The 135,298-nt window shown below is 32.5% G+C and overlaps 3 protein-coding genes and 1 long non-coding RNA gene across 4 annotated transcripts in view; 2 read left to right on the top strand and 2 right to left on the bottom strand.

Annotated features, from left to right (window-relative positions):
- Positions 1-65,921: 65,921 nt before the first annotated feature.
- On the bottom strand, positions 65,922-71,926 carry LOC127708104 (uncharacterized). Its single transcript, XR_007985148.1, has 2 exons — positions 71,744-71,926; positions 65,922-66,259 (listed from the first exon to the last, which is right to left on the bottom strand). It is a non-coding gene; the product is annotated as an uncharacterized LOC127708104 (long non-coding RNA).
- Positions 71,927-84,295: 12,369 nt separating this feature from the next.
- Positions 84,296-106,972, bottom strand: LOC127708101 (Golgi to ER traffic protein 4 homolog). The gene is made up of 9 exons (XM_052212953.1): positions 106,836-106,972; positions 103,417-103,495; positions 102,412-102,493; positions 101,595-101,747; positions 99,605-99,743; positions 96,371-96,511; positions 95,698-95,773; positions 94,716-94,785; positions 84,296-86,185 (listed from the first exon to the last, which is right to left on the bottom strand). The coding sequence occupies exons 1-9, from the start codon at positions 106,946-106,948 to the stop codon at positions 86,079-86,081; spliced, it is 960 nt and encodes a 319-aa protein (XP_052068913.1). The 5' UTR covers positions 106,949-106,972; the 3' UTR covers positions 84,296-86,078.
- Positions 106,973-107,162: 190 nt separating this feature from the next.
- LOC127708100 (diphthine methyltransferase-like) lies at positions 107,163-121,683 on the top strand. The gene is made up of 8 exons (XM_052212952.1): positions 107,163-107,227; positions 114,446-114,583; positions 115,605-115,903; positions 117,452-117,609; positions 118,310-118,382; positions 119,032-119,097; positions 119,897-120,069; positions 121,443-121,683. Exons 2-8 carry the CDS (start codon positions 114,455-114,457, stop codon positions 121,673-121,675), a joined length of 1,131 nt encoding a protein of 376 aa, XP_052068912.1. The 5' UTR covers positions 107,163-107,227; positions 114,446-114,454; the 3' UTR covers positions 121,676-121,683.
- A 5,434-nt stretch (positions 121,684-127,117) lies between these two features.
- LOC127708102 (perlucin-like) overlaps positions 127,118-135,298 on the top strand; it is a 15,339-nt gene continuing 7,158 nt past the window's right edge. Inside the window, exons 1-2 of the mRNA XM_052212954.1 lie at positions 127,118-127,205; positions 127,661-127,754. Of these exons, the coding sequence (XP_052068914.1) occupies positions 127,167-127,205; positions 127,661-127,754 (133 nt within the window). The 5' untranslated portion in view covers positions 127,118-127,166. The remainder of the gene's footprint in view (positions 127,206-127,660; positions 127,755-135,298) is intronic.

Genomic DNA, 135,298 nt, shown 5'->3' with positions numbered 1-135,298 from the left:
TAATCCAGAAAAGTGTTTCGCACGCATAAAATTTATGAAGTGTTGTTTTATTTTTTTACGATTGCGCGCAAGTTATTATTACCTTTGCACGTAATCATTAACCAGGCAACACATGTAAAAAAATATATAGATATACTATGATAAATATGTAATTTTAAACAAAAAAATCTTTTAAAAAACAACATTGGAAATAATGTCCAATATTCTTCATACTTGAGGCCACAATTTCATTAAGTGCCAATCATTTGAACAATTACATACCCAATACACAATGGAAAATCCAAACTTGGAATACATCGGCAGTTATACGCAGTAGTGGGTAGGAGAAAATCAGGATGGAGAACTTCTTATAAAATAAAGAAAGGAAACGGGAAATGTGTCAAAGAGACAACAACCCGACCAAAGAGCAGAAAACAGCCCTATGCCACCTATGAGCCTTCAACGCAGTGAAAAAATCCCCGCCTTCAGCGGGCCCCTAGACAATAATGTATACTAGTTCAGATAAATGGACGCCACACATACAAATGAACCAAAATTTGAAAACAACCGCAAGATTAACAAAGGCTAGATGTTCCTGACTTGGAACAGGCGCAAAAATGCGGCGAGGTGAAACATGTTTTGTGAGATCTCAAACATCCCCTATACCTCTAGCCGACGTGGCATAAACAAACACACAGTTAAACGCACAGTAAAACTCAGATTTAAAGAAGTAGGAGTCTGATGTAAGAATAGTCAACAGAAGAAACTTTCAAAATGACAATGATAAACATAAATTAACAAAGGACTACAAGCAGTAACTGACATGCCAGCACCATACTTCAATTAAATTGGCTTGAAATAAACAAATATGTGATGATATATTTAAATCATATTTTCCGGAAATTTCCCTAATAAAACTATGTTTACCTGTGAAATAAATGCACTCATATGTAATAAAAAAATGTAATGCTTTTTACGGGTAAATGTAATTACAAACGCGTAGATTATATCGGGGTAAACAAAAATCTTTTTTTGCCAGTTTGACAGATTTAGACATCATGAATATTATCCTATTTATCGTAGATTTCAAATTAAAGTAATACAATACAGTACTAAAATTAATATTAGTTGTTAACGTACAGTGGAAAATATGTCATGCATATTCAGAACATAATGATAAAACGCTCTAGCTCTATTTTGACCAATCCCAAAAAGTCATTCAAATTATTACCTAACCCACCATCAATATATTTGTGTGACAAAATCGCTGAAAGGTATTTTTTAAGAAACCAATCGTACTCTCTAGGAGACAAATTCCTCTTAAGATGTGTAATTAGAAGATATACATATAACAGAAGCACGGCTTTTGAATAACATTTAATCTATCCTTTGGACAAAAAATGGTGTCGAAATCAAATACGTTGGTACGAGTGTGCAGATTTAACTAACTTACATACTCTCATGATATGCATGAAGCCTTGTGAAGATTTTTTTCAATTCTCAGTAGTTATTATAAATAGATACCAGGCTTATAATGTGGCACACCAGAAGCATTTCGTTTACGTTAGATTTATTAATGCTACTTTTAATTGATTCTAGTGTACATTTCTTGAGTTAATTAATTGTGCTAGCAACATGAAATATGAACATCATTTATAATACTTTTATAGACTCAACTTAAGCCGAAAAGTGCCAGAAATAAAGCATTTTCAGTCTTGGAGATTTTCACATGTTTTCGAACTACGAGGCTTAGAGGAAAAGGAATATATCAAAGCGCATCCTACTTGTGCTGAAAATATACAATAATGAAATCCAAGTAAGAATGTGAGACATGGAGTCTTGCAAAAAGCTTCCTACGTACATTGGAAACATTTTTCAATGTCATAAGAGCTTGGTAATCTAAATAAAAAAGCCACTTGGAAACGGAATTAACTTTCCCATCGGAACAATATACATGCACACCGATCTGTTCGTAACCAAGGGAACACCGACCAACCTTTGGCACCTTCTAAATTTAACTAAACTTCTATTCCTATTGCATCTTATCAAACTTTCCTCATATTTGTAATTTATGCATTTGCTTTTTTTTAATTAAACATAAATCTTTACTTGAATATGCATGTGGTGGGTATTTCGGCGGAAAAAGACAACATTGCATTATAAATCAAAACAATAAATAGGTGTCATTTGAACACCCACAAGTTGTGTTCACCGTAAAAATATTTATTTGATCATTTATGAAATATAATAAATAATTTTTGAGGTAAACAAAAAACAAGCAGCTGTAAATCGAACAAAAAAATTCTATGTTAAAAAAGATTAAAAAGACTACTTCCTGTCTGTATAACATTTATATTAATTAAATTTGAAAATTTCCCTAATTGATTTCTGACCTTGTCAAAAAGCTAATTTGAAATCATTAACGTGCAGCGTTTACCATATAAATGTATATAGTGACAGTGACATTAATACGATGGGCAACCATGGGGGCCAAAACACCATATACAATATGGCTATAAATACAAACGTTTGATGGCCAACTTAGTTTAGGTAAAAATTCAATTACAAATAAATCTTATATAATTGTATCTAATTGAGAAATGGATTATTTATTGTGACGATAGCCCTGAAAGTCAATTCATAAACTTTTATGAAATGTTAGTTTAAATGTCTTCATATTACAATTCAAGTGCAAATTTGACAGTTTTGTCACCTTCATGTCCTCTTACCTTATCTCAACGATCATATAAAATTCATCATACCGAAAAAATATTCTAGTAACAAATAATATATTGGTAGATACTCAGAGTAAACAAATACAAAACAAAATAACCTGAAAAATTTCTTTGAAGACTGTAAAAGGTATCTTAATAATTTCAAAATCGACTCATAAATTAGATGCAACAGTAGTTTACCGATGTTCAATTCTCATAAATCCATTAAGAAGATACAAATCAAAGAAAAAATTACAAAACTGAGGGAATCGCATGAACTCCAAGAGGAGCGAGACCGCGTGTGTCGACAGGATGAGCGTCTCCTGCTTTGCATACATCCCCAGCCAGTCGAATCTCTACTTAGTCAATATGTCACAATCGGGAATGGGACACAATCATAAAACGTAAAGTGTGCTGCAACACTTCCCTTTTTAAAACTGCAATTTCAATGGTACAGATTTTCTGGGACATTTATTAAATTTTTTTCTATTTAAATGTTATAAGAAAAGATTGATACATAATTTTTTCAGATCTTTTTGGTCTTTTCATGTAAACTATCATGTATGAGTTATTTGCCATTTAATCACAATACAGTCTTTTTTTCCACAATTAATAATTTCCTGTCATGAATAGCGCACGAATGGAGCAATAAATGCCCTTTTGTAGTGTTGTTACTGAGAATTGTGTGTGTTATTTAATCTTCTATTGTCTGTGTAATTCTTTGTCGTTTATTTTCTGTCTTCTTTTTCTGTAGGCCATTTATTTTGTCTATTTTGTTTCCGATGGTATTTTTTGTGCCTCTTGTACCGTTAAGTCTTGTGTAGCTATAAAAAGGACAGTTGTTTACTGATGTCCAAATCTCGCAAAACCAAATATTATCAGAAATAACTGTACGATATGAATGCATTTTACTTGTAAGTGTATGCGTATGCACAAAGCCATGGAAATGTACTAATTGTCTCCAAATTGCTAGACAAATATTAACTGTTTTCAAGAAAGACAACTCTTTTAAAATTACTCAAAGGGACGATATTTTTAAAAGAGTGAAAACAGGGATAAAATATTAAAAAAAAAAACAAACAAAGACGACACTTAGTGAACAATTAAAAAAAACCTAGCCAAAGAAAGATGGAAAACATCTTGGCCTAAAAAAGACAAACATAAAAACAACAGTATACAAAACACCATACAAAAAAAACCCTAAAGATTGAGTAACACGGACCTCCACCAAAAACTAGAGAGGAACTCACCTGAATGGCTTTAGAAGATTTATTCATTATGTTAATCGGTTACAGAAATACGTCATTTAAAGGAAGATGCAATATCTTCTCGTGCCAATATATTAAAGTTTACACATTTAAATTTTTTTTTATACGAAACAAATATTATTTATAATTATGAATGCAGCATGTTTACTTAACACGTGAAATTGCTGTATGAAGAAAAGCAACGAACAAATAACTTCACCACATGAAAACGGAAATAGCCCTTTATTTAAAGGAAAATATTGGTTTGAAGATACTCAACTTTGGTGTATCAAACCGAAATCTTGCAATACAACATGATTTAGACAATTGATTTATTGGTGCACATAATTAAATTTTGAATCAAGAATCAGGTATGTTCCGTGCTGATTTATTTGAATATTAGTATTGTCAAAAAATGAATATAAAATACTGATTACATCATAGAGAACTTCACATTAACATTTTCGTAAACCGTAGCACGTGTAAATTAGCACTGAAATTAATCTCCGTCAATGCAAATTTAAAAAAGAAAGGAAACGAACTTTTTGTAAAAGAGTTTTGTGGTCGAACAAATCTTAAGTTCATGCGTTTTCAAAAAATGTATTTGAATATATTTTGTTTCACGCGACGACAAAACGATTCGCGTTTTGGTGCTTGTTCGCAATATTACCTTGATTACAATGATAGTATAGAGGAATATAAGAGCTTTGATGTGTTTTATTCATACATTATGTGAGATTTAAAATCTAAGGAGAGAGTAAAATGATAAACAATCTCCATGCAACTTTAAAGGCCTGCATAATTAGTAAGAAAACAGGTTTCCATTTCAATCTATATAGTGATCCCTTTTCTAAAAACAAAAACCAAGATATTGCCAGCGTATGATGCTACTCGGACGCTTAATATCAATCACCTTAATTTGTAAATTGTGTTTATTCCCCCTACATATTCAATTTTAAAACCACTTCAGTGAATTTTTTCACAGGACATTCCATACTCATTTTTTTTATATTATCATAAAGCGGGAGGTTTGGTTAGCCATTAAACCAGGTTCAACCCACCATTTTTTCTAAAAATGTCCTGTACCAAGTCAGGAATATGGCAGTTGTTATCAAATAGCTCGTTTCTATGTATGTTGGCGTTTTGTTGCACTTCAGTGTTCCTGTTGTTCATTTGTTTTCATCTTATAGTTGATGTGTTTCCTTTGGTTTTAGTTTGTAACCCGGATTTGTTTTCTCTCAATCGATTTTTGACTTTTGAACACCGGTATACTACTGTTGCCTTTATTTAACCTTTTTTTAGGGTCACAGATTTTAGACTGCAAATAAAATTTCATCAAAGATACCAAGTTATTTATGTTTACGATCACCGTTAGAAATAGGTTAACCGATATGATGTATCTCATCTCAACTCGATAGTGACAATGTTTTCGCGTTCTTTGTTCTTTGTATACCAGTATAATCGTCTGATCTATAATTTTACCGAGTGTGTCCTCTTCACGATTGTGCCATTTGTCTGAGTGTGAATATGAATGGTGGGTGATGCATAAAAGGGGAAGCTTAACCTAGCGACGTAGCCAGTGGCAATCCTTTCGGAGTTCATGCAATTCCCTCGTGTTTTTTTGTTTATTAACTTGATTTGTCTCTTTTTAGTGGATTTACGATATTTGGAATCGGTTAACCACTGTCGCCTTAATTTAGCGCGTTTCGGTTACAAAAGACTCATCAGCGACGCTCAAATTAAGACGACCAAATAAAAAACTGTTCCCCTTGTTACTTATAATGAAATCAGGTAATATTTATAAAAAAGTAAAGAAATGGAAATTTTCTGACATAAGACTCTCAGACTTAGGCTTATAAATACAGACTGGGTTTTTGCGATTTGAATTAATTGTCCTTAAGAATCTATGAATAATTCATATTTGATGGATGAATTCGAAAGTACTAGTATATAAAAATTCTGAATATACTATAAAGGCAATAAGAACCCGTACGTCGAACTAAGGACAAAACCATTATCAGAGCTCCGGAAGGATTATCAATTTGTGTTCCATTTTGCAGATGCTGTATCATCCGTCGGTTTCTAGCATCAAATCGTATTCGCTGACATACTAATACGTACCAAATAATTGTTATCAGTAACACAAATCGTAATTTCAAAAATTTTTAAATGATAGGAGGAGATCAAATTCATAATCGGAGGAACACGATTGCAAAAAGGAGGTTTGGACAATATTTCTCCTCAAAACTTTACAAGATAAACTACAGATTGAACAACACAATCCCACTAAAATAACTCTGTTGCTGTAGAATGCAAAGCTCTATTAGAGACACCGCTGAGTAACTAACCCCTAAACGAATCCTTTTAAATAACGAGCTCCAGGATAAACTTGCTGTTTGAATGTTACTACATAGAAATGGAAAGTTTATAACGGGAACATTAAAATCAACTTTTGTCTTAAAGTTAAGTTCTCGACCGATCCTCCGTTTCTTTTTCTGGTTAATGATGATGATTATAACGATGAATATGTTTAACGCTCAGCTCGGAATAGAGATATTAAATCCAATGCATCTATTTATGAAAATACTACGTTTACTGTACGTTAAATAACCCATTCAACATATCTTTGAGAGTCGTCGTGGATGGTCAGGGACAAAGCAAAAAGTGTATCCCTCTCTAACGTTTGAATACCGTTTTGTCCAGTGGCAGTAGAAATTTCTCTATAAAATGAAAACAATACTTTATAAATGATATACGCGCTTTTTGATATACCTTCTTTAGGAACGCTCAAAGCAGAATTTTAGAAATATATATAAATCTAGATATGAATAAAATGTTTCCCATTCGAAGTTAAATATATAGCAGTTCAGTCTATATCGATTCATGTTTTTTTTACTGTCCCTTTGGCATCTTCTTTACACTTACTTTACGCTTTGTCCTGAAGTGTTCTTATCTCATTTATTGGTCTACTTATTAAATCAGTTTAGTTTACTTAAAGAATAGTTGCTAAAATTTCAGACATATTCACTGTAAAATCGGTGAAGTACGATCTTATGATAGTGCAGGACGAAGGGAAAATGAAAAGTGGACGAGAAACTGATTGCTCGCTCCGGAGAATCAGAATTCAATCTTAATGTTTGGTAAGGTGCACGTTGCTACATATGTTTAGTCGTCGTTGTACTGGTTTGTGGATTATTGTTTGGATCTTATTTTTTCATTTTTGGCCCTGGTGTTGTCGGTTCTTTTTAGGCCTGCAATGGTATTACCTCCTGGCATCTTCTTGTTCTTTTAAACTTGGTATGGTGACATATTTTTATAGGGCTAAAACTTTGCCTTGTATGTAACAAACCACTTGCGGATCAATCGAAGAGTTTCAATCTATTTTCGTCGTGCTGAGGGTAGAGGCATTATCCCAAAACGGGACATCTCATTCCGACAAGTCGTACCGAAATATATAAAAAATCCTAGAAATCTATGTAATTATTGGTTGTCTTTATTTCCTCCAATATATGAACATTGACATTTAGTTATAACATATTTATATTTATTAGAAATACGAAAAAAAAGAGATACAAATCTTGCCAATTTTACCAAATTAATATTATGGTTATTTAGAGACATTTTTGAAGTGATTGTAGTTTCAACATATGACCCGCTAAGCACACACAGCATTAATTGTTTCCACATTTCAGAGTTCAATTCGTTTACGTAAGCATTTCCCCCATGAAGTAATGTCACAAGCATTTCTTCATTGTTCTACTGAAATAGTTTTACCGAATCTTGCTCGTCCTCATGAAATAGTTTTACATAATCTTGCACCGCCAATAAATTGACTTTCACATAGAAAGTTGCATTTCAAATATTAATAATATTTTCAAAATTAAGAATCAAGTACAGTATCCTCAGTATAATGATTACACAGATTACATTGTCCACTCAAAATGACAACGTATCATAAACGAATTAGAAGACCTCTTGTGAAAAATGGTTCGTTGCTAAAAGTCTGACAACTTTATAATCTGTAGACGATATCATATTTTTAAATCACGGCGTAGTTCCGATCGACTTTGAACTGACAGTAACCATCTATTGTCTTGAAAAAATGTTATTGACTGACTAACTATATTTGACCAAAGTCTTTTATTTTGGAATATATGCCTCCTCAAAATAACTTTCCAGGAGTGATAACGAATCATATTTTGCTTACGTTTGTATAAGATTGTAAGTTATTGATGATTTTGCAAAGTCTGCAATGAATTTTTGACCAAGTTTTACATTAAACAGTTGCTTATGAGTCGTAGTTACAGTCGCTCTACATAATATTCCCAGAAATGAAATCTTTCATTTGTCAATGAGACCTTCTTAAGTCTTAAATTACTAATGCAAGAGTCATTTGGTAACCTTACATCAAAACAAAAGATAAATCGTATGAAATATATTTGTGGTGTTTTAACATTCTCCGTTAAGTTTAAATGACCCCCGAGTTCAAAAGTATGAAGTACACAAGGAAGGATGACTCTTTTCCATATACCGGTATTTGGGACCGGTTGTATGCCATTTGGATTCACAACAATATTGTACAAAAAATGCAAAATTTTCTTCAATTTCCTACAAGCAGTATCTGTCCTACCAAAAGTTTTTCCAGAACAGTCTATTAGAGTTTCAGCATAAGTAACGGTAGCATTCCTTAAATGCATAACATAATGACAAAACATAATCAGAATTTTGGATACTAGATACATATATATATATAGTATATAAAACGTTTCTTTTTAAACATTATATATTAGTCTCCACTTTTGTGCATGTTTATGAACAATATTTAAAAGAAATGTCATCTGCTAAAAGGATGTATGGAATATGTTAATGTTCAATAAGCATTCCAATGTTAAACACTATAAGCTGGTAAATCAAATCGTTCATAAAAAGCGACGAAAAATAGCAAGCAGACTTTACACAGACTTTTTTTACAGACTCCTTGTTCGATCTTAAACATCTTAATAGTAATGGTTTTTTACTGAACATGAGCCGTTGCAGTTTTGTTCCGGTCATATATAATTCTCCAATTTTTCCTGTGATGTTAATATTCAAGAGGTTTTTAAAGAACCCATCCTGTCATATACTATACAATTTTCTTATACTTTTTTACAAGAATTATAATTAAATGTGCTTTATTTCATCAATTATTCAGATATATGTAGTTTTTATGTGTAAAGTGGGAAGACGTAAATTGGTTCAGAACCTTATCGATATAAATCTATTATTGTATCGAACCTTGTCCAGTTGCATTGTAATAGACAATAATATTAAATAATACATATCTGACATTTCTGTTGTCGCTTTTGAACCTTTTCTGACATGGTTTGGTAATCTTCTGCGTCACGGAATTTCAATTTTTCAAATGTATGATTATTTGCATACGCGCCAACTCTGCTTCCTATTGTTTGTTGTGTTCTAAACCTAAACATGTTTAGCTTATAGTTATATCTACCTTCAAGTGTCTTGTGTTCTTATCCTAATGGAGAGGCGAAGGATACCAAAGGGACATGGCTAAAAAAGAAAAAGACAGACAAACAACAGTATACAAAACAAAACATAGAAAAACCAAAGACTTATAAACACGAACCCCACAAAAAACTAGGGGTGATCGCAGGTGCTCTGGAAGGGTAAGCAGATCCTGCTCCACATTTGGCACCCGTCGTGTGTCTCATGTTAGTACAAACCTGGTGATAAGTCTAATTCGGTAGGTCACATTCGGGGAAAATGGGACGGGATTGTAGTTACGACAATTGGAACATATCTGTTGTCATCTGTGAAACGGATATTCCATAACGGTCAACCAACTCGTGATGGCGTCCATAAAATTTACGAAGGAACGCTTTCAACTTCACCACTTGGAACTCTTGGTTGAATAGCTTCCTTGTGAGCAGCAACCCTCTATCAAGGAAATCATGATAGGAAATACAAGCCCTGGAATATCGTATTAACTGAGAGATATATACTCCGTATGCAGGCGCTGCTGGAATGTTGCTACATAGAAATGGAAAGTTCACAATTGGGAAGCTGAAATCATCTCTTTTGTCGTAAAGTTTTGTTTTCAACCGACCATCAACCGACCATCATTGTCAATTGTTAGTCAAGATATGAGGCAGACTTAACTGTGTCTGTTGTATCCCTTATCTCAAGTTCGATGGGATAGTTGCGTTCAACATAGTCACCAAATTTTGAACATCATCTATATAGCGGAAAGTGAAGTTATATGATACTGCTAACTTCTCTTCTTTCTTCCAAAGAAGTTCCTGTATAAAGTCAGCCTCATATGTTTAGAGGAATATCACGTTTAACATTGACGTGTTTCGGATTAGAACACAATCGTAAACATGTGCTCAAGGCGTCCTATTTCTAAACTCTTTTTTTACAGTGTATATTAATCTAAAGAAATAAAAAAATTCTATCGGATTTGTTCTGAAGATAAATGATTTGACGACGATTCTAAAAATGTTTTTCACCGAATATACGTGAATATTGTTAATAAACATCTTTGTATAAAGGATATTCATATTCCTTCAATAATATGTAAGAAAACAAGAGATAAATGCATCAAATTCTATTTTCTTTTAAACTTGACCTTAAGCTCTTCTAGAACCGGTGCGATTGAGAGATTGACTTACTGTATAGATATATTGATTTGTTGTTGAAGAATAAGTTGACATTTAGATTTGTTTTGGGGTTTTGTGTCTTTTGGTTGATGTCTTATTAATGCATGCCCTATATCTTTTGATCTATATTTATTTATTTGTTAAAATTGTCTGCCTCTGCTGTACCAATAATGCCACATGTATTGTAATCTAATGTAAAGAATTTTAAAGGTACCAATAAAATGTTTGATTAATATATGCTAGGGAATTCTTCATTTATTCTTACTATAATATTCTAAAATTTACATGGCACATTCTTGCCATAGGTCACGTTTTGGCACAAGTAAAAGTGTGAATATGGCATGTTTTTATCACCCGTGTCTGGAGATGCCCGAAGACAAAAATTTGTTATGTCTGAATGATTCGGTAATAATAATTTGTAAATAATTACTTGACAATTGTGGTATTAACGATTCATTAATGAACAATCAACACCATAACTTATTTTATGGAGATGTAATTTGTCTTGATCGACATACAGGGCACTGAAGGGGTCACCTGTAACTGTTTTAATACCATTGTAATGTTTGGCTCATTCGAAATTAAGTTCAGTGATTAGATATACAAAGTTATACATATACAACATAAGTCTAAACCTTCTTACATTAAAACAAAGTAGCACTGTGCCCACAAGATATCCTTTCGTCGGTGCTTGAATGAACGAAATACGTGATATTTTGTAAGCAGTAATTAACTTTTTATTTGCCGTTAACTTAACGTCTAGCGGAAAAAAAGCTACTCCATATTCAGGAAGACATTCTTGATTTGTAACCTTCTTAGTCAAAATTGATGTTTGCCCGACATTCTCGTATCCTAAAAGGTACTCTAAGCACAAACAAAAGAAAAAAACATTTCCTTTTTATCACGAAGTTGAATAGATTTGAGGCCCAAAACAATTGCCCGCAACCCGCAAAAAATGTTAACATTGACCCAAAATTAGTGAAATATGTCCAATGGGTTCAGCACAAGGTCCTCAAATTTGTGCATGTAGTCTCAGAATTCAAAGCTTTAGAAAATTTGAACTAAGAGGCAACTAAAGATATTTGCAGTATTGGTGTATCTATGTCCCCCTAGTTTTGAAGATCTTATTTAAAATTAAAAAAAATAATATGACGAAAACAAGGATGAAAGATTACCATCAACAGAAAATATCAAGGTGTTATAAATACAAGTTAACTAAAAGAGTGGTCATATTCATTGAAGGTTGTTCGCTTAACGTCCAGTGGCAAATATTTTGCGTATGTTAAGGAAGACATAATAGCATAACCCCATCTAATTTAAATTTATAGGAGTTAAATGATCCCACGGATAGAACATTGGATATGGTATTTTCCAACCACTTTAGTCTGTTTTTTTCCAAACGCTATCCAGAATATACAATAAGTATATACTAAGTACAATATAAAAATAAGATGTGGTATGATTGCCAATGAGACAACTCTCTACTAGAGTCCGAATAACGTAGAAGTTATCAACAATAGGTCCGTACGACTTTCAGCAAACGCCATAGCCAGCTATAAAAGGTACCAAAAATACCAAACGTAAAACAATTCAAACGTGAAAACTAACGACCTGATTTATGTACAAAACAATAAACAAAAACAAATATGACATACAGTAGTGTAACTTAAGAACAAACTAAAAATTAGTTTAAAAGGGCTTGACTCGTCAGATCGATATAAAGCACAAAAATAACTAACAAAAACACTAAAGACACAAAGTACAGATCTGAGAGTACTCGCATTTACTGAAAGCTAGTTCAAAGTTTATAACAACAAATATCAAAATCATGTATTTAAGACTAAAAGATCAATCAATACACATCCACCATCCAATGTATTCAGTGTAAAGACTCATAAACATTCAGAGAATCAGAGAAAAAACATAATCCTGTGCAATGTCAAAATATAGGCATCGACAGAATGTACATGTAGGACCGTGAATGTTTATAGATAGATGTTTGTCAAAAAAAATTACTAGTATATGCGAAAGAGTCAACGGCCCCTAAAGAAGTATCAGCCTAATTACAGAAAACATTGCGAAGTTTAAATCTTTTAAAAAAAATTGTTAGTGAATGCGGCCCTGAAAGAAGACACTCATAGATATTAAAAAGAAAATAACAAAACTTTAAACTATGTTGAGAATTTCTTTAAAAAAATTTGATGCATTATGAATTGTGGATTCAAGTATGGTTTTCCAAAAAAATAAATGGTGTGTTTTTTCTAATAAGAAAACATCATTTTGCGGAAAGAAAATAAAGTCGTCCGACTAATTAGTAGGTTGGGATGGGGCATTTGGCAGACTCTTTTTCGTCCGGTACAAACGGAGACACAATATGGTGTGGGGTCGATTTAGAGCTTGTCTTTTATGGTTGAAGGTTGTAACTATGCTGCTATCTATTTTATTTGAAAACATTTTTGAGTGTACAGGGTCGTTATCTTATGGACATCATAAATACCACAATTTCTATAAATACACAATTGCTGTACTATCTATGCGCGTTTGCAACTTTTGTCAATGATATATTTGAAATTTGAATATTGTTTAATTATTATTTTACAGGAATTATATAATGACAAGGAAAATGAAAGACTGAGATGGGATATATTAACGCCATGGGGGAGGTAGTGATGACTGTAAGAGGAGGTATGGCAAACAAAAGAGCGTCTGTTATAACCAATGTACAGATTAAGACTGGGCATGAACGACATCAATGTACATCCAGGAGACGAACGGTTCCAATCAATAGTGAAGAGTACAAAGAAAAAGTGGCGACTTACCCCGAGGTTATAGGGGTCGCAAAACTTGAAGTGAACTTCCGGCGGCACTAGAGACATTATTTGTCAATACACGTTTTAAATTCGTTGGTGAGTTGCCCGATGTAGGCCAGTTTTCCCAAGACCTTTTTATAATACAAAGTAAAGTTCAAATTCAAAGTACCGGAATTATCACAAAAGGATGCATTATCACTTTTTCTAGTCAAGTGTGTATAAATATACAACTATAACTGGTATCTAATTAGTTCAACACTCGTCTTTTGTTCAGTTTTGATAAGCCACGAGATAAAAACAACCCAAGACTTTTCTCGTACTAATTTTCATTAAGTTTAATTGGCAAATTAGAATTTAATTATTATGTAATTACAATCAAACAAGTACATGACATGGTTTACATCTATATTCGACAGACTTATGTCAGCAGAAATAAATCAGGTTTATTTCCCCGGTTCAAGGTAAAAACAATTCCTTTTCACAGTAACAAGAAATAACCTGAATTACCTAATTTCTTCTAAAATATAGATACTTTGAAACATTGTGAACATGCCAAAAATGGACACACTTCCGAACTCGTTTCATTTTAAGTCTAACAATTCTTTGGGTTAACCCCCAATGGTCCCCGAAGGACAATAACTGACATTTACATTACCACCTAAATGAAAAAGACAAACCGTATAATTACTTTTATCATAACTGTGTCAATACATTTGTTTCGTATGTCATATTTGATGTAAAATATTTTTATGACAAGTACTTAATAAATGAAATTATTTTACAATTATACAGATAAGGAATATATGATAGCTTTAATATAATATAGTCAGCTTAATAACTTGTAAGGTCTAAGTACGTTTATTTGCAATCTGATCACACATTAGATTTATATAAAATCAAAATACTATATATTTGATAATATTGTATGGTAACTGCAGTTTTTAATTTCCTTGATTAGAGATTTAATGCAGACACTATTTTCAAAACTATAAAAGTGTATATATCTAGTCCATGTTATGAAGTTTCCCTATAAGTTTCGTGAAATAATTTTTAAGAGTAATATTAAATAGTAATTTTATAAAACATCAAAATAGTGCAAAATAGTCATAGAATTGACCATAACTTGAATTATCTCCTTTAATCTACGCGTTTCCAAAAGTTTCTCTTTGGCAATATTTCTTTTTTTTTTACATGTATTAAACCTTTCGTTTAGACGGGTATAATTTATTGACAATTTTGCAGAAGTAGGCAAAATACCTCGGAAGTTGTTTGTGAACCATGTTACAATGGAATTCCTTATACCTTTTGCGTAACTTTTATCATTTGTGTCCGTCATAATAATAAAATTATGAAAGCTTAATACCATTACCATGACGTTGAGTGATAATAGATTATCATAAAATAGGTATTACACTTTTTGTGATCACGCGACAGGTATTGGGTCATAATTATGATTATTATATAGTCTTTTGTAGTCTAGTAATTTGGTAATTATAATGTCATGTAACTGACAATAGGTTAAATGTTTTTCCAAGGACAGATAATCGTTCCATTCATACAGATATCATTATCAATCATTGAGATGATGTGAAAGAGAAAAAACAAGATTCCGAGGGAGATAACCCGCCTATATACAACTTATGCACCAGCCAGACAAGTGACTTTCGGAATATTAAACAGCATCTTTGCTATGCTGATTGACTCATGAGGTTTCATGTAATTTTTATTGAGCATTTACTCAATATCATAAACCCTTTCCAAGTAGCAAAATACGCATTTATTTAACCATCTCAAATTGAATAGGATGAAAAAATATAAAACAAAATATAAACATAACAATCAATATATCAGTTTCACAACTAGACGGGAATTTCACATTGCACTCTTAAAAGTGTAAAGTCTAGCAATTTTAATCTGTATATTTTATCTTTATTTTTTTCATTTCATTTAAGCAGTAAAAAATATTAAGATTCGGAAAACCGCAAGTGTTACTAAAATGAACGTGCTTAAGTTCAAAATAAGGATATATAGTCCGGTATAGTAATGTAGTCTTTTTTTTTTACTTAGTTGAACTTTCTACTATATATCCGTATCATCACTAAACAAGAATACTACAGATTACAACAGTCATAGTACGAGACATATTTGAGTCTTATTGTTCACTTGACCCCAATGAACGTAATATAGACTCACTTTAATTATATCAATGCATAAATCATCCTCCAAAAATGTGATTTTCTTATTTTTTGCTTTACTGTTAACGCAGAAAAAACTCTTCTTACATTTCGTAATTATTTTTGCTTTGCTATCGTTTTTTTTCTCTCTTTTTTCAGTTCAGTTGAATGTAAGAACAAGGACAGAATATACATTATGAACATTCCTAACATTTATACAGATACATGTCATACATGTAATACAGTGCCAACATTATTGTATTATTCCGCGATATGTAAATATTTTTTTTGATGTATGATATTTAGAAACGTGACGATACCGTGAATAACCAAACTCCTTTCACACGGTAAGATACACTATGCAGTAATATATTTTATTGAAAAACGACAGTCTGAGTTTATGGAATGAACCAACAATTTTCATCACAATTTTTGAAGATCTGATTTCATTCTTTTCGTGACATTGGAAAGAAAATACAGATATTATATTATTTTAATTTCCAATTATAAAGTTTATAAAATCATTTTAAATTGCGATCTCCTTAATGCTCAACCCCGATTCCTTGGTTGGGTTAGGCTATACTTTTGGTCTTTTTTGGAAATGTCAGTATTAGGGATTTTGAAATATGTTGGCCCCTAAATACGCACTTGGTGTGGTAAATTTTGCACCGTTAGTGTTATCAAAAACACAATCAGTATTACAGGTGTCAATACACGGTATCTTTTTCGATTTAGCAGTATAAATATAAGGCACTGTACGGCCTTCATTAATGAGAAAACCCCATACCGTATAGTAAGCTATAAAACGCCCCAGCATGACAAAATGTCAAACAATGCTAGAGAGAAAACCAACGACCTGATTATTGCTAGAAACAAATAGGACAGAAGCAATCAACGAGCATCCACTGAATTACAGTCTCCCGACTTGGGACTGGCACATAACAATGTAGCGGGTTTTAACGTATACGTGAGTGCTAATATATTTTACAAAGGTGTAACAGCACAACCTCAGAAAAAAAACTAAAAAAATTAGTCGGAAAAGGCTTGACTCATCAAATCGGCATTAAGCAAATAAAAAACCCATGAGGAAAAGACAAAACAATATGTTCGATACATTTTTATACAAATATCCAAGATTGATAGCAAAAGGAAAAAAGTAGTTAAATCAAGATATGAAAAATAAAAACTGCACGGATTTTAGTATGCGAGTGATGATTCGATTCGTATTTTTATTATCCGTATTATTCTGTTAGAGCTATGAATAACAGGAATTGCGGAATAAAAATGACGCCGCAGTATATTTACATACAGAAAAGTGTACTGCGCGCATATATGAATTATACAAATTAGATGAACTTATGATCTCGAATATGTATTCTCACATAGGTAAGTCGGAATTTATTTGATAGATTCATGGTTTAGGGGCAAGCTGAAGCCCGCCTCAGGATGGGGGATTTTCTCGTTGTATTGAAAACCTATTGCTGGCCTTGGGCTGTTTCCTGCTCTTTGGTCGGGTTGGTGTCTCTTTGACGCATTCCCCGTTTCCATTCTCAATTTTATCGCCTACAACCCAGTAGCAAATATTTTTTTCATTAAAGCTGGTTTATAAAAAAAATACTAAATGATCACATGAAAATAATATTCGTACGAGCATGTAATTAATCAAAAGAACATAAGAACAACTTTTAGCATCCGAGTTTGCTACATATATAGTAATTTAGTCCACTCTTTTAAAGTGTTTTTAATCATCAGACTCCTGACGTCTGAGCAAGATTTTCAAATATTCAAAAATGAAAAAAATATGCTAGGTTGCTATCGATTCTGTATACAACAGAAAACTGGTTAATGCCAAAAACTGCATACTATTCCTCATACACAGAAAGGTAATGCGTAAATTTCCAAAATCGAATAAAATCATTAGAGTAAATTGGTGTCTTTTGTCAAAAGTTGTCTGTGTTTTAGGGTGTTTTCTGTAAAATTATGAATGATTGCGGTCGTGAAGAAAAGTTTAAAACCATGATCCATTATAAGAAAAACAATTTGAAATTTAACAGATTTAACAGATTTGCAAAAACTGTAAGTAATAAAATTAGCCGTTTGATGTATTGTTCAGTAGCTGATATTATAAATAATAACATCAATTAAACAGAATGATGCATTGTTATAATTGAAGATTTTTTTATGAATATGAAAAAAGACTGTGTTTAAACCGATCTGTAACAATTATACTTGTTATTAAAACATTAATACCAAGGCTACAAAATTAGCTTCAAAACAAATAAAATATACATCCATTCCGTTATTGTACTAACATGTTTGATAGAACTACTGTGAAGACAACTATGACTCATTGCTATCTGATATTCCTTTTTTTCTAATGACACCAATGCAGAAGAAAAAAATAAAGTACATGTAAACCTTTTTAATTAATGTCATATGATACTTCAAATATAACCAAAAAAAGCTAAATATGTTTTTATATAGTATTACTTGAATAGCTAGCTAAGTTTTACATTAGAAATCTGTATCAAATCCAAATCTTCAAAAATGTGCTGCTATTGAATTATTTCTTCTCGTACTCTTATACCTGACAGCTTTTCCGTATTGGCACCACACAGCGCAAGTGCAAAGGGGAAAACCGTAATGAAAGATAAAAACAAACAAGTCGGAAAGAAGATCTGAAAGGAATATTTTAATACTCAAAATCATCTAATAACTGAAATGACAAAGTTTAATTAACTAATTAGAACGCATGGACTATTTAAAAATTCACAAATAAACATTGCTGTATCATCTCACTTATTTTTTCACGTGCTCCATGATTCTGTGCTGATTGTTTTTATTAAGATCATAATCGGTAACTTCGGTACAAAATCCAAATTTAATAGGCAACCAAAGTTTTCGATTAGCAATCAATATATAAAATATGTTAGCCGATTATAAGTTACAGTTTCGTAATAAACATAAAAAAACGGTTATAGAATTTATCATATAAACATGCATTGGATCAATAATTTCATTAACATTATAATAACCAGAAACTCGTTTCTTATGAATTTAAAGTGCACCTGTCTTGGGGATTAATTATTCCTTTCATAGTTTTCTATGTTGTGATTCGTGGGCTGTTATTTTGTTGTTTTTCGTCATGATGTTGTCGATTTGGCTTCAACTTATCCATTTTGAGTGTCCCTTTGGTATCTTTTGCTTTTTCTGAAAAACATTTAAGACATTCCATTTCCATCCTTGTAGTTAGTATATGTACGTAGTCTCAACATCCTCAGACATGAGGTCTTCTCCAATTAGCTATATCTACAATAATGGTTTCTCTTTCTGAATTATTCCGTTCAAAGGTTATGAGAAAAACACATATAGCTATGTGTGACCATGACTGAAAGAAATTGGCCAAGATGAGAAAAATATATATATTGTGTTTTTTTTTTTTTTTGAATGTTTTGAAACCCTTTATCGTGAAAAAACATACAGTGAAAATTTAATGGAGTTTGCTAGAGTAGTTTCTGAGAAATGACTCATTTCGTGAATTGTATATTTCATGTTTCTTGGTAATAAAAAGACAAAGGTGAAGGGGCATTAAGCCCCGGTGTTGGCCCAAGAAAATAAAGATTTTGAGATCTATTTCAAATTTGCACTTCATATTTGGAAATACATAAATTCAAGAAATATAAATGAATTACATAAGATTTTTGATGTTATGACGTCACAATTACGTCATAAAATGCACAAATTTCGTGAAAACAAAGAAAACTGTTAAGTTTAAGCAGTTTTCCTTCATAATTTTCTTTGTGGAAACATCGTGCGCAGTCGCGAAACAACAAAATAATTTAAGAGAAGCTATTATAATTTTAACTACTGACATATTTTAACCAAATATAAAGTTGTTTATCGGGTGCGCTGTATTCTGTATTCTGTAGGTGTCGCTGTTGACACTGGATTGTCTCTCTTGTAAATATTAAAGTCTCGCGTGTACAGTTTTCACTCTTGTAAACAACTCACTTGTACTTTAAATATAATTATAGGTGGCAACTGTATTAAAATATTTAGAAACAAAAAAGTAAAAAATATAATTTAACATTTATAGTAAAAAAAACCAATTTCTTAATCAAATCGGTACGACTCGCGGATAAAATCACACAACAATCGCATTAGTGTTTCTCTAGAGACGGAAGAGTTGTCGTTTTTTTCTGTTGACAATAAAAGTTCTAAATCAATATGTACCGATCCCGTGTTAAAAAAAATCTCGCGTATAAGTTTTTGTCTAGCCTCTTCATAATTTTCACAAAATAGTAAGTAATGTTCCACGGTTTCTACTTGACCACATTCACACTTTGGATCTACATTGGAGTTGATTTTGTTTTGGTAACTTTTTAGCTAGATAATACAATTAATTATCTAATTACTAACACAATTATATATTAATATTCTTGTAATTGTTATAAAATACATTAAATGACATAGTTACAAACCTGATCTTGAACTGTATCAAATTTTTAGAAATTTACCTGTGACGTCACTTTTGTGGCGTTGATCCAGTCGTGTGAAAGACAGTTCGTGGTTCTGTTGTGCTGTTTTTGTGTGCTGTCCTATGTTGTTTTACGTGTTCGTTTTTATTCTGTGGTTAGCATGTCGAAATGTACTATTGTATTGTTTATTTGTGTATTTCTCTGTCCTGAATGTTCTTGCATTTATTTGTACTGTATTCCTGTCATGTAATTTTGTCATTTTAGTGTTATATTTAACATTGCCATAAAAGCGCGAGGTTTGGCTAGCCACAAAACCAGGTTCAACCCACCATTTTTTCTTAAAATGTCCTGTACCAAGTCAGGAAAATGGCAGTTGTTATCTTATAGTTCGTTTCTGTGTGTGTTGCATTGTCGTTTGTTACTGTTCACTTCTGTGTTTCTGTTGTTTCGTTATTTTCCTCTTATAGTTGATGTGTTTCCCTCGGTTTTAGTTTGTAACCCGGATTTTTTTTCTCTCAATCGATTTATGACTTTCGAACAGCGGTATACTACTGCTTTATTTAGGTAGTATCCTGATCTTAAATTTCTATCAATTTTTGATGTTTTAACATCTGGAAAATCAAATGTTAATTTTTCATTGACATTATGGTGGAAATTATAATAGAATCTTCCTGTATCAGACGTGTCCCAACGATGTTGCCATTTTTTTTCACTAAAATCCTTGCTGCTGTTTTTATATCTTGTTTTGTTACTGTAATATTGTCTTCTTTTTCGATTTCATTCGCCTCTTTAGCTAGCTTATCAGCTATTTCATTTCCTCTGACATCTGCATGTCCTGTTGTCCATTCAAAACTAATTTTTATTCCATGGTGTTTTTGGATAGATTTAATAAGAGAGATTATTTCATGAGAAGTGGATCTGTGATTTTTAATTTTCCAGTTTAATGACAAAATTCCAATAGCTGATTGACTGTCTGAAAATATTTTTACTTCTTCTATTATGGTTTTATTTTCAATTATGCTAATATAATCTTAAACTAATTTTATTGCTACAAGCTCTGCTAAAAGATTAGAACCTCTTTTTGATACTGGTTGTTTTAATTCTGTTTCTGTATTGTTGAATATTACAATTGCACCTGCTCCAAAAGGTCTAGGGTTAGACTGGCAAGAACCGTCTGTAAATGCAACAACTGTTGAAGGAGATACTGTGTTAAGTTTGTTTAATATTAAATTTTTTCCTGTAATTTCTTGTCCTTCTGTTCTGTTTTTTGAGGAACCCAAGGTGCGCCAATATTCTGGTGGAGATTTTGATGCTTGTAGACCATTAAATTGATATTCTGGCTCTATGTCATTAATACTAATATCAGTTTCTACTTTCATGTCTTTTGCTTGGTGTATTATTAAGCCTAAAGGTGATGTGAATTTGTCAACTGTTGGTTTGTTTCTCCCTTCATCTATTTTGTTTCTGATAGGGATTTTTGTTGAATATGAGTTTAATTTAGCAATTTCTCTAATTGCCATTTCTTCTCTTCTAAGATTTAATGGAAGTACTCCTGCCATAACTTGAAGTACCTCCAAACTGGCTGTTGAAGATACTCCAAGACGTATTGACAAACCCTTTCTTTGGATGGTATTCAATATTTTAACGTGTTCTTCCTTTCCTGTTTGCCAAATGCAGCTTGCGTAGAGAATAATGGAACCTATAATACTATTATAGACTTGAATTAGAAATTTTGACTTTATATTACCAATTCCTTTTATTTCTCTTAAAATACCGAGAGATTTTCCAGCTTTCTTTTCTATGTTGTTGATATGTTCGCTGAAGGTAAGGTGCGCACGTACTTTTACAATCTATATATACAAAAACAAGAAAAATCATGAAATTTAAAAAAAAATATTCACATTTTGTCATAGTTTGTTGCCATGCTAACTCTTTGAATGTGAACTTTGTTATTATTTTCTGAACACCTTGAACCTTAGTGTAGGTTGGACAAAGTTTAGGATATGTATGGTAACTTTTCAATTTGCACTAATATTGAAAACTCATGCCTTATTTTCCAAAGCAGTTTTCCTTAAATGTTTATGAAATATTCTAACACCTGAAGTTTATCTTTGAAAGTCGTATAATAGTTGGAAATAGTATGGGGTAATATGATAATATCAAATATTTTACAAAAGCAACCAATTTTTTAAAACAAAAATATTCAAATTTCAGTGTTAAATTGCAACTTGGGCAAACTTTAAATTTTATTTTATATATTAAAAGAAAAAAAAGTTTCTTACTACAATTGAAAAATTGATAGGATATTAGATATATGCCACTACATTAGACATTTACAAATTGTTGTCCTGATAGCGAACAAAACTTTTCAAAATAAAGTTGCTATTGCTCTTGTTTTTCTGGTGCTTGTCTCTGAAAGCTTACACTATATCCACTTTCACTTTGTTTCATTGTTAATAAATGTAGAATTGCTTTATTTATTTACACCGTTAGTTGAATATAGATGTATTTAAGTCTTAGATACATTATTTTTTTATTAGTTGTTATTGGCTTTGAACTAGCTGTCAGTAACTGAGAGTACTCTCAGATCTGTAATTTGTGGCTTTTTTGTTTTTAGGGTGCCACGTCCGTTCTGTGTTTTTGTAAGATTTTCTGCTTTTCATCAGTCTGATGAGTTAAGCCCTTTTCAAGTGATTTTTATAGTTTGTTCTTATGTTGTACTGATACACAACTGTCCTAGGTTAGGGGAAGGTTGGCTCCTTCAAATACGTTTAACCCCGCCACATTCTAATGTTCCTGTCCCAACGTGCCTGTCCCAAGTCAGGAACCTGTAGGGCAGTGGTTATCGCTGGTTCATGTCTGTCATATTTGTTTTTCGTAAATTGTTTTGTTATAAATTAGGACGTTAGTTTTCTCAATTGTTTCATATTTTTCAAGTCGGGGCCTTTTACGGTATGAGATTTTCTCATTGTTGAAGGCAGTACAGTTGCCTATAATTACTTACATCCACTTCATTTGAACTTTGGTAGATAGTAAATCTCATTGGCAATCATATCACATCTCCTTTATTTTTTTATAAAGTATCAGCAAAAAGGAAAAGGTATCTGGCATAATTTACATATCCAAAATGTGCTCACAAGTTACATATCATCAATGTCAATAGTACCATAAATAGTGAGGAAATATTAAAGAATCTTCGAATTCTATAACATAGATATAAGAAGATGTGGTATGAGTGCCAATGAGACAACTCTCCATCCAAGTCACAATTTGTAAAAGTAAACCATTATAGGTCAAAGTACGGCCTTCAACATGGAGCCTTGGCTCACACCGAACAGCAAGCTATAAAGGGCTCCAAAAATGACTAGTGTAAAACCATTCAAACAGGAAAACCAACGGTCTAATCTATATAAAAAACGAGAAACGAGAAACACTTATGAACCACATCAACGAACGACAACCACTGAACATCAGGTTCCTGACTTAGGACAGGTGCAAACAAATGCAGCATGCAACTTGAGCCGCTTATCAATTCGATATGGAAGAAAAACATCAGGTTAACAATGAATTTCTGTATTTGTTTTTTAAACCTGCTTACCTCACAGTTGATTTAACATTTCTACCACCAAAAACATCATTCGAACCAAGGTGTAGAACAATCTGGTCCGGGTTTTCTGTCTGCATGGCACTCATCAGTTTGGAATAGAATTCTTTCCGGTCATTCTGTACTTTGGCACCAGGTATGCACAGTATTCTAACTGGGTATTCAAACAAGGATACAAGCTGCTTCAGGTTAGAATCCCTGCAATTTAAATGCTTCTCAACCCTTTCTTAACTGTAGTGTGAAACATATCTAAGTAGGAAACAATATTGATCAAATATGTTGAAAAATTGAAAACTAAATACTAAAAAAAATTCTTAAATTGCAGGCAGATACAAAATACTAAAACGCAACAATCAAAATGACTATATTCTACATATTAATATAAAACTTAAGCTTACTACTTTATATACAACCATTATTTACAAATATACAATTCTACTAGCATTTTCAGAAATAATTTTGGTTTTTGTACCAAAAATTTTAGCCCGAAAAATACGCTGTCGTCGTAATTTTCCTGCTAAGTCTCTCCTCATAAATACAATACCGTATCAAAGAGGAAGTATATATGTACACAGACTCTCAATATCTATTCAGATATTATCAAAATGTGGACAAAATATAGCTTGTTTAAACGCAGTGGTAAGACAATGTGGCAGATGGACGCTGTAGGATGCAGCATTGGATGGTGGGAGTTTGTAAGCACCATACATCATTTAGCAGCCAATGAAATCGCCATCGCAACTCATCCTAATTCAGATATTAATTTGGGCATATGCAGAATATTTCCCATTCGACCTCTGTTACTTTACTTTAATTGACGGCCGAGCAAATGACGAATTTTGCAAAATAAATTATAAATTTACTCAACCGTCGACAACATGGATTTTATCAATGTCTATGGTTTATTTACTCTCCAAAATCAAGAAATTTTAATTATGCGCAATAATAGTTTTTTGTTTGTTTGCTCGAAGCAGTTAGAGCTTGAAGTATTGTATAACTAACTGGCTATTGATGAAAACTGTTTGCTGTTCTCTAGATGTCGTTTGTTTTTATTTCTGTTACAAAACAGTATAGATTTCTTATACACCGCACATGAACTTTCAAGAATTCTCTCCGAAACTAGAAGAGGGACTACACATATCTGAATTGGTATTGAAATATGGCGGTCAAATTTAGAAAATCGAAGTTCTGCACTTTATTTTAACAAATTTGCTAGAGAAGCCAATATCTTACCGCCAGTATACCAGCATTTTCCATTATCAAAAATATTTCTGAGGTCAAAAACTCATTGTAATAATTATCGACCCACATTTTTTGAATATTGCTGATTTGATTTTGAACTTGCGACACAAATTTACCGAAATCCAATTAGAAATGTAGGTGCGAGAGAGTTTATTGTGTTTATATTTACATTTCGATGAGTCGTAACTCTCCAAAATAGTCACACTTCGCCGAATTTTGTACTGGTATGATATATTGCTGATGTAAACCTTTGACATAAATTTCATTAATTTCCGACATAAATGTACCTCTGAGAGCACTAACAGTGGTCTACTTCACATTATTTACAGATCAAAAGAGCATTACTTAAAAAACGCACAGTCGATAACTTTTTATTTTCGATGGAAACCTTTAACATAGATTTTATTTAACTCTTGAGAAATAAAGGCATGACAGCGCATACAATGTTGATTTTCTATATATTATTTACATATCTAAGGGGCATAAATCCCTCCAAAAATACTCGACCAGCCATGAGCTTTCTAACTCATCCAAGATATTACTGATGTAAAATTTCACCTATATTTAATTAAACTTCAATCGGAAATAAGGGCACGAGGGCGATTATAATGTTTATTTCGATATTATACATTTCAAAGGGACAGAACACCAAACAATTGTATTTGATCGGTCTTGATTTTGGAACTCTCCCAAAATGTCAATTTTATTAAAATCTGATGAGAACCGTAGATGTGTGAGCTTTGATAATGTCGATCGAACATCATCATTACCATATCCCCTACTCCGCATCGCAGTGTCAGTAAAACAATAAATCCGGATAGAACAAAAGGAGAAGACTGTGTCCTACGGAAAGCTTTTTTATTCTAACTATTTATTTACTATTTATTCTAACTTCAAGATATCTAATAAACTATATAAGATATCTCGTATAGTTTATAAGATATCTTACATAGTTTATAAGATATCTTATATAGTTTATAAGATATCTTATAAAGTTTATAAGATATCTCATATAATTTATAAGATATATCATAAAATTTTCTTTATACGATATCTTATAAATTATATGAGATATCTTATAAACTGTATAAGATATCTTATAAACTATATGAGATAGCTTATAAAGTGTATAAGATATCCTATATACAAAATATTAATAAGATATCTTATAAACTTTATACGATATCTTATATACTTTATAAGATGTCTTATAAACTTTAGAAGATATCTTAAAAAGTATATACAAGATATCTGATAAAGTTTATGATATATCTTATAAAGTATATATAAGATATCTTAGAAAGTTTATAAGATATCTTATAAAATCTAGAATATATAAGATATTTGATATATTATATGATATATCTTATCTATTATATGAGATATCTTGAAGTTAGAATAAATTGTAAAACGGCTTGCCATAGTGTCCCTATTACAGATATCGACTTAAGAGTGATAAATTCATGCGTAGCTAGTGTTTGTTTTTTTTTTATTAGTCTTCAATAACTTCGCTTATACAAGTAATGTGTCTCTTTCAATAACCAGGTTTTTTTTCAAAGGTTACTATCAATCAAATGCAAATGAATCATCAATATATCACTGCAGTTCCAATAATCTTGTCATACAGCGTACCTGTTTGAAGCTAAACACGTGAAATTTCACTAATTTCATTATTGTATTTAGTATTTTGAGAAAGATGAAATATAATAGTATAACAAATGGAATTTGTAGAAATCTGAAATAAAAGCCGGGGATATAAGCCCATATACCATGTGAACAAAACAAGACAAAAACCAGCATGGTAATTAATGTTGAAACCAGGACACTCCGGGCTTCACATTAGAGATGGGCTCGTGTTCCCTGTCAATGCGCTATATCCCTTTCGCATGACGACTCTGGGGATATAAAAGTTTAACATTGACAGGGAATCTGAGCCATATCCCTATGAAGATCTCGAATAACTTATAATATTTATGTGACATCATCAACGATAAAGACAACGTACAACATGTATGTTCACAATCAGTTGGCCTTTTCTAAAGATACTAAAGGAAATAAAATGATGCATGCACCTTATTCAGATTATTTGATTGATTATAAAAAAGAAGATGTGGTATGATTGCCAATGAGACAACTCTCCACAAGAGACCAAATGACACAGAAATTAACAACTATAGGTCACCGTACGGCCTTCAACAATGAGCAAAGCCCATACCGCACAGTCAGCTATAAAAGGCCCCGAAATGACAATGTAAAACAATTCAAACGAGAAAACTAACGCCTAATTTATGTACAAAAAATGAACGAAAAACAAATATGTAACACATAATCAAACGACAACCACTGAATTACAGGCTCCTGACTTGGGACAGGCACATAAAAACAGAATGTGGCGGGGTTAAACATGTTAGCGGGATCCCAACCCTCCCCTAACCTGGGACAGTGGTGTAACAGTACAACATAAGAACGAACTATAGAAATCAGTTGAAAGAGGCTTAACTCATCAGATGGATAAAATACAAATACTACAAATACAAGTGGACGTGGCCGGGTACTTGTACATCCAAACAACAAAAAGACACTAAGTACAGATCTGAGAGTACTCGCAGTTACTGACAGCTAGTTCAAAGCCACTAACAACTAATAAAAAAAATCATACATCTAAGACTAAATTATTAATCCGTGCACATCCAACATCCAATGGATTTAGTGTAAAGACGTCATAAACAGTCAGAGAAAAACATGACCTTGTGCAATGCCAAGATACAGGTATCGACAGATTGAAGATCCATGAATGTTTATATGTATATAACAATATTATTTAGTTTGCTTTTAATTTACTAATAACAAAATCAATATTAGTACCAATAAAAACAATATTTAATGATCTAATTACAGTGTTGCATTGGTAATCTTTTAGAATAAGTTTATTTAAAGGATCGATAAGTTTACCAGGATCGTTTCTAAATTTCCGGGCACGGTAAACAATATTGTCGTAAAAATGAGGATGTGCAATCCCGTTTGAAATAAGTTTTCTACAGGTACAACCAAACTTCCAAACCAAATCTTTATATCTGTGGAAGAATTTAGTAAAGGTTTTAAGTAATGTGTGGTAACAAAATCCCTGGCTTAATAATTTACCAGTAATACATAGATTACGTTCGTTAAAATCAAAAACGTCACAACAGACATGGGCATAGCGAACGAGATGTGAAATATAAACACCGTAAGATGGTGCCAAAGGAACATCACCATCCAAAAAGGGAAAATTAACAATAGGGAACGAAAAATCGTCCCTTTTGTCGTAAATTTTAGTGTGGAGTTTCCCGTGTAAAACCGAAATATCTAAATCTAGGAAAGGACAGTTGTTACCGTTTAAATTTGATTTAAGTTCCTTTGGGTAAATTTCGGCAGTATATTGAGAAAATTCTTGATTATTTAACGAAATAATATCATCAAGATAACGGTAAGTGTTGTTGAATTTATCAATTAAATGCAATTTGGACCGGTCTTTACTGAGTTTAGTCATAAACTGTGATTCATAACAGTACAAAAACATGTCTGCTATTAAAGTGATGTTTGCTTTACGCCTTTTCCGCATAAAAAGGCTATATCGCGGCAGATTATTCAGAATTGTTTCTACTTAATTCTAAATTTGTACACTTACAACACAAAATATTAATAAAATAATATCTCGCACGTACACCTTGTTTGATGTTCCACGTTGTGTTTAGTTTACCGTACTGGCACCAAAATTAGATGACTATCCACTGCGTCATCATAATGAATTTATTTACCGACTTCCTTCGTTGTGTCTACCAAGTTTCTATGTTTTGTTCCTCTAAAGCTGCATCAATTCATTCCAAACAAAATTCCCTTCATTTTATTCCCGCACTTTCAGTCTTTATATTTTTACTATATATATTTCAATAATACATTTTAAAAAATATGCAACCTTGATTTGACGCCCTAAATATTGAATTATTTTTAAATTAAATTTTCCTAATTATTTTCGTCTACAATAATGCACTTTTGTTATTGTATATTTATATTCCCGGAACTATTTCATTTAACATAAATTTATTAATTTTAAATCGATCAATCCGTCAATTAATTATACATGTTTGGATTACTAAATGTCATATTTCCATAATTTATATTAATTAACTTCACTTGATCAAAAAGAACAACGGTTAAAAATCAATATATCCAGATGCAATGTTATTCGTTTACTTTAAATTCATACTCTCGAATGGCTGCCCTGGCGAACAAGTACCCTTATTTTCCGCTTAGCATCCAATGCCAATATTCCATACATATTCAGGACCAAAACACATAAAAAAATTGAGTCGACCTGGATTGTACCAGGTCATCTTCGGACCCTCCGTGTTGTTACAAAGGTTATTTAATTTACGGAGAGTTCGGCGCTCACTCGACACGGGACATCGGATTAGACGTCCATATTCATACTAGAATTGCAATTTTATAACGTATGATTCGTGGCTATAATTTTGGACACTGCTAAACATCGAATATTCAAACTGTGTCTACTTCTTCCGAGAGAGATAGCAATTTTGTTTCCAAAGTCAACTTGGCAAATAAGACTTTGGACGAAATCAGTATCAGTAATCGTTCTCATCTAAAGTCTTTACAGGATTAAAACCGAATGATTTTTGTAAAGAAAAACAACAATCAATCAATCAATCAATCAATCAATTTTACTTGAAGGCAAATCCTTCTCTTAGCCCTTTTTTCGCAGTATAAATGTATTTTTGAAAAAAGGAGGATTTGATTGATTGATTGATTATTTCTTGCTAATGTCAAGTGACAATCATTTCATGAATGTTGAGAACGAGAAAAAATAGTAATAAATACATCAGGTATGTTTAACAAGTTAGATAGAATTTTACGGAAATGTATACTGCCATCGGAGAAGAGGGTATGCTGGATATAGGGAAATAACCTTTTAATGGTTTTTAACGTGCAGAGAGCGAGGCACTCTCTCTTACAAGAGACATCGAATTAAACGTCCCATTCCCACTGAACATGACTTTGTATTTATCCATCCACAAAGCAAAACGGGCGCCACTTTTCAGTAGTGGTGTTTATTGCTGACAAGAACATCTTGTGACCAAATTTCTATATCTAAGTCAACTCTCTGGGTCTTGAGGAACAGAAATTGTTACCACGGTAGTTATTTATCATGCTATAATAAATGCATTGGAAGGTGAAGGTCGTATTACGTTACGACTGTAAATAAAGCAGACTACCAAGTTTTCGTTGTTTGGGTTGTTTTACAATTTACTTGTTGAAATGGATGATATGTAAATAAACATGATCATGATAACTTTCGATAGATGTAGTGTCCGGTTGGGATTGTGTTTTTCGAGTGTAGATCGGTTATTTTTCCAATAAAATTACACTAAGATCAAATCGATTTACTCTTATTTCGCAAGTATACAAGTTTTTTTTCATTACTGTAACTTAGTTTTAATGATATTTAAGTACTGAACACACACATCTGAGAGTACTCGCAGTTACTGACGGCTATTTCAAAGCCTATAACAACTATTAAAAAAATCATGCATCTGAGACTAAAATATCAATCAGTACACATCCAACATCCAATGGATTTAGTATAAAGACATCATTTATGTTTATCAATTTTAACCCTTTTCAATGAACCACAAACTATCATTACCATGGAATCATAACGGTCAATAGATTGACCGAGAGGAGACGTGCTTTGTTTTAGCTTGTAATTATTTATGTTGCTTATAAATTTTTTGTCGCACAAAACAAAAAATAGAATAATTTAATGAAATACGTTAAAATAACGAAAATAGCACCAATATGGGAAGAAAATTAAAATCCTTGCCAATTGTAAAAGGAAAGGAAGACAGCAGGGGGGGGGGGGGGGGGGGGGGGAGAGAGAATAAAAAGCAATATAAAGCATACGTCCCTATTCCGAACGGACGTGGTTACAGCATTCCAAGTAAAGCTTATTTACCTTACAGACTTCGATTAAATGCCACTATTCCGACCGGACGTGGCTGTGTATTTACACATCCAGGTCTTTCTTTAACATGGATGCAACTGTCTGATGAGAAAACTACCGGTGAGCATAGTTCTCGGTTAACCATTTAGGACCTTTCCTTTTCAACGCACTTTTACTAATAACGTTAAAATCAGAAACTAAAGGGATATATAGGTTTCTCTAATTCTTCGTCAATTTATCCCTTTCTGCACCCATTGTATAAAAAAATTAAATCAACGTGTGGTTCGTTTGATCTCAGTTCTTCATTGGTTAAAATCTCCGATTATGACGTCGAATTTTCTTGCTTTCCTCTGAATTTTCTATTGTGACGGATGAAAAAAGGCGACCATGCCTGATGACGTCACATAGAAAGAACACATCTTTTTGCAGATCATTCGAAAAGAAGGAATACATTTGCCTGCGTATTGTTTGAAAATCATTAGAGAAACAGATTCCACCACCAAATCTCGTGTAATACGATATTTATCCACTCTCGACAGTTAAATTTTAAATATTTAAAACGCTCGGCGAGCCTCGCGTTTTAAATTTGAAAATTTACCTGTCTCGAGTGGATAAATATCGTATCACACTCGATGCAGTGGTAGAATCTATATTTACCTTCGGAAGAATTCATACAAACTTTTTACAGTCAAATGAATTGTTTGAAGCAACTTATTAAAAGAGATGGATATGAATCACATTACGAAATGGGTGTACACGCGACAACAATATCTTGAAATAAAAATAGTCCATTTGATAACTTGGGCTTGTGGGGTAAAAGTTTTTGAAAATAAATATCCTGGCCTGGTAAGAACTGAAAATATATAACATTACCCAAGACAAAATGAAAATGAATAAATTACCAAACAACATGCAGGATATATATATAAAAAAAACTCATCAAAACGCTTAAAAAGTAAGCGCGACTCGCTATATGTGATAATGAATATTCCGCCAAAGAAAAAAAAATCCTCCTGTCTACACTCAAACACAACATTCAACAAAAATGCAGTGACATATTTTGAGAATAGTTTAGGTTACCCTCTTTAAGCAGACACCAAGCCGGGACGGTGCTCAAGAACTATGTGATTTAAAATATTAAATATACTAGTAGTATCTCACACATTTCTCGTGTTTGAAGCAGACAGGAAATCCACACACTCAGCTAAATCTGGGAGACTTGATGGCTCGTTTTCAATGTGCTTTGCGTTTTTATGGGTTCATAAATAATCTGTTGTAAGCAAAACAAAACTGTCTTTATTTAACATATAAAAAATAGAAGATGTGGTACGATTGCCAATTAGACAACTCTCCACCAGAGACCAAAACCCATACCGCATATTCAGCCATAAAAGACCCCGAAATAACTATTGTAAATCAATTTAAACGAAAAAAACTAACGGCCTGAGTTATGTACAAAACAATGAACGAAAAACAAATATGATATACAGACAACCACTGAATTACAGGCTCCGGACTTGGACAGACACATACACAATATGGCGGGGTTAAACATGTTTGCGGAACACAACCTGGGACAGAGATGTGACAGCACAACATATGAACATGCTATAAAAATCAGTCGAAAAGGGCTTAACTCATCAGATCGATACAAAGCAGAAAAACATTTAACAAAAACACAGACCGGACGTGGCAGGGTATTTATACATCCCCATAACAAAAGAGACGCTAGGTACAGATCTGAGATTACTCGCAGTTACTGACAGCTAGTTCAAAGCCAATAACAACTAAAAAAAACATGCATATAAGACTAAAGTATCAATCGGTAGACATCCAACATCCAATGGATTTAGTGTAAAGACGTCATTAACAGTCAGAAAAAACATAACCGTGTGCATACTCTATTTTTTCAATGGAAGTCCAAATTTACCTCCTGTCAAACCCATTTTGCTAAATTACTGACTTATTATTTCTCCATATATTAATGAAAACATCCAAATGTATGTTAATAATTAAGTATACACCATTCTTTCTTTTTTTTAATTCGGTTTAGTTACAATATAGAGCCTACAAAGCTGGTAAACAATTTTACAAAAAAAACAAGAATGTGTCCATAATTAACGGATGCCCCACTCGCACTATCATTTTCTATGTTCAGTGGACCGATAAATTGGGGTCAAAACTCTAATTTGGCATTAAAATTAGAAAGATCATATGATAGGAAACATGTGTACTAAGTTTCAAGTTGATTGGACTTCAACTTCATCAAAAACTACCTTGACCAAAAACTTTAACCTGAAGCGGGACAGACGGACGAACAAGCGCAGAGACCGAAAAACATAATGCCCCGCTACTATCGTAGGTGTGGCATAAAAATATATTTCCCGCTATCAAGTAATGAGGATTATTTTTTTGACCTGTAAGCAGGGGCGTTTCTAGGATATTTGAAAAAGGGGCGTAGAATCAAATTTTTTGGACCTTTTTTTTGCTAAAAAAACATAAAATAATTGTGAAATGCACTAATGTAACGGTTCCTGACTTGGAGCACGTATATTTTATAGTTAAAGTGACAGGGTTTGACATTTTTATGCCGAATTCTCTCCATTAATTGTCTACGGTATATTAAAATGATTGGATGGATCTTAACAGCAGTAGACCAATAACGAGAAATTCCAAATTCTAGGGTATAAGGCGTTACTTAACATTTCAATAGTCCTAGGCCAGGATTTTATGAACGGGAGGCGTAATTACGGTTGCCCTGGTAGAGGGTCCATGGGTAAGCTCAGAAGCTCCTGGATTTCAACAATTTAGCATCAAATTATGAAGTAGCCAGACTGATAAATATCTCTCTATTTTAGATTAAGTTTTGGTTTCGTTGAACGACACATATGATACAAGACAAACAAACACTGAAGTATAAAGTTCTTTCGTTCTAAATATTGTAGGCTTTAATGTGGAATACATGATTGAATATGAAAAATTAACGTCAACTACAGTACTAAATTAAAGCAATAATGTCACTGTCTAGTTCCGATAGGTGGTATATGGTACATAAATAAATATGGTGCTTGAACTTCATGGCAAAATGTAGGTCAATGTCACTTAGTTACTCACTAATGGATATTGAAACAATATGATACTACCAAAGGCTATCCAGATGGGAAGTAAAAATACTATACCAAATAAACATGTTACTAGTATAAATGTACCTTAACGCAAAACCTAAAATGAACACAGAAATACTGACGGACTCTCCATATTCAATACAATATTAGCAGATTACGATAGTTTTTTTTTGTTTTTTTTTTTAAAAGATGCATATGTTTTATCACAATGATAAAATTGAGAATGAGTTCACCCAAAGTTTTTTGTGGGAAATGTTAACATTTTTTAGTTTTTACGGTGTAGTATTTTTATACTGCTGTTTGTATTCTTGGAATCTCCTCTCTTTTTTTATTTTATATCGTTATATCATTATCATATAACATTATAACTTGATTTATATTTAACATCAATCACAAATCAAAGAATAAACAGTAATTACTGTAATCAGCAAATATTACATCAAAAGTCATATCTTCATTTTTTCTTATAAAGTTGTATCTCATTAAACGTAAATGGCAATTTTTATATTTAACATCAATCAACAATAAAGGAATATATAAAAAAAAAATATTTGAATTATCCACGAAGATCACTTAAGTCGTAATTTTACCTCATCTGACCAAACCCCATGAGAGTATCTTCTGTCCCATTTATACTAGGCGTTCTTTTTTAACAAAGGATGTAAAGACCGCACATTTAATAATATATAGAAGCTAGAATCTAATTACTGTGAGTTCCTTTTTAACACTTGACGCGCATACTTTAGGAAGATTCCGGAAATATACTTATTTAATACATTTACTTACTCGTGCATAACACTGGTTCCGTGTCCTGATTTGGTCATTTTTTGTTTTATCCGCTCTAAACATTTGTAATAGGTTTCCGAATTTCAATATTTTGGAAGAGACATTAGTTGTCGAAATGCGCATTTGGTGCAGTTAAATTGGTAACGTTAATGTTATTAGTTAGATACCTATTTTTGGATGCAGCTATTAAATAACAGATATGAAATTAGCAAAAGCTTTTTCATATTTACTTCATTTCTTTCTCATCTGATATTAGTTTGAGGTTGTATATACCTATACCTCATTAAATGATAGAAGTCACACTTTTTAGGAGCTCGAATTTATTAAGCTAAAGATTTTTTGTTTAATTTGAGACACGTCTTAGGCTGTTTTCAGTACTCTATATTTCGTCCTCTTCATACTTAGATTTTCTATGTTACCAGTTCATAGTCCAAAAATCCTGTCCTCTTTTCATCGATTATAACATCACCGAATGCGACTTATCATCAAATTTTACTCGCCATAAGGAACACGACAGTTTCCACTCCTGACCTATTGCAGAAGGATTTGCTTACCCGTCTGGCGCACTTCAGATCATCTCAAGTTTCTGGTGGGGTTCGTTGAACTCAGTCTTAGGTTTCTGTGAAAAGTTTGGTAGATTTTGTTGTGTCATTCCGTCGTCTTTAATTTTTGCCAATGAGTTGTTTGTTTTTTCTTCTTGTTATAATTTTCAATGTCCCCCCTTGGTATTCTCTGCCAAGTGTTTTACATTGATTTTAATTCTGAATGCCCCTAAAACCGTCCTGGTCTATGGTTATCTTGAATTTGAAATGAGAGGCGAGCAAAAAAAAAACTGTTTATTTGCCTAGATTTTTTTTTCAATGAGTGTAGTAATGCTGTCACACTGCTAAATCGATACACCATATTCTTTTCTTTTAAATTTTCATCTAAAAAATAAAACAAATATACTGACAGTATATCAGTTTAAACTTCGTAAGGGGTCTACGGAACTATATGTCTCGCCAAAATTGCTGCTGTCAGTGTAAAAGTGTAATGTTGACTTAAAAATTGAGTCCATTTATCAGTAAAATACAGAATTTAAAAAAAAATCAAACTTTTTCTTAAGATGTTTTTTCTTGGTCTTGAAGATTATTGTCTGTTCAAGTTTCATAACAATCCATGAAGCTTTACAAATGTATCATCTCAAAAAAATGTAATCCCAGACTGTCTGTAAATGTTAACAGCAAAAAACTAAATCCATCTATCAGAAATACAGAAAATAAAAATATGTTTTCAAAAGTTTGCATCAGACATTATCTCTTAATCATAAAAAAGCTTCTGCCAAAGTTACATAAAATTCTATGAAGGTTTGACAACGGAATTGATGTTTTACAAACTTTAACCCCAGATTGTATTTACTTGTTAACTGTAAAAAAAAACTAAGTCCATTAATCAGTAAAATACGGAAAAATGAAAAAAATATTTTCAAAATTTTGCTCTAAATACTGTATTTTGGTCATTAACAAGCTTCTGTCCAAATTTCCTAAAATTCCATGAAGGTTTGGCAAAGTTATTGATGACAGAAAAACTTTAACCTCAGACTGAATCTGAATGTTAACTGTAAAAATAACTAAGTCCATTTATCAGTAAAATACGGAAAAATGAAAAAAATATTTTCAAAATTTTGCTCTGGATACTGTTTTTTTGGTCATAAACAAGCTTCTGTCCAAATTTCACAAGATTCCATGAAGGTTTGACAAAGTTATTGGTGACTGAAAAAACTTTAACCAAAGACTGAACTTAAATGTTGACGCTGCCGACGCCGATGACGGAATCTAGGATCGCTATTGTCGCTTTGGCGACATAAATGTCACAGGCTAGACAAAAACTCTCGAAGGTACCAGGATGATAATTCTATATACCAGACGCGCGTTTCGTCCACGTAAGACTCATAAATGGCGCTTCAATCAAAACAGCTGGAATTGCTGAAGCTTCAATTAACAAGCACACAGCTACTTTAGCACAAACAATCTTGATGTATATTTAGTAAGATGCATATGAACTCATTACTGTATACATGTAAAGCTGTACATAAAATGTACATCCGTTGAGATGCATATAAACTGTATATCTGTTAAGATGTATATGTTAGCGGCAATAAGTGAAATTAGGCATTAAGCTTAAACCCTAGGCAATAAGCTAACGCCTATGCATTAAGTTATTGCCTGAAATTTCCAGGAATTAAGTTTATTTCCTGAAATCTGATGATGATTATTCAACCTATTGCCAAACATCATTTCAGGCAATAAATTAATTTTGAGTTTTTTGTTTATCATCCAAATACATGTTAATTCGGTGAAATATTCTTGAATAATATTTCAAAAATTTTATTCCAAAAATTAATATAAATTGATTTAAAAGATCTTCATCTTTAAGATTTTTTTCGTATTCAAAACAGGATTTGCTCGTTTTTCTTTGTGATATTGCTCTTCAGTTGTCTAGCCGGTTTGAGCTGGTCAAAAATAGACAAATGAAGATATGAAATTTTGCCAGTCACATCGTTTTTCGATCTGTTTTATTGGATATGTAAATTTTCTTCAATACCCACCTTGTCTTTTTCATTTCTTAATCTAGATTATTAGCATTTAAGAAACAAAAAAATCTGAATCTATGCGAAATATAAATTTGAATCAGGAAAAACAAAGATTATATACCCAAGGCAAAAGTACAATGATATTTTTGGCAACGATTAAACTTTCGAAATCAGAAAAAAAGGCAACTATAGACTATCACAATTTAAAATGGTATGACAATTTTTTACCATTGAAGATTTGAAAGACTGGTATCTAAAGTAAAATAGAATGATGAGGGAAATTTCAAAGTTGATGTTTTTCTAGAGGAACTGTATGGTATTTAGGGAAAAACACATAACAAATATGTCAAAGCGGCCTATTATTATTATAGACCGTAGAATTAAACAACCTAATAATGGCTTTGCAAACATTTTCCATGATTCCATTATACTATGACTTCCATTTAGTGAAAATTGTTACATGATAAAATGTGCATAGGGAAGGGAGTAGTAGTTAAACCTGTTTTATCCATAGAGTTTTGCAAAAGAGGACAGATTGAATTAATCAATTTCCAATCAAAGTGCGATGGTATATTTTCTCATGGTGTACCAAGATCATCTAAAAAATATATCTCTAGAACTCTTACGTCAAAAAGTGCTTCAAAGTTGGCTTCTTATTTAGTTTATGTTTTCACAATACTTGGTTTGCCACATAAACACCAAAGTGACAAAGGTCGTGAATTTTCAGCTAAGGGGTAATTTATATCTGAATTAATGCTAATGTGGCCAGAACTAGTTATTGTTCACGGGAATCCAATACATCTCCAATCACAGCGTAGTATTGAGTGGTCAAACTGAAATATTCATGACATTCTAACTGCAAGGATGAGGAACAACGAATTAACAGTGGTCAATTGGAATCAAATTCGTCCATATACAAAAGAATTCTGCTTTACATAAAGGTATTGGACGATCACCAGGTACAAATGATAAAAAAAATAAAACTGTGAAATAGTCGTTAACATAACTCTGAACTAATTGGTAACAAATAAATTTCAATACAATTTTCCATCAATTTAAAAACAAGGAGATGTAGTACGATTGCCAATGAGACAACTATCCAACAAGTTTACATATATTTTAAGAGGTTTATTCAATGAGTTTTACTTATGATTTTATATCATGACTTGTACATTTGTAATTGACATTCAAACTTCAGTTCTTATTATTTTATTATGTACAAAATGTATTTTAACTTTGAATAAATTTCTTTTTATTTACTCTTATTTTCATTTTAGGCATTAAGATTAATGCCTGGACATAATTTTCAGGATTTAAGTTTGAATTCTAGGATTTAAGAGTAATGGCTAACACTATTTAGGCAATAGACTAACTGCCTAGGCGTTAGCTTATTGCCTAGGATTTAAGCTTAATGCCTAATTTCACTTATTGCCGCTAACATATATACGCAGTGAATACAAATTTTTACAAATGTACAGTTAATGATCTACATATTATATACATCTTAACATATCTAGTCAGTTTATATGCATCTCAATAGGTGAACAGTTCATATGCATCTCAATAAATGTATAGTTTGTACAAGCTATATACATTTTTATAAATGAACAGTTTATATGAATCCCAACAAATGTATAGTTTGTACAAGTTATATACATCTTCACAAATGAACAGTTTATATGCATCTCAACAGATGAACATCAAGATTGCTAGTACTAAAGTAGCTGTGACTTGTTTATGAGATGATGATGGGCGTCTGAGACGGTGTTCTGATATGTTGAAATATCAGTATTATCCCGCATTAGTGACTGAAACGAGAATGGCTTTAAATAATCTTGGTTTATGTCTTCTTTTATTGTTTTGTTTGTTGTATTTGTTGTTGCTTTCTTTTGAGCGACTTATTGGTACTTTGTGCAGATTGCTGTGTTGTTCAAAACTTGCAGTGATTTTTGAAAATATATATCCGTATGAAAAAAATGAACTTACCCCTTTTTGCGGGAGGCTCAAACAGAAGTCTTATCCGTTTTATATTGCGTTCGAAGGTTATGTTTATATTCTAACGCTTCAGTGATTACACGTGAAATGGATTAATCTATCTTAACCATATATTGTTTTGTTGTTGATAAAAGAATCACAGTTAGCACCCTTTATTTCATCGCGATAAACATTTTTTAAGGAGACAAAATAAGAAAAAAACATCAAGCTAACTGAGAACAGAGAAGTGATAGGATATCAAACAAATAAAGTGCAAATGGAAACACAATAAAATTGGTTCTTTGTTTCAAATAGAATTGCCAAATATAAAATGTTAAAATACCACAAAGTATCTTCTTTACATTGTAATAAAAGGTCTACTTAAAATCGTTTACAAAATTAACGTTGTACACATACCTAATGAAGGTAACTGAAGGTATGTGTACCTATTATTTTCTCGGACAATGGTAGACTTTGGTGTTCTCCCCGATGGACTGTGGCATTCACAGCCCTAAAGGAGTAGAATTCCTGTAATGTTGTAGCCATTAGAATTTTTTTAATTACTTTGTGATTATAGGAAATTCCCTGGGAGGTGTGAGTGAGTGAACGAGAGATCATTTATGTGAGCGACTGACTGACTGATTGAGTGAGTGAACTGGATATCATCTGTGTGGGTGACTGAATTAATGGATGAATGTGATACTGGTGTGAGAGAAACAGTTGGTGAATGCGAGATAGAGTAAGTGCACGAGCAACTGTTAGAGAACGAAAGAGGCAGATAGAGTAAGATAAGGAGAGAGAGACAGTGTGAGGGAATGAGAAAGAGTAAAGTACGAGTGAGTGAACGAAAGAGAGAGAAAAAGGAGCGTATGAATGAAAGAGAAAAAGAGATAGGGTGAGTGAACGAGAGAGAGAAACAGTGGGAGAATGAGAGACATTGAGAGAGAAAAAGAGTGGTAGAACAAGACCCAGTGTGAGTGAACAAGAGAGAGAGAGAGAGAGAGAGAGAAACAGTGGGAGAATGATAGACAGTGGAAACAGTGGGTGAACGAGAGACCGAGCGAGTGAATGAGAGAAGGTGAGTGAACGAAACACAGATTGAGTGAACGATAGGGTTGAAACAAAGGGTGAATGAGAGAAAGTGTGAGTGAACGAGAAAGAGTGGGAGAACGAGAGACAGTGTGAGTGAACGAGAGAGAAACAATGGGAGAACGAGAGACAGAGTGAGTGAACGATAGGGTTGAAACAAAGGGTGAATGAGAGAAAGTGTGAGTGAACGATAGAGAGTGAAACAATAGGTGAGAGAAAGTGTGAGTGAACGAGAGAGAAAAAAGTGGGAGTGAGAGAGAGAAAGAGTGAGTGAACGATAGAGTGGAAACAAAGGATGAATGAGAGAAAGTGTGAGTGAACGAGACAGAGAGAAAGTGTGAGTGAACGAGACAGAGAGAGAGAAACAGTGGGAGAATGAGAGAAATTGTGAGTGAACGGGAGACAGTGGGAGAACGAGAGGAATATTCTAAGAAATAAAACATTTCATAAACCATTTTACCCACATAAAATAAAATTTAAAATTACTGTTTTACAAAACCATTCATCACGAGATCCAGCGATCGTCTCATGTTGACGGTAAATAAATACATTATTTTATCCATGCCCACACAACACATATCATAGGCATATTAAAGAGTTGCTAATGTCGTATATATCTCTATCCAAATCTTCAGAGCACATACTGTATACTTCTCGGTAACGAACTGTTGTTTTGTAATTTACTGACCCTGTGTACTAGCACACTGTAATGAATTCGTCTTACCGACTATCTTGAAATGGTAATTTTAGACATAGTGATAAAAGAGAATATTTTTAGTTGTTGTTACAGTGATCAGTACGAGTAATTAAAGCAATATCTTAATAATTTGATACTACTATTATAATAATCAAGTCTCCAATAGCAATAACCTACTTGCACTGGTGTATACACAAACACATGTCAACAATAACAGTTTGATATCAAAGAACCTTGATATCACAACTTTAAAACTATTTTAAACAGAACTTCAAATTATTAACAAAGAGAAATTTAGCGTTTCTAACACGCGTTTTTTTTTCTTAAAGCTTAAAAAACTATAATTATGTAATATGTTTACGATATATGTTACTTTGAGTAATTGAACGTAACTCTACTATTACTAGCCGTGTATTTAAAATAAAACATGTCCGCTGACCTAATATTAAATATACACGGTTCCCACGTGTTCGCTTTTAACCAATGATATACTAAGTACCTAGCGCTCCAGTCATGATTCAGTGATTCCCTATATAATCAACCAAATTTTTCCCACGAAAGGGGGGGCCCGGGCCCCCCAGGGCCCCCCCCCCCCCCCCCCTGGATCCGCCTATGAAGAGCTGCTAATGTCGTATACATTTCTATCCATGCCTGCACAACACATATTGTAGGCTTCACTTTAGGGAACTGCTTATGTTGTATATATTTTTATCCATATCTACACAATGCATATTGTAGGCCTCATGTTAATGTTAACAAACTGCTAATGTCTTATACATTTCTATCCATGCCTACATAATATATATTTAAGGCTTCACGTTAGGAAACTGCTTCTGTTGTATATATTTCAATCCATATCTACACAATACATGTTGTAGTTTTCAAGTTAAAGAGCTGCTAATGTCGTATATATATATTTCTATCCATGCTTACACCAGACATAATGAAGGTATAACATTTAAATTTAACTTAAAAGAAAACAAAATCGTCGTAGGTTAACATTAAAGTTATAAGCATGACAAATACGACTAATGCTTCGATAAAAATGTGAAAAAACATAATAATAAGAAATCCACAATAACAAGGTTGAATTAAAAATGAGAATGGTATGAACTATTGGAGATGTTATACAATACAATGTTTAAAAATGTTTGGTTACTTACTTTTTACCAAAATTTTAGAAAATTCGCTAAATCTGTACAATAAAAATGGATGCTCACATACAATACATTTCGCGGGGTTTAAGTCTCCTTATGGAAAAGGAAAATATTGAATGTTTTAACTATAAAACCAAGTGCAATGTTGGTACAAACTGTAAAACAAATACATATAAACTGTATACCGGTTTAAGATGCATATAAACTGTATATTGTAAATCTGTATATAAAATGTACATCGGTTGAGATGCATATAAACTGTACATCTGTGAAAATTTATATACACTGTATATCTGTGAAAATGTATACACACTGTATATATGAAAAAATGTGTATACACAATTAATATATATCTTTACAAATGTACAGTTTATGTGCATCTTTAAAGATGTACATTTTATATACAACTCAACAGATGAACAGTCAGTTTATATACTGCTGAACAGATTTACAATTTATATGCATCTCAACAATGTATAAGTTACAAATGTACAATTCATATGCATCTTAACAGATGTACATCAAGATGGCTTGTACTAAAGAGCATCGAAACCCACAAATTATGCCAAATCTGAATGAGGCAATCTACACCTGGGGGGTAGAAAAAAACATTTTTGTTATGAACTATGTTAACGTTGTATTAACCGTAAATTTACAGAAAATGTTACATTAATATTTACGTCAGCACACGAGCACTGGCCACTGGGCTGGTGATACCCTCAGGGACAAAACGTCCACCAACAGTAGTACCGCTCAGTGGTTTTAAAAACTCATTAAAATACCGCATTATAATTTAATGTGCTAGACGCGCTTTTCGTCTCAATAAAACATTAGCGGCGCTCGAATCGAAACAGTTGGAAAGCTCAATCAATTACGCAGTTGAAGGGCATTGCAAAAAAAAGTATGACTTCATAATGACGTATATTAATGTCATTTGCTTTGAAATATTTCTTACATCGAAACAGCATTGGATAGCCAAAAGAGAGTCGAAAGATACCAAAAGGACATTCAAACTGAGATCATCACTAGTTGGTTCGTGTTGCTCTGGTTTTAGTTTTATATGTTGTGTTTTGCGTACTGATGTTTTGTTTGTCTTTTTCTTTTTTAGCCGTGGCGTTGTCAGTTCATTTTCGACTTATGAGTTTGAATGTACATTTGGTATATTTCGCCTCTCTTTTAAACCGAGATAAATCGAATATAAACTGACAACGCCATTGCAAAAAACGAAACACGACCAAAAGACAAAAATATATAAAAACACAACTCAGAAAACTAAAGACTGAGCAACACAAACCCCACCAAAAATTGGGGGTGATATCATGTCCTCCGGAAGGATTAGCAGATCCTACTCCACAAATTTCCCAAAATTAAGATTTGATATAAGAATGTTAGAAATAAAAAAAATATGTGTCGTATGACCTATCATACTAAATTAAATAAAATGCACTGTAAGCACAGGTGTATTAGAGTTTCAAATAGTTTTTTCACCTCGAGCATCAATGAATATACATTCATTTCTCAATGCGTATCTGGTGCAGAATAACTAGTTTCGTAATGTTATTACATTTTTACCGACGGTATGCGTAGAAGATATTGACATGGAAGTAAATTCTGAGGATTTTGTTGTCGTATTTTATTTTCTTTTAGGAAATTCCAAATAATTTAGGAAGGGATAATTTGTCATAGAATAGGAAACCACTTAAGGGGCTATAATATGTTGATGAAATCCGAGCAAATAAGGTAAATTTCGGCTTTAAATACAAAAACCCCAAAAAGGTCAGCAATTCCGTACAAGTTGCTCATTGCCACGCAGTACCCAAAGGTTCAATTAAGTGTAACTGATTTCCAAACATGAATCAATTTACGACAAGAAATATGACGAGAAGACTTGACATTTTTTATAACAGCTAATATCAAACATAAGTGCAAATTGCGAATAAATTAATGAACTTTCGTGGAATTTCATTAAGTGGTTGCACAGCCCTTAAATAGTGTTAACTTTCCAATTAATCTTGTAATGGTGAATGTTGCATGAGGAACCGTGTATGGTTTTTAGATAAAAGATGTCTTGTAATTTGGAACTCATTCAAACATCTGAGATTTTGGATAATTTTGAATGGTGCAAATCTTAGTCGTAACTATTCGTCATTTTGCAAAGAATTAAGTTTTCGTTTGTTTTAATGACACGGAGTTAATTTCTTTTGGGCATTGTAAATAAATAAGTTTTATTATTCACCGTGTAACGTTTATTTACGAGAAAACACCTCAGATATATTGCATAATATTTGATTTTTTGTTTTGATATCAGATTTTTTGCTGCTTCTATTGTTATGCAATAAAATTAAATTTAACTGTTTTAAATTTTAAGTGTCTCGTACTGTTTACTCAAACAGGTTCTCCATCATAAAAATAAAGATTAATAATTTGTCATAATCTATTAAAATGTTTATTATTTTCTACTTGTTGTTATCTTCAGTTTTAATCACACATGTTGGTATTGGTAATGGGGTTCATACGGTAATCAGGGGTTTGAAGGATACACAAATAAACTGAATCAAGAAGGATATTTATAATTTTAAAATATTTTTATGTTTCCATTACAAATTTCAACTTTGATTTGAAAAGATTGTAAAAACTGCTATTAACTACTATGAGACTTACGACTCGAGTATTAAACATCCAATGCCGAAATTGAATTATCTTTTCATTAACAAAGATGGAACATGTAACACTGGTTTAATCCCATCACATTTAGTGTCTGTATCGTGTGAGGCTATCTGGGCCATATGTTGCCTTTTATTGGCAATGTCACGTCATTTGCTAGTAAAGCCAAGTAGGGTTACTTTTGCATATATTCTAAATTGGAGTGGGTGAATTGGTGGTCTGACACCCGAAGTGTTACACTTTCACAACGTCACAAAAAAAGTCACTTTTTGTGACGTTGATCCATTCGTGTAACGTACAGTTTATATTTCGTTTGTGGTGTCCTGGTGTGCTGTCGTAAATTCATGGGAAGTGTCCGTTGTTATTCTGCGGTTTACATGTTGTAATGTACTATTATATTATTTATTTATGTATTTCTCTGTGCTGAGTGTTTTTTTGTTTTTTTGTACTGTATTCCTATCACGTAGTATTGTCTTTTTATCGGTATTTTTAACATTGTCATATAAGCGGGAGGTTTGGCTAGCCATAAAACCAGGGTCAATCCACCATTTTTTCTTAAAATGTCCTGTACCAAGTCATGATCAGTTGTTATCAGACAGTCCGTTTCTATGTATGTTGGCGTTTGTTCTTGTTGAAGTTCAGTGTTTCTGTTGTTCCGTTGTTTTTCTCTTATAGTTGATGTGTTTCTCTCGGTTTTAGTTTGTTACCCGGATTTGTTTTTGCTTAATCAAATTATGACTATTGAACAGCGGTATACTACTGTTGCCTTTATTCATGAATTTTGGTTGAAACGAATTTGAGTTAAGAATGTCAGACGTATCCAAACAATAGACAAAGAGAAAAATATATGCTATATATAGCCGACCATATGGGTTTTTCTCATTGTTGAAGACTGTATGGTTGCCTATATTTGCTTACATCCACTTCATTTGAACTTTGGTGGATAGTTGTCTCATTTGCAATCATACCACATCTCAATATTTTTATATAACTACATTTTTTTATCTTTCAGTGTAGTCCAAATATTTCTACATTTTTCAATATAATATTTAAGGCTGATAGTTTATGCTTGTTTTTTACATTGTCAGATCAGACGGTTCCTAATTATTACATAATTATTACTCAAAACAATGATAGTTTTGAGTACTTCGCATTGTGCTTTATTATAAGGGTAAAATTGCAAACAGATGTAAAAAAAAAAATACTTTTCTTCGTAAAGAATTGAATCATTCTAAAAGGTGATTCATTTCCATTAACTCTGAGATGAAATACCTTTTTTATTTTTATTTTTTCCATTCATCAAGTTCTGAAAAAAGCTTAATTATGATTAATATATAATACAATGGTGTTGAGTAAGATGATACATTGAAAAGTCTGCATACATAGCGTATCCACGTGAATAAACCTAAAATAGGTCATTCCATCAAAATGAACTGAATTCTGGACTTATCTGAAATGTGTCTACGGATACATTACGCTCATGTACATGTGTCACATATGATTTAATACCCTACGTAGGGACTGGTGTTGCTCTTTTTTTTTTTCATTCATCTTCGTGTTACTTTTTCAAGATACATCTGCACATTTCCTTTTGTGCATCACTTACAAATATTATGGATCAGGTTTTTCGCACAAGCCAACACGCATTTTTTCTATTGACATTCAGAATCATAAACATTATTATGTTGCTGTCATATAGTTTGATACCTCAGCTTTTGAAAATAATGGATGCATTATTTCAGTCTCAATTTCAGACGTTTTTGGGACACAATAAAAGGCTGATGAATTGAGAAGATATCGTATACGTAGTACAAAAGAAAGAAAATCTTCTCATCTTTTGAGTTCGTTTTACTCTGTACAATTTCTCCAAAAATTCATTCCTAAACCGTTTGATAATTTGAAACTAAAGATAGCCAAAATTTTTCCAATTACTGAAAATACTGCATTAAGTCTTAAGGTTTTTTATTTACAAAATTCAATTAAAATCATAAGTTTAAAAATAAGGCGATGAGGAAAGATTGCAATAGGACAACTATTCACCAAACCAACGGAAAAGGAAAGTTTTTTTTATAAATGTTATAATGAACACACGATTTGTTTTGACAGAAATCATCTAAGTAATTCAGTATTTCACGAGCTAAAATAAGCTGAAAGAATTGTAACAGTAAATCTATGTTAAATTATATGTTATTCGACCATGCTTTCGGACAGTTCAGTGTGGTCAATTCTGCTTCAATATGGCCGAACATACAGAAGAAAGTCTACTTCTGCAGGACGACTCAATGCCTGATAAAACTAGAGATGGTGCAACCAGATCATCTTTTGATAGAGATTTCCACGACACTTTTTCACTATTTAAGCTTTACATGGATGGAAAAATGGATAATCTTGAATCCAAGTTGGCACGTGAACAAGGATCGATGTCAAAGAAGATCAAGTTCAAACATGAAGGAAATAAAATCCAGTTCAGGTTTAATGAAGAAACTGTGAACGAACTCATTAAACTTTATAAAATGATTCCTTCATTAGAAGCACAGAGTATTAGTGTTGTCTTGATTTTGATAAGGTTGGATCTTGGACAAGGTTAAAGGTCGTAACAAACTGATAAGGATTGCAGATTCTTCACCGTCTCGATGGTTAACAGTCCCGGAGTATGAATCTAACGACATTGCTTCTGACAGCAAGGACGAGAAGAAAATACGTCAGGCGGAGAGCCGAGCTATACACACGACGAAAGACGACTAAAAGGCGTCCCGCTCCGTATTTCAATAAACCGAGATTGCCACCCGCCGAAACCTATGCTGCCAACTTACAATGAACAGATTCAGAGGCAGCCCTTTCGTAACAGCGTCGAACAGCGTGAGCCGTTCCAATGGGACATGTGTTTCTTCTGTAAGCAGTTTGGGCATTGGAGAAAAATTACAACCTCAAACCTGGATCCGTTGGTTTCGGATCGTCAGGAGTTGCCAATTAGAAATATATCTCCAGATACATCCAGAAATGTAAATGATAAGTATAATTTCATTGATTTTGATTGTTATGAATGGGAAGATGGGTAACAGTATGAATTAGATAACATTCATTATTTTGAAGAGATCAGTCATAATTTCATGTCATTTACGGTTGCAAAAGTACGGTTAGCCTGAATATCGTGAGCCTAAATCCATCAATTGAAAACACAACTTCAAAATACTGATAGACTCAGTCGAGCATTATGCCAGGCAACAGATTAAACGCGAGAAAGAAGACGAAGATACTCTTTCCTAATGAATTAAGGCCGTGAAGTCGTTGATACAAATCAGAATTACAAAAACTGAATGGGTCTATGAATACACATGCTACATCAATCTTTAAAGACCAAATGTTGCAAAGCATCTGCCATACTTCCTTGGCAAATATGTTGTTGTTCCAGCAGATAAAGCCCCAAACATGGCCTTGTCATTTTATTTTCGACTTATGAGTTTGAATGTCCCTATTATTAGTTTGAATGTCCCATTTATTAGTTTGAATATCCCTTTGGTATCTTTCGCCTCTCTCTTAACGAAGCTTGTAAAATTTTGGGAATATATTGGTGCAAATTTCTTTGGTATTGACACTATTAGAAACTGTTATTACATTCCAATTATTAACACACTGGTCAAAATATTCTTTAAGAATAACAAATCACCATTACTGGATGAATAATTTGTCAATCAGACTGTTTCAGAGTTGTATAGTCGAAGTACCACATCCTCATGTTGTAAATCCTCTAAGGGTAGGAATATAAAAATCTGGCAAAACACTGCTTATTCCTGATTTATCAGTTCTAAATAAATCAATCAAAAAAGAAAATTGGCAGATTGGAAGATAACAGTTTAGTATTTTCAGAAGGATTCATACATGTATAATTTTGATATAAGTTCTGGATATTTTCATTTGGACTCTTGTCCACAACAACAAACTTTTCTATGATTCAGCTGGAACAATAGATTTTATTGTTTTACAGTTTTAGTATTTGGTATATGTACGTGCCAATACATATTTACAAATGTTTGAGAGCAATAGTAAAATATTGGCATGGAGTGTTTCTCGTTTCTCGTTTTTTATATAGATTAGACCGTTGGTTTTCCTGTTTGAATTGTTTTACACTAGTCATTTTGGGGCCCTTTATAGCTTGCTGTTCGGTGTGAGCCAAGGCTCCGTGTTGACCTATAATTGTTTACTTTTTACACATTGTGACTTGGATGGAGAGTTGTCTCATTGGCTCTCATACCACATCTTCTTATTTATATGGAAACGGATAGATGTGGTATTGTGCCTTGATAATGGTTTTGGTATGTGTACAGATAAATATAAATGTATTGAAGATTCAAATTTTATTAAGAAATCTTTTGAAGTTGCTGGTTTTCTTATAATTGAAAGACAGTCAATTTTGTTTACTGTTACAGTCAATTGAATCGCTTGGTGTTGTTTGGAATGCTAGTGAATTAAGTCTTGTTATACCGGCCAGATGTGTAGTTGGTTTGCGTGTATCTCTTGTAACAGTTATTGAAAAATTTTGCAAGGATCTTAGCTCAGGTTGTAGGAATAATTATTTCCATGGCTCTAGTAATTGGCAGTGTAGCTACAATTTTGACTAAATTTTGTTTTATGGAAATAGAGTGTAGAATGGGACAAATGGCTGGGTTTTGTTCATGTCATAACCAAGTGTTATCAGAACTGCATTTCTGGTTAGATAACATTACTAGTTTAAACTTCAAATTATTTTGTCATTACTCAAAATCACATGTTGTAATTTACTCTGGTGCCAGTGGCATAAGGACTGGTGCATATTCAGTAGAACTTGACAAGAAAAATTTTCATGAAACATGAGATTTTTCTCAGGCACAAGAAAGTTCAACATGGATGGTTTTGAAAGCAATAGAGCTAGCCTTGCTATCTTTCAAAAATATTTTTGAAGGCAAAACGCTTCAATAGTACACAGACCATCAGAAATGTGTAAAAATTGTAAAAACTGGTAGTATGAATGAAAAATTACAAATGATAGCTTTGTCTAAATTTTCAGTCTGTATTCAGAGGTGTGTTTCCTAGGTCAGAAAACTCTCAAACTGATTAATTAGTAGAATGGTTAATTACGAGGACTGGGGAGTTTTTTTCCAATTTATGAATGGTTTATGGGTTCCTTACACAATAAACCTGTTTGCAAATTCTCAAAATGCTCAAGTGTGTAGACATAATTCTCTATTTTGGAACCGTTGCACAATAGCTGTAGATACTTTCGAAGAAAATTGGTCAAATAAGAATAACTGGTTACTACCATCTGTTTATTCTGTTATTCGATGTATTAAACACTTGATTTACTGTAAGGCTAGACGTAACGTGATTGTTCCTAAATGGAAATCAGCAGCCTATTGGATTAAGAGAGTACCAGGTGCATGCTACGAATGTTATTGAATTAATAGATACAGAAGGTATCTTTGTAAGAGGCTCTAACAGCAATTATATATTTGCCCAAGAACAATTCATTGCTCCAGTCTTGGCTGTTTTTCTTAGCTGCTACTAGGTAGCTGTAACAATGTTATAAGGAATTATTGGACATGGTCACGTGTATTGATGGTTTTTACTGATAATAATATTTGGTTGTGACATGGTCAATTATACAGTCTAATTGTAGTTGACAAGATCACAGTCATATATGACGAGACTTCTGGATTGTAATGATTTTTAAATATATATGATTATATCTGAGCATAATTTTAACACACTTTACAGACCTTTCCAACGTCGGAATATAGCGACATTCATCCTAGTATGCCTAATCATACGGTACAAAAACTTCCAGATTATGTTCTATCGTCGGAGGCGGACAGCACTTAGACAGAGGTACGAATACGGATTCAACTCTTGGTGTAAGTGGTCAAAATTATATTGCATCTCTTCATTACGATCTCCAAATGTACATATTGTATTATATTTGATTCATATCTCAGAAACATTTCTTGGCCTCACAACCTAGCCGGTTTTCTGAACCCTTGCTAGTCCGACTTGCTCACTTCTATTCGTGAAGGGTAATGCAGAAAAATTGGACACAGAGTTATCAAAAAAGAACCTATTACAGCTGACATTTCATTGAAAATTGTAATACATAGGGTCAAACTGTACCATCTTATAGATGTACACATAGCATGCATGTGCTAATTGAGTTATACAGGATTTTTACGTCTTTTGAATTAGCGAATATGAATAGATCAAATAACCTTTTTTTCCACTCATGTTAAACTATATTTAGAACAGAGCAAAACTGATGTTCACAGGGAAGGCTGTGATGTAGTTATTTCAAAAACCTGAAATAATACTTGTCCAGCAGCTATGTTAGAACGTCGTTTAAAGTTATACTAGCTGAAATATAAGAAAATTCTGACGAATTTGTATTCAGGTCTTTAAAGGTGCTTTCACACGGCACGATTTTATACTCTCGCCCAGATAAATTTCACGTGATACTATTTCCCGTTCGATTAACCAAACTAATTCTTATTTTAGTGTTCACATTGTGCGATTTTTGTTGAAACGACATTATATGTAAAGAATCGGATGGAAAATCGTACCGTGAAATCGCACCTTAAGTTATTGTAGTAAAAGTGATACTTATAAATTAAAAAAAACAACTGCACCACTTTCTTACACTAGAGCTAGAGAAGTATTGTCAGAGGCGGGTCCAGGTGAGGGCGGTATCTGCTAATATTATCATATTCATTAATTAAACACATACTCTGATTTCTTTTTATACTGATTCCCCCTTCCGATGGGTGATCCGTAAAATTTCGTTTCTCCGCCGTATTCGACTCTGCGATTAGTATCCATTGTTGTTGACGTGATATAGTGAAATCGTGAAAGATGTCGACGTCAAAACAAAAGCGTCAAAAGACCTTAAAATCATCTGAAGGGGGGGGGGGGGGGGGGGGGCACTCACTATATATATGATACCGGGAATGTTCCGACAAACGGGGTTGCATTTTCAGCTAAATTGTCTGAAATGGGGTTTTGGTTTTTTTCGCCTTGCCTTGGAAGGGGTCAGATTTGACTATCTAGAACGGGGTATTATAAATACAAGTCTAACTTGAAAACAACGTTCAAACCTATGATTGCGTTGGATAAAAACCGCAATTTTTATACGTGTGCATGCAAAACAAATTTCTTAGTAGAGGGGTCTAAATACAGCACTAACAACATTTTCCAAAAGACCAAAACAGTGAAAAGGTATATTTTAACAAAACGCATTTGACTAGCAGGTCGAACAACGGATGTTCTTAAAACACTGCTGACTGCCATTGCGATTGCCAAATAAACAGATCACCAGATGTAGCAAAATAGATCTTAATTATTATATTATATATATCAAAAGTTCAGAAAAAGCTATCGTTAAAGATTTATTTTTCATTTTTTATGCCCATTTCATATTATTTTTTTTAACTGAATTTATTGCTTCTTCCAAAGATTTGATATCCACATGTTAATCATTACATAATTTGAATGATCCGGAGACAGACTATTTTTACCAATTTGTCTATCATGGGGTCTGTTATCATTATCCATCAAAACTTGTCTGGAACGAGTTCAAGGTTTTGAACTACCAGAAGAACACCCCCGTCAATGTTTAGACCTGGTGCAACCTTCCCCACCCCGAATATCTACCTTTGCATGTAAACTTGTAGGTTCCATATTCATTGTTGAAAAACAGAAAGGAAGACAATTTCCGTCTCCGTCCATCAGTAAACGGTAAATTCGAACAGGTGTTTCTTTCTTTTTGTGTCGCCTGCATACATAGTGTGAAGCGACATATAGGGATCACTTTAGTTGTCTTGCGTAGTCGTCTTCGTCGTCCGCGTCACTATTCCGTTTCAAATTTCTCAGCTTTTGTTTGATGGAATGATTAGATATTTGGTACATTGCTTTCTCATGATGACTTGTACCTTGTCTCCCCTTTTCAGGTTTGTCGCTCATCTACTTTCTGTTAACCGATCGACTTTGTAGTTTTTTGGCGACACACGTCTTCCGAAGAGGACTCACAATTTATTTTATCCTATACATGACTCAATCCTTACTAGGAAAACGAAAAATTACTGACGAAATTGTGATCCCTAAGCTTTTAATAAAACTGATACCATATTTATTGTATATGAAAATGGGGTTGCATTGTTTAATACCCCACCACACGTAATGGGGTGGCCTCCGAAAAAAGTAAGGGTTCGTCCGTCCGTCCACCCGGTGGTTTTGATACAATAACTCGAGAACGGATACATGTTTTTAACATTTGCACAGTTCAATGCAGTTGTTTAGTGTTATAAAATTAAATCCATGTTTAGCAAAAACCACGGAATATTTTTGTGAGAAATTGCAGTTTTATACACTTTTTGCCATCCCCTTATGCGTGGCGAGGTATCACTTGTATATGTTTGTCAGTATATACGATTACCCTTGAACCCTTCTAAGTCTTTATGTCCGCAACCCCTGCTACACTAGAGACATTCAAGTATGTCTCTGTCCGTCCGTCACACAGTGATTATTTTGTGAACACAGCTCCTCTGATACCGCTGGACGGATTTCGTTCATTTTTTGCAGGATTGTTAAACATGACATGTAGTTGATATCATTTTGCGCCGGCATTATTTATGTTTCGTCAAATTGTGTGGGAGTTATGGAACTTTGATTTTTTTACGTCGGAGAGGCGACATTTGGCTACGTGTATAGCAATGACATGAACTTTAACAAGAATGCAAAAATGTCGAAATTCCGTTAAAAATGTGCCAAGTATATCATCCGTGTCCGTGTTATTCATATTGTTAGCCGATTTTGTTCTTGCATTCTAGGCTGGTTTGCAATGGATCCATGCATCAAGGTGATATAGAGGCGGTGTACGTGCATTTCATTGGCTTTCATGTTGAATAATACTATTCCAAAGACTAGAGATGAAGTAGATAATATTCTTCTAAGAGGTACTGACTTGTACCATAAAGTTTGTACTACCGATGGCTACATGCTAATAACAGAGTTTCCGGAGAATATTTGTATTGAAAACGAAAGTTACACTATTACATTGAAAGATCCAATGAGTGGACTTGTGGAACAGGAAAAGGACAATTCTGACGCTTTAACATTTTCTTTAGAGTCTGCAATACACCAATCATTAGCACAGAGTGAAACCTCTTTCATTACACTTGGAAGTAACCCTGGTTCAACTATCGGTTTAAAAAAGCTTCAAGGGATACTTTATTGTATTGATTCACACAGTCGCAATGACATGGGACTATGTGTTCCAACCGGTAAAGCTGTTGTACTGTCATATGCCTCGTGGTCGAGCTTGATATCATATATCAAAGATTTAAACAAATCGATCACAGACTGAGTCGCTGAATCACAGTTTGAGATAACACCCCATATTAATTCTAAACTAAGAGTGGTCGACTCTGGCGTAGTTGGAGACGTCCAGGCGTCAAATACACCAGTATTCACTGACTATGAAACTAAAATACCAAATATAGAACATACTAGCCATGAAATGCCAGTTGACGAAGAGTCTTCGTTCCACTGTGATAACGGAAGCAATAATGAAACTTCGGGTAATAAAGTGGATGAGTCTTTTGTGTCCATCAATGAAAAAACGTTGAAACTGCAGATACTCGAAAGATGAGTCATTTATGTCCTATAATGACAATAACGATGAAACATCCGGTACTGGAGATGATGAGTCATATATCTTCAACAATGAACGCAACAAAGAAACTGCGGGAATTCCAGTTGACGTTACCTCGGGATCGCGATTATCAGATGATATTGGAGTCATCGATGAACATACCCTTAGGATGATGTAAAATTCAGGAGTTTGCGGTACTTTTTAAAGATCTTGTTGTCGCGATTGGTTTGAGCATTTCCCATTCATAGCATATTCAAAGTCGAAAGATGGGTTATATTGCCTTGCTTGTAAGTTTTTTCCGGACACATCGGGTCGCCGACCAAGAATGTTGGTTACAGAACCATTCAATAAATGGAAAGACGCCACTATCGATTTGAAAAAGCATCCGCAGCTGGTTATCACGCTGATTCGATGGTTAGATTGAACGGGTTCAAGAAATCGTGTGTCAATCAGTCGCTCAGAATCGTCGTCAATCTGCAATCGATTAATGCAGCAATCATCGCTAAGAACGGCAATATAATCAGATCTATGCTTAAGTGTTTATAGTTCTGTGTTAGGCGTGAAATGGCGCTTAGGGGACATCCGGATGATGATGCAGGCCATAGTAAGAACAAGGGTAATTTCAAAGAACTTATTCAATTTAGAATAGAAGCGGGCGATACAACCCTAGAACAACATTTTGAAACGTGTTCAAAAGTAGCAACCTACACATCAAACACTTCTCAGAACGAGTTGTTAACTTGCATTAAGACATACATTTAGAAATCTATTGTGGAAGAAGTGAAGTCCCAGCCTTTTGGGGGATACTATGGAATCCAATGCGACGAGGTATCAGACACTAGCAATTCGGAACAATTAGGACTTCTTTTACGTTATGTCGTCGATGGAGTTCCAGTAGAACGCCTCCTAGAATTTATTTTGGCTGAGGAAACCACTGGCGAATCACTTTGTAATCTTGTCGTTCAGTCCCTCGCTAGTAATGGTTTGGACATCCAGTTATGTAGATCGCAGACTATGGATGGGGCAGGAAATATGTCCGGGAAAAACGTCGGATGTGCCGCACGGTTAACACGGATCTCTCCACGCGCAACGTATCATTATTGTGCTAGTCACAATCTAAGTTTAGTGCTGTGTAAAAGCTGTAAGGTTACAGAAATCCATCTCATCCTAGATTCCCCCAAACAACTCGGGATATTTTTTAAATATTTCCTAAAACAAGCCGACGACTAGAAGGGCAGTAGAAGATGTTAACAACAATCGACAAGAAAATAACAAATTTCTTAATCAAAATTCAAAATCTTCTGCGAAACTAGGTGGACAGAGAAACACGCCACACTCGACACATTCGCGACAATGTATGAGGCATTGGTAGCGTGTTTGGAAGCCATAAGCTCCAATGAGTGACGGTCGTGGGACCGAAAGGCTATTACGGACGCTCATGGCCTTCTGTCCAGGATAACAGATAGTACATTTATTATTATGTGCTTCCATACAGTACACAACTTCTTTGGTTATGTACTGGAGTAAGTTCTAAGCTTCAAGGCTCATCTTTGGACATTATTGAAGGTTATAAAATGATCGGAGCTGTGAAACAGATCATCGAAGAAACCCGTAAAAATGAACACGAGTTTGACTTAGTTTACAGGAAAGCGTCTGGCATGGCAGTAAAGGCCGGACTTGATGAGCTAAAAATGCCCCGTCGTTGTGCTAGACAGACACATCGTAACAATGTTCCCTCTACATCAGATAAAGAATACTTTAAACGGGTAATCTACTTACCTTATCTTGATGACCTCATTCAGCAACTTGATATGCGTTTTGGTCAAGAGGCTGTCTTTGTTGTTCATGCCCTGCAATTTTGCCTTCCCGAGTTCACCTTATCTCCAAAGAGATGGAGAATAATATTTATGATTATTACAATGCTGATATGCCTTTGCCCGAAACATTCAAGCAAGAGATGAGAATCTGGATGTCGTTTTGGGAAAACCAACCGGACAAACCAGAGTCAATTACATCATCCTTAACTGATGTAGGGGCATGCTCGACTTTATTTCCAAACATCATGAAAGTTCTCTTCTTACTTGCTTTGACGAACGTCACGTCAAGCTCCACCAAAAGAGCTAACTCATCACTTAAGTTGATCAAGAATGATTTGAGAAGCACCATGAAGGAGGATCATCTAAATGCTCTGCTTCTTCTTTATGTTCACAGAGACATTAAACTCGATTATGATAAAATAATTGACGATTACGCCATGAGAAATCCGCGTAAAATGGTTCTAAGGAATCCACTTTAGTCTAACCATTCATTGAAAATGAGAGTCCGTCAGTATTTTTGTGTTCATTTTAGGTTTTGCGTTAAGGTACATTTATACTAGTAACATGTTTATTTGGTATAGCATTTTTACTTCCCATCTGGATAGCCTTTGGTAGTATCATATTGTTTCAATATCCATTAGTGAGTAACTAAGTGACATTGACCTACATCATGCCATGAAGTTCAAGCACCATATTTATTTATGTACCATATACCACCTATCGGAACTAGACAGTGACATGATTGCTTTAATTTAGTACTGTAGTACAATGACGTCCATTTTTCATATTCAATCATGTATTCAACATTAAAGCCTACAATATTTAGAACGAAAATACTTTATACTTCAGTGTTTGTTTGTCTTGTATCATGTGTGTCGTTCAACGAAACCAGAACTTAATCAAAAATAGAAAGATATATCAGTCTGGCTACTTCATAATTTGATGCTAAATTGTTGAAATCTAGGAGCTTCTGAGCTTCCCCATGGACCCTCTACCAGCACAACCGTAATTACGCCTCCCGTTCATAAAATCCTGGCCTAGGACTATTGAAATGTTAAGTAACGCCTTATACCCCAAAATTTGGAATTTCTCGATATTGGTCTACTGCTGTTAAGATCCATCCAATCATTTTAATATACCATAGACAATTAATGGAGAGAATTCGGCATAAAAAATGTCAGACCCTGACACTTTAACTATAAAATATACATGCTCCAAGTCAGGAACCGTTACATAATGCATTTCAAGGCTACAGTCGACTTAATTCGCAGGCTTTTTGAATAAAAATGCAGCAGTATGCACAAAACACTATTTATTTTATCCTATGTGTAAATTTGGAATGAGGACAAACCAAAATCCGCATTCGACACTCACAAGACCTCATGTACTAAATTATAAATCTGGTGTATCCTTGTTGAGTTTTGTTCTATCCATTCAAGGTCGTAACATTTGGATTGACTTATAATATTAACGACCCTATCATTTAACTGAAATTTGGCTATTGCCAAAATTAAAACATAGACATAGAGAATTCTGTCAATTTCCATGAAACTGTAATAAAGTAAAATAACAAAAATACCGAACGCCAAGGAAAATTCAAAACGGAAAGCCCTTTATCAAATGGCAAAATCAAAAGCTCAAACAATTCAAACGAATGAAAAAGAACTGTGATATTCCTGATTTGGTTAAGGTATTTCCTGATGTAAAAAATGGTAGATAAAACCTGGTTTTATAGCTAGCTAAACCTCTCACGTGTATGAAAGTCGCATAGAATTCCATTATATTGACAACAATGTGTAAGCAAAACAAACAGACATAATAGGTAAAAATGTCAAAAATTGGGGTACAGCAGTCAACATTGTGTTATAATCTTAACCACTGTAAAAAAAAAATAACTATTTCAACAAAGAAAAACAAAATGGCATATAGAGACTCTATAGGCATAGTAGCACAATGGCGGGATGTACAAATACCGAGCCACGTTAAAAGTGTATTACCAAAAATGGACTAAACAGTAATTCAAAGGTTAAAAATATACAAAGACAAATAAAAAGAACAATATAACATGCAATTAAGATGATAAACAACGTCATTACTTAGAATATTAAAACCATCATGCATCATTTGTGTAATAATACATTTGTGATCCCCTTTAAAAAGATTCGTGCATGCCCTTAACAGCCTTCAAACATAACACACAATGTTACTAAAACTTCAAAGACAAATTCATTAAAAGTTATGTAAAAGAAACATTGCTACCATTTATCATATTAAAAGTTATGATCTACTTTATGATTACCTATCCGCCTTCAAATATGGCTGCAACGGCTACAAAAATAGAAAGTTCATCAGCTATTCATTATTTTTAAATTTCTGAAATATCAGGGTTAATTGGAACCAAGCATCGACAATACTATCCTTCATCGGTCTACTCTTGAACTGATGTCCGATGAACTTGTCATCTAACCAGCATCACAGCCAATGAAGTATGGTGTATGTCCTTAAAAGTCTTAAACACACACGGCATCCGCATGACTAAAAAAGAAAGATAGACTTAAAAAATTAAATCGAGAACAAATACATTTGGGTTAGATGATACATTTATTTTCATCTTCGAGCGTTATGGTTGATGCCGAAATCCACCTGCAAGCATGCCAGCCATCATTGTACAAAATTTGTCGAATAATGAAAAATATACATAATTATATTGATTCTACAATATCATAATTGGCATATATCTTTGTCCCATAAAATATTTAAAAGCCATCATTCTGCAGGCTGCCAAATTTCAATTCCATTGTTATTTTAAGCTTTTGATCTTTGAACAGAACTGTTGTACTTTTGATATATTATGAGATATTATGTTGAATTTGCATTTATCATTCTGATTGATTATGAAATTGTAATTGATGATTATAAATTTAATGACATTTTGAATCAATTAGTAATCTCTTATTGTCTCCATAATAAAATTTAAAAAGGCCTGTTATATAGTTTAGAACTATACGCCCCATTAACATTTACTGTCTACAAATTGATTACCTTTGATCGATTGCAGATTATTGTTTTAATTTCCTGGGTTTATGAAAGACATATTGGCACACAGTTTTTGTTTTTGATTATTTTATTTGTTTTAAAAATACAGGCTGTCGCCTAACTTTGTTAATTATTTTCAATCACATCCAGACAATCCTACAGTTAGTTCAAACATTTATTAAATGATCATGGTTACCCTCCGGTGTGCAAAAATGCTGTCTAGTACATTTCCAATCTAGTCTAGTATGGTATGAGTCAAAATATCAAAATATAAAAAATTCTAAAAAAAAAATAACACGCTTAATGAATTAAAATTTTGACAGAAACTAATCATATACATGTATAGGGCATTTTGATTTATTTGAGAATGGTTCATTAGTTCATTACATTAAAAGCTTGAAGGAAAAAGTTATCTTTATGGTTTTGTTGTAACATACCAAATTTATGTGGAAGCCTATTCCAAGAGCAGATGGATTACTTCCGTCAAGCAGTGGTACTCGTATTGAGGAAGTGTTTGGGTTATTTTCGATATGTATATTAAGTATACAGTAATGTCTAGTAACGTTCGGTCGAATTAGAAAAGTAAAGTCAAAGTATATGCTGGAATGTCATGCTTTTGTGGTTATTAAAGAACACAAACAATAACATGAACTTTTTAGGAATGTTTTTACTCTACCCAGTACCCCATTATTTACCAGTAGCAGTAAAACTTTACATTAAATGTATATCAACTCACCGTTTGTACACAACTTGATCAATATGATGCTTTATCTCAAACAAATTATTGATAAACCATGCTATCAACGTGACCAATGAAGGTTTATCCTACAAATTGCAGTTACAGTCAATCGTTTACTCTTCTCGTTGCGTTAGCATTTTACTGCAGTGTCAAGAAACAGGAAGATGAAAATAAATACAGGCAACAGTAGTATACCGCTGTTCAATAGTCATAAATCGATTTAACTGAAAAAAATCCGGGTCACAAGCCAAAACCGAGGGAAAAACATCAACTATAAGAGGAAAACAACGGAACAACATAAACACTGAACTGCTACGAAAACAAAAGCCAACATACATAGAAACGGACTATGTGATAACAACTGCCATACACTGCACTACATGTATAAATAACACTTTAAACATGTAGTGCATCCGAAGCGCTTTTGTAGATTTTGTAGATTTATTTTCAACAGGAACGATTAAAAAAGCCAATAATGCATAAACGCTTCAATGAAGATAACACTTCGTAATTCATTATTGTCTTATGTTAATTTTGTTTAGTTGTTTTACATTGACTATTTGTGGTTCACTCGGTTTATTTTAAAGATATTATCTATGGGATACCTAAGACTAATTAAGATATAGAATTTTAATTTTCGAAAACTGTTTCGTTTTAGTTTTCATTTCAAGTTGCTGAAAGATATTTATGTTAAACAAAATTATCTTTCTATGAAGCTCGGCGAGACTGAGAACGTTTAATGGTCGATATAATTTGGTATAAATTGTCATTGTTACAGCTATGCTCAGATAAGCATAGGACAAGAAAGTGAACTTTAAAGTCGCTATTAAAAGGTAGCCATATAACCTTTAGCAAGTAGACGCTCGTATGCTAAGCTGTATAATCGGGCCAAATACATAAAATGTTTAAAAAAAAAACAATGAGATATCAATAAAGGAATAATTCATACATTGATGAAAATTCTAACTTTAGTGGATAATAAAGGTGTCATCTTCTAAAGGTTCACAGCTTTATGTCTTATGGTATGCATCTCGTCATATTTTAACAATTTTATAAAATGACAAATTAATTTTGAAAGGCATATTTGTTTATTCATTGCATTAAGTTCATTTAATGTAACATTCTGGCATACATCATTTAGAAATGTCCAATTAGTATTCTGAACGATGGACCTAACTAATATAAATTAATTTCATAACTTGATTTTAAATCCATTTTCAACTACAAATATATATTCAACTGTCACCAGCGATGTCTGTATCAGTTTAAAAGCTTATGTGTCATAATTGATATTCTAATCGAATCCCTTAAGGAATTCTTATGGGACGTTTTCTTATTTTATACCATTTAATTCGATCGACAGTTAGTCTCTAATTAACGTCCAGCCACATATGTTATAAGCCTTTATATTTAATCAGAAGAAATTGACAAATATGACCGTTTTATCGTCACCAAATTACTTGATTACAGACAAACCTGTTTAACTAGAAAAGTTTTAAGGGATGAGAGGTACTTGAAAAATAATTTTGTAATGTGTTTTACCTTTCAGATTAGTAAAATATTTCTTTGATTTTGAGATTGGTTTTGTTTACGTTTCCACAAAAGGTGCCAAAATAAACTAAATTTCGAAAATATTTGAGATATTCTCTCAATTTTAGTTGTATTGAATGACATGGACAATAGACGAACAATAAACATCAGCACAATAATAGGTGATTGAAATTAGGTAAATGAGTAGGCCATATCAAATGAAATTCAGGTGTTTGTTTATTTTACCATCTTCTGCAAGTTTGAAAAAAAAAATTCCAAAATCAAGGAAACTTTTTTATTTTTCTGAAATATATGTTTCTAGTTCCTGCCATGCCTTAAAATGTTTTTAGGTGAACAGGTTTGCCCATACTCAGTGTAAATTTTGTGGTGTAAACACGGCCATATTTGTTAATTCCTTCTGACGACCCTTAAAAACTATTTTTTTTGTTTTAATTTAAACTGAATCATAGGTTTTTAGCGTCTGGTGTATAAAATTATAATCCTAGTATCTATGTTGAGTTTATTTAATTAAATAGTTTGACTGCATATGCCAATGAGAGGATCCAGTATATTATGTTGGTGACACACTCCGACATGATTTGCTTATGTATTTATACATCCCAAGCACGGTTCTTCTTTTAAACCCGTTTATTTACCAAGACGGAAAAGGTGATAACCCGTCTACTTCAAACACAAATTATATGACACACTTTAAATAAAGAAAAGCTCTATAAAGCCCCATACAAAATCAGAAGGTTGATGCCAATTTTAATCAAGGAAAGCTAAATAAGAATTTTACTTCTCTTGCAAACGCAAATTCTTCCATGTGACGACTATCCAATTAAGTCCCGTTAATGTTAATATTGGTCTTTGATATAAGGTCTTTTTTTTATTAATGAGCTAGTGTAATGGAAGTTATAAGCAATCGGTGTATGCAGTTTCCTTCCTACAACGAACCTTACTTACCATCAAATATCCTCTACACTAAAACGTAGAGTTATACAGTGTACGTAAACATGAAAAAATTCATACATCTTGGTTTTTAATTCCTATAAAAATGATAGATTATTGAAGAGAAAAAATCTATTGGTAAGTTACAAAACCTCTTTGAAGTTCACTTATAAATCACTTAACATTTCATCATTGTGTCTATAACTAAAAAGCAATCGAATAAACCCATAACCACTAATTTGTAATAAAAACTTCGATGATGGATGACTGAACGGTTTTTGATTTTTTGGTTCAAAAAATTACTTACAAAACTTTATTTTTGGTGTAATGTAATTTATCAAATGTAACTTTAACAACTTTTCCAGTGTTATTTAAATCTACGTAGTCCTTTGACTAGTTTGGATAAACATTTAGAAAGTCAGTTTTATTAAAAGCTTGATTAAAAAGTCAACATTACAACAAGAAAAGAGAAAGAAATGAAAACAAGTTAGCAATAGAAAAACCACAAGTCCAATGCAACAGACAATACGTTTACTGTAAAGACAAACAATAATAACAAAACATTACACAGACAACGTTTTAGAAAAAAGATTTATCTACACGAACCTCACTTAAAACGGAGATTTCTCCGGAAATACAAAAAACGGTAAGATAACATTGAGAATGGAAACGGGGAATGCGTCAAAGAGACAACAATCCGACCAAAGAGCAAAAATCAGCCCAAGGCCACCAATGGATCTTCAACACAGAAAAATCCCGCACCCGGAGGCGGGCTTCAGCTGGCCCCTAAATAATAATGTATACTAGTCCAGCGAGACTTTTTAATTTCTTTATTAATTGTTTTTAATTTTTGGAAAGTTGGATTATCATGAATACCAAAAGAATAGTTTGCTTATATTGTGACAGATATGTATATACGAAGCATGCTTCTTGATAACTCAAAATTTGCTCTCACCAATACTGCAACTTCTTTGTTGGCATAGTATTGTTTGTTTTTATAGTGATTACGATTATAACACAATGTTGACTGTTGTACCCCTAATTTTGACATTTTTACCCATTATATAGATATGAGAAGATGTGGTATGAGTGCCAATGAGACAACTCTCCATCCAATTCAAAATTTATAAAAGTAAACCATTATAGGTCACAGTACGGTCTTCAACACGGAGCCTTGGCTCACACCGAACAGTAAGATATAAAGGGTCCCAAAAATTACTAGTGTAAAACCATTCAAACGGAAAAACCAATGGTCTAATCTATATAAAAAACGAAAAACGAGAAACACTTATGAACCACATCAACAAACGACAACTACTGAACATCAGATTCCTGACTAAGGACAGGTGCAAACAAATGCAGCGGGTTTAAACGTTTTAATGGTACCAAACCTTCACCCCTTTTCTGAAACAATAGTGTAATATCACAACATAGAAAGACACACTATAAAATATCAACTGAAATAGCTTAACTCAATCAAAGGACATATTAACACTAGTGAACATACACTGAACAAATAAATTTGACCTATGATACAATGTAAATACAAAATAAATAAACTAAGGAAAGAATAATAAAAGTAACATGCTATTATGTCTGTTTGTTTTGTTCACACATTGTTGTCAATGTAATGGAATTGTATGCGACTGTCATACAAGTGAGAGGTTAAGCTAGCTATAAAACCAGGTTTACTCCACCATTTTCTACATAAGGAAATGCCTGTACCAAGTCAGGAATATGACAGTTGTTTTCCATTCGTTTGATGGTTTGGGCTTTTGATTTTGCCATTTGATAAGAGACTTTCCGATTTGAATTTTCTTTGGAGTTCGGTATTTTTGTTATTACTTTTTTCTTAAGGATCTTGAATTTGAAAATATTAAATAATATCCGTCGCATAATCTCCGTAAATTAATATGTCAAATAGCAATAATAATCAGGCTTCCAAATCCGGTTGAAGAAGCAGAAGGAAAATTTGGATCCGCATCAATATGAACGTAATAGAATCAGAATCATAGGTAAAACTGGATCTTCCATGTCAATTGCATGCACCACCCCAATTCCACTAAATAGCGAATCATGTGCACAATATGATGAGACTTTTAAAAAAACACTAAAAATCTATGAACTGCAATGTTTGAAAATTCTTGTTTTGTATTGAATATATCCACCAAGTTGAGTCGATATGAAATGTAACGTTATTGTTCAAGATGTCCTAGAACCTGAAAGTGCTAATAACAACAAGAAAAGAGAGTATGAATTTGCCTAACACGACATATTTCGTACTATAAAATGTGAGGATTTAGAACTCTGGTCAGTCCTTAGGTTATTCATTAGGTTGGAAAGCCTACTGAAGGTAAACAAATTCTTATCAAAGTAGCAGTAGACTCAGGCATGAGTAATCACAAAGTATTGGGTAGGTTTAATCTTTTATGAAGAAAGAATATTGATGGGCACAGCATTCACAAATCGAATAATATTTATATTACTCAGGATTTAAAACTAAAAAAGAAAGGAAAATATTACCGAGTAAGAAATTAGCATGAGAGAAAGAAGAAATTGACAAATAATTCTATCCTCTTAATATTTAGAGGGAAAACAGTTGATAGAAAAGAAATCTCTAGTCATGCTAGTGTAACACCTGGAACGGGTGTTAGTGAAAGTGGCAGTTCTGAAAGCACTGTCATTTTTGGAAGATATACATCCTATTGAAAAGGTTAAACATTTTTACGAATTTTCATGTTGACTCTTGTTCCAGTTCATATGTTTCTTATAATTTTTCAGAATTCTTATTTTAATAACATCGATTGTAAGGTAATAGATGAATCATACGTCTTAAGTGATGAGCTCAACATTGTTACTGATAGTACTACCAAAAGTATAGTCGAAACAAGCATTATCTTTTCCAAAAAACTATCAGTCTCTTTGCAGTATTAATTGATAAGTGTTTATCAACAATGTATTATACAGCACAGTCATTATTTTTGAACATTTGCACACACATCGATGATTTTTTCAAGCAGTGAAAGGCTTTTAGTTACTATATTTAAATTGATAAAAAGATGATATAGAGATTGGAGGTAATGTATATTAAGTGAATGTTTATATTTTCCAACAATTATTTTCCTATTGAACGTGTTACAAAACAATTTTTCAATTAATACATAATGTTCACATATTTGACACTTAAACAATATAATAAAACACACATCTTGTAATGCAAGACTTTATTAAACCAATAATTTAACAATTAATTTGAGTTCTATTTTGAAAAATGTGGAGCTCTTGAAGTTATATTTGAAGAATCAATATATTGGACAACATTATCATAAATAAGAAGGTTTCTTAGTGTAGATTCCGAATTACAAACTGATTTTTCTATTTTGAAGAAATATTTTATTAATCTACGAATAAAGACATCAAATTGTCTCAACCAATCAACGTACTAGAGTCCAATCAGGTAGCAGACGGCAACTCCGATAACTGTGCATCGCTCAACTCATAATACCGTCTCCAGGACACGGTAAATAGTCCATAGAACATCGATAAACTAGAAAGAAATGTAAATATATTATCGATTAACCAAGTTAAGTGCATGTATGCAATGCTGATCAGTTACGAAACAAAATTGACGACCCTCAAGCACAACTGCAATTTGTAATACCAGATTTTGTTTAGGTTCATCACAGAAGTGTTGCCCAAAATAAACAGTGATATTAATTGTATTTTCGCACTGTTTGATATTGAAGGTTTATTATTTACTATTTTGCGAGTAAAGATACTGGAAGGGGGGTAATTATTTATCAAAAATAGCTATATGATTCATCCAATGAAAATATGAAGTTTCAACGTACTTTACGGTGATGCTTCTCGGCGTAACTTAGTAATAAACAATAAGACGGTGTTATTAGGCACAATATACAGACGCCCAGAACTCGTATACAAATATAAATAGACTTTTAAATGTAGAGTGGCATGTGCATAATTAAGGCGACAGTAGTTTACTAATGTTCAAATCTCATAAGAAGTGACAAATCAAGGTAACAAAAACTGAGGGAATCTCAAAAGGAGCGAAACCGGTTGCATCGATAGAGTTAGTGCCCCCTGCTATACATGCATCGCCCGCCATGCGAATCAATACACAGTCAAAATGTCACAATCGGGAAAAGGAGGCAATCGGTTAAACTACAGACTAGACGACTATACTGGTATATAAAGATCTAAGACTGTGAAAACATGTCGCGATTGAGTTGCAACTCCGACACATCGTATCGGTCAACTAATTCGTGATGATGACCGTCGATTTCAGTCTTTCTTCTTCATAACTTAGTTTTTGTGGAAGGAGTCTATTCCTGTTAACGAAGTTTGTATAATGTAACAATGATTTAATCCAAAGAGACGAATATACGTGATATTGATTGGAATATGCGATTTACATCCCATTCTTAAGAACATTATGAACATATATGTAAACTAGGTTTACGTGGTAAGAACTCTTGATTTAGTTATTACAAAAGATGAAAACAATATCAACAATATTAATATAAATGCTCCACCAGGTCTTAGTGAACATGCTACTATTACGTTCGACTTGTATCATTGAACATGAAACTGGCAAATTGAAAAATAAATATTCTAAATATGACTTTTATAAATTTTATGAAGATATCAGTCACATTGCTGGAAATAATGTTTTTAAAGGAAAAGATATAGATTAGATGTGGAAGTTTTTTTAGGTGAATCTAAACATAAACAATGTGTTGAAAAATTTAAAAGTTAAAGCTAAACCTGGATACTATCCTTAATCGTTGTGGCTTACATTTTACTGTCCTAGTAAAATACATGGTCAATAAACGTATCTATTTAACGGGCAGTAGATTGCGTTTTATAGAATTCTTAGAAATCAGGCAAGTGAAAATGTTCTTAAAGCAAAAAAGGAATGTGAGAAGTTGGGCGGTGAAAAGTAAACTGCTGAAAACCAAAACAATGTACATGGCATTGGCGGCAGAAATTTTGAATCACCACTAGAACATTTTGTTATAAAACAAGACACACAGTTGAAAAGTATTTGTTTTAACTGAAAGTATGTAAGTCTATGGGGTCAGATAATATTCATCCTTTGATTGTGAAATGATTGGCAAATACGTTTTCAAAAGCTTTGATTTTGATTTTTTTAAATTCCAGTCCACCAGCAGTGGTATCGACCCAGTGCTTGAAAAATAAAAATAACATTTTGTAATTTCGTTACGTCCGAAGCTCTCTTCTGTGTTTCCTTTCAGGAACGCTCATGCCCTAAAAATTGAAAGCCACGTATATATAGTTACCTAATCACATGAAGTGCTATATGATCACAAGGGGCCTAAGAAAATAACCAAGTCCATCTTAGGTCAAATTTTCCCGAGGAAACCTTTGTTGTTTTTTGAAATTTCTCAATTCATCAGCGGAAAATTTAATTGCAAAAGTGTTTTATAAATCATGTCAGTACTAAGCTGATGATACCGTAAAAAAAGGCGGAAGATAAAAATTAATTCTAAATAGATATGCAAAATCTGACTCAATCCTTCTATGCCTAGGACAGAAAAAAAAGTGTTTCTTTTGATATTAACATTTTAATAACAATATTATGAATAACTATATTTTGTTAAAAAGAAAGATTAGATGGACTATGTGTTAGTGTGTTTCCTCGGCATATTTAGCAGCTATATAATTTGGCTTTTAATATAATAGTGATAAAAATCACCAAAATTACATTAACATTTCTTGAACAACTGTATTGACCTTCAATGCTTCTAACCATAAAATCATTACTCATTGACATTTACATTACAAATAGAAAAACCATGACATTAGAAAAACTATGACAATTGATTACATTTTTGTGAAATTGATTGTAAAACACGAACAATCAATTAATTTTAAATGAATGGCTTATATCATCGAAAAATCGGTGACTTCAACACCAGCGCCCGTACTGTTCATTAAAGTCATATGATACTTCAAATTTTTTTAAAAAATGGATGAATATGTTATATGTACTTAAATGGCTAAGTTTTACTATAAAACACTTGTTTATAGAATGTCTATTTAAAGAAATACTCGATTTTATGCAAATCTTCAGAAATCTACCGTTATTGAAATATTGTCTCCTCGTGTTCTTATTTACCGACAGCTTTTCCGTATGTAGTGACCCCTGACGTTAGAACTTCAGCAATCGCACAGTGCAAGTGTGAAGGAAATAACGTTAACGGAAGGAAATAACCTTGACGGAAGAAACCAACGTGGAAAGAAGATAGTATTAACGGATTGAGAAAGAAAAAAACATTATTAAACCAAATCTTTTAAAAACAGTCACGACTAAGTTTGAAAAACAAGAACGCATAGAAATATTAAAAAAAAAACAAATAAACATCACTCTATAAGCTCAATTATTATACACGTGATCTGTGTTGATTGTTTATCAATGTCAAGGTTGGTAAACTTCGGTATCAAAATCCGAAATTTAATTACCAACCAAAGTTTTAGATAAACAATCACCGAAAGAAATATAATAAGTGTAAAAAATAAACATACACAGAGAAATTGTTTAAGTATATATGCATCCTTTGGTTCAATAATTGCATAAACATTATTATCAACATTTTAAATCGTTTCATATTACTTAAACCAACGTCTCCTTCATTCTGTTCTGGGAATGAGAAAATCATTAACAATGATTTATAATAATTTGGAACAAAAAACATTTATTTTTTTCTTTTATTATTATAATTTCTTCAATATTATAATTTTATTTTGCTGAAATGATGGTTGTCGGAACATTTTTGTGGACGTTATGGGACATACGCCATATAAAGACGCATTGTGAAAGCTAACCCTAAACCGTTTACCCGAAAGCTTTCATAATCAGTAGGATTGCTTGTCATAATGTGACCATACTACGCCGCCAATTTTATTTAACAATTATTGTGAGAGTTAATGGACTTTTAACATTGTTTGTCTTGCTTTTGAATGCACATAGTGAGATGTTTGTAGTTTTGAAAGTGGTCCCGGGGAGGAGAGCATTTCGCTACGGTGTAGCAGTCTTTTCTTTATAAGCGTTGCTAAATTTTATTCTATATTAATGAATTTTAAAACATTATCCCCAGAAAACAGACTTTATCGAATATTGGCACTATTTGTTATTGATTGATTGATTGATTGATTGCTGTCGTTTACATATTTTACCATATTTTTATACCTCAGTCAATCCTTGGGGTTTTTCTAAATGTATTTCATGTGGAATTTAATAGTTGAAAGAAATATCAAGACATGAAAACATTCAAATTAAGAGACTATTTTTCATGTTTCCAGAACATCTCCAGTGTGCGAAATTGTGGATTATACATCATAATACACATCAAAATTATATAAAAAGATGAACAAAACCTAATGTAGCTTTCCTCTGGAGAGTCTGAGCAATCATTCAGTAAATATTTCTAAACTTTTTTAATTTATTAACTTTTGAAACAGGCGTACTAATTCATGCTTGTGCAGCACAAACTATATGGCACTTGTAATAATATGCCACACATTGTTAAAATAACTGTTTACATATGTTTTTCTTTACTTTTAACAAGTTTAAAAAAAATATGCACAGCACCATGACCAAGTACAATACTAAAACAATCACACACAAAAATGACAAAATAGACCACAACAGTCTACAGAAGAAAGTTGGAAAATTGAGCAGTATACGAACACCGTCGACAATGGATCGCACTCGTGTAACCTGAAGGTCGAGTAAAAAGTGCGAAAATGGATGAGCACCAAAGAGACTGTGGAAAAAGCAAGGTAACAAAACATAAATAATTTATACACAAATATTTTCGTTAAAGGACAAAACAAATAATCGAAACACATGCAACTACATACAAGGTCCTTGACACATTGACATGTAGCAGGGTTACAATAGTTACTTCAGTATTCAACCCATCCTAATTTTATTTTGATTAGAATAATTTGAAAAAAGGTATATTAACAATTTCCTGGCTTCCTTTCCCCATTGTTGCTTCGCGTCGCTGTCGAACATTGAGCTAGAATCCAAGGCTGTAAAGAAGAAGATGCTGTTAAAACCCGTTAGAAAAAGGCACTGATTAAAATATCGGTGAATTACACAAACACAGACTCAAGAATAAGAGGAGAAAGATACCAAAGGGAGATCAGACTGCGTGAGTCGAAGAGAGACCGACAAAATTTTGGCAAAAAAACAAAAGACGAAGAAAAGACCAACAATATACAAAACATCATAAAGGATCAAAAGTGAACAATAATTAATAGTTGTAGTGAGTAAAAGATTAATTTTTTTCTACCGCTGCATAATAAACGATCTTTTCGAATTGTTTCCTTTGAAAAATATATTTAAATATAATCAATGATGTAACGCGTGCCGCTAGATCCTTACATTTATATTAAATAAATGCCGGGCAAATGAATATATTGAAAATGTAAATTTCTGTAATAAAATTCAGAAATTGTAAATTATAATTTTCAAATCTAAAAAGATATATTCTTTGTGACATATTATCATGAAATTAATGTGTTATTAATTTGATTTTTTATATCAATTTAAAGCCGTACTGATGAGTTCAAAAATATATCCGAATTCAAATTTTGATTTAAATGTAAAAACCAAATGACGCGTCATAAATCACGTTTAAAACTTAATTTTCAATCTAAAACTTTACAATCTTGCATCTCTGGTTCCATTTTATATGTTTATTTACCTCGCTCCATGAGATTTTTTAATTCTGATCACAAGATAAGCACCACATTAACTCAAATCTTACTTATATGGTTCAGTAAAATTGAATGGAGAGACTCTGCAATAACTTCTTCATTTAAAATGTAATAAAGATATCAACTCGGAAAATTGACAAATTACAAAATTCCTATGAAAATAAATGGGTACTATCATTTTGGTTTTATTGGGTGAAATTATGCTTGTATCAATTGAGGTAGACTCATTAAAATTATTTCTTTCGATAATAAAAACACTTACCGTGTCCAACAGTAAAAGATCAATGAAAACTGAATTTAGACAACGATGCACTTCGGCACCCATCGATGATTATCAATAAAGATATTTTTAAATTAACTCTGATGTGTGCATCAAATGCTAGAAATTGTAAGATGCATGTGAACTATTGTATTTTTTAACGTAACTTAATTTGATCCACCTAAAACGCATTTATAATATTAAATAGCAGTTATTACCCACAATTCAGAGGAGTCAACAATGAAACAAACTATGAGTGTTGCATTATTTGAAATTATATATAAAATCTTCCTCGTAAATTTATATATTTTATTATCAAATGAAGACATTATTAAATAATTGAGTTTTAGACTAAATAATTTCCTTATAGTGTCTTAGTGTTGAATTTCAAACATTTTCAATTTTACGACATTCATCAAGTTTGTACTTGACTTATGTTTTGAAATTATGATAAATGTGCATTAAGATGATGTAATTTGTTGTTAATCAATTTCATTTAATGGCGGTGTTTACGATTTCGGCATTAATTACTTGTCTTCTGAATGACTGGTTTTATAACACATGATTTTAGCAATATTGCCTTGAACCCTTTTTATGCATTTTTAACTGATACTTTTATAGTAAATCAATCGATTCACGTAAGTTGTTCGTTTTTTCATCTTTCGTGAGGAAATTCGTTATTATTTCATAAATCGTTTACTTTTTAATTAGTCAATTTCAATACCAGTTCTAAGAACCAAAGATGTCAAACTCGCTCCTACTTTTATATTTTAGTTTAATTGGATCATAAAACGATGACAACTTTTGACTTACGATCGCTTCTGTCCATTCAACTTGAACTCAAAATGGATAAATCATAACGCCTGCATCATCAATACTCGATGAAACCTGTGAGTCTGGTTGGTATACTGTTCGGCAGAAAGGAAAGTAAAGTGTTGACAGTCTATTCAACGTGTAAAATGTGAATGCTATACAAGTGTGCAAGTGTGCCACCATGTACATATGTAGTTTCTTTTGTTACCTTTTCTGACATCGGACTCAGACTTAAACTGATATTTACTGTGTGTATTGCTGTGTATTGTTTATTCTACATTAGCTAGAGGTATAGGAGAGGGTTGAGATCTCACAAAACATGTTTAACCCCGCTGCATTTTTGCGCCTGTCCCAAGTCAGGAGCCTCTAGCCTTGCCTTTGTTAGTCTTGTATGTTTTTTTAATTTTAGTTCATTTATATGTTTTGGAGTTAAGTATGACGTCCATTTTCACTGAACTAGTACACATTTTTGTTTAGGGGCCAGCTGAAGCCCGCCTCCGGTTGCGGGATTTTCTCGCTGTGTTGAAGACCCATTGGTGGCCCTCGGCTGTTTTCTGCTCTTCGGTCGGGTTGTTGTCTCTACGACACATTCCCCATTTCCATTCTCAATTTTACAAAATAACAATGAAATAAAAGAAGAATGCGTCTTAGAACACGAATGTCCTCGCTCAAGCTTGCTTTTCAAACGAAAATGGGACGGACGGAAAGACGGAATAACGGACGGTCAAGGGTAACACTTAATGCCCCCTTCGCCTTGCGGCGGGGACATAAAAAAACGTCATCAACAACGAGAAGCTTAATGAGGGCACCTATATCAAAGACCAGAACAAGTTTTACTTTAAAAAGGATGGACTATTTATTGCAATCACATTAATATATAACTACTTGTGGTATCTATGAAGACGAAATACATCATTTTTTTAACATAAGGGTTAGCTGGGACTGCAATAACATTAATATATAACTACTTGTGGTATCTATGAAGACGAAATACATCAATTTTGTTAACAAAAGGTTAGCTGGGATCTAAATTTCTGGACATCTAATTTTCTGGTGGCATCAGTAGCTGTCCAAGAAATGTTTGCTTAGCCAGTGATTCATCGTGTTGGAAGACCTTAGACGTTCTCGCAGATCATGTAAATAGGAGACTAATTAAATCGCTTTAAATATTTACGTTTTTGTTCGTAACTGTCCATTGTACTTAATTTATATTTTAAAGAAATCTATGCTTTTGTATAAAATGTTGTTAAAAATGGACATGGATAAAAGGAAATGTGAGCTAAACGTCATTACCACTGCAGCCCAACACCAAAAGTTAACCAAATTGATGTAGAATTTTATAGGTAACTTAAAGGACTTCAAACTTAGATTAAGATTAAGGCAAGCGCCTAGAAAAGTTGCTTTAATATAAATTCAACAGTCCAAGTATCTTTCACCAACATCATATCACTAAAGAGGAGACAGTGAAGCTGTTGAAATTCTGGGAACCGGTGCTCTCTTAAAAGCTATTAAAGGTAAAATGGATGTTGATTTTTTCCAGAACAAGCCAGGATAAGATATTGTTTTTACAAAATGACTGTCACTTTATCAAACTTACAGACAAAAGGTAAAATGCATGTTAATTTTTTTTCAGAACAAGCCAGGATAAGATATTGTTTTTCAAAATGACTGTCACTTTATTAAACTTACAGACAAAAGGTAAAATGCATGTTAATTTTTTTTCAGAACAAGCCAGGATAAGATATTGTTTTTACAAAATGACTGTCACTTTATTAAACTTACAGACAAAAGGTAAAATGCATGTTAATTATTTTTCAGAACACGCCAGGATAAGATATTGTTTTTACGAAATGACTGTCACTTTATTAAACTTACAGACAAAAGGTAAAATGAATGTTAATTTTTTTTCAGAACAAGCCAGGATAAGATATTGTTTTTACAAAATGACTGTCACTTTATTAAACTTACAGACAAAAGGTAAAATGCATGTTATTTTTTTTTCAGAACAAGCCAGGATAAGATATTGTTTTTACAAAATGACTGTCACTTTATTAAACTTACAGACAAAAGGTAAAATGCATGTTAATTTTTTTTCAGAACAATCCAGGATAAGATATTGTTTTTACAAAATGACTGTCACTTAATTAAACTTACAGACAAAAGGTAAAATGCATGTTAATTTTTTTTCAGAACAAGCCAGGATAAGATATTGTTTTTACAAAATGACTGTCACTTTATTAAACTTAAAGACAAAAGGTAAAATGCATGTTAATTTTTTTTCAGAACAAGCCAGGATAAGATATTGTTTTTACAAAATGACTGTCACTTTATTTAACTTACAGACAAAAGGTAAAATGCATGTTATTTTTTTTTTCAGAACAAGCCAGGATAAGATATTGTTTTTACAAAATGGCTGTCACTTTATTTAACTTACAAACAAAAGGTAAAATGCATGTTAATTTTTTTTCAGAACAATCCAGGATAAGCTATTGTTTTTACAAAATGACTGTCACTTTATTAAACTTACAGACAAAAAGTAAAATGGATGTTGATTGGTTTTTTTTCCAGAACAAGCCAGGATAAGATATTGGTTTTTTTTTTTCAAAATGACTGTCACTTTATTAAACTTTCAGACAAAATAACCAATAACTACGCATGCATGAAATTGCAAAATATAACAAAAACCCAATGGGACAATGAATTGATAGTTTTATACCCCCAAGTTTTATATTAAGTTCGATTTTAGTAACGCCAATCATGTCGGTGGTGGTGGGTAAGAACATAAGGCAATGTTTTTAAACTAGACATCACAAAGTCTGGTGCTGTGGTTTTATAAGAGCGATTTTTTAAAAAGTTCACGGACGAAAAACACCAAGTGATGGCATTGGCGCTCATGAGGCCCAAGCTCAGAATACATGACATTTCTCACATGATTTTGATTGTTATAAGATAGAATTTTCCCCCTATTGTTGTAATTCTATTACACTTGGACAGTTTAAATGAAGTAGAATTTGTATGAATGAATTCAATAAATACATTTGTATCTCACTTTTTTATTTTTGAACTAAACTAGTTTGACGCTCAGGTTGAAGATCAAACAGACCAAATTTCATAAAAATTGTTTGAAATTAAAACAGATGTAGATTTTGAAAGATATAAACGTATTAACAACCCATTAAACATATGATATAATGGTTACATCAAAGAAAAGATTTAATTAAATGCTTAAATACAGAAAAAAAAATCAAAAACTTTCAAATAATCTGTAAGTCATGGGTTATTTAATAAACTTTATGACTTCCTTGGATTTATATAGACCCACAAAACAATTAACACGATTAGCTTCTACTTAAAAGTGCATTCTACTTGAACAAAGTTGATTTTTATTTATAGGTTACCACTTGGTCAATATGCCTTCTTTCACTGTTGTCATTACTTGTCGTCGTCTCAGATTTAACATTTTTGAAAAATGCATTTTGTCTTTTTTTGTGTTTTTGTTTAGGTTTTTATGAGTTTTCTTTTGATCTGATGAGTTAAGCCCTTTTCAACTGATTTTTATAGTTTGTTCTTATGTTGTGCTGTTACATCACTGTCCCAGGTAAGGGAGAGGGTTTGGCGCCAGCAAACATGTTAAACGCCGCCACATTCCGAGTCATGAGCCTGTAATTCAGTGGTTGTCGTTTGTTGCTGTATATCTTTTTTTTTTTCATTTATCGTTTTGTACATTAATCTGGCCGTTTGTTTTCTAATTTTCATTGTTTTACATTTGTCATTTCGGGGCCTTTTATAGCTTACTATGCGGTATGGGTTTTGCTCATTGTTGAAGGCCGTACGATGACCTATAGTTATTAACTCTATGTCATTTTGGTCTCTAGTGGAGAGTTGTTTCATTGGCAATCATACCACATCTTCTTATTCTTATGATAACCCTTTTTGAATGACTACGTCATTTGTGACTGGCTTTGGTGCAACCAATCTTAGTGAAAAATATATCTGCAGTTTCTGTCAGGCAACCAAACAACAAGATCTCCATTATTTAAGCAGAAACCAAATCCGGATAAAACACCAAATACCAATACATGTCTTTTCAATTCTAGTGGATCCTTTGGTAACAACATCTACCTTTGTTAGTACAGATTCATCATATATGCAAAAGTATGAAGTAAAAGTACATGTAAATATATATTATTGAGAACTGAAATATTTAATTGAATTGAATTGTAATTGATTTAATTATTATCTAGGGTCTTCATTAAAACAAATTGGGCCCGGTTGAAGTAAATTTTAACAACACAATGTTTAGCTCTCTTTTAAGAAGTCATTCCTCAATTTAATACATCTTATTTCTGTTTTAATACCTTAATTTACTTTTCTTAGCTTGCATGTTAGGGTAAAACAGAAAATCAGACTTTCTATTTTGGTATTTATGTAGACATTCTTATAAATGTTATAGAAAAATGATAATCTGCCAATGTGTCAATAATTGACTGCAAATAACAATTGGTATTGGAACATTAATGCTTAATGTCAATCTTTTTTATTTTAAAAACATTTCGCATTACATTGTTAGTCTGCAAATATGTTACTCTTGCTTGAGACTTACGGAAACAATTGATTAGACAAGTATCTTAAGTTATTTTTGTTTTTTTTTTCATTTTTATTATTATTTTGTTTATATATATATGACGAAGCTCATGTATTGTTTTTAATATTACAATATATTTCTTATTTTTAGTACATTATAGTAAAGCTGAGCTCCTTTTTTTTTGTTGTTGACTGACTACATATATATTTTGCTGTATATATAAAGCAGTTGTTTTTGTTACAGTGGATGAAAACATTTCAGACAAAAAGAGGTTAAAACAAAAGTTTTTCACTGCATCTTCTTGTGCTTTACGACACCAGTTTACGTTTGAATTCAGCGTTATATGTTCTTATGATTTAAAAAAAACCGCTATCTACGTTTGTGACTACAAACAGTTTCAAGATTTTCCTAGAGCCAAAAAAGTGCATGGTTCCAGTAAACTCAAATAAAAGTATAACTTATGATCAATACATTGACTCTAGTTATCTTAGCCGATTTTTGTACTTTTGCTTGGATATCATATTCTGTTTATTCGTCTAGACTTACTGATTTTCTAGGTTTGAGGAAAAACAAAAATTATGAACGCTGATTAAATTTGGCTGTTTAGGAATGGTTTCCGTTTCGGCAATTGTCAGTATGGTCTGTTAGATCAAAAGTAATTTCCTAACAAGCTTTATGTTACATTTTATTTTATCACGCTTGTCGATTCTGGCAGAATTTTAGAATATTATTGCGCTTTTTATATCAAAGAATTATTTGCAATGTGTTTTCATCTTCACTGATCTTTGACAGAAATGATTAAAAGATGATAATTGTTATGTCTGCACAAAGGATCGGCGAGATTTGATGACGAAACGATTTATGAACGATGTGATGTCAAGTTATTGTTCTGCATAAGACGTCGGGATTTTGTTTATTTTTAATGGTATACGTTTCATTCTATCAATGAGATGATAGTTTAAATTAATGGCAAGTTGACTTGTTCTTTAGACATTCTATTGAAAAATAAGGTTCGGATTTTTAAAAAAATTATTCTATTGTCAGCTCACCTGGAATTAAGTTTTTAAAAACTAAGTAAAGAGAAACTTTAAATGATCAGTTAACAAGACCTACAAATAAGTCAAAAAGCCGCAATCGTAAGACGTTGTGCACAATTTTGGTACCAATAACAGGACATTCCCTGTAAAACGATGATGTTGACTTGTTTCAAAGAACTTTTCAAGCGTTCAAGCTTATATTTAATTATTTTAATTGACTGTTATGACTATGTTTACCTACTTTTTGGATGGATTTTTTTCCTAATGTGACTTTGTGTGGTGGCATTAATATTCTTTATAAATGAGTACTCATTTATAGAAATTGTCAGTTTTTTAGTTGCAAATACTGATATTATCTTATAGTAAAGCAACTTTGTAGAAAATATCATTTATATCTATCACAAATAATTCCTATCGTGTTCGTTGTTGTGGAATTTCCTTAGTAAATCAGAATATATTTCTTTTATTTATCTTTGTAAATTATCAACCTTTACTGTTTAGTCCATTTTGGTAATATCCTTTTGGCCTGGCTCGGTACTTATGCATTCCGCCAATGTGTTGTTGTGCTGTGGTCATTTTTTGTATTCTTGTCTTTCATTTTTGCTTATGTGCTTTGTCTATATGCCATTTTGTTCTTCTTTGTTGGCATGTTTGTTTGTTTTATAGTGATTAAGATTATAACACAATGTTGACTACTGTATCCCTATTTTTGACAATTTTACTTATTATGTCTGTTTGTTTTGCTCACTCATTGGTGTCAATATAATGAAGTTTTATGCGACTGTCATACAAGTGAGAGGTTAAGCCACCATTTTCTACATAAGGAAATGCCTGTACCAAGTCAGGAATATGACAGTTGTTTTCCATTCGTTTGATGTGTTTGAGCTTTTGATTTTGCCATTTGATAAGGGACTTTCCGATTTGAATTTTCCTTGGAGTTCGGTATTGTTGTTATTTCACTTTTTGTATATGTTACCCGAAATATTTATTGGTACTTGTATCAACCCTTTCCTTTTTGTCGAACCTACGAAATTTATTTCGCGAAAGCGAGACATAACAATCCTAGATTCCGTCGTCGGCATCGTCAACATTTAGGTTGTCTGTGGTTAAAGTTTTTTTAAGACATCAAGAACTTTGTCAAACCTACATGGAGTTATATGAAATTTGGACAGAAGCTTGTTTATGACCAATACAGTATCCAGGGCAAAATTTTGAAAATATTTATTTTCATTTTTCCGTATTTTACTGATAAATTGACTTAGTTTTTTTATAAAGATAACATTCAGATTTAACCAGAGGTTAAAGTTTTTTTAGACATCAATAACTTTGCCAAACCTTTATGGAATTTTATGAAACTTTGGACAGAAGATTGGTTCTGACCAAAATACAGTATCCAGGGCAAATTTTAAAAATATTTATTTTCTTTTTTACGTATTGTACTGATAAGTGAACTTAGAGTTTTTTTTACAATTAACACATAGATAAAGTCTGAGGTTAAAGTTTTTCAGTCATCAATAACTTTGTCAAACCTTCATGGAATTTAAGGAAATTTGGACAAAAGCTTAGTTATGACCCAAATACAGTATTCAGGGCAAAACTTTGAAAATATTTAATTTTCATTTTTCCGTATTTAACTGATAAATGGACTTCGTTTAACTGATAAATGGACTTCGTTTTTTTACATTTAACAAATAGATTCAGTCTGGGGTTAAAGTTTGTTACACATCAATTACTTTATCAAACCTTAGAATTTTATGAAACTTTGGCAGAAGCTTTTTTTTGGTTAAGAGATATGTCTGAAAATATGTATGTTTTTTTTTCATTTTCGGTATTTTCTGATGGATGGACTTAGTTTTTACACAGTAATCATTTACAGACAGTAATTAAACTTCTTTGACATGATAAATTTGTAAACCTTCATGGATTGTTATGAATAGAAATAAGGAGATGTGGTATGAGTGCCAATGAGACAACTCTCCATCCAAGTCGCAATGTGTAAAAAGTAAACAATTATAGGTCAAAGTACGGCCTTCAACACGGAGCCTTGGCTCACACCGAACAGTAAGCTATAAAGGGCCCCAAAGTGACTAGTGTAAAACAATTCAAACAGGAAAATGGTTAGAAAAATAAGAATAAGAATAAGAATAAGAATATTTATTGAATCCAATTAAAGGGCCCGTTTCCGAGCATATACATATATATATAGTATTAATTATACAGTAATTTTTTAGCGAAGCTTCAAGACCATGATATAGCATCTAAAAAAAAAGTTTGATTTTTTAAATTCTGTATTTTACTGATAAATGAACTCACTTTTTAAGTCAATATTACACTTTTACACTGACAGCAGCAATCGCAGGCGAGACACAAAGTTCCGCGTCACCCCGTACGATTTTTTTATTGGTGTTGTTTTGTACACTTTTTAGACGTACATATATCTTTTTTCATGACGACCCAGCGCCCTCGTAACCTCATGAAAATATAAGATTGAGTGATTGCTGTTTGCTAATCGTCCTGTAGCAAACAGTTCATGCATATTCAGAACAAATTGAATACAATGAATCCAATAGGCATGTTCTGTAAAAAGGATGCATGAATACGCATGGTACCGGGATGAAGGATTTTATCTTTTAATAAATAATCTAATTTCATAAAATTTAGAAAAAGATAATATTTTAGATAGGGTAGAAATTTGCATTAAGACATGCTATCTACAAATTCCTTTTAGAAATGAAGCAAGGTTTCTAAATGTGCATATGGCGTGGCACTCTATATTTAGGTACATATACGAGGCATCGGAGTTGATGCGTATTCTGCATCCTGTATTTCCAAAAGACTTCCCACTTTAGCTGGATATCACTGCCTGTCATAGGAAGTCAATGTTACCATATTTCCATACGAAAATTATAAGGGTTGACAAACAGCACCAAGGCAAAACAGAAAAAAAAAGACACACAACAGTATATCAAACACTGATATGCAAGTGACGAGCAATCTGCAGACATAGATTCATAGTTGTATTTTTTAATTATTATTTATAATTATCGCCAAAGATATATCAAAGCATTTAAATTCTGTACAAAGAGAACTAACTCCATTTAATTCATAAAATGAGTGCAAGTCATTATAGGAGGCTCACCCCTTTTTCTTTGCCCAATTGCTAACTAAATGTTAAATACTTTAATGTCAAGCATTCATAGATCTTTGCCTAAAGTTGAAATGAAGTGAAAAACAAGAATTAGCCATTTCATTGCCCTCGTCGTCTTTTTTGTACTTCCCAATTCCTTGACCTGCGTGTGTGCAAAAAGTTAAGCCAATCTTATATAAAAAAAAATTGATAACCCCACACGTCCAGGTATGAATTTTCGTTTCTTTAGTCGAATGCCATAGAAAAATATCTTACACTTGTTGCAGAAGTTTGTCCTGTGAAATGTAAATAGACTGAAGCCTTTTTGAAGCTATGGAACACCACGGGAGGCCAAAACCGAATATGGCATCTAGCCCGTCAAATAACGGGACCAGCATGATAACTGGTTCCAATGAAACTTTATTGCTGACCTTTTATTATTTCAAAAAGATCTTAGTGCTTTAGCAGTTCAAAGGGGATTATCACGAGACATGATGTAAATTGTCCAATGTGTATAAGTGTCACAAATCAGGAATACAATAATTGAAAATTGCCAAAATCAAAGATGAGCTAGTTTTCATAAATCATACAAATCTTTCTTTAAATGGGTTTAAGTATCAAATGGCCGGGTTGCAATATTTGTGACTAATCAATGTAGTGTGTTTGGAGGATCTGACTTGAAAACTAGGAGTTGATTACAAAAAGATGGTACACAATTTTGTAAATTTTGCTGGAAATTAACTATGTTCCCAAGTCCGGGAAAATGCTTCAACACATGTGCAATCTTCTTGTGAAGTTTCAATGATCTGGGTTAAGAATAAGGGGAAAGTTCTACCCTCTTTCATAAATTTTAATGAAAAAAAGACTATTTCTCAAGTCTGGGAAGGAGAAAATAATTCCCCAAACAATTCCATAATAGCAGTGCACAACTTCAACATATGTGTAATCTTCTTGTTAAGTTTCAATGCTCTGGGTTAAAAATGTAGGTGAACTTTACACAAAACTTCGACCTATTTTTCATTAATGAGAAAAGACCATTTCCCAAGTCTGAAAATATTCCTAAAAAAATTCCATAATAGCAAGTGCACAACTTAAACATATGTGCAATCAGCCTGTCAAGTTTTAGGGATCTGGGTTGAAAACTTTAGAAGTTGACTACACAAATTAGATACCCACTTTGCCCACCTAACTGCCCATCATCACCATACTAAAAGCTGGTTTTGGACTTTGTAGAACCGGGCCAAAAATCAACAGACATACATTTTGGGACCAATGAACAGACAGAAGATTATAGATTGATGGAAAGAAATTCATTCATTAACCATGATTTCTCTCATTCATCATGTATCCAAACTGTTTCTGACTAGTTTGATTAATTTTGATACACCATAGGTTGATTAAATCTGCCTTAATCATTTAATTTCCCACAATCTCTATTCACAACATTTCACTTGGTATTTTCCATTAAATCATTAAAGAAATTGAATCTACCACTTTACCAATTTGATGACAATATTTAGAAAAGTTAAATTTTAATAAACTGTTGACACAGAGATAAGTCTCCCCTGTCAGCATTATTGCTTATTAATTCAAAGTTGCTGGACAATGAAATGGTCGACAAACTGAGATGTACAGAGAGTAAATGTAACTTTACAGAAAATATTGTTGTCTATTGTAATTAGTTCCTATCATATATGCAACTTTAAATATGACATGGGTAAAATATTACAAATAAACACAGTTATAAAAGCACATCTAACTTAAGCAAAAAACGCATTGAAATATGCTAATTAATTCAAAGTCCCTGGACCATTCCCTAGGGGGCAGGGCCTCACAAAATAGTCGTCAAACTGATATGTACTGATAGTAATGCAACTTTGTAGAAAATATTGATCTATCACAAGTAGTTCCTATTAAACTATCTTAAGCAGAAAACTTTACATTTAAAATTGCTAATCAATTTAAAGTCACTGGACCATGACCTAGGACGCAGGGCCTCAAAAAAGTCATCAAACTGATATGTACTGATAGTAATGCAACTTTATATTAAATATCAATGATCTATCACAAGTAGTTCCTATCAAACTAACTTAAGCAGAAAACTTAACAATTGTTGATGCCGTCATCACTACCGGAAAACCAATCCCTATGTCTCACTATCTGCGACAAAAGTCGCAGGCGAGACAAAAATCTCAGTAAATCTCACATTTTAAAGATTGAACTTTTGATGATCTAAAGTGGAATAAATATGGTAATCAGCAGGGTGATGTGTTAGAATCTGTATATATGTTAATGATGGGCTTAGGCATTTGATCAATTTTTCAAACATAAAAAATGTGTGTTTGTCTCAAGGGAAGCTCTTAGGTTTCAATCCAAGCCAGAGTCAACCAAAGACTTGAAAATTGGTATTTGTTGCGTCTCAACTCGGCACTCAGCATTTAGGAGTAAGAGCATTAACTGGTGGAGACAAGAGTCAGAATAATGTGTTCGGGTAGAGTGGCATGTATCTGTGCAGACTGTTATCTTAAGAACTAGCATGTTAAAAATTCCAACTCAGTCTGTCGGTCTAGTACAAAGCCAGGTTTATATTCATATCACATTAATATGTTCTCATCCTGAGTATGTATTTAACTAGCCACTAGACATTTAAAGGCCATTCACCATCATCATCAAATGTTAAATCTTAGTCAATATTCTTATTATTTGCAAGACCTCCACTTTAAATCTTCCGCAATACTGGACTATCATATTTATTTCCTTTTTTTTATTTTGTCTACCATTTTAACACAAAATTCATTTGAATTACTTTATATGTCATGAACAGATTTTATTGTTACCTTTTAAAACATCTAGAGCAGGTGAGTATCTTAATTGGGGATCATTTGTTTATTTCTTCTCTTGTTTTACTGATATGCAACAGCCTGTTAAAATCCGACTGTTTTCTGCACATATGCAATTACATTTAATTATAAATAAATGAAATACGGTAAGGATTTTATTGTGTTACTTTTATTTCCCATGTTTTAAACGTGAAAAAGCTGTGTTTATAGAGCTATAAAACTGTATGTTTAACAAATGTCGAAATAATAATAAATAGCTTACATGTTGCAAGCACTTAATAATCTGAATTTAATATACAATGGTTTCTCTCTCACTGTGTAAATACTAACCCTCTTTCAAAAAAAGAGATTTAAAAGGGATACTTTCAAAAAAAGAGATTTTAAAGGGATACTTTCAAAAAAAGAGATTTTAAAGGGATACTAGACAGACATCTGAAACTCTCAAAACACAAAGTCATTTCTGCATTTTTGATGAGACATATTAAAGGAACTCACTATTTCAGACTAAGAGACACAGATTTGGTATTATACTCCCACCCTAAACATGGGCTATATTGCATTTACCTTGTCTATCTGTTTGTCCATCCAAAAAATATTTTGTTACAATTTTCTCAGGAACCATTGAACAGAACCACCTCATAAATGGTCAGCAGCTTGACAGTGATGAATTGTATATTGTGGTCACTTTTCCGATCTGACAGTCAGACACCTACTTCCTGTTTACATATGCTTAGCAAGACAACCCCTTTTTCTCTTACTTTATTTAAAAAAAAAATGAGGGGTATATCTACAAAATATCCTTAAAAGGGTGACAAAGAAATATTTAGTGCAACATTTTTCTTTATGAGAGAAACCATTGTAGAATGCTGCAAACAAAATAAAGGTGAGCAAATGAAATATCAATATCCATAAATAATTTATGCATATCTTAGAAATAAATAGGTACATTTGTACATTATCATGTTGAACTTATAATTATAAAGTAACACCTGCAAACCTAATAGTATCAATAAACAGAAATATAGATGCTTTCAGGTTGAGCAAAACATAATTTAAATATTTTTTTATATAATTCATGTAACATTACTTCCTATATACATATAAAGTTTGAAACATTACACTCAGCAAACACATTCAACAATTTGAAACAGCTTTTTACTTTTTTTTTATATTGCTTACTGACTTGCAATAACTATGAATTCATTTATGTTTTCTGAGGTAGGAAAAACACATATTATCAACAGAAATTAAACATTTTTATTTTCAATATCTTGTTATTGACATACCAGAATGATTTGAAGTTCATTACATTTCTGAGAGGAATAAAATCGTAAAAAAATATCCTTCAAGATTTGATCCAAAAGACCTAATTAAAGAACATTGTAAAATGTACTACTGTGGATTTATAATTATTCGTGGGATACCAATATTTGTGGATTTTGATGGTAAAGGTTACCCACAAATTTAAATGTTCAAAGAATTACAAATTTTCTATAGGCTTGTATGGAGACGTTGACAAATTCACCAAGTCAAATATCCACAACAAAATGCAAGTATTCCTTAATCATCGAAAATTAGAAAACTCATAAATAAATGTACCCAAAGTATCCATGGACAATATCCTTTTGAAATCTTTGCTTTTTTTATGTGCTAGTAATTAAAAGTAATTAACTGTTCCAATAGAATTCTCAAAAAATGTTATCTTGACATTTTCACTCCAACAAAAATATTACCAAAAACTATGAATACATGTATGAAATTGAGGTCGTGTTATCGCTGAAATATCTTGCTTTCATACAATTTTTTTTTTCCATACTCAAGTAAATCTAGTAAAACAGAAATATAAAGTTTTTTTTTACTGAATTCATGAATAAACGAACAGTCAATGAATACATCTCAACATAGAAATGTTTATAATTATAACAACGTTGACACCCTAGTCCAAATCTACAATAGATTCCACTTTCGGAGACGATACAGATTCTGTAGATGTTTGCATAGGTTCTTCTTCTCCACCTCCTAATAAAGTATTCAGTAAATTACCTGTAAAATAAAAGAAAATATGTTTCATTAAAACTTGTACTGGGGATTCATTTATTTCCGTTGGTTCCAATTTTCGTGGATTGAGGAAAAAATGCATTTTCATGGGTATTTGATTTCGTGGTTTTGCCAAAGTCTGCCTATATGCCAATAATTTAATTTAGATCCTATCAAACTACAAAAACAATGTAACTTAAGCAGAAAACTTAACATTGAAAATTGCTTATTAATTCAAAGTCGCTGGACCATGAACTAGTGGACAGGGCCTCGAAATGGTAAAAAAAATTGAGATGTACAGACAGTAATGTAACTTTATAGAAAATATTATTGATTTATCACAAGTAGTTTCTATCAAACTAACTTAAGCAGAAAACTTAACATTGGAAATTGCTAATTAATTGAAAGTCACTGAACCATGACCTATGGGGCAGGGCCTTGAAATAGTCATCATACTGATATGTACTGATAGTAATGCTGAACATTATAGAAAAAATCATTTATCTATCATTGAAAATTGCTAATTAATTCAAATTCACTGGACCAATGACCTAGGGGGTAGGCCCTCAAAATAGTTGTCAAACTGATATTTTCTGATAGTTATGCAACTTCATACAAAATATCATTGATCTATCACAAGCAGTTCCTATCAAACTTACTTAAGCAGAAAACTTAACAATTGTTGACACTGCCACCACCGGAGAAGCAACACCTATGTCTTGCCTTCCACGACTCGCAAATGAAAAATTATACGGTAAGGTAATTACTTTTACAACTTATAAAATATATCTGGAGTCATACACTAAAAGGATTGAGCAAAGCGATAAAAACTGTCTTACAAATTTCAAATAAATTGATGGATATATTATAAATTGACAAACTTCTTCATATAGGTTTAAATACATGTAAACCTTTAATACAATCATTCCATACACAGAATATAGATGACCTATTGCTTATAGTATAAAAGAAACAGACCAAACCTTGGAAATTCTATATTGACCAATGAACCATGAAAAAGAAGTTAAGGTCAGATGAACCCTGCCAGACAGACATGTACACCTTAAAATCCTTCCATGCATCAAATATAGTTGACCTATTGCTTATAGTATCTAAGAAACAAAGTTTACCAGGAAAACTGAACATTGACCAATGAACCATGAAAATGAGGTGAAGGTCAGATGATACCTGCCAGACAGACATATACACCTTACAATCATTCCATACACCAAATATAGTTGACCTATTGCTTAAAGTTTACGAAAAAACAGACAAAAACACAAAAACTTAACATAAGCAATGAACCATGAAAATGAGGTCAAGGTCAAATAAAACCTACCAGACTGACATGTACATCGTAAAATATTTCCATACACCAAATATAGTTGACCTACTGCATAAAGTAATAGAAAAACAGACCAAAACACAAAAACTTAACATTGAGCAATGAACTGTGAAAATGAGGTCAAGGTCAAATAAAACCTGCCAGACTGACATGTACATCGTAAAATATTTGCATACACCAAATATAGTTGACCTATTGCATACAGTATTAGAAAAACGGACCAAAACACCAAAACTTAACATTGAGCAATGAACTGTGAAAATGAGGTCAAGGTCAAATAAAACCTGCCAGACTGACATGTACATCGTAAAATATTTCCATACACAAAATATAGTTGACCTATTGCATACAGTATTAGAATAAAATGCTCCGCTGGGCGCAGCTTGATACGACCGCAGAGGTCAAACCCTGAACAGTTGGGGCAAGTATGGACACAACATTTAAGCTTGATACAGCACTGAATTTGGATTGTGATTAAATATTTGACACAGCATAGGTTTCTGACACAGAATGAATGTTGTCTAAGAACTTAAATATTTTTAATTTACCTATTCAAACCATATCATTATTATTTGCTTTTATATATAAATCAGAAATAACCAATTTAAAATGGAAAATTTTAAAGAAAAAAAAAGGAAAAAAAAATCCCCCCCCCCCCCAAATTTTTTGAACCCCCTTACGATTCATCACCCCCAAACTCAATCCCAGCCTTCCCTTTGTGGTATGGTACCTTGCAGTACAATTTCATAGAAATCCATACACTTGAACACAAGTTATCGTCTGGAAACTAGAAAAATTCATAAGGGTTCCGCGGAACCCAGTGTCTCGCCTACTTTTTCTGTTAATCGCAGGCTCAACAAAAATGAGGAAGTAAATCAATAAAAATATTCCTCTTGATACTATCTTTTGATTGTAAGAAGCTTCTGTCCAAGTTTGGTAAAATTCCAGGATAGTTTATGAATCTAATAAATGTTTAAAAACTTTAACTGCAGACTGAATGTAATGTTAACTGGAAGAAAACAAAATTTCCTTCTAGATACTAGCATTTGATCATAAACAAGCTTCTGTCCAAGTTTGGTACAAATGCAAAATAGTATAAGAAAGTTATTAAAATTTTAAAAACTTTAACCACAGAGTGAATATGTTGTTTCCTGGCAGAAAATCTAAGTCCATTTAAAAGTAAAATACGGAAAAAATGGATTTATTTTTTTACAAAATTTCCTTCTAGATACTAGCTTTTGATCATAAACAAGCTTCTGTCCAAGTTTGGTACAAATCCAAAATAGTATAAGAAAGTTATTAAAATTTTAAAAACTTTAACCACAAAGTGAATGTGTTGTTTCCTGGCAGAAAATCTAAGTCCATTTAAAAGTAAAATAAGGAAAAAATGGATTATTTTTTTACAAAATTTACTTCTAGATACTATCTTATGATCATAAACAAGCTTCTGTCCAAGTTTGGTACAAACCCAGGATAGTTAATGAAAGTTATTAAAATTTTAAAAACTTTAACCACAGAGTGAATGTAATATTTACCGGCAGAATAATTAAGTCCATTTATAAGTAAAATACGGAAAAAATGGAATTTTATTTTTACAAAATTTACTTCTGGATACTATCTTATGATCATAAACAAGCTTCTGTCCAAGTTTGGTAGAAATCCAGGATAGTTTAAGAAAGTTATTAAAATTTCAAAAACTTTAACCACAGAGTGAATATTTGTGGACGCCGCCGACGACAACGACAACTAAAGTCGAAGGCTCGACAAAAATGCTTGTTTTTTGGCCCCAAATTCCTAAACATTTAGGGCAACTACCCCCAAACTCAAACCCAGCTTCCCTTTGTGATCTGGAACCTTGTAGTACAATTTCATAAAGATCCATACACTTACACACAAGTTATTGTCCTGAAACTAGAAAAATGCTTGTTTTTTGCCCCTTTTTGGCCCCTAATTCCTAAAATTTTGAGGCAATTACCCCCAGCCTTCCCTTCTCGGTATGGTACCTTGCTGTACAATTTCAGAGAAATCCATACACTTGAACACAAGTTATTGTCTGGAAACTAGAACTAGAGGCTCTAAAGAGCCTGTGTCGCTCACCTTGGTCTATGTGCATATTAAACAAAGGACACAGATGGATTCATGACAAAATTGTGTTTTGGTGATGGTGATGTGTTTGTAGATCTTACTTTACTGAACATTCTTGCTGCTTACAATTATCTCTATCTATAATGAACTTGGCCCAGTAGTTACAGTGGAAAATATTTTGTAAAAATTTACAAAAATTTACAAAATTTATGAAAATTGTAAAAAATTGACTATAAAGGGCAATAACTCCTTAAGGGGTCAATTGACAATTTTGGTCATGTTGACTTATTTGTAGATCTTACTTTACTGTACATTATTTCTGTTTACAGTTTATCTCTATCTATAATAATATTCAAGATAATTACCAAAAGCTGCAAAATTTCCTTAAAATTACCAATTCAGGGGCAGCAACCCAACAACAGGTTGTCCGATTCATCTGAAAATTTCAGGGCAGATAGATCTTGACCTAATGAACAATTTTATCATCGTGTGATTTGCTCTAAATGCTTTGGTTTCAGAGATATGAGCCAAAAACTGCATTTTACCCTATGTACTATTTTTTAGCCATGTCCGCCATCTTGGTTCGCGGGCGGGGTCATCGGACACATTTTTTAAACTAGATATCATAATGATGATTGTGGACAAGTTTGGTTAAATTTGTCTTAGTAGTTTCAGAGGAGAAGATTTTTGTAAAAGATTACAAAAATTTACGAAAAATGGTTAAAAATTGACTATAAAGGGCATTTACTCCTTAAGGGGTCAACTGACCATTTTGGTCAAGTTGACTTATTTGTAGATCTTACTTTGCTAAACATTATTGCTGTTTACAGTTTATCTCTATCTATAATAATATTCAAGATAATAACCCAAAACTGCAAAATTTCCTTAAAATTACCAATTCAGGGGCAGCAACCCAACAACAGGTTGTCCGATTCATCTGAAAATTTCAGGGCAGATAGATCTTGACCTAATGAACAATTTTATCATCGTGTGATTTGCTCTTAATGCTTTGGTTTCAGAGATATGAGCCAAAAACTGCATTTTACCCAATGTACTATTTTTTAGCCATGTCCGCCATCTTGGTTCGCGGGCGGGGTCATCGGACACATTTTTTAAACTAGATATCATAATGATGATTGTGGACAAGTTTGGTTAAATTTGTCTTAGTAGTTTCAGAGGAGAAGATTTTTGTAAAAGATTACAAAAATTTACGAAAAATGATTAAAAATTGACTATAAAGGGCATTTACTCCTTAAGGGGTCAACTGACCATTTTGGTCAAGTTGACTTAATTGTAGATCTTACTTTGCTAAACATTATTGCTGTTTACAGTTTATCTCTATCTATAATAATATTCAAGATAATAACCCAAAACTGCAAAATTTCCTTAAAATTACCAATTCAGGGGCAGCAACCCAACAACAGGTTGTCCGATTCATCTGAAAATTTCAGGGCAGATAGATCTTGACCTAATGAACAATTTTATCATCGTGTGATTTGCTCTAAATGCTTTGGTTTCAGAGATATGAGCCAAAAACTGCATTTTACCCTATGTACTATTTTTTAGCCATGTCCGCCATCTTGGTTCGCGGGCGGGGTCATCGGACACATTTTTTAAACTAGATATCATAATGATGATTGTGGACAAGTTTGGTTAAATTTGTCTTAGTAGTTTCAGAGGAGAAGATTTTTGTAAAAGATTACAAAAATTTACGAAAAATGGTTAAAAATTGACTATAAAGGGCATTTACTCCTTAAGGGGTCAACTGACCATTTTGGTCAAGTTGACTTATTTGTAGATCTTACTTTGCTAAACATTATTGCTGTTTACAGTTTATCTCTATCTATAATAATATTCAAGATAATAACCCAAAACTGCAAAATTTCCTTAAAATTACCAATTCAGGGGCAGCAACCCAACAACAGGTTGTCCGATTCATCTGAAAATTTCAGGGCAGATAGATCTTGACCTGATAAACAATTTTACCCCGTCAGATTTGCTCTAACTGCTTTGGTTTCAGAGATATAAGCCAAAATCTACATTTTACCCCTATGTTCTATTTTTAGCTATGGCAGCCATCTTGGTTAGTTGGCCAGGTCACCGGACACATTTTTTAAACTAGATACCCTAATGATGATTGTGGCCAAGTTTGGTTAAATTTGGCCAAGTAGTTTCAGAGGAGAAGATTTTTGTAAAAGTTAACGACAGACGACGACATAGGAAGCCAAGTGAAGAGAAAAGCTCAGTTGGCCCTTTGGGCCAGGTGAGCGAAAAATACTAATTTTTGGCCCCTTATTCCTAAACATCTTGGGCAACTACCCCCAAACTCAATTCCAGCTTTCCCTTTGTGATATGGAACCTTGTAGTACAATTTCAGAAAGATTCATAGACTTACACACAAGTTATTGTCATGAAACTAGAAAAAATGCTTGTTTTTTGGCCCTCTTTTGGCCCCTGATTCCTAAAATTTTGAGGCAATTACCCCCAAAATCAATCCAAGCGTTCCCTTTGTGATATGGAACCTTGCAGTACAATTTCAGAGAGATCCATACACTTGAACACAAGTTATTATCTGGAAACTAGAAAAATTCTTATTTTTGGCCCCTTATTCCTAAACGTTTTGGGCAATTACCCCCAAAATCAATTCCAGCTTTGTGATATGGAACCTTGTAGTACAATTTCAGAAAGATCCATACACTAACACACAAGTTATTGTCATGAAACTAGAAAAATGCTTGTTTTTTGCCCCTTTTTTGGCCCCCAATTCCTAAAATTTTGAGGCAATAACCCCCAAAATCAATCCCAGCATTCCCTTTGTGATATGGAACCTTGTGGTACAATGTCAGAGAGATCCATACACTTACACACAAGTAATGTCTGGAAGTTACAAAAATGCTTATTTTTGGCCCCTTTTTGGCCCCTAATTCCTTAACTGTTGGTACCATAACCCCCAAAATCAATCCCAACCTTCCTTTTGTGGTATTGAAACTTATGGTAAAATTTCATAGAGATCCATTCACTGAAACTAAAGTTAGAGTGCGAAAACCAATGTGTCTTCGGACGACGACGAAGACAACGCCAACGTCATACCAATATACGACCGCAAAATTTTTTTGCCGTCGTATAAAAACAGACCAAAACACAAAAACTAAATTATTACCACTGAACCATGAAAATGAGGTCAAGGTCAGATGACACCTGCCAGTTGGACATGTACACCTTACAATCATTACATACACCAAATATAGTAGACCTATTGCTTAGGCCAGACTTTTTTTTTATCTGTTTAATGAGAAAATTTGTAAAAAATTAGGGTCGAGGGGACGAAATAAAAAAAATTAAAAAGTGCAAAATTGGTCCAGTCGACACTAAAAATAAAAATAAAACCGTTATAAGTGACCTTTTTTTTTTTTTTTTTTTTTAGAATTTATTAAAATACAAGAACAATGAAATGAGAACAGACCAGCATAGTAACCTTTCTATTAATATGAACATAAAAACTATGTTTTGATTCTGTATTTCCACAAATATAGTTCCATAGCACAAGGCAAATATATCAACCTGCTGCATATACACTTTATATGTATATACCTGTCACCCAGTCAGGAACCTCTTAGTGTATGCAGAGACAAATATACACATGTGTATATTAAATTTAATAAAAAAAGATTAATTAAAACTTGAAACTTGATATATGTCTCTGGTGTAATAGTCCCAGGTTTGAGCAAATTTAACTTATAAGATAAGATAAGATAAGATAAGATAAGATAAGATAAGATAAATAAGATAAGTTTTATTTTCCAAATTAGGTCCCCAGGGGGGCATATACACATAACATATATAATTGATACAACATACAGTATTTTACATGACATATAATAAACTTTAACTATTGAAATAAAGTCATACAGGCTAATATATGTTAAATAAATTTATAAATTGATGTTAATGGGTGTGGAATGCGTAATTTTTCCTTTTGGATAATTTTTTGTCTATCAGCAGTGCCATTCATGCGTCCGTAGTCATTATCGCAAGAATCCGGATTTCGGTCATAGCGGGTCTGTTTCCGATGAAATCCCGACTCCGATTCGTAGTTCTAGAATAATATGCCCAATAATATAAATGTCGGACGAAGTAAAATTTACAAAAATAAACGATGTTTGATACGCTATTTGGAAAGGAATATGACGTTTTTAATGCAATACATGGATAACAAGTTTACTTCAGGCTAATTTCATCAAGTTCTGATGAAGTAATAACTGATTTTGTCGAAAGTTAGAATGATTTGATGTAAGCTCTCGTGTTGTATGAAAAACATGCAACCGGCTTAAAAAACTTTTTTAAAGAAAATATATCGTTTCTGCCTTGAATTTCTTTACTTTTAAATGAAAATTGCTGTTTCATCGACTTAGTAAAAATTAAATATTACCGATTTATACAGATTTTATTTTGTTCTGAGGATTTCGTTACAGTCGGCGGGAAAAATAAAAATAAAAGTAAGAAGCACTACTTTTATTTTTATTCTGAAATCGATCAAAGTGGAGTCGGCGGATCTCGTTAAACAGATAATAAAAAATGTCTGGCCTTATAATTTCTGAGATAATGACTTGACCACGAAAACTTAACCTTGTACACTGATCCATGAAATGAGGTCAGGGTCAAGTGCAAACTATCTGACAGACATGAGGACCTTGCGAGGTATGCACATACCAAATATAGTTCTCCTATTACTCATAATAAGAGAAAAATTAACATTACAAAAAATCTTAACCTTTTTTTTTCAAGTAGTCAATGAACCATGAAAATGAGGTCAAGGACAATGGACATATGACAGATGAAAACTTCATATCATAAGGCATCTATATACAAAGTATGAAGCATCCAGGTCTTTTGCCTTCTGAAATATTTAGCTTTTAAGAAGTTAGTTAATGCCGCCGCTGAATCACTATCCCTATGTCGAGCTTTCTGCCACAAAAGTCGCAGGCTTGACAAAAACTATATGGCCCCGACAACTTCGTTGCAGGGCTATAATAAAATATATTCTAACAATTAAAGAATTCTCATTTTTCATTGTAAAATGTTTATTATATTATAAGGTTTACCTACCAAACATGCCCTGTTGGCTTTTCCTTGGTGGTGGCAATCCAAAGAATAATTGACCAATTTTATCTAAATACTGAAAATAAAAAGTAATGCCATAACATGTGTAATCCCATGCGGTATCACAAGGCTGCCTTATCATTCAATTTATGACAATGCAAAATAAACAGTTTCTTTTTTTTTTGTTCAATTCAATAAAATTGAGAATGGAAATGGGGAATATGTCAAAGAGACAACAACCCGACCAAAGAGCAGATAACAGCTGAAGGCCACCAATGGGTCTTCAACGCAGCGAGAAGTCTATCATTACAATGAAAGTTTTGATTTTATTTAAAAATCTACTTTCTGAATGGTGTTTGCTGTTCATATTTTTAACTTTTCTTTAGATTAATTTTGGGGGAATTTGCCTTAAAACTGCTTTTTAAATTTGCACAGCAACCTACTGGTATATACAAAACAAACAAGCACACATTTCTATATCTAAGTTGGTGTATTGTACAGTGAATGCACATTATCTCTGGAAAAATTTTAAATCTTAGAAAATGCTGCAAATCTGAACATCATAGCTTACATTCTTAATATATAAAATTAACATTAAATAAAAGAAGAATGTGTCTGAGGACACAAGTACCCCCGCTCAAGCTTTGCAATTTTCCAAGTTAAAAAGGGGCATAACTCTAGAACAGTAAATGACTCACAACTAAATTCAAACTCTGTCTGCATTTTGTGGTTCTTAGCATTGTGTATGACTTTCATTAAATTTGCACGAGTCAAACTAAAGTTACAATGCAGAAACGAAAATGGGATGGACGGACGAACCGTCAAGGGTAACACTTAATGCCCCCGTTGCCTACGGCAGAGGCATAAAAATAAAGTAGCAAGTATTATGCAAAAAAGCCATTTTTAATTTAAAACAAATTTTGCATTTATATAATATAAACACCTACATGACCAACTTGACAACAAATGATTTAAATTTTCCGTTTACCTCTTTATAACTTGGATCTCTCTTGATAGAAGACTCATACTTATCACAGAGAATAGAAAACACTGTAACCTTCCCCCTAAAATAAAAAAAATATTAAGATGAGAATCTATTTCATCTACTGTTTTTTAAATTTTCATTTTACCATCTTTTCAATATTAAGAAACAAAGAAAAAAATAGGTGCACAGAAAAATTTCACTTTTTAATTGTATAGCTGTTTATATTTTTGTAATGTTTTCCACAGGCCACTTGGCAACAAACCAGCACCTGATGTCATTCTTAAAAAATAAGTTAAAAATAAATATTAATAAACTTCCTTCATTAAAAAATCTAAACCTCATGATGTAACTACTGCTCTGAGATGCACTGAGATATTGCTATAGGTAAGTAATCAGGTGAGTTAACTACTGTAAATCCAGAAATTACTGCGAGGTTTTTATTAATGTGAATAATGCAACTGGATGCGTATTGCAATACTAAGAAGTCGCATTATGATATCTGATACATATGTCTGTAGGCAGCTTTTCCTGAAATCGCAAATATTAATCTTGCATTTTCGTCCATTCTTCAAAAATCGCAATAATAAATGCATGCAATAATTTCTGAATTTACAGTAATGTAATCAGATTTTCAAAACACTGTAACTGTGTTTTAACATTAGTCATTTACACTTACCCATCTAATGCTAATAAAAGAAACCATACAAAATTCAGTAAAGGCAGTAAATAGGGGGGCCCTTTACACACTGCTGGGTGCTGTTTTGTATAATTGGTAAACACTATCAGAGCAGTATCTTTATTCTGTAGACATAAATATCTGGAAAAAAATTTAATAAAGAATGTTATATTTAATAATGAATTCATATTCTCTTTAACATGTTGATTCTTGAAGTATATATTTGGTTTTATGTAACCCCAGAAAGTATTTATCTATAAACTTATAAGACGTGCATGCACATGCACAATCTTCTCTTCATATTTTCTGATACATTGTAGTAACTTACAGAATTCCTTCATATGCTACATGATGGATACAGTGTCTAAAGATTGTTTCATGCTCAACTACATTTTGTGAAAGTTTGCCTCATATAAATCTACAAATTGTGTACATATGTCTGATATGATCTACATTTTCTTTAAATGAACCAAGGAAATGAGAAAATTGAAAAACTAAACTGCCCCTTCGCTAGAGGGGACTATACTCAATATAAAGTATAGATCGGTTTGGAAAGATGTAATTTGAGTTTGATTCATGTTCCTTGGCCACTATTTTGGAGAGATAAACAGTTGATGGTCTTATATAACTAACCAAATTGAAACATGGGATACACACAAGTTTGATAAGTGATCCTTAATAGATCAGAGTGATGAATTAAGCAAGGCTAAAAGAAATAAAAATATAAAAAAATTCAGTAAAACTCTTTTTCTAAAGTCTAGAAGTCAGTATAACAAGTTAAATTTGGTTGATTTATGAAGGAATTTGTGCATTTAGACCTCCAATATGCAGCAAAAGGGAAGTAACTCTTGCTCAAATTGTGTCAATCAAAAACTTTCTATTTACATTTTTTTTTTTAAACAGTAAATAAATTCATGTCAGCCACATAAATGTTTTGTGTAAGCTTCTTAGTGTTCATCTTTAATTAATTTATCATCTTTTACAGACACATGACTTTGAACATGTGGCAGGCGCAGCCAATCTTAATTGACTAGGATTGTCAGTTTTCCTGCTGAAGACCCTTTTTCTAAAGTCTAGCGATCATTATAACAAACTATAAAATGCTTCGCTAAGCCCAGCCTGATACGACCGCAGAGGTCAAACCCTGAACAGTTTGGGCAAATTTGGACACAATATTTAAGCTTGATACTGTCTGAATTTGGATTGTGATCAAATTTTTGACATAATATAGGTTTCTGACACAAAGCAAATGTGGTCAAAGATCTAACAAATTTATTGCGCAATACTGTGCAATTGAAGATTTCTTCTTGAAACTTTTCAAAAATTCAAAATTTGAAAAATTTTGAAAAAAAAAAATGAATCCCTTAAAATATTTGGAAAGAAAAATCCCCCCCCCCCAACTTTTTGAACTTTCCTTGAAGCAATAACCTAAAAACTCAATCCAAGCCTTTCCTTTGTAGTATGGAACATTGTAGTACAATTTCAGAGAGATCCATACACTTAAACACAAGTTATTGTCTGGAAACTAGAAAAATGCTTGGTTTTTGGCCCTTGTTTGGCCCCTTGTTCCTACATGTTTGGGGCAAATAACCCCAAACTCCATCACAGCCTTCCCTTTGTTATATGGAACATTGTGGTACAATGTCAGAGAGATCCATACACTTACACACAAGTTATTGTCTGGAAACTAGAAAAATGCTTGTTTTTTTACCCTTTTTGGCCCTTAATTCCTAAACTGTTGGCCCCATAACCCCTAAAACGTTTCCCAACCTTCTACTTGTGGTATTAAACATTGTGGTACAATTTCAGAGCAATCGAAATACTTATACACAAGTTATTATCCTGAAACTAGAAAAATGCTTGTTTTGGGCCCCTAATTCCTAAACGGTTGGAACCATCATCCCCAAAATCAATCCCAACCTTCCTTTTGTGGTATTGACCCTTCTTAAAAAATTTCATAGAGATCCATTAACTTAAACTTAAGTTAATGTCCGGTAACCAATGTGTCTTCAGTCGACGACGACATCATACCATTATACGATCCCAAAAAATTTTTTGCGGTCGTATAAAAATGGCTGATTTATGAATGAATTTGCACACATCAAACATGCAATAAAAGGGAAGTAACTCTTGCTCAAATTGTTTTAATTTAAACCTATCTATTTTCTTACACACTGTATGAAATGCTGTATAGGCTTGACTGTGTTGATGTTTATCATTCTAAATGGTTCAATTACTTAAAAGATATATTAACTAAACATGAATATGTTGAAGCTTGCAAAAATCAATTTGTGGGAAAATATTGTAATTTATCTAAAAATATGAAACAGTTTTACCATGATTAATTGTGTTTGTAAACGATTGGAAGCGTAAAATATCTAATTCATCTAAATGTTTAAATCATAGAATGTATAAGGCTGAATTGGTATGGAAAATGACTTAACTGTATAACCTTTTGATATGAGACACAACTTATGTAAATTTAGATGCGGTGTGCATGTTTCCCATTGAATAGGGTAGATTTTATTAGTTTTGTGATCAGAAAGAGTTTTTGATTTACATAACGAAGAATTGGGTGATGAATTTCATTATATGTTTAACTGTACCTTCTTCAATGTTGATAGACAAATTTTTTACCTGCAGAGATATGTAAAGTTAAATAAATAGTGAGAATAAATTCATTCTTTTTGGCTTATCCAAGTTCTGTAAAATTATAATGTCTATATTTAAGTGATATTTACCTTCCTTGACAATTCTGTACATGTAGGTATGTTTAATTTAGTTCATACATTAAGTTTGTTTTTATTGTTTGTTTGTACTATTATACCTCATGTGAGGTCTTTAGGGAAATAAAAAGTTTCAAAGTTTCTATTCATGAAAATATTTTTTTTAATCAGTAAATAAATTCATGTCTGCCATGTAATTGTTTTGTTTAAGCATCTTAGTGTTCATCTATAATTAAGTAATCTATCATCTTCTCATATGGTAGGTACATTTGACTCCTATCTTAATTGACTATGATTGCAAATTTTCCTGCCAAAAGGTTGGTTGTTCTCTCCAGGGAACTCTGGTTTCCTCCTCCAATTAAAACTGTCTACCCCGAAATAGCCAATAGTGCTGAAAGTGGTGTTAAACACCGAACAATCAATCAATCAATCTACAGGTTAACATGGGCAGAAACTAGTCTTAGACAAATACAACATGAGACTTAATGAAATCATCATATTAACATACTGTAAAACTGCTTGTGCTATGAACATGTCAACTTCAGAGGAGTATCCATGGTTTACGTGGAATTCTACCAACATCAAGGCACAATTATCACCATCTGCGGAATGGATAAAGTGGTATCTGGCCTGAGAATAATTCTTGTCTGAAAGAATGAAAAATTTAAAGAGCAAGTCCACATACCCCACACCCCCATATAAGGATGAACAGCTTATATTGACCTGATGGCTTAGGTTTTTTGGGGTTAACCTGACGATATATAATTCTTTTCAGTTATGATTTCAGGCAGTAATATTGTTTTAGACCCTAAGTCATTTTATTTCCGTCGTAAAGTTTAAAATTAACTGAATTTGTATCAAAAGCAAAGTTAGAGTTGCCAATAATATAAATCAATTGCCTGATATATCTAAATGTTCACAATCGTAAACTCGCGACTCATGTGATGAAATAAACACTTTGCCCCCATTTTGGGACGGTTGCAATCCCATATGTAGTATTTTATTTAGAATCTGGAAACCACTTTTCTGTACAAATTTTAGTGGATTTTTGTAACTATGACATTGATCTTGAACTTAGCTACCTCAAAATCAATAAGGATCTTCCCCTTATTATATGTCACCATCTAAATGAGTATGGTTGCCATCCAATATAAAGAATTGGAGTTAGCATCCAGAAATCAAATGACTGATGGGATGAACCAAAACAAAATATGTATACTTTTTTAAAGTAAATACACAAGTTACACAACTCTGAAAAGCTTAAAATGTTTCTTGCCAAAAATAGGTCCTCTAAATGTAATTTAAAGATTAGTTGAAGGCAAACCTCAGCTACAAGTGTCATTGTTGGAAGATTAAAGTCTGATTATAAAAATTAAGATGCTAATTGTTGACTATCTTAGAACTCACTCCAGGGGAAAGCTATGATTTTCTTGTCAGAAATTAATTCAAAGAAAAAAATCTCTCATTCTGTTATGCAGTTTTAGTTAAACATATACATTTATATGCACAGAATGTTGTATGTGAAGAAGTATTTTTAATTCTATTCAAACAAAGGCTTATTGACCATTTTCTTCAGGAAAGAAATATTTTTTTTCGATTCATCATCAAAATGTACTATTTATAAACATCTTGTGGATAATTTTCAATTGCAGTTTTATTTGACAAAAAAATTAAGTCCACAATGTATTAGATTTTTAACTAAGTATAGACTGTGTTCCCCCAAATTAAATATTGAATATGGTAGATTCATAAAAAGAGCAAGAAATGAAAGATTATGTATTTTATGTAACCATGGTGATATCGAGGATGAGTTTCATTTTATTTTAAAATGTCCAAAATATGACAATATAAGAAAATTGTATATTAAAAGGTATTATTATACAAATGCATATGTTTTTAAATTAGTTCAGTTATTGTCAACAAAGAATGTATCGGAATTGTCTAATTTAGGAAATTATTTGAAAAACGCCACAGATATAAAATTTTCATGACAATCCTCTGAATGATTTATACTATGTAGTCTTGCCTCCGATTGTATTTAGAATGTTCTGTTATGATATACATGTATATATTTATGATATACCTATAAGCTGTATTGCTTCTGGTTTGAAATAAACAAAACTATCCACATATAATGCTATACTGAACAGTATGCCCGATTAGATATTAAAAGTTGGAATAATGTATTTGTTTTTTTTAACTTTAGGTCCTATTTGTCTGATTTCAATCAACTGCTAATAACTGAAGATGTTTGCATTCTGATTTATGACCCTGTCTACTGAATATACAGTTGTTTCAGAATGAATCATACACAAACACCAGCATTTCATGTATTTTTTTCTGACCATGTTGGTCACTAACATGTTGATCAAATGTGTTATAATGTTACAAAATACAAAAAGAAAAAAAAGCAATATCCACACAATAAATTAAATAATCAAAAAATATCTATAATTCACATGTTTTCTAATAGTGTTCACTTTTTCAGTAAAATTTACCCTTCCAAAAAGCAAGACCAAATTTTTGATGTAGATCTGGATGTCCACGTTTGTGTTGACTAACATTCATTGACCATCGAATTGCAGCTATCATAAAATTGTGTTTTTCTGCTGAATCTGCATTTAGTAGGTTAAATATCTGTAGAACTTTATCTGAAATATAAACAAAATATAATTTTTGCAAATTGATTATGTTTACTTTCATATTTATACAATTTAATGGTAGTTAGTGTGCTGCTTTGGGTAAACCACATTTAAAAAGCATCTTTTAAATATTCACACGTAACTGTTAATCAAGTGCACCCTTTCTCTTTTTTTTTGGCAACGGTTATAACAAGTCTCAAACCTAACATAGTGGTCATAAGCTTACTGGTATGGCAGTTTAAAAATGACTGCAAAGGGAGGGAGGATGTTAGAAGCCTTTTTAAACAAATAATAAGTGGATAGGGTTTTTTCCAGACGAAAACTATAAAGAAGAATATGGATTTTCAAATCTTATGGTTTTGCTCATTGTTGAAGTCAGTATGAATATAAAAATAAGGAGATGCCGTATGATTGCCAATGAGACAACTATCCACCAAAGTTCGAATGAAGTGGATGTAAGCAGTTATAGGCTACCGTACAGCCTTCAACAATGAGAAAATGAAGACTAGTAGGTGATTACACCCTTGTCCTTTGGTCTTTTGCAGGATACCTTTGTAGTTGCCTCAGTAAATTATTGGATTGTGTTCAAGTTGCTTTTCAATGTATATTTACCTCTTGTTTCGCTAATCAATGTATGTTTACCTATTTTTTTCGCTTAGCAGTCTATATTTACCTATTGTATCATCTGTCACTTGCTGCATAGAATTATTCAACAATTCTATCATCAACATAGCTAAATCTGCTCCACTTGAATGCTGTGCAAGTAAGATATAGAGTAAAAATAATACAAATTTTAATTTTATGCCAGCAAAAAATATATACAAAGTTCACATTTTTATGATAGAACATGTGTGTACATGTATCTATAATTCAAAAACAAAAACAGCATAACATTTTCATTCAGTATGTGTATAAAATTCTCAGAATAACTATTAATCCTTATGATCAGTGCTTTAGATTTCAATACACGTATGGTAACGTTTTATCTTGCAGGCAGTCATAACTAATATTTCTTTAACCCATGATATAGAATCAAATCAAGTTTAAAGCTACATGAAAATAAGTACTACATAGTTTTTATAAGTTATGTTTTCAAAGGTCTTATTTTTTCTGGCCAAGCAGACTAACACTTTTCTTTACTTATTTGCCCTTCCAGATTTTAACTTGCCCTTTAAAGTTGAGAAGAAATCACCTCCTAGATCTGTAGTAATATGTTTACATTATAACAACATTCAATAACAAAATGTGTTTAAGTGATAAAGAAAATTAATGTAACATTAGATTTTGACATAAAAATATGTGGACTAAAATTGCCTTAGAGTATCTATATCAATTTCCTATTTCTTCTTTCTTTTCCATATATTAAAATCCTGATTTATAGACTGTTGTTTGTCTTTTGGTTGTTTTTTATTTTTTTGCCATGGCTTTGTCAGTTTGGCATTGACTTATGAGTTTGAATGCATCCCTTTGGTATTTGCTCCCTCTCTTTTTTAATGAATAAACTTTGAAAGTTTGAAGGTTTCTTATTCAAGACTATCATGCCTACAAGTACATGTATGCAGTTGTGTAAGATTATTAGTAACCTGCCACATTGTCTATTACGTCAATTTGTCTTTCTTCTATACAAATACATGACACAGATCTACATGTATATCTATTAATTCCACTTAAACTTTACCTGGTTATGTTGAAGTAAAGTTACAGCTCCATTGTATATGAGGTTCAAGGCCTCTGTGTATTTTTTCTGTCCATTATATCTGGAAATACATTAAGCAGAAATTTGGTCAGTTCAGCAACTTTTAAAGGAAAATGAATTTAATGTAATAACTAGAAATTAATTTCATAGATTTTTTTAATTTCATATTTTTTTTCTTAATTTAAACTGGCATGCACAGATGTTTTCTTGTACATGTAGCTGTCTGTCAAATTACTAAGAATAATTGTGAGCCTTGATAAACAAGCATTCTGTGAGTATTGCCTGGCAATACACGGTCCCCTACCGGTTAAGAATTCATTGTACTGGAACAAAATGCTAACTTGATCTATAACTTGTCATGGTGTAAACTATATAACAAATATCAAGTCAATATCTTCAAGCATGACGAAAAAAAAAATGTGGAAAATTGATTATTTAAGTGAATTTTCTATGTCCAAGGACCATAACTGCACAAAATCATCAGACCGGAACAAAATTTGAACTTGATCTGTAACTTGTCATGATTAAACAATACACCAATTATCAAATCAATATCTTCAAGCACGAAGTAACATGTTAGACAGGAATTTCCATACAATTCCTTTACTTATTATCTCCCCTGAACATGTTAGACTGGAATTTCCATACTATTCCTTTACTTATTATCTCCCCTGTAACATGTTAGACTGGAATTTCCATACTATTCCTTTACTTATTATCTCCCTGTAACATGTTAGACTGGAATTTCCATATTATTCCTAGACTTATTATCTCCCCTGTAACATGTTAGACAGGAATTTCCATACTATTCCTAGACTTATTATCTCCCCTGTAACATGTTAGACTGGAATTTCCATACTATTCCTTTACTTATTATCTCCCCTGTAACATGTTAGACTGGAATTTCCATACTATTCCTAGACTTATTATCTCCCCTGTAACATGTTAGACTGGAATTTCCATACAATTCCTAGACTTTTAATCCCCCTGTAACATGTTAGACTGGAATTTATTATATTGGAGACATATAATTGCTTCTGGCTTCCTGTTCCTGTGCTGCGTTTTGTGAAAATGTGGATTATACCTTAATTGGGTTATAATCCACTAATTGATGGATTTTCACAACTAGTTTCCTTGAGTCTGCATCAGTTCCAACTTTAGGATTTGTTAGTCGAAATGGACAGGAAGAGACTACAGAACAAAAATTCAAATTTAAGAGATGAAAACTCAGAATTCATAAGTAGGAAAAGGAGGGTCATATTAGTTTTTGAGTTTCTCTAACAAAATGCAGCACGAAGTGTCAGAATAAATTACGCCATCTCTAAGTGGTCATCACAGCTTGGTATGGTACATATATACATGTATGTAAATGCAAAAAGATGCTCCAATACATTTGTATCTTTCAAAATGTTTTTGGATAAAAACTGCATTATACCTCAATTGGTGTATCTCAATCTATGTCAAATGGTGGATTATACCTCAATTGAGCTTTAATCTACCAATTAATGGTTATTCCTGAACTGATAATTATTTGGACTTCATTATAATAGAATACCCATCAATGAGAAATTTTCTTAACCACAGGGGCTCAGGAATCTTTTATTTCATTGTAATGTGCTCTAAACATACCAAACCCAATGAATCACTAGGAAAATGGAAAATTGTATTTTTTCCCCAATTTTTTTTATTGGTTACATGTATATAGTTAGTGTTTCCTGCAGGAGGTTTTGGCGAGGTATGGTACCCTGTCATATTTTCTTGACGCCCTGTCCTTTTTAGGAAAAAAATATAGCGCCATGCCCCTTTTCCGTCGTATTTTAGAACACCACGCCGTTATTTATTATGGGTTCTGCAATTCATCTTTTAGCAAGACCATTTTAAGTTATTTCCCTTGGAAAGAAATCAAATTTTTAATGGCCGGCATTTTATTGAATTTCGTAATTATGTTTGAACAGTTTTGAAGCGACATAGTACAAATATGATTCATTATTGAATATACATGTAATAGGGACAACATTGATTTGTACATTTGTACCTCTAAGAATTTAAAATGAAGACAAAAATGCAATTTAAAAGGGAACCAGGCGATCATTTGAGTTATAATTTTACGATGCATGGGATGAACATTACCACTGATTACATAAACAAATTATACGATGTTTGTTTATATTTTCTATTTATACTATTTGGTCGGTGGAGACGTCAGATTGGGTGTGAATTTTCGACGGCTTTCAAACTGTCATGACTGTTGATATCTTAATAAAATTAAAGTTAAGAATATAGCTGATACAGTTTTAAATAGTACATGTACAAAAAATCAATGTTTCAATTAAGAAAAACAGATAGAAAAAAAGATGAAAAGCAGAAAAATATGTATAGTAAGCTTAAGTCTTGCTATACAAATCTTTGAATATCCTAAAACTATTTGTACAGTTATGAGCCAAGGTACATGTAGCTTTGATTGGTATAAAAATGCGAGATCCAAAAGGTATTTGGCACTTCTTTTGTGCATCTAAAAAGCAATACATTGCAAATGCTCTTGGTCATACAAAGTCCACTTTCAAAACATACATGTATCCTGAGACAATCAGTCTCAGTGATCCAGTATTAAAGTTTACAACTGGAGTTATTGAAATAAGGCAGTTGCACAATGAACATGATCAAGATTCTATTAGCTGAGTCTAGAAGTGATAATTTCATTACAAAAAAGAATTAAATTAACATCCTAATATACATATCTTTATTTCTTACCAATAAATATGAAACAATGGTATATTCGATTAAATCCCTATCCATTACAGTGCCTTTATCTCTATGTACAGTTTGCCCTAAAAGTGTAGTCCTCGGCGCAAAGGGTGCCCTTAAAGTGTAGCAAATCACACTTAGAGTGCCCTCTGAGAAAAAAATTACCCTGCCCTTTTCAAACGCTGTAAGAAACACTAATAGTGCACATACACCTTATATCTATTTGTCCGTCATTACCACTACCAGACTGATTACTGGACATCACAATAGAAAATGTCTGATGCCTCAAAGGAAAAATGATTGTTGTACAAGTTGAAGTACAACTCAATAGTTCAACTGTCACAGATTCCCAAATAGCGAAAATGTCTATATTGCTATTTACATTTTAAAATAAGATTCCTGAGCCCCTGTCACCTGTGTCCCAACCGGTTTCTTAAATGGACATTTATATATAGTAAAAGCTCAATAAATGTTTTGGAAGTTTCTCATCGAAATTAAACCAATTTTTGGATATGAATACTGAAATCATACAGGATGCCGAATATTGGGAATCCCCTTGTCCGAAAAAAAAACTTCAATTTTCAGTTGCACATATGTTCCGTTTCTTAGTTTGACTGGTATACTTTAAGCACATGTTCCAATTCACTTTGCTGTACCTGAAATACAGAGTCCGGTACATTTGATGAGCTTCGTAAAAATTGCCGGCATCAACACATGATTGACATTTTCTTAGAACTCTGTCAACACCACCGTTTCTAGAAGCTGCCATTTTACTTTTCTGTAAAAAAACCGTAAAAATATACAAAACGAAATTAAGCATTATTTATGTTCATCTTCCTCATCAATTTGCATTATTTTTGAATTTTTATCTATAAGTTTAAAATTGAATAACATTCACAAATTTTGATGATTGAATTGCATGTGCATTAAAACATATTTGAAATAAAAATGTTTCGTTTTTTTTAAATCTTTTAACACGTCGACTTCCTTATTTGTAAGCACAACAACACAAAGAGCTCGTCTTTACATGACATAACAAGACATAAAGGTTAATATTTAAAAGAATATAGACATTTTATCCCTTCCCCAATCTCTCCTTTTATTACTTATTTATATTTGTCCAAGAGTCATGTACTCTTTGTAATTAAAATTTTTGTTGTGGGCGAGGTTTACAAGAGCAGTGCATGCATGCGTTAAAAGTTCAAGGGTCAAGTGGAATAAGGTGCAGAGCACCAAATTCCTTGACCTTTGTAGGGAAGCTGGGGAATTTGAGATACAAGATGAAGTTATGTGCTGTTTTAAACTGTGGAAACTCAACTTATCACCTCCAAAAGTGGATGGGTGACTGGTGTCCAATTCACCAATGTAACTTTGGAACTTCTAGATGTGTTTGTGATCCTCCTTTCAAATTATTTCCATTTCCAACAGAGAGAAAAAATCCTAAGGGGAGACAAGAATGGATAAACTTAATCAACAGGACAGATCCTGAAACTGGAGAATGCTGGGCTCCAAAAAGTCATAGTAGGGTTTGTTCAAAACATTTTCCTGATGGGAGACCTACACATGAAAATTCTAACCCTATAAACAATTTGATTCTGGAACCAGTAGAGAAACCTAAAAGAGGAAGATCAAGCCAAATGAAAAGAAAACTTGAAGTGCCAAAGTTTATTTCTATATTAGAAAATGTTATTGATGCAGATGCTTGTGGATCTGAATCAGATAGCATGGAGTTAATTGAATCTCAAAATGGAAATGAATGCAATAATTCAAAAAATAATTCAGAATCTCATCCTTCAAAAGAAACAGTCAGTACAATTCAAAATTTAGGCATCAATAGAGCTGTAAGTTCAACTTGTTAACATGATTAAGCATGTACACATACATTTAGATTTTACATGAATGATGATTTCATAGAAATATATTTATACATTGTATACATGTGTATTCACATATATGTATTGTAGTGATAAACATGCAATGTATGTCATACATGTATGTCTGTTCATGTCAGTAAATTACATTGCATAGTGCATAGTGCATGTAACAATACATTGAGTATGTTGAAGAGAAGAATAAGGGGGGGGGGGGGGGGCCCAACTAGGCAACCTTAGGCATGGAAAAAGTATAAAGTCTATGAATTAACCATATACATAGCTCTTTTTCTGAATAACAGATCTAAGTCCACCATAAAATTATAATACATACATTGTATGGAATGTATGGTGCAAGACTGCAAGTTGAACGAAAAATGAAACCTAACCATCAGCCCTTTGATGAAGTCCAGTTTAACGCTATTTGGCTGGGAGTCAATACCAAACTGTCTTGTCTAGCTAAAAAGTTTCTTAAAATTTATAAGGGTGATCCCAGATGAGTTTATTGTTGTTCGGCAACATGAATTTTGCATTATTCAAAACAATCAATCATTTTCCTGATAATGTTTATTATTTTATATTCCATGCTGTAAAATGTATTCCATTGAGAATTTCAATAATAGTAATGGTACTGACATTTACCATTACTGTATACATATAACTTATATTAAAAAAATGGATCTAAAACATGTAAAAGTTTGACCATTTTTAATTTGAATTTTGCAGAAGGCCATGGAGGAAGATAGCAACTCTCCTGCTGTGAGTAATCCAGGAACCCCTAGATCTGAACAGGAAGTCCGAGCCACACCTCCTCCTCAGAAGATGATGGGAGGAGGGCAAGCTATGAATCCATACCAACAACAGCTTCAGCAACAACATATGTTAGCACAAATGCAGGGATCACAGTTTCCTCTGGGACACCAGTCTCAAAGCAAATACACACAATTATTAGCAGTCATCGAAGACATGGGTAAAGACATTAGACCAACATATTCTGGAAGTAAAATGTCTGCAGAAAGATTAAAGCGGGGAATAGTTCATGCTCGGATTTTAGTTAGAGAATGCTTAATGGAATGTGAAAGAAGTGCAAGGAATTAGTTAAGGATCTTGATTATTTGAAAAAGAATATAGTTTTATGTGTTCATACATCATTTTTATACATTGTAGGAAAATAAATCAAAATACAGAGCTATCTAAGACTATTATCAATATCATTGTTAAATATTCATCACATGTTGAGGCATGGCTTTAATTTAATGTACATGTAGAAGATGTAAATCTATTGTGTGAATTCAATTTAATTATGAGCAAGATTAAAAAATAATTATAAAAGACACAAGTACACATGTACATTGTATTTATATTAATTAATATTTATGACGAATTAAATTACAAATTTATCCATTTGTTTAAAGTTTTAGCAGAAACTATAACAATAGACAACTTAAACAGCTTTTCTATTATTTATTAATCATGTTTTGAAAGTTAATATATACATGATATACATGTACATGATGTGTAATTGTATGAGTATTTTGAAGGTTGTGTTTCTGCAACATGTTAATTGTTATACATGTACATTTTATTTTAAGTATATATGAAAGTTTTTTGAAAATCTGTAAAATGATAGTTTTGTAAGAAGACATTTTTGGATGAAATTACATGTATATCCTCTTATTAAATCACATAATCTAGATCTTCTATCATGTCTATTCTTTGATTTGTCTACACATCTTGTAAATATATATTTTTAAGAATATAATCATGTTGTAAGAAATTGAAGTTCAGAAGACCAATGATAACTTATCTAAGCTTTGTCTACCATCAGTTGGCTATAGGGGCATTACTTAATAAAGGCTTATACAAGTTAAACAAATTCTTACCTCTACATGTTCCAGAAGTAAATTTTTCATTTTAATAAATTATCCCCCTTTTCTCTCTGCAAAAATTTACTTGACGTTGTATTTTTTTAAAGGATAAATATTCACAATCTATGCAATGTACCCGATAGAAACATTCTTGAGAATTTTGTCCCTTGATTTATAACATTTTTTCAACAACAGTTCAACCTTTTATCTTTGCACAAATAAAAAGAATACACACAGCTTTATAAGTAGTTTGCATGGCCTTTGAAAATAGGTCACTTAAAAACTGTAATGTTTTTGTTTAGCTAACTGCTGGAAAAAAAGTTTTTAATTAAGCATAGACTTTTAATTCTGAATAAATGAATCTTTATTGATAAATGCAACAGATTGGTGATTAGAATTTTGATCTAGCAGAAAAATGAGATACACAATTTAACTGGTAAATAAAGTTAACTGGTACTTGTTCTAAACAATGCGAAAACTTCTTTAGTAGTAATTTGATGATTTCACTTATGATGCTTATACAAGTAAATATTCAGCATGTTCTAAACAATTTTTTTTTACTTGTACATTGTACACATGTATTGTTAGGCTTCTGGCGGTAAGTGTACTACAAGTTTGAGCAATTGTGCATGTACATCAATTTGTTATCACTGAAGAAAAGATGCTCATTTTAACTGTAAAGATGTACTTTTAGGTAGATGTCTGTTACCTGAATCTAAATTACTAAAAATACAGTGAACAGTGTTGTGTCAAATTATAATATGTTATCTATCTGAAATGGCATTACCATGGCATTTTGATAACCTTTAATGACTCTTATTTGCAAAGATTAATGAAAACCATCCCACCTTCACAGAATATACATGTATCCATGGCAGTTTGGCCTTATCAATAGATTAATTGCATTAGGTCTCAGTCTGAATTTAAAAAGTACATTGTAGTCAGAAATGAATTTTCTAATTTTGATTTATAGGGCATTTTCAATCTTTTTGGGGGGATATTGATATTTTATCATGTTCCTCTCAATTCCAAAAATATTTTCATCTTATTATTTAAAAATGCCTTTGAAATAAGTAATATTACAGCCTCTACCCAAAATACTGTTTTTTGGCTCCAATGGCTCTCTATACTTTTAGAGGTCAGCTGTAGGATATGTATTTCTAAATTGATGCATGTTCCCTCAACCTAAGGATTTTATATTCATGTTTCTTATAAGTTGAAGGTGCAGTTTGAGCCCAAACTCGAACTTTGTAAATTGAAATCTGATAAAACTGTTTTTTCTGGAGGATTGGGCTTACCTTCGGTGTCAAATGAATATTACAAAATGGTTATCATTATTCATCTAAGGATGAAAAACTTGTTACCACAGTTTGTGTACCTATCTCCAACATAGATATCTGTATCTTGTCAACAGCCATATGCATTTCTTGATAATTTAAGGATATAGAATGTTTAGGAAATTTGGTAGTATATATATATATATATGATATGTCCCAGATTGTAACTTTTAGTGTTTTCAAAAAAGATTTAAGCGTAGGAAATGAACATGCTGAATGGATAAATAGTGATCATACATTTTAAAGTGTAGGGCTCCACTTTGGATTGACTCTGTAGGAAAAACACTGACTTCAAATTTGTGAATTGTTTGATTTACTTTGAAAATGAACCAGATAATGCCATTTTAATATATAGACATGTGATGGATTATGTAAGTAATGTTGTACATATTTATTTAATCCTGATACATTAGATATTGTTAAAAATCCTCTGGAAGGAATCATGTTGAACTTGGATGAATGTAATTTTATGAATAAAGTTAAAGCAGTATTCATAGTAAATTTGGTTTTTCTTGGCATCAGCTGTTTGTTGCATCAGATTCCATCACTATGTTTAATAATGTATCTTATCTATACTGTCATCTGACTGTTTACAAGTACAATGAAGAACTTATAAATTGTACAGAAACCCAAACTTAGCAAAATAATGGTATTTAGATGACAGTTTCAGTGAATAATCAGTTTACATTGAAATTTGAGTTACTGTAAATTCAGAAATTATTGCGATGTTGAAGAATAGACAGAAATGCAAGATTAACTATTGCAATTTCGGGAAAATATGCATACATATATATGTATCTATGTATCAGATATTAGAATGTGAGTTCTTATTATTGTGTACTCTCAGTCGCATTAATGGCATTAATAAAGAAATCGCAATAATTTCTGAATTAACAGTATTCAGAATGACTAAATAACTAGTATACATTGTAGCTTTTTTAGCTTCACTGCATTATTGAATTATCAGTGTAGCTGAAATTTTTACAAAGAACATCAATCCAATTCCAGCAACCAACATTGAACTAAATTTCTGCACAGAGAATATTCAATAACCCTTTTGGAAACTAGAACCAGTCTCTAAGTCTATACAAGTTAGGAATAAAATCCACACCGTATAAAAAATATCCATCACCAACACCAAAAAGACACAAGTTAAAGAGACTATGACCGTACAATCTTTGTTTTGTTCAGGATGGCTAAGTCTACAGAGTAGATAGTAGCTGGTAAACATTTACCTGTATGGTTTGCAAAAGATAGTGATTTGTGTGCAATAAACTTGCACATGTTTATCATCTATGACATTTGCTACTTATAAGCAGAAATTGATCAAATTATTATGAGTAGAATTTATCAAAAATTAATCTGCATTATTGGGGAAACTCTTCTACCATGACTACCAAAAGGTTGAAAAAAGAATAATTATCAGCTAATTGACCTAGTACAGTCACTTTTAATAAGGAAGGATTGAGTTAATATCAATGTATTATACTTATTTCTAAAAGAGAAGAGAAAGAAAACAAAGGGACATTCAATCTCATAAGTTTTTCTCGCTGCGTTGAAGACCCATTGGTGGCCTTCGGCTGTTATCTGCTCTTTGGTCGGGTTGTTGTCTCTTTGACATATTCCCCATTTCCATTCTCAATTTTATTTGGAACACTTAACAATAGTAACCAACTGTTAGAAATAGTATATTGTTTACTTCCCCTGGAATCAAGGTCATGAAGTAATACGTCAATGATATTTGGTATGCAAATGTATCAGCATTGGCAAGTCTCTTTTTCATGGAGATTATTAGACCCAATCTCCACAGTCATGGCCTATTGACATTGAATATTTTGCATATTTTACATGTTGAAGTGTGTGATTAGGTAAGTATAAGATGAACACTTATGTTAAGTCAATGATATTTGGTATGCAGTTGTATAAGTATTTGCAAGTCTCATTTTCATGTAGACTATGTGGCCCTGGCCATCATCATGGCTCATTGACTTTGAAACTTTTCCTTAGTTTACATGCTAAAATATGCATTTAGTTTAGTTAAAGTGAACGACTAATGATAAATCAATGGTTTCGGTATGCAGTTTAATCAGCATTAGCATTTCTTATTTCCGTGGAGGTTATTTGGCCCTGCATCTTCTTTTATTGTTCATTGACCTTGAATGTTTTACATAGTATGCAGGGGGCCTCGTTGGCCGAGTGGTCTAAGTAGTTACTACTGTAATCACTAGCCAGTCAACACTGAGGTTGTGAGTTCGAACCCCACTCCTGCGGGTGCACTCGACTCCAATCTTAATTGACTAGGATTGTCAGTTATCCTATCGAAGGTCGGTGGTTTTCTCTGGGCACTCCGGCTTCCTCCACCAATAAAAACTGACCGCCACGAAATAGCCCAAAAGCGGCGCTTAAAAGTGGCGTTAAAACACAAAAAATCAAATCAAATCATAGTATACAGGTTTAAATATTGCCATTTTATTTTTAACATTTGCATTATACATGTATACTATCAAAATAAAATAAAGGTGAGACATATCTCTGTGGTAACAGTTTATTGATCTAAGGGATTTTAAGGGTTTCCAATACCAAAAAACTCCTTGAAGACAAAATGAAAGAATTTCACCAAACCTGCACAGATTGTTTTACAGGTATTGAAATTTTGCTCCTGCTAATCTACCGGTAATTTTGATCTGTGTGATTTTGATCATGGTTTTCATAATGTTAATTATACGGCAAGTATACGATAGATGTAAGAAGATGTGGTATGAGTGCCAATGAAACAACTCTCCATCCAAGTCAAAATTTATAAAAGTAAACCATTATAGGTCAAAGTACGGTCTTCAACACGGAGCCTTTTGCTCACACCGAACAGCAAACTGTAAAGGGCCCCAATATAGATGTATGTATGTCGATATATTTCACTTAAGGAGACAAATACTTAAAGTAAACTAAAAATAAAACCCAGTGAAGTAAAATAATATTAAGTCCTTATTTATGAAGGGGCTTAGGTACATTTATTTCTAAATATTCAGGATTCAACATTGTCTGAACAATAAAAATAAATTACTGTGACAATTGAATAGTATTACTGCCCTGTTAGCTGCCTCAAAACTCCTTTGCTGTAAGTTTGTGAAGTACAAATAATTTTTTCTTAGTTATGTGACTGCTTTGTATATATTTTATGTTTGTTCTCTAGTGTGATAATATGGCAAAAACATTACAAGTCCTAGATACAGAATACAGTGCAGACTCGGTAGAATGGTGTCCACATGATGGTTATCAAGATATTTTACTGTGTGGTACATACCAGTTAGACCAGTCTAAAGATACACAGGTTTGTTATCTTTTATTAAATTGTATTTAGAATACATTTTAAATTTAACATGATACATGTATATAGTTATTTGTTCAAGTTTGAAGGTTTTTATATAATCATAACCAACTTGAAATAAAGTGGATGTTGAGTTCATCTAGAAAATAAATAACATGAATAAGGGTCCATATGTATACAAAACATAAGGAGATATTTTGAACAACTTAAATTATTTGATCAAAAAGAAACCCCACCCTCCAGCTGGAAACGAAGTAAATTACAGATCAGATAACTGATGGTTTTAAAATAAAGAATGTATTCATGCAATCAAAACTCTTATGGAGCTGGCTTGATCGTCATCAATTTTCTAGTCTTTATCACTTCTTTTTTAGAAGAGCATTGAGCACAGTATTCTATACATCCTACCGATGAACATTTAAAAAATGTAACAATAAAATACATACTCAGATATTCCATTTACAGAAAAAATGTATATGTGTATAACCATACTTGTCAAGAATATTAAATTTTGCATGGTATCTGTTCTATGTCATTGTTAAATTAATTTTTAAGATTGGAGTTATCTTCCTTTGTCCATAATAGCAGTTGAACCAATTTCACCTATGGACAAAGGATGATATCTCCAATTCATAGTACTGCATTCCAAGGCTTAATACAAGTTATGTTTGATACTTACCAGTAACACTTCAAAATGTGTTAGGGGCCTCGTGGCTGAGTGGTCTATGTAGTTTAACTCCTGTATCATTAGCCTGTCAACGCTGAGGTTGTAAGTTCAAACCCAAATGTTGCAGGTGTGTTCAACTCCAATCTTAATTGACTAGGATTGACAGTTTTCCTACTGAAGGTCTGTGGTTTTCTCTGAGCTCTCTGGCTTCCTCCACCAATAAAAACTGACTGCAGCAAAAAAAAAACAATAGTGCTGAAAGTGGCGTTAAAAACCATCAATCAATCAATCAAAATGTGTACCAGGTACTTTATTTGATGATATAATAGACGTATGATATTTATACTTTATTTACAGGAAGATAGTTCTGCACCACAGACAAGGTTAGGAAAATTACATACCTATAAACTTAAACAAGAACAAGAAAACCAGAGCCTTGAACATGTACAGACCACAGATATGCCAGGAATATTGGATATAAAATGGTGTCCATCATTTATAGATTCTCAATCATTATTTGGTCTTGTCAATTCTATAGGACAGCTTCAGATCTATCAGTTAAATGAAGATCATAAAACAGACTTTGTCACATCCACAGAATTAGGCGAACAAGTGTTAGGGTTGTCATTAGATTGGGCAAACAGAGTCCATAATAGGTATGTTTATCTATTTTTTTTTAAATGAGAGTCTGGATGGGGTTTACAGAATAGATAATAATGGGCAAAAAATAGAGAATAAAGTACCAAAAATATAAACAGTAGTGCAAATAATGCCAAAAAACAGAGAATAGTGAATAATGGGGTACTGAAATATAAAGAAAAAGAGAATAATGGGCCAAGGTACTAAAAATAAAGAAAAATGTCCTAAAAATAGGGAAATGACTCCTCCCACACACCAATCCAGACCCTCTTACATGTGAGATTTCTGTGTCCCCTGTGTTATTCAAAAGTTCATTAGGATAATGAAACAACAACAAAAACACAGAGAAAATACAGATGATGACACAATGAATATATCTTGATGAAGACTGCATACTGTGGAAATTGTGCAGATTACTTTTTGATTGATTTAAGGCATTGCATATATCTGTCCTGTAAAGTAGGTATCTTTTTTTGCAATTTGGGAATAAGATAAAATTGCTACAATATCCCCCTGCCTATATTTTATTTGTTAAGGTAGATCATAATTAGACATGAAAAACATGACAGTAAAAACTTGCAAAAAGGTTTGTTCTTCAATATAGCAAAAGTTAGACTTTACAAAAATAAACCATGAATTTATGGTTCCTAGAGAGAAGCCTAACTATACTTTAATTCAAGAGTTGACTGTGATGTTTATCTATTAAATATCACATTGTTCTATGCTTGATTTGAAAGTGACCTTCAGCAATCAACAAATCAAAACAGCCCTACTATCATAAATCTTTGGTTTATTGATTTGATTTTTGCAACTTGAATATCTAGATGGTTCGTAATAAAATATTTTAGTCAAATAGCCACTCCTTTTTGCTATAAGTAAAACATATTAAATTTGCTTTGTTTATTTTATGAACTTCAAATCTTCAATTACTGCAGGAGTCTGTACTGTCCTTCTAAATTAGCTTTCTTAAATGTTAAAATCATTATGACATTTGTTGAAATTGGTAAAATGTGTAGATTAAATCACACAAGCTTAAAATGATTCTGGTATATAATATTTAGATTTTTACAATTACTACAGGAGATGAGATCTAGAGTTATAAGCTTGTTTGAATTCATGATTTGTTGTCTAACCATTATTCCAGGAAGACATTTACTCACAAAATTTTTACTGTTTTTGCCTTCTGTCATATGTTTAGAAAAAAAGAAAAGATGTTTGATTAGATGTATTTGTCTGTTGATAATTTCTTTGATATGATGTTAATTTCTAATCTTATTAAATGTTGGAAATTTTGTTTCACGTACTAGTCTGTCTGGCATATAAAATACTGTTTTATTTATTTATTATTCATGCAAGGTTCGAAAGGTCCATCAGTCTTAAAACGACATTTTAAAAGGTCCTTACATAGAATCTAGGCCTCCACATTTTCAATTCTTTTAAAAAATCATGCCACCAAATGACATTATTCTGGGATTATTTGATATAGAGTTGAATTTAAGACTTTCTATTTTTATTTGATAAAATGTAATTAACTTTGTAATTATTTACTTTCCATATTTTTTCAGTTCAGATCCAGAAATAAGTTGTTCTAGTTCAGATGGTCACATCAGTATATGTAAATTTCATCAAGGTCAACTGAAATGTACATCTAATTGGAAAGCACATGATTTTGAAGCTTGGATAACTGCTTTTAATTACTGGAATACAAATATTGTATACAGTGGTAAGAATTGTTCCTTGTAAACTGTTAAGCATGTTGTTAGAGAACATAGCAGGTTTTTGTGTTCACATCTAATTTTCATGTTTACATCCCAAGTTGATATCTTGTAAAATTCCATCCATCTACTGTGGATTCATTTATTTTCATGGGTACCAATTTTCGTGGATTGAGATAAACTTGCAATTTCGTGGATATTTGATTTCGTGGTTTTGCCAAAGTCTGCATATATTCATATAGAAAATTTGTATTTCGTTGAACTTCTTAATTTGTGGTTCAGCTGTACCAACTAAATCCACGAAAATTGGTACCCAACGAATAATAATGAATCCACAGTATGAATATATAAAGATCTGGAAAATTTAAACAAAAGTGGATTTAAAGTGTTATAAGTTGATTTCAAAGAAGGAAAATATACTTTGAAAGAACATTTGTCTTCAAATGTCAATATGTGCAATATATGGAAATATTGCATCATCAACAGCAATTAAAACTGATGTTGAGTTTCTTAATGTGTTAATTTTGTAAATACTTAACACAGAAAAGAAAATATTATAGACTTATCATTGGATGTTAACTGGACTTAAATGCATGTGGTTTAAATTTCAGAATTTTACATAAAATGATTTACAGAATTTTTGCTTTTCACTATTTGCTACATTTATTTTTAAAACTAATTGAATCATGTAATTGTTATTTTGATTAGGTGGTGATGACTGTAAATTAAAGGGCTGGGATTGTAGACAGACCACATCATCTCCAATATTTGTAAGTAAAAGGTATGTACTTCATTAACAAAGATTATGATGATAATACTTTATAAATTTGGTGCATACCAAATATCTGAATATGTGAGGAGGTATGTAACCAAAAGGATCTTAAAAAGAAAAGCAATATTCACCTCAAGTCAACTTAGCCTGAGGGAGTTTGAACCTTAGTTTTGTAAATAATTTCTAAATGTATCAACCAAGAATTCAAGAAAGGTAAGTACAAATCATGTCAGTACGAAAGCACTGACTACTTTGCTTCAGGAAATGCAGAGAATTTATGGTTTGGGGAAATACTTGCTCTGTGTTGAAGTGTTAGAGACATTGTTTGACATTTTTTTAGTTTTGGAAGGGTCTTAATATATATATGTCTCTTAATCTTCCTTATGATATTGTTGATAACTGAGAAAAAAATGTATTTACAAAAATACTGAATCTACAAAATTCAAAAAGGGGGAAGTCCATAAAACCTGACCAAACCAAAATGACATTTTACATCAGTAGAGAATTTCAATGGATATCTGCATCTACTTGTTGATATCAGTGGTTTGTGCTATCTGTATTTTACATGTTTTAATTCCAAATATAGTATAGAACTATAGATGTATGTAGGTTAAAGTGTCTTGTGTTTGTTATGTATTTTTTTCTTGAACTTTTCCAGACATAGTATGGGTGTATGTAGTATACAGTGTCATCCGTTTAAAGAAAATGTGCTCAGTACTGGGAGGTAAGAAAATTGATGGTATTATGTTTCCTCCCTTCAATTTTTTTTTATGCAGCTAAAAATAGTAGGGGAAATTTTGTTTTCCAGTCTTTTTGTTTGTCTGTTCCTCCCTTAGGCTATTCATTAGTTCATCATTTTGTCCATCTTCTGTAATATTAGTCACTGTGATAGTGTCCACTATATTAGCCACTGTAATATTAGTCACTGTAATATTGCCCACTGTAATATTAGCCACTGTTGTAGTGTCCACTGTAATGTTAGCCACTGTTATAGAGTCCACTGTAATATAAGTCATTGTAATATTGCCCACTGTAATAGTAGTCACTGGATTATTGCCCACTGTATTATTAGTTACTGTAATATTGTCCACTGTAATAGTGTCCACTGTAATATTAGTCACTGTGAAACTGTCCACTGTCATATTTTTCACTTTAATGGCATCTATAATAATGTCCACTGTAATAGTGTTTGCTGATAGTTGAAATTTTACACTCTTTGCAGAAGGATTTCTTGGCTTCAATGATTATAGGGAATTTTCAGTTACTTAGTAAGCTTCAGTGTACATTTTGCCATAATCAATTGCATGCAGCGATGCAGGTCCAGACATGGTATTGGTCTTGTTATGATAGATACTGTGTTATAATTTGGGTTATAATTTATTTGCTTAACGATGGCAATTTTCTTCAAGTAAATGCAGGTTATAGAATTCCAGTCTTGTCTCGGCATGAGATTTTAAAGAGACATGACTTTGATACATCCTTTTTCTTATGATTAGAGTATGGATATCTTTTTCATATCATAGCTATGATGAGAACTTATTTATATGGGATACGAGAAATATGAGATCTCCACTGGCAGAGACAAAACTTGGGGGAGGAGTGTGGAGAATTAAATGGGATTCACAGAAGTCTGACTACATTCTTACAGCTACAATGTATAATGGATTCCATGTGATAGATGCTTCTGAATTTTCTGGTATGTAGTTTCCAATAAAATATGATCTATTAAAGGGCCATTAGCTGTCAAATTGATGTTCACCGATTTGACTCAATTATCATATTTGATTTATAACTACTAAAACGTATATCCAAATTACAAAAAGTCCAAAATAAACAATTAACAATGCATTGATTCAATAATATGTATCAGCATTTGGTGTGTATTTTAGTATAGACGCCATCTAATTAACCATGAAGATGACAGAAGAAGACTGCCAAGGTTCACATAACCCAATATAAACATAAACATAAATATAAATAAAAAGGGAGCATAGGCAATTGAATTTTTCTAGGTCTGTTTGATTGCATGTTATAGGTTAAAAATATATGTTCGTCATCGTTTTTATTTGACTAAGAATGATTTTATGTGGATCGAATCATTCAACAAAATGGATCAACCTTGTTTCACTTTCAATGTTGACATTCCCCATTTCCATTCTCAATTTTATTTTCCTTTTAATAGTTGAACACGCCTAGTACATGGGGAACCCATCTCCAGTTAAGAATTGAAGGTCACATAAATACGGATTCACATGAAGTTGAATTACATCAGTGATGTTTTTTAGCTTATTTTGACAAATTCGGGCCAAACTGATTGCTTATAACGATTATAATTTCAAAATGTAGCTTTTATTAATACTTGATTCAAAAAAATTGTATTTAAAGTTTTTGTCTAAATCGTAATTAATGTATTCCCATAAAAACCAGGAATTATTTATTGCTTTATTATGAGTAACAAATTTCAGTGGATTATGGTTCATCGTTTCCTATGGCAAAAGTGACTGTGTTTAGTCTTAATTTAGACAAACCTGTGAAACTGGAAAAGTTTTAAGGCATGGCAGGAAGTAGATCTACATAAAAGTTACATGCAATTTGTGTTTCAGAAAATTGAAATTTTTTTTGGAATTAGCTAACCCGACCTAGAAAGCCATGTGAGCTTCTGTCACCACTTTGTGTTTGTCGTCCAGTATCTGCTGTACGTTGTAAACTTAATCAAAGATCTTCTACTTTAAAAACTACTGAACCAATTCCAACCAAACTCGGGGTGATCACAATTATGACCTAACACAATTTTTTTTTATATATCTTAATTCCAAGATTGCCTTCTGTTTATTATTGAACCATGCATATGAGGATTACATTGTACTTGTAAACCGTCCTACTTGCACTTTTTCAGCAACTATGCTTATATCCAGGTAAGCTATTCAGGCTCTCTGGGACCTTTAGATATTTTTACTCATGTTGAACATGGTAAAATCGTAACAACATACACACATTTTTAATTTTCATAGTTTTCATCTTTTGTTCAATTGATTTTTGTTGATCTCTAGACTGTTTATATATTTGCAGATGGAAAGCTTTCTGTTGTATGTCATTATGACAAACAAGAGTCTATAGGATATGGTGCTGATATTTGCTACAAACATTCTGTTGATTCAGATAGACAAGATACTAAGATTGGAGATAATTCATCACTTAATTTCAATAGGACAATAGCCACATGTTCATTCTATGATCATGTTTTACATTTGTGGAATTTTTCAACATCAGAAAAGTCTCAAAATAAAGAAAATAAAGATTAATGTCTTATTTAACATGTTTATTCATTTTCATTTATAAAACACTTTTATACATTGATGGTGCACCAAAGAAACAACCTCAATCTTCTTCCAAGAGAACAAATTTCCAAATCAAAGAAATTACTTTGTTAAAAAAACACTGAAAATATCTGCATGGCAAAAATGTACATTTTGTAAGTCAACCAATCAAGATTAAAAGGGGGAGTATTTAAAAAGTCATGTAAAACAGGAATTGATACAGACCAAATCAACCATCAACACCTAACTACTCAGAAAAAACGTTCATACAAACCAAGAAAAACAGCAATGACAACATATGATATTAACCAGATAGCCTGAATTGGTACAGCCACAAGATTTGACAGGGTGAAACCAGTTTAATGTGCACACAAAGCCCTCCTTACCAAGTTATAAAACAGGAAGATGGGGATATGATTGCCAATGAAACAACTCTCCACCAGATACCAAATGATGTAGACGTTAACAACTTTGGGTCAATGTATCTACAATGAGCAAAACCCATATCTCATAGTAAGGGAGCTACCATTTGATTTTTATGGGGGGCTAGGATGAACAATTTCGTCCTGCCTTTTTTTTAGTTGTAATCTCTGTCCTGCCTTTTTATTTGTTCACTCTATTCGGTCTTGCCTTTTTTTTATTACTTTATCATGACATTTTTTACATAAATTGTCATCCCGCCTTTTTTTTACCAAGTTGCTCATTCCCCCCCCCCCCCCCCCCCATAAAAATCAAATGGTTGCTCCCTAAGCTATATAAAAGGCCCCGAAATGACAAATGTAAAACAATTCAAACAAGAAAACTAACGGCCTGATTTACATACAAAACAAGAAACGAAAACAAATATGATATACTTCAGCAAACGACAACCTCTCAATTACAAACTTCTGATTTGGGACAGGCACATACAGAATGTTGGGGGTAGAGCATTTGTCATAGAACTAAAATACCTGCCCAGTGCAGTTCAAAGCTTTGGTTCAAAAGAGCTCTTATTCCAATATAACTTTCCATGGGCTATGATGATTATGATGATGATGGATGGAAACATCCAGCGGCAAATTAATATGCATATTCAGGACGAGAACATGTTAATGTTATATGAATATTAACCCTGCTTTGCACTAGACCAACACGCTGAGCTGGTTTTCAAATGTGCTAGTTTACAAAAGAGGGACGAAAGATACCAGAGGGACAGTCAAACTCATAGATCGAAAACAAACTGACAACGCCATGGCCAAAAATAAAAAGACAGACAAATAATAGTACAGATGACACAACATAGAAAACTGAAGACTAGGCAACACGAACCCCACCAAAAACTGGGGGTGATCTCAGGTGCTCCGGAAGGGTAAGCAGATCCTGCTCCACATGTGGCACCCGTCGTGTTGCTTATGTTATTACAAATCCGGTAAATAGTCTAATTCGGTAAGTCACATTCGTGAAAAGGGAAGGGTATTGTAGTTACGACATAAGGAAAATATCCGATATCATCTGTGAAACGATTATTCCATAACGGTCAACCAAATCGTGATGGCGTCCGTAAAATTTACGAAGGGATGATTTCAACTTCACCATTTGGAACTCTTGGTTTAATAGCTTCCTTGTGAGCAGCAATCCTCTATCAAGGAAATCATGATAGGAAACACAAGCCCGGGAATATCGTATCAATTGGGAGATATATACTCAGTATGCAGGCGCTGCTGGAATGTTGCTACATAGAAATGGAAAGTTCACAATTGGGAAGCTGAAATCATCCCTTTTGTCGTAAAGTTTTGTTTTCAACCGACCCTCATTGTCAATTTCTAGATGTAAGTCAAGATATGAGGCAGACTTAACTGTATCTGTAGTATCCTTTATCTCTAGTTCGATGGGATAGATTCGTTCAACATAGTCACCAAATTTTGTATTATTTAGTGAGAGAACATCATCTATATAGCGGAACGTAGAGTTAAAGGATAATGCTAACTTCTTATCTTTCTTCCTAAGAAGTTCCTGTATGAAGTCAACCTCATAATAATAAAGAAACAAGTCGGCAAGAAGAGGGGCACAATTGGTTCCCATTGGAATTCCGACAGTCTGTCGAAAAACACGTCCTCCAAACGTAACAAATATGTTGTCAATCAAGAAATAGAGCATCTTGATAATGTCAGTTTCAGAGAATTTTTTGTTTGAATCAGAGTGATTCTTTACAAAGTAGGATTTATCTCTCCCCAAGACAAGATACAAGGTAACACACCACAGGAAGACATATCACCTTACCTGGACACATTATTCTGACTCCGAGTCGACCCGTCTTTGCTCTTACTCCTTAATGCTGCGTGCTTAGCGGAGAAGCAGCAAATATCAATTTTAAAGTCTTTGGTTTGAGCTGGCCAGGATTTGAACCCACGACCCCTCGCACTCAAGACGAACACTCTACCACAAAACCACCAAGGGGGTCGCATGGGCTGTAAATTTGAGATGTCTTTTAGGTTTAAACTATTCTTGCACCGTATTATATGGCAATAATGAAAATGATTTATGTAATCAGAAGTGACACCTTAACTTGTTTTTATTCATGAAACAACATTCTAAGTGTAAGGTTAGAAGAAAGCAATAAATAAACTTTCAACTTTTAACAAAATTGTCTAAACAACATAGTAATACACAATTTTTTTTTTCACTTTTTTTTCATATTTTGTTCACGTGTTGAGATCTCCAAAAACTAGTTTAACCTAGCCACATATTGTGCCTGTGATATGTCTGGAACAATGTCAGTGGTTGTTATATGTCATAACTTAATGTTTTTCTGTTATTTTGAGATTTTAATGTTAATGTTTTTTTTTGTTATTTGGAGATTTTGATGTTGATTGCATGTATTTGAAAGCTTCTGTTTAATTTATTTACAACTTTTATGGACTTGAGATGATTGAGAGCTACAGACACCTGATTTTTGCTGAAGACTGTTTGTTGCTGTCTATATGTTACTTTTGTTTTTTAGTAAATATCATAATGATGAATACCCCACATATCCTATTATATAAAAAATAGATTTCTTAGGTCAATATTTTGGTTCCTATCAAATGAAGATGCCATAGTATGACCAGAAGTCTTGTTTGGAAGTATTTTTCTTAATTGGATTGATGTTTTTGTGGCAGCAACTTCTATCTGCTGCTCCTTTACTAAAATGTGGCATTTGGAGGTAAGAGAAAAGAATAATGTCTTTCATCTAGTGTTATTAAAAATCCAACTAAGAGTGAGTTTTGAACAAAGCATGGTATATTTTATATATAATTTACATTGAATGTGCATGTAACATTTGCCAATGGATGTTAAGCAGCTATTATAACAGTGACTGATATTAAGACATTGAGTCTAACATTGTGACCAGAAGGGGGAATTCATATTACATCGTTCTGTGGTATAGAAACACATAAGAGCATCAACTATTAAAATGCTATGAAATTTTCGAACACTTTATGTAATATTACCCTTTTGAATATATTTTTCTGTTAACAAATAACCAAGCTCCATTGAAGAAAGACACCACTTAATTTGCAACCATACTAAGATATATGGTCACATATAATGAGAGGAAGCTCCCTATTTATTTTGAGGTCACTATGTTGAAGGTCAGGATCATACTTACTAAAAATATACTGGAATTCATTCTGAAAAAAAATGATTTCTGGATGATTTATCAGATACTTCATATATGATGACAACCTTACTTTGACATATGGTCACATGTGTAAAGAGGAAGATCGTTTTTCATTTTGAACGTCAATACGTCCGTGAACAAGGTCATAGTAACTAAAATAGAATGACATTTGTGCAGAAAAATTGGGTTACAGATGCTATATCAAACACAATATGTGGGATATATGGTTTCATACTAGACGATAAGAAACCCTCGATTTGAAGATCTTGATTGGTTTTTTTTTAGGTCACTACGTCTAAGGTCAAGGCCATGGTTACTAAATAAAAAATAGACTGAAGTGTATCAAGGATTTGTATAGTCTCACTATACATATCTTTAAGTGTATGCAGTAACCACAGGCACTTGTCTGAAACTTCACCCCCTGCCTATATATAGGAATTTTTTTTCAGAGACAAGTGCCTGTGGCAGTAGCATAAAAAGTTGTTTCTTGATGCAAAATCAAGTACAAATTATGGGATTGCAAGCTTAAGTGGATATGTGGTCACATATATGAGAGGGAAATCAAAATTAATTTTGAGGTCACCACATCAAAGGTCAATGTCAAAGCAACTAGAATTAGACTATTTGTACTGTTTGTATCTATCTTTACATAAATAATTACCGGTTTTTAAGGTAAATGCTTTTGTTAAGGCGATTGCTTTTGAAAAAGCAAAACAATATCAAACCAATGGATTACAAAAAGCAAGATAAAAACCAAACATTATAGCGCCACGATCAAACAAGCAATTCTCTTTAAACTGTCTCACCACTTCTCCCTATCAATTTCAAAATGAGAAGTCACGTCTCCTTATGATTCTGAAGTAGTATAAAATCTATTGTTAATAGTCTTTTCTGAATTTGAACAAGATAATCTCCTGTTAGATATTATTCTTTTACATATTTTTACATAAGTTATCATAAAAACATTAACTTGGCGGCGATTGCCATTGCAGCGCAGTCGCACTTTGCTGTTTTATGAAAATGCAGGTAACTTAGCACTATATGCAAAAGTCCCAGGTGCAAACTACTACTTCTTTCTAAAATTTGCATTTAATAAAGTATAAGTTTTGTTTAAATATGTTTTTCAAAAGGTGTTTTGTTCAGTTGGTGTTTAACTTAGTTCGTGTTTTTGGTACAAACAAGTGTGCTATTGCCATCATTATAGATAATACATTTGTGTGCCATTATGACAAAAATTAAATGATTCGCCAGTTTATCGATCAGATGGAAGTAGGTAAAGGCCATAAATGTATTCTTATCAAATCTTTACCATATCATCTCCATATTAAGAAATGATTTGTTTACAATATTGGTCTTTCGCTTGTATTATTTTCCTTCATGCAGCAGGTAAGAATAATCGTCTTGTTAATAATGATAACTTTAAGCTATTAATAAGTTAATGACATTGTTTAGATGTCATTACTTTTTCTTTAAAGAGACATATATATTTATATTGAATAGAATAGAATATGGAAACGGGGAATATGTCAAAGAGAAAACAAACAACTAAAGAGCAGAAAAGAAAACAGCCCACGCCGTGACCACCAATGGGTCAGTAACCCAGCGAGAAAATCCCGCACCCAAAGCTATTTTATTGAAAAAAAAGGCATATTGCCAAGATAAATTATACACAATGCACTAAATGTTGAAACTTTCTACTATTTACTCATTCCTACAAACATTTGACTTGGAATTAGGTTTGAATATAATTGGTCAACGCCGCTAACACTCTTTTCATTGTTAGGTGTCAATAGTGAATGTCACTTAGGATGGAACCATTTTGAAGAGTCATGTTATATGTTCAGTTCAGATGCTCTTAGTTGGTATCTAGCAGAGGTATAATATATTGTCTGTAAGATCAAAAAGCAAATCTTCATGCGAAGCTTAGAAAATAACTCTTTTCAAATCGGTTCAGAACACTTATTACCAGTAAAACGTTGATTTAAGAAATATATTTCATAAAAATATAAAACAAAGATAAATCATCTTTGGTCAATCGGCCTATTTGGTGTTGATTTTCACTTACAAATTAACGTATCTTACTTCTAAAGCTTTAATCTAGCGATACCGGGCACATTTTTCCATGAACACATGTGGTGTGCAATAAAAACTGGTATCAACATAATACATGTACATAGTCAATATCAATTTACACATGTAGCATCAACAGCTTTATGTTTATTATTTCTTTGTTTCCTGTTTATAACGTCACCAAACGATGACAGATAAGAACATTATGTATGCTAGAAATTGAATTCACGGTATCTTACATAAGCTTACTATCCCAACAGAGTAGCTGCCGAGGTCACGGAGCTAGACTTGCTGAGGTGACGACAAAAGCACAGTCTGACTATTTGATCTCGATGGTCAAAATACTGAAAAATGGTAACTAGTCATACACAATATAAAAATAAGGAGATGAGGTATGATTGCCAATAGACAACTATCCACCAAAGTTCAAATAAATTGGATGTACACCCTCTAGAATGAAAGGGCATTTCAAAATCTCTTAGCTGCATCCCCTCTGGTATAACTAATTATTGACAGTGTTTCGTTCTCTGCTAGGAAACTATAACATCTACTTTCCATATGCCCATATTCATGAAAGCAACTGATACTCAATATTTTTCATTTTGCTTTCACGTGATTAGAAGCTAGTCGATTTAATGTATTTTTGATACGGAAAAGCTTTTGAATATTCACCACATTATTTTCGCCATATTACATACTCATGATACTTTAACAGGAATTATTATAAAGATATGTACAAAAATAGATGTTGTATGACGTGTTATAAGATCAGTTTACATTGCCTCGGTGTGGATTTATAGTATACGCTTTTAAAATTCTCAGTTGATAAATTTGGAAATTATTTTGAAAGTAAAGTAAAGTTGCAACTTCCTCAGGCAAAGTTGACCTTAGATGGGTTTAGCCATTATTTTTAGGTTCGTGATGAAGGTAAATCAAGAAAAATGCTTCGGACGCATACCATTTATAAAGTGTTATTTTCATTTTCTAGGACTGGGTCGATACCTCTGCTGATACATTATTGGTCCCCGGGGTATTACCATCTCAATAGGCCGTGCTTCGTTATTGATAGGATATATCACATATCTCTCTTAAATTCGAAGTTGATAAATTTAGAAATTATTTTGAAAACAAGGTTTCAACTCCCTCAGGCAAAGTTAACATTAAATGGATTTGGCCATTGTTGTTAGATCCCTTTTGGTCATATAGCATAGCTCTTCCCGAGTTTCGTTACATATACAGTTTTGACTTTCATTTTTGTTTTGCTTTGTATTTTCTTGAAGTTAAATCCATAAAAGCGCCTCGGACCGGCGGACACATAAAATTATAAAGTGTTATTTTCATTAACAGTCTTTTTTATGTATACATTTTAGACTATGGAATGTGACTTTCATAAATAGCACATTTTTTATGACTTTCCCGAGTGCATTTTGTCTATCAAACAAAACATTGAGATAGACAACCAATAAGTGTATGTATCAGTCATCCAAGGTGATCTCGAAACTGCGACGGAAAACTGAAAAATTACCACTTCGTGTCTTCTTTTTATAATCAAAATTGAATTTGATATAACATTTACATATACTATGTATCCGTCAGTGGGACAGCAACTTCACGAACTTCACGAAAACCCGGCCGTAAGAAATCCTTTAGTGGTCAACATACGGTCTTCAACAATACACAGTATATGTGCCAAACTATAAATCGCCTCGAGTCTAGAAGAATCGTAAATATGTATTACCAAAACTTTCCAATATGTCCCCTCAAAAACAAATTCCTATAAAAAAAAACAGTATTAAAAGAGATAACAAAAGACAACCAATTACAAGGTTCCCGTCTTCAGACAAGCATATGGATTTACAAAAAATCTTACGATTAAAAGTGATCGTAAGTTATACTGAAATGTGTATGACTTACGAGTATTTTTACTCTTAAGATTTTTTGTGAAAAGAACCGCTGGATCTTAACACTACCCCTTTTAAAATCGAATACAAAATAACAAAAGGCCCATAAAATAAGGCACAAACAAACACACGAAAAAACATAAACACTGTAACTCCGTTATAACAGACAACAAAATAATAACGAAAAATTATTAACGATATCGTATGTAAGACTCCCTGCAGTTACTGTAAATAAAGCCAATAGCACGCAAACTGTTGATATGGATTACACCGTAGGACATTCTTATATCGGTGGCAGAACTTGAAAGTAAATTTCAAACAGAAATATTAAAAACAGTAAAAGATGGCATGATCATACCCAATGTCTAGAACAAAATGTTGGACTTTTTAGTAAATATCACTGAATTGATGTTGACTTGTACTGTCTAGAAAATAAGGAATTTTGGTCAAATTGGCAAGGAAACGACTATATAAAAAGGACAACGATGTAAACAAGAATGTCAGCTGATTATGATTTTTTTATTTCAATTGTTTGATTGTTTTTAAAGTTTTTTTCTGAGGGGGGATTACGGTTGAGAGGGTTCTTATTCTTATTCTTCTACTAATTATTATTATTATATCATTATTATTATTATTATTATTATCATTATTATTATTATTGATTATCGTTATCATTATCATTATATAGGTCATGAGTACTGGTTAGGCGGTAGAGATGACATTATCGAGGGCACATGGCAGTGGGCATCAAGCGACAGAGTGTTTACATATACAGCATGGGGACCAAGTAATCCAAGTAACAGTGGTGGAAACGAGGACTGTTTACATTTACATGACTTTGGATCTGATGGAATAAAATGGAATGACATTCTATGTCAACGTGCAATGAAGTTTATTTGTGAAAAACAGTACGTATTACAAATAATGATAAACAATTCGATACTGTGTTATAAAAGCAATAAAGGGATTCCGACACTTTTAATTATAAAATTTCAATCTATTGAAAGTGTTTACACTACACGATGACATAAAGCTCTTTATCATCACGAGTCTAGAAAAGTTATTAGCTAACAGGTACTAATTACACATATATCTGCCTGTGATAATACCCCTATTAGGACAAATAAAAGGTTTAAATGAAGATAATCGACGTGGTTCCTGACTTGCGACAGTCATACTTGTATGTGACTGGGTTAAACTTGTTTGTTTAAATAACCAACTGTTCCCCTTCGATCTCCGTTAACGTTTTAATTGAAAAATAAAGATAACTATGCACGATATGATTCTATTAAAAAAAACAGCACTTAATTTAAATACCATCGACACCATCAACATCTTTTTAGTGTCATCTGTTTTACCTGTGCTATAATAATCTGAGCATCTTCTAGACGTTTCATCTTTCTCAGTAGGAACTTGACTTGACAAAGACTCAACTAGGAATGACAGTAACAGTTTTAATCCTTTGATATATCATATATTGGTCATTTCCTAGTATTTTACAAAATTGCTGTCTTTTGGAAAAGTACATTTACCCAAGAGCATTAACTCACTGTTATATATTTTACTCCAAGAATCTAACACGTTGAATAATTCATGTGTCGTGATTAACTTGATTATATAACGTTATTTTATTTTCATTACAGGCTCGATTCCGACAATTCGGAAATAATTGGATGAGAGTTTAGGCAAAAGTATTTCTCGATCATCATAAATAAAAGACTAAGGAGAGAGGCCTGTGTTGATGATTATTCTTCAAAACAATGTCCTTGTAAACTGACCATGTTGATATTTGTCTCCTCCCGTATCATAAAATCCAGTGTCATTATTTTTAGGTTTAAATAAAATTGGAATGAGTGATTATAGGCAGCATTTCTATCCAGCGGCAGATATAACATGCAATTCTAGATGATAATGCTAACGAAGTGTTATGTTTTATGAACAATTTATATTGGTCATTTAGATACTCTAAAAAATCAAGAAAACCAACAAAGGATAATTATAGTTTCTACCTTCATTTTGTGTTCATTAACAACTGTTTTATGATATGTCATGGGTCCTATGGGTATACTATGTATAGTTGGTTAATCATAACAAATGTTGGCGTGTACACATATCAATCAACTACACAAAACTATCAATACTTAGACCCCAAAACTTGGGTATCCGCATTTGTCCATTCTTTGTTTGATTTTTTATAGTTTTTTTTAATTCCTTGCCAAGCAATTGGTTTCTATTTTGATGATTCCATTTATTTATTAAGGTTCCCCAACTTCTGCACTCAATTGTAGCTTACGAATTTTATTCCAGAAACACATGTCCTGCACGACTGAAAATGTATCATAAGTGTATAATCGATCTTTCCAGAGACATATAGAAGTATTATATGTATCTGATCTTGGTTTTCTTAGCTAAACGTGCTCTGAGAGCTTCCGAGAACCATTCACAAGGAAGGAATTAATCAAAGTATTCTAAATGTATTTGATAACTTCATTTATAAAACACCTTTATTTTTTTATGGTTGAAACCCCAACCTCAATCTTTTTCCAAGAGATTCATGAGCAAATATTTCCAAATCAAATAAATTATCTTGTAAAAAAACCATGAAAAAATCTGCATGACAAAAACATTTTTAAAAAATCTGTGTGAAAGACTAATACATTGTGTATTCGAAATATGGAATTATTCTTTCAACTGTCATGTAATTTTTTGACATTAAGTTTTATCTTTTACTGCTAACACTTTCACAAACTGATGAACGATTTGAGACAATCTTTTACAAATATGAGGATCATTGATATAGCAACCAAAGACAAAAACATCTTAAATCTACATATCTACTGATTTTTTTAATGTTTATTTTTAAGTCCACCGATCAAGAGTAAAAGAGGGGTTAATAAATTAAAGGAAATATTAATAAAATTAAAATTGAGAATGGAAATGGGGAATGTGTCAAAGAGACAACAACCCGACCACAGAACAGACAACATGAATTGCTAAAAATACCACATATAGTACAGCAAACCGAATCAACCACAAACTCCCAATTGCTCAGAAAAAAAACATAAATAGAAATCAAAACAAACAGCAATGACAACACATAATCCAGATAGCCTGAATTGATTCAGCCACAAAATTTGACGGCGTAAAACCAGTTTTAACATGCACATAAAGCCCCCCCCCCTAGACAATTTGTCAAAAAAACAAAAAACCCTGCACAGTGCAGCTCAAAGCTTCGGTATTCATGAGATCTAATTCAAATATGACTTTCCATATGCTATGAAAATGAGGTGTATATTTGTTGTAAACTTTTGTTACACTGTATTACATGGCAATGATATTTAAACGGTTTATGTAATCAGAAGGGAAACTTAAATTTGTTTTCACAAATGAAACAACATTGTTAGTTTGAAAGAAAGGCAATAAATGAACTTGCAACTTTTAACAAAAATGTCCCAACAACAAAATATTACACATAATTGTGTTTATAAATTTTTTTCATGTTTTTTTCAATAGTTGAGATCTCCAAAAAACTAATTAAACCTAGCTATATATTGTGCTTTTGCCAATTCTTGAACAATGTCAGTGGTTGTTTTATGTCATATCTTAATTTATTTTTTTCATTTTCGCTGATGACTTGCTCTCTATATGTTATTTTTGTAATTGGGTGCTGTCCTATTGATAAATATTCCTCATGTGCTTTAATTAAAAAAATCAAATGGTTTATAGGTCCTTACTATGACTCCTATCAAATGTAGCTGCTCTAGTATGGTCAGATGTCTTGTTTAGAGGAATATTTTAATTGGATTGGTGTTAATGTGGTAGCATATTTTAACAGCTGGTGCTCAAGGTCTTAAATTCAATCCTCTGCAGGTTCTAACCAAACTTCTATATGCCTCTCCTTTTCCAAAAAAGTGGCATTTAAAAGAAAAAGAAAAAAATATTGTGGTTGATCTAGCCTATAAAAAATCCAAGTAAGAGTGCAGTCTTGAACAAAGCATGTTATATTTATATCTCATTTACATTTTATAGCCCTGAATGTGCATGTTATATTTGCTACTGGATGTTACGCAACTATCAATGACTGTGACTTATATTAAGGCATTGAGTGCGTATTACATAGTTCAGTGGTACAGAAATACATAGGAACATCAGCTAAATTACACTTTATGTAATATTACCCTTTGGAATATATTTTTCCCTAATCAAGAAAACAAGCTCCCTTGAAAAAAGATATCAGTACATTATTACCTTAAATCAATTACTACATATGGGATTGCAACCACACTAAGATAAAGGGTTACATATAATTGGAGGAAGCTCCCTATTTATCTTGAGGTCACTTTAATCAAGGTTAAGGTCATAGTTACTTACTAAAACATACCAAAATTTATGCAATCAAATTGTTTCTGGATGATTAATCAAATGCCACATATACTAGGATTACAACCTTGCTTTGATATATGGTCACATATCATCTCTCTTTATCTAAAAGTCATTACTTCCAAGGTCAAGGTCATAGTTACTCAAAGCATGTATTCTGTCCAGTAAGTTGAGTTAAAAATGCTATATCAAATACTGCATGCGAGATTACAACCATACGTACATATGTGGTTTTAAATAGTGATTGGAAGACCCCTATAGGTTTTGAGGTCGTTTGAGGCAAAATCTAATATTAAAATTTAGGCAAAAAATAATAAATATTACGATTTTGTCCATTAAAGTGCACAATTATGTCGTCTGAATGACATTACAATTTTTCTAATGCGTCAGAATGTGTATTTGTCAGATACTTTAACATATTTTGCCAACAAATTCTTATGTTTATTACTTAAGTTATATTTCACTAAATTGTAGTGCCAATATAGACCATTCGTCAACCTACTCCTGTATGCAGAAATATGAAAAGTTGTTTGTGGATGCAAAATCATATTGAGTTGCAAGCTTAATTGGATATGTGGTCACATGTATCACTATTGATTTTAAGTCACTAGGTCTAAGATCAAAGTCAAAATGAATAAACTAAATTTGTGTATCACAATAGAACTGTCTGAAATCATAACTGAAAAGAATAATATCTTTTAGCAAGCAAAAAACTATGCCATCAGAACAGTATAAGCTTTACCTTTTATATGGGGCGTGGGGCTTGCTCACTAATGGTTCGTTATCTATGTGATAGTTTTGATAATCCAATTAGATCTTTTAAATAGCAATCAGCAAAATAAATGCTGGTCAGATGATTGTTTACACTTGAATTTTAGGACATGTTTGCCTATTTAATCGGATTTGTTATGGACTTATATATAACATAGAGCGTGAAAATTTTATACCAGGGTCACAATAACAGTATTGCAAAAACATACATTTAAAGAAATAGCCAGGGTTAAATATTACAAACATGAGAATTAAATATCAAGCAGATTATCACCGATATCTATCAATATAAACAAGAGGATACTATAAAGAAAATAGAATCGACAGAAAGTTAAAGCACACTTGAAACAGTCAGGATTCTACTTCGTCAAAATTATCTCCCCATTACGCCAATTTATTTTTACAATCGTAAAAATGGAAGCCATTGTAGGGATGACGCGCTTCCAATTTAGCTCTTGAAAACCGATAAATTTATCCACATAGCACCATTACGATCCTTATATGCCAGGTGTATTTTAAAAGACAAATGTATCTACTAGCTAATGAGCATCAGTTAATGTACTTGTCTGCATTCAGTCAACTTAAAACTATTGTCGGATCGGTTGTCAGGTGGAAATTTCGGAAATTCATAAACATTTAAAAAAATTCTAATTTAAATATTTCGTGGAAGGGCAGACTAAAAATTTTCAGTGGTTGAAGACTATAAACCCTAATTATCACACACAAAAAATGAAGTTTTTTTCGAAGATATGCATTTTTAAGATCCAACTTAAAAGTCAGTCGTCAAGTACTTTTAGTAAAAATTTGCTATTCGAACACACTGTTTTTGTGATTCATTAGAAAAGT

This window comes from Mytilus californianus, unplaced genomic scaffold (genome assembly GCF_021869535.1).
Source record: "Mytilus californianus isolate M0D057914Y unplaced genomic scaffold, xbMytCali1.0.p SCAF_7, whole genome shotgun sequence".
In the NCBI taxonomy this organism is placed as follows: domain Eukaryota; kingdom Metazoa; phylum Mollusca; class Bivalvia; order Mytilida; family Mytilidae; genus Mytilus; species Mytilus californianus.
This window is presented reverse-complemented; position numbering and strand designations above follow the sequence as displayed.

Coding starts and splice junctions, on each gene's coding strand:
- LOC127708101 (XM_052212953.1), bottom strand. CDS start 106,948: ATGGCAGCTTCTAGAAACGGTGGTGTTGACAGAGTTCTAAGAAAATGT. Junction 101,748..102,411: donor AGTGACAGATGATACAATAG/GTAAATATAGAC, acceptor TTTATATTTCAG/ATAAAGTTCTACAGATATTT. Junction 95,774..96,370: donor CTTTTATTAGCATTAGATGG/GTAAGTGTAAAT, acceptor TTTTTATTTTAG/GGGGAAGGTTACAGTGTTTT.
- LOC127708100 (XM_052212952.1), top strand. CDS start 114,455: ATGGCAAAAACATTACAAGTCCTAGATACAGAATACAGTGCAGACTCG. Junction 119,098..119,896: donor AATGTGCTCAGTACTGGGAG/GTAAGAAAATTG, acceptor TTCATATCATAG/CTATGATGAGAACTTATTTA. Junction 120,070..121,442: donor AGATGCTTCTGAATTTTCTG/GTATGTAGTTTC, acceptor ATATATTTGCAG/ATGGAAAGCTTTCTGTTGTA.